Below are 141,564 nucleotides of genomic sequence, written 5' to 3'. Positions count from 1 at the left end.
CCCCCAGCCCGGGCCTTTTTAACCGCCCGGGAAAAAACGGGACGGTATGAAGAAGTCCAAACGTCCGCTGCCAAACCGACCGGACATCTGTCATTCCTTGGTGCCACGTGTTGACCTCTGCATGCCTCTGCGACCGCAACGGTCACCTCGAAGTCTGGAGCGGTCGTGTCAAGCAAGTGGGCCGTTTCCCGCCCAAATGTCTTCCTATAAATAGGCCTTCATGGAGTTCATTTGAACTAATACCAACCATCCTAAGTCGATCGGAGCATCCAGAGCATCCCGAGCGAGCTATTCAGAACATCGGTCGGAGCAACCAGCATTCAGCTTTTTCCCCCCAAATGCTATCACTCGGTAAGTTCTCTGCTCCTTAGCTTTTTAATTTCTTCTTTCACATTTTCTCTTCATAGCCAACTATAGGCCTTGACCGATCACGACCAAAGTATCCCGAGCCCTAACATAATCCCGACCGGCCTTTAGGTAGATATAATGTCGGATACAGATAGTCAAAACGCCCCAGTCACGGATTATGACGACGCGGTCGAACAGCTAAGCGAAGAGGTGGACATCATGTCCTATTCACCAGAGGTCGTTCAATGACCACAGAAGACTCCCGAGCGACGAAGGTCCTCTAGCTCGGAGGGAACGTCGAGCTCAAGCGGGTCGGGTAGCTCGAGCAGCAGGAGCGGCGAGACGACAACGAGCGGGCAAGGCTCGACCGAGGTTACTCGGGAAACGCCAACCCGGTTGAGGAAGACCCGGCTGCCCCGTCCGCACCGACCAACGGGGAGTTTGTGCTCCTGAATCGGGACAACGTCGAGTAGCAAGAAAGCCTGCTGACGACGGGAGAAGCGGCCAAGATCTCCGCGTTACTCACCGGTCGGGTTCGTTTTGACACCCGCCGGAGCTTAGGAAACGTCATCGATCGGCATGAAGGCAAGTGGATCGGGATGCACTACGACTCGCTCCTGGCCCCGATCCAGATACCTTTCTCCGCCCTCCTGACCGCCTTCTTGGGCTATTACCGGGTGGTTCCAGCCCAGATCTGCCCTAATGCGCACAGAATTCTAGCCTGCTTCCCCCAAATCTGCGCTCGGCATGAAGTGGCGTGCACGATGGAGTTATTCAACTTCATCTACCAGGTGAAGACCCTACCGGCCAAATATGGGGGTGGGTTTCTGATGATACAATCCCGAGCGGATCTGTGCGCGATCGAGAGCCTGCCCGGGAACAACAAAGGGTGGAAGAACAGAATCTTCTCGGTCGAGTATGACCCATGGATCCTCCCGGTCGAGAGGACGTGGAGCACCCACTACAGGAAGCAAGTGGTGCTGGTCGAGACAAAGGCCCTTCAGGACGCCGTCTCCAAGATCTCGAGTGAGATCCACGAGTACAAGATCTTTCGCTCGAGAGAAAGCTACGACGAAGCCCGGCTACCACCACAGCGATATGACCTGGAGGAGAAATACCTGCCCGTGCCGGGCGTGACTATTGCAAGGGCAGCTGTTCGGGTGGAGGCGGAGAACGAAGGTCTAACACTAACTGATCGTCCCCGACCCTAACTCCCCGATCACTTTCCGAGCCCCATCTAGTCTTCTTGTTTTTGTTTGCAGAAATGGCAGGTTTTGACGAAGACGAAGCGCCCCGAGCCAAAATCACGCTCGGGAAGAAGAAGACAAAGGCCAAGCCGGCCGGGGAGCAGCAGTAAATCCCGACCGCTCGGCCAATAGGCACATCAACAACCGTCACCACAGCCGAAGGCTATGTGTTCGATGCCTCGGACGTCCTTGTCACCCGGGTGACTGCCCCTAAGGGCAAGGAAACGGCGCCCGAGAAAGGCACCGAAGACAGCGGGGCCCAAAGCGCCGGAGGAACCAGCGGAGCCCGAGCCCCCCGGTCGGGGCCATCAAGGGCGACACGTCTATCCTCACCCGGATCGGCAATGCCAGGCCGGTCAAGGAGGATATGACCAAGCTCACCCCGACCCAGGTGGCCGAGAAGATTGGCCACGACTTGGCCGAGGTAAGAACTTTCCTTCTTCTTATTTTCATACAAGTGACTTTGCTCGGGCTAATCCCGATCATCTTTTGTTTTGCAGATCTCCCGAGCGACCCAGCTCCTCCAGCGTCGTGCACTGTTGGCCAATGAGGCTGATGCACTGAAGAAGGTCGCCGACCGGTGACTGGGGGAGATCACCGAGCTCCAAGCCGAGCTAAAGAAGGCCAATGAAGGTCGGGCGGCGGCGGAAAAGGCCGCCCGGGAAGCCAAAGGGGCCCAAGAGCTGGCCGAGAAGGCTGCGAGGGAGGCTCTAGGGGAGGCGAAGGAAGTTAAGGCCCGACTGGCCAACCTTGGTGATCTGGCGCAGCACCTCTGTCGGGATGAGGCGTCCAAGACGAAGTTCTTCCGGGAGATCCGGAAAACCAAGGTCGGGGAAGCGCTCATCTGGGCGTTCGGGCGCTGGGCGTTTAAGTCCGGGCAACGAAAGATGCGAGCAAAGACCTAAGCGTTCATGGAGGAAGCCCTCGAGGGCGAGGATCTCCAGCTAGTCCTAACTACTCTCCCGGATGAGGTCGCCGACCCCGGCCTGCCGCCGTTCGGTCCTGAGTAGGAGGTGGCCGAGCCGAGCGATGCTGCTGCGAAGAAGTAGCTAGGTATTCTTCTTCGTTTTTTGTGTAGATGAACTCGATCGGGAGCCCGGTCCCGACTTGTACTGGGCGTTTTTTAAACAATTAATGAAATCTTTTTTCAGTCCATCTTATCTTACTTGGTTGATTTTGATGCGTTTTACTCTTATCTACTTGTACGCCGGTCGTTCATTACCTGACCCTTTGGCCTGATGGCCTGGTCGGGTGTATCTCGACCGAATGGCCTCTTGACCCTTCGAAATGTCGAAGTTTTTTGGCCTGCTCGTTCGGGATTTTTCCGATCGTTTAGCCTCGTCGAAAATTCGAAACAAATCTTGGCCTTTTTGCTCGGGGTATTCCCGATCGCTTGGCCTTTCTTGGCCATTCACTTCCTTCATCCTAGCCCCCACATTGTTGTGCACACGAGGATCAGACGGATCGGGGATTTTGCTGTAGCTCTGGCTTCCCCAATCGATGGCGTGACCCAAGCGTCCACCGAAGATGAGCGCCATAGACAGTCGTTAGTATCCGACCGGCTATGTAGTAGGTGGCTATTAGAGCTAAATAGGTAGACGGATACTAAAGCTATTTAAGTGGACGGCTATTAGAGCCAATTGGTTGCACACCCCTATCGATCGGAACCGAGGGAGAGGTGTTGTGTTGGGCGAAAAGCCCATCTTCATTGCTGATGCCGAGTCTTGATCGAGTAGATTTCGAGCGCGGCTGGTTGGTGTAGCAGATTTAGAACAACATACTGCCTGATTAAACGTTTAAAAAAACTGATCGGGCCGCCGTATGCAAATGGTCGAGCAATCACCGATCGTATATACATTAACTCTTCCCGCTCGCAGACGGTTAAAAATATTTACTGCAAATAATTTACAAGCACTTGAACGACGAACAGGGCCCACTCGCAGGTTGAGCCCCCACTTCGTCAATAATTACAAAAAATGGGCTAATGCCTAAACAAGACGAGGTGCTTGGAATTCCAAGTGCCCTCGATCTGCCTACCGGTCGTCGTCTCCAGTCGGTAGGTTCCCGGCCATATAACAGCGGTGATGACGTACGGCCCTTCCCAGTTCTGAAGCTAGCTTTCCTCCTTCCAAAGGCTGACTGGCTTCCCGTCAGCGTAGAACGTAGTCCCCGACCTGAAAGTACCGAGGGTTGACCCGGACATCCTTTGAACTCTTTACTCGCTTCTGGTACTCGGCCATACGCCGAGCGGCTAGCTCTCTCTTTTCTTCGACCCCGTCAAGATCCACGACCATTGAGTGCTCGTTTTCCTCTGCATTGTAGGTCCGTTCTCTGGCAGTCGGGATCCATGCCTCGATCGGGAGTCGGGCTTCGGCCCCATAGACCAGGGCAAACGGTGTCTTCAAAGTTGTTTCCCTCGGGGTTATCCGATAAGTCCAGAGAACATAAGGTAACTCATCGACCCAACTACGACCGGCCAAGTGCAGCTTCTTCTTCAGACCTTCCAGGATTGTCCGATTGGCATTCTCGACCTGTCCATTTCCCTGAGGGTAAGCCACCAACGACCGGATGTGGGTTGTCCCGATCGTGGCAAGAAAATTTTGGAAGTATTGGCTCACAAATTGGCGGTCGTTGTCACTAATGAGATGAACGGGCACTCCAAACCGGGAAACGACATTGCGCCAAAGGAACCTAGCGCATTGTTGGGAGGTGATCGTGGCTAACGGCTCGGCCTCGATCCACTTGGAGAAATAATCGATGGCGACGATGACGAACTTTCTCCGACCGGCCAATTGCAGGAATGGCCCCAAAATATCCACCCCCATCTTGCAAAAGGAATTGCAGTCGTGACCGGCTGATAGAATGTAGCCGGTCGTCCGGGCATCCGAGCGAACAACTGACACGTCTCACAATCCCGAGCAAGCTTCTCACAATCTAACTGGAGAGACGGCCAATAATACCCGATTAGCATGATTCGACGAGCTAAGGATCGACCTCCTTGATGCGATGAGCAGATGCCCGAATGCAATTCCTTCATCACTAAATCGGCCTCAAATGCAGTCAAGCAACGCATGAGCGGGCCTCCATACGAGCGCCTATAAAGACGACCGTCTTGGACTTGAAACCTGGGAGCTCTGAGTTTGGCCTTCCGAGCACGCTGGGGGTCGTCTGGGAGCCGACCGTGCTCGAGGAATTCCATCAGATCGGTGATCTAGTTGTCTTCAGCCGGTTGGATAGGTGCGACCGGCAATCGGTGGATACTGTGCTTCGGGATCACCAAAATCCGAGCGATCTTCGACATATGTTCCGGGGCGTCTTGAGCCAATTTGGACAAGATGTCTGCATCGGCATTATCCAATCGGGGTACATGTCGAATTGTGTATCCCCGGAACAAGGCGAGCTTCTCCATTGCGAGGTCCCGGTAGGCTTGTAATCGCTCGCCATTCACTTCATAATCACCCAGGACCTGTCCGACCACGAGCGCAGAATCTGTTTGAGCCCGGATGTAATCAACCCCCAAATCCCGAGCACATTGCAAGCCATTGACAAAGGCTTCGTACTCGGCTTCGTTGTTGGTCGGATGGAACTGATACATTAAAGCAAAGTAGACCTTGAATCCCTCCGGGCTCGTAACAACTACTCCTCCTCCTGCCCCTTTCTTACTGTTGGAACCATCTGTTGCCAGCGACCACCACTCCGCCTCGGGGTCCTCGACCTCTGGGGGTCGGCTGTCTAGAGCAGTGCACTCGACCAAGAAATCTGCCAGGGCTTGACCTTTGATGGCTGGTCTTGGTCAGTATTCGATCGCATATTGGGTCAACATTAACGCCCACTTGACTAGGCGACCGGACGACGAGGCAGTGCGGAGGACCAGGCCGATCGGCTGATCGGTCAGCACACGAATGGTTCTACCTTGAAAGTAGGGAGCTAGCTTCTTCGCGGCAATATACAAGGCGTAGACGACTTTCTCTAGCCGGGAGTACCGGAGCTCGGGACCATGTAGTGCGTGGCTTACATAGTACACCGGTCACTGGACCCCTTCCGGATCAGTTCGGCACAATACTGCGCTTACTGCTCGATCGGATACGGCGAGGTACACGTCTAGCTATTCTCCGAGCTCTGGCTTCGACAGCACAATTGGTGACATAAGATATTCCTTCAGCTCGTCGAACGCTGCTCGACACTCGTCATCCCAGACGAATCCGTTCACCTTGCGCAATACCTTGAAGAATGGTAGAGCACGCTCAGCTAACTTGGAGAGGAAACGGCTTAAAGCGGCCAACCGACCGGTCAATTGCTGGACCTCCCGAACGGTGGTAGGTGGTTGCATATCCAGAATTGCTTTGACCTTGGCCGGGTTAGGCTCGATTCCCCTCTTGGTCATCATATAGCCAAGAAACTTCCCTGTTTGAACCGCGAATGTGCACTTGGTCGGGTTCAGTCTTAGTTGATACCTCCGCATAATTTGAAAACATTCCCGGAGGTCCCGAGTGTGGTCGGACCGGTCTCGACTCTTGACCAGCATATCATCTATGTATGCCTCCATCGTTCGGCCTAATAGATCAGCGAAGAGCATATTGACCATTCTCTGATAGGTCGCTCGGATATTGGTGATCCTGAAGCATAGTATCCACCGATTGCCGGTCGCACCTATCCAACCGGCAGAAGACAACTGGATCACCGATCTGATGGAATACCTTGAGCACGGTTGGCTCCCAGACGACCCCCAGCGTGCTCGGAAAGCCAAGCTCAGAGCTCCCAAGTTTCAAGTCCAAGACGGTCGTCTTTATAAGCGGTCGTATGGAGGCCCGCTCATGCGCTGCTTGACCGCAATCGAGGCCGATTTAGTTATGAAGGAATTGCACTCGGGAATCTGCTCATCGTACCAAGGAGGCCGATCATTAGCTCGCCAAATCATGTTGATCGGGTATTATTGGCCGTCTCTCCAATTAGATTGTGAGAAACTTACACGAGATTGTGAGACGTGTCAGTTGTTCGCTCGGATTCCCGGACGACCGCCTACCTTTTACCAGCCAGTCACGACTGCAATTCCTTTTGCAAGATGGGGAGTGGATATTTTGGGGCCATTCCCGCAGCTGGCCGGCCGGAGAAAGTTCGTTATCGTCGCCATCGATTATTTCTCCAAATGGATCGAGGCCGAGCCGTTAGCCACGATCACCTCCCAACAATGCGCTCGGTTTCTTTGGCGCAATGTCATTTCCCGGTTTGGTGTGCCGGTTCATCTCATTAGTGACAATGACCGCCAATTTGTAAGCCAATACTTCCAGAATTTTCTCGCCACGATCGGGACAACCCACATCTGGTCGTCGGTGGCTTACCCTCAGGGAAATGGATAGGTCGAGAATACCAATCGGACAATCGTGGAAGGTCTAAAGAAGAAGCTACACTCGGCTGGTCGTAGTTGGGCCGATGAGTTACCTTATGTTTTCTGGACTTATAGAACGACCCCGATGGAAGCGACTTTGGAGACACCGTTTGCCCTTGTCTATGGGGCCGAAGCCCGACTCACGATCGAGGCATGGATCCCGACCACCAGAGAACAGACCTACAATGTAGAGGAAAACGAACACTCAATGGTCGTGGATCTTGACGGGGTCGAAGAAAAGAGAGAGCTAGCCGCTCGGCGTATGGCCGAGTACCAGAAGTGAGTAAAGATGTAACACCCCGAAATTTTTCAACTTTTAAGACTTATATAATAAAGGTAAATTCTCATTGATTCCCAAAAATACAACATAAGAGTATGGGGTGCTATGCCACACCTGAGCTAGGGAACTCAAGTGCACAAGCTAACTATCTAAAATCCTTAATAATGTCAATACATAAGCATGGCACGCAGGCCGAACGGGAAACTATCCACTCTACGCTTCCAATCTCTAGCGCGCTCCAGTGTCTACTCATCCGTGCCTGAAAGCCAAATATATCTGTTCAGCGAGAGATGCTGGTAACCCACTCCAACGCGTTGAAATACATTATAGGTAGATATATATAGATATATGAAAAATCATTTCGAAGCAGGAAGATAAATACTTAGGAGACACTAACTTTAAAACCAGGAATAGACTCAGCAAATAGGGACAAGCACAACAAACAATAATAAACAGTTAAGTAGGGATAACATCATAAGGAACACGCATCTAAGGTCACAGATCACTTTCCAATTCCACAACCCATCATCATTCAATCACCAATCATATCACATACTCGTTGATGGAGCCACGGGACCAATCGCATGCCCCGAACGTGAGGGTTAATGCTTATAGCATTAACACGGCCCCGCAGCACCCTACCTCAGTACCGCAGTATGAGGGGAGTTGATCGCAACCAACCCTTTGAGAACAGCTGCCAAAATTAACGTCGGACCACGATCCGACACACCGCTGATGTACACAGTCGGTGGACCGCGATCCCCTTTACAAGGGGGGACTTACGACCCTACACACCGTCGATGCGCACAGTCGGTGGACCATAGCGGATCAAGCCCGGCATACCGCTGAGCTATACTCAGTCGGTGGGCGAAGATCCTCGGAGACTATGGCCATACACACCGCTGTCCCATCATTCGGTGGATCGCAGCCAGCCGTAGCCCTACACACCGCCTGATTACTCAGATCGGTGGACTACAGCCTTCCTCGGCTTATTGGCCCTACACACCGTCCTGGCGCGTTCAGGTCCGGTGGGTCATAGCACCGAGACCCATATTTGGACCTGTAGTCCAAGAAGTGAATCAATTTGGCCTTAGCCACTTCTGAGCCTTAGCTCAGGAGCAATCCATTTGGCCTTCAGCCACTTCCGAACCTTTAGTCCAGGAACAATCCATTCGGTCTTCAACCGACTTCCGAACCTTAGTCCGGGAACAATCCATTCGGCCTTCAACCGACTTCCGAACCTTAGTCCGGGAACCACCCAATTGGCCTATAACCAAAATGGGGGATCATGCAACACATAACACATAGGAGCACGTAATAGCATTTTGGGAGGGGAAAGACATAAATAAACTTACGTGTGATCATTCACATGCTAAGAATAGTCCTAAGGGTTCATACAACTTCCATATAGGTCAACGGGTTACCAATTCAACTAGCATGCAATCCCTAAGACTTATCTAACTTACGAATGGTACCCGAAAGATCAAACTAGACTCAAGCACGAAAAGCGGGGTCCGTTGGGACGCCATGGGGAGCGGGGAACATCAAACGGGGAAGCCGGGGACCCGGGGTGGGGTACGGACCAGCGGGTAGCCGGTGGGTGGAGGGCCACCCGCCGAAGGTCACTGTTCCGGGCAGCAGGTTGCCGGCGGGCAGGCGGCTGCCCGCTGCCGAGCGGTGTCCTTTGGGCAGCGGGTAGGTGGCGGGCTCCCCTACCCCCACCTACCCCCCACTGACTCTTTTCTCATATATTCGTCCCGGGAACTTTTGTGGAACCCGAAACTATGCTTAGACACTTTTAAACGCAAATAACGACGCCACGTAAGCAATTAACGGATCAAAAGCAAGAATCACATAGGACTTATCCTATTACGACTTCTAAATATATACAACACCCGAACATGTGAATTCCCACCCAAATATAAATCAAGAACATCACAATACATATTCCCAATCCAACCTAGGGCTCTAATCCCACCCAAATCATCAAGAACATATTTTATTTTCAACATCAAGAAATATCAAGATTCGTCAAGAATCATCATATCAAAATCAAGAACTTCTTTCCAACATCAAGATCATCAAGATTATCAAGAAAGCATATAAATCATCTTATCAATCATCAAGAACGCAACACAATTAATCATAGAGGAATTCAATCAAGACACAAAGATATAGAGGGAGGCCAAGGAAGGAGATTATAGTGAAGAAAATAGGTTTTGTTGAGATATGGGTTATTTCTTAGCCTTAATTAATCATCCCTTGACTATTAATGTTCTTCCCTAAGATTTCCATCCGTTTTGATCTCCCTAGGCTTGGTGGTGGGGAGTCCCTTGGGAATTCTTGTGTCGTGATAATTATTGTGGTGTGACTTCTAGGTGCCTCCTATGTCCTTATATATATATATATATATATATATATATATATATATATATATATTTAGGAGTCCTAATTAGGGTCTGAATGGTATGGGTTTACTAATTCTATTCCTTATAGGATTAAGGGCTTCTTTTAGGGATAAGGGTCCATGGTCCATGGTGGACCATATTAATTAATTAAAGAGAATCCTAATCATAATCTGAATAGTAAAGGTACACTTTCTTTATTTCTAATAGGTTTATGACTCTAGTTTAGGCAAGGGTCCACGATCCGTGGTGGACCACATTAATTATTTAAAGGGATTTTATATTCAAATTAAATCCTTTTTAATTATTATTAATGGAAAATTAAGTAATTAATTCGGGATTAAGGGTCGTAACACAGGGTGTTACATACTCCCCCCCCCCCCCCCCCCCTACAAGAAGCTTCGTCCCCGAAGCTTAGAAATCATTTTGGGGTAAAGAGCTCGAATTAGTATAGTAGTTCATAAGGAAAGTATTATATGGTAAATATATACACACACACACATAAATTTACTGGTTTTGAGCCTAACTATTGTGCTAGCAAAAAGCACTAAATGACAAGGTTACGAATATGCAACACACAATATGTAAGTCCTACGGGTGACTGATATATAACATAGAAGTCTTACATGTGGCATGATCCTCATTTAATTATTTTATAATGATTCAACATATAGGATCACGAGTTGTACCGATCATATAATTATTTATGTACTTAAATGAGCGGAAAATGCCACGCGGGTGCAGATTCAGATAGCCACATAATCATTATAAAGTGTATATGCACCTATATCAACACGGGCGAACCTCATTTACGAATAGGTGCAGACGTTTAATCATGTAGTGTAGCATGTTGTGAGCCTAGGTGCCGTTTATGTAGGATCTATGTCTAATCTTTGTGCTTAGCAGATTATACCAAATATTCACAGTTACGAAATAACAAGGCTAACATGTATGATAATTAACTATTTATGTTATATGCAAAACCTGTAAGTTGGCATGCCTATATGTGTTCAATTGTAATTATGCTAAATATGCGATTTCCTTAAGTCTATCGGTATAGAGTGTGAAGGTATGTGGATTTATTTCAAGTCTTTAAATAATAACTAGTCCTATGGAATCATAAAACACACACATGTATTATTCCACATGTTATTCTAGTGCATGATTAACAATTAAATTCACATACTTAGTATCGTGGCATAACCAAACTTTTGTCATATAAATTCAGGAAGGTCATAAATCATATAACAATTATTCAAATAACGGAAGTTAGGTTCTGAGGAAAAGATTATAAGTAATTAGGAGGAAGGTTCTTGCTTTTTATGGGGTAAATAAATTCTTGGGAGACAATAGAATTAGGATCTTTATTTTGTATACCATGGATTACGGTGGGTGATCACATAACAAGTATTGGCACTTATATGCAGATTGTTTGTAACTAATAATATTGCATATATGTATAGTGGGATGTCTTATAACATACAGTTTTTGTCTAACATGCTTTGTTTATATACATGAATGCGGGTAAGTGTGTATTTTAACGTAAACATGTGAGCTATGTGTTTTGACATGTAATGCACATGAAAAATATAAATTCCGACCTATAGTTTGGACCATGCAATTTGTATGCAAATATTTTAGTAATTACGAATAAGATAGCCTAGGTTTACAAGTACTAGAGGTTCTATCTTGAGAATTTAATCACACAAGCACTTAGGAAAAATTAGTTTTATCTTGGTGGTAATTAGGTTTTAGGTAGGCATAAATCTTACCTCTAGAAGCCCGGGATACCGAAACAACTTTAGAGTTTGAAGACCCTTGGTTGCTAATTCCTAAGTCAATTGATGACCTGATGATGAGGTTAAAGTTTTTAATTATTTAGGGAAGGTAGGAGTGGTAACAGGGAGGTCATGCGAGGGGGAAAAGTAGAATTAGGGCTATCCCAGGATATGTGTATATATATGTATATATATAATAGTGATGTAATTTGTACGGGATGATATTTCAGGGTTAGGATGTGCTAAGGGCAAGCTTATAGGTGTGTGTAAGATTATTGTAGCTAGGGTATATGTGTATGGTTTGGGGGCTAGGGATTTATTGTATATAATGTAACAATTTATTTGAATACGTATGAATAGGGAAGAATGTTCTATAGGCTCACAAGTTTATACACACACATATATATATAGATTTAAGCGTATAGGGACGTACCGTACATGACGCAACCATTTTTAAGATTAGGCAAGGTGATTTAGGATTAGTGTGACACCGCAAAAATCCACACTCCAATCCATGAATTAATTGAGTAATTAATTCTATTTCTCTTGAGGAATTGATTCCTAAAATCCTGATTTTTTTTTTTATACTCAAGGACTAGTATTTGACTAGTCAATCTTTAAGTTGTGTTGTACCTTGTGCTTTGAGAGGAGTTCCCTTGTTCCTTACACTTTCTAAGTGTTAGTAAGGGTAGCCTTGTCTTTTCACCAAGAGTTAGTTTTGTAACCTAAACCTAGAAGACTTCTTCATTTTTCATCCCTTACAATTCCTAGAAAATATCTCTACCTTCTCTCTAGAAAAGAAGAGTAGCTTGTTCTTCAAGCCTAGTGAGACCTTTGTCAAGATTCCAAGTTTTGCTTCCAAGATTCAATCTTTTCTCTATTTGGGCATCTAGAAGGGTAAGATCTAAGCTTGTCTAGTCTTTTTGGTTCTATCTTAGTTGTCTTTTCTTAAAGGTAGGATCTTTATGATCTTTTGGTTTGATCTTGAAGTGGGTTTGGCTAGTGAGCTTAGTGGAGAGCTTGTTGTGGTGTAAGAGGAGTCTTTTGGTCTTCAAGAGGTAACCATGCTCTACAAAACCTATTTTGCTTACCTTTATATGATTTCTTGGCTTCTATTTGTGTTTTGCTATGAAATGTGAGAGTTTATGCATTTATCTTGTGATATTGCATATCTAGAGCTTGTGTTTAGGGTTCCTTAGTGCCATTGCTTGGCATTTTCCTTGGTTCAAGTCATTTTGTTGTGTTTAGTGAGATTTGGTGTGTTTTGAACTTGAATTTGTGTTTGGAGGAGAAAATCCCCGAAGGGATTTGTTGTGGTACAGGGACGTACCCGCAGGCGGAACGGCGGGCGGGGCACCACCCGCCAGCCTACCCGCGGGGAACGTGTCGCCCTGTGGTGGTGCGTGTGTGGCTCTACCTGGATTGCACGATTAGTGGTATGCGACGCTAGTCACCAAGGTATTGCAGCGGTCCTCGTGGTGGCCGTGACGTGATTATGGAGTTGTGGCTGAGTCCACGTGATTGGGGGATAACATTGTGTTATCCGGGCATGTGTTGCCGTGATTGGTGGGTTTTCGTTGGTGGTTATAGGTGGGGGACGACGGTCCCGGCGGAATAAGGTTGGACTTGGCTGTACAGGGGTTTTCTGGAGGTAATGGTTGGCTTCGAAGGTACAAGGATGGGGGTAGCCATAAGGTTAGAACAGGGCATAAGGAAGGCATATCAACTCGTGATGGGTGATGTCACGAGGGCTTGTGTAGCCGTTGTGGTGAGTTCTCTTCTCTCGTGACGTGTGTAGTCACGGAGGCTTGTGTTGTTTGGCATGTGTTGCCGTTGGGTGAGTCTTTATCCTTGTGTGTGGTTAACCTTTGTGGTTGGGAAGCGTTCCCGGTGTTATCCTTGCGAGTGGTGAGTCTTGTGTTGTCTTCTGATCTTGGCTTTTGACTTATATATATGTATTCCGTTTCGAAAATGGTTTTTATATCTTATATCTACCTATTTATGATACTTAACGGTATTGGTGGGTTACCAGCATCTTTCGCTGACCGGGCGTCGCCCCGATGTTTATCTTTGTGTTCTTTCAGGTGTTGAGTAGTCGAGCGCGATGTCTAGAGCCGGTAGCTTAGCGCCTGTACCTTTAGATTGTGTTTTTGTGGCCTGCGAGCCAATGGTTTTAGACTGTTTGTAGTTTGATGTTTTGGGATAGTGATACACTTGCAGATTGTCCGCCTTAGCGTTTACCGGGTGTGGTAGACGTGGCATAACACCCCTGTTGGATTTCTTTTATCCAGTTTCCGTTTTCTTCCGCTGTGCTAGTGTTTGTGTTAATCTGCATGTGTTAAGACTTGTTTTTAGGTCTTGTTGTTTTTGGGGGGTGTTACAGTTGGTATCAGAGCCTTGGTTTTGAGCCTTGGTTTAGAGCCTAGGAAGAGTTAAGTCTAGACTTTCTAAGTGTTTAAGTGTGTTTTGAGACCTCTAAGCGACCTTAAGAAGCTAAGTGTTAGGCTTAGGACTCTAGGTTGCGCGGTGAGACGTGCGTTGCTTTCTGTCTTGCTTGCTTGCTTGTTCTTTTGGTAAACTTGTTGTTGTAGTAGAAGTGCGATGCCTCCTCGTCCTCGCGCTCGCTCCCCAGAGACCCCGACCAACGAGCAGTTCGCCCAGAATCTCCATCAGTTGACGCAGACGATGCAGTCTCTTAGTGAAGCTCTGTTGAACAACAATCAAGCTGCGCCGCCTCTGCCTCCGGTTGGGCACCGTGATGTGGGTCGCCTTGTGTCAGGGCATCGGCCGCCTTCCGTTGCTGGTGAAGAAGACCCTGTAGTCCTTGAAGAGTGGCTACGGGTGTTTGATAAGATTTTTACCCTGGTAGGCTGTCCCGAAGAGAGGAGAGTAGAACTGACAACGTTCTACTTCTGCCAAGAAGCTGATCTGTGGTGGGTTCACGAGAGTCCGGCCTTTCTTGAAGAGCCTGGGTTTGATTGGACCGCGCTCAAGGACAGGATGCACGAAAGGTTCTACCCAACGCATGTGCGAGCCGCCATGTTTGATGAGTTCCTTCATCTGCAGCAAGGACCCCTATCTGTGGTGGAGTACCACAAGAAGTTCCTAGAGCTGGCGCGCTTCGCGAGGATGTTAGTGCCTACAGAGCTTGCCAAAGTTGAGCGTTTCGTTGCCGGTCTGAATTATGAGGCACGAAAAGCGTTGACGGTGAGTAGGCCCAGTTCTCTCAAGGATGCGTATCTGTGTGCCGCGGATCTGTTTCGTGTTCAGTAGCTTCAGAAGAGTTCGCTTGAGTTGGCTAGGAAGAGAGTTGAGAGTGGTGGTTCTTTTGCTTTCAAGAAGCCCCGATCGAGTTTTTCGGCTAGAGTTGTGTCGTCTTCTTCTCAAGGACCAGTTAGGTTGGAGCCTTCGGTTCAAGCTAAGTCGGTTGGTTGTCGCAAGTGTGGGAAGGTGCATCCGGGCCAAGTTTGCTATGGCCAGGCGTTTAAGTGTTTTCGCTGTGGGGTTGTTGGTCATAGAGTTGCGGAGTGTCCTCAGCTTTTCGGTCAGAGAGCGTTGCCGCCACCCCCGGGAGCTGGAGGAGCACTAGGAGGGAGTTCGAGTCACGGAGTTTTGGAGCTAGGCCGCCTGGGAGAGTTTTCGTGATGGCGCGTTCGCAGGCGGAGTCGGAGGGTCTGGTGGAGGAGGAGTTAGCAGGTAACCCTTGTTATCCTTCCTTTCTAAGATCCTCATCATCCTTTTTATTTCTCTCAACTTCATGACCTTCATTTGGCAAGAGCAACTCTTCTAGAACCTCTCCATTAAATGAATCTTGAAGTGGCTCTTGAATTGTCAAATCTTGCTGTCGAGCCATCATGTGATCGAGTCGAGCATTCATGCGATCAAGTTGAGCATTCATGTGATCTTGTAACTCCAGATATTTCGAGCACAATTGCATTAACTTGGTCTCTTTGGACTTCATCTCAATTATTTGGTCAAGTGATTGACAATCTTGTTGAAACTCTTGGTACGGCAACTCTTGAGCTCGCCCTTGATACTTGTAATTGGGATCCATGATAAAGCAATTTTCCGCCTCATGAGATCCACCACATATCATGCACCGTGAGGGTTGTGGAGTAGGTGGTGTGCATCTTTGATAAGTAGCTTGACTCATGTTGGCACAAAATCCTTGAGTAGATTGTTGATGGATATGGTTGGTGGGGTTGAGCATGTAACAATTTTCCACAAAGTGATTCCCACCACAAAATGAGCACCATTGGGGTTGTGATGTTTGATATGAACTTTCTTGATAATATCCTTGACTAGAGTTGGCAAAATTTGAGAAAGGGAATTGTTGTTCCATTCCTCCATATTCTCGATTCATATTCCAACTCATCTCATAACCTTGAGAAGGAGGGTAAAACGGTGGCATGGTTCCTTGGAATGCATATCTATCCATAAACTAAATCACACTCAAAACAATGAACTTGTTATGGGTTAGCAAAATAAAATAAAATAAAAAAATAAAAATGGACTAGTCTCCTAGAATAAAGATTTCACTAATGTTAATACTAGAAGCACCACCTCCCCGGCAACGGCGCCAATTTGATGCGTAGTATATTTGCAAACAAATAATTCTCGGAGTACGAGTTATCGATCCACAGGGAAGTGGTTGTATCAAGCACTAGTTACTAACTTATTCATTAGAGCTAATCCTAACGATTACTTAGATGATTGATTGGCATAAAATAAATAAAATAAAACAGAGGTTCAGGATTTTGAAAACAATTAGAGAGAAGTTGAGATTCATGGGATTCAAGTATTTAATCACCTAGTGCCAATTATCGTTTGCAATATTTAGTTTGGAATTAAGATTTGTGTGGGAATGCAAAGTGGAATCGAATTACTCCCGTAATCTCTATTCCTAGTGAATTTCCACTCCCGTGGCTTAAACACCCAATAAGATCGAAGATCAGCATTCAATTATTCCTAATTACTACCATCTCCCGATTGGCAACAATCTAGAATAAACTTCCCCTAATAAGTTCCCATTTCCCAAGGTCCAACCATTAGGTGCAATTGTGTGTACCCTAATATATGCCCCAAGTCCCATTGGTGACACAAACATGGCTATGAAGCTAGTAACTATGGCCATTAATTACAAGCATCAAACAATATTATCACGATTGCAACACAAGTATTAAACCCAAATAATAATATATTAAAGAAACTGAGAGCTCAGGCACATAGGTTCATAAACACTTTTACCCAAGAAAATCTAAAGAATTTAGCCAAGCATGACTAAATTATACATAGCAAATATAAATAAAGAATTATAAATCATCAAAAGAGTACAAGAATTAACCAGACGATTTTCCCAAGTCTCCCTAGTCTTCTTCTTGGCTTCCTCCTTGACAACTTGTGGCTCTTGATTTCTCTCCTTCTTGTTTCCAAGAATCTCTGAATTCTCCCAGTGTGTTATTAGGGTTGAGGAAGGAGGGATTTTATAGTGGGTACAAAGTTGAGATGAAATAGGAATCTTGTACATAATTGGACTCAAATTATAATACCTATATTTAAATAAAGAAATTGCCATATTTAATTTAAAATTGAAGTTGGGATTGGAATTTGGAATTGAAGTGTGAATTGGGATTTGAGAATTGAATTGAATATGCTGAAGCCAACGCCCTTTTGTAGCTGGCGACTTCGGAAGAATTGTTGCGGCGCTCGTTCGACGCGTCGAGACCAGCAGGTCTCGATCACAAAACATTCTGGAAATTTTTGACGCGTCGAGTCCTCTGGGCCCCGAACTTGTCCAAAATTGCTCCAAACTCATCCTTGAACTTCCCTTGCTCATAGAATTGACCTACAATGGTTCAAAAACACTAACAAACACCGTAAAACATTCAAAACAAGTGTGAACCATAATTAAATGATAATAGCAAGGAAAATATGTATTAAATAAGCAAAATTAAAGAACTTAAGTACTGAGATGATTCAAAATAACTATAAAAACAAGCAAAGATGTGATAACATCACCCCCTCACACTTAAGCTTTTGCTTGTCCTCAAGCAAAACTAAGGAATAAAATCACAAGTCAAAACATACAAATTACTCATGCTCTCTCTTGCACAACCTTTCAAACCACCAACCAACTTGCTACAAAACAACAAGCTTCAAGAATCAAATTAGTTTGGCACATAAGAGACCCATTTCCAAGCCAATGACCAAGCACCAAGAATTTAAAGTATGTGAGGGTCAAGTGTGGACAAATACTCAGTTGAGATTATGCAAGACACGGCTCATGAATGAGATCTCATAGGCTTGCCCTTCATACTCCCCTAGATCAAATCTAAGAATTCATGCTAAGATCAAATAGGACTTTATTTAGCTTGTAATGGGGCTACGGGTGATAGCTAACAAAGAAGTGGTATGGAAAAATTAATCAAAAAGAGAGAATGTCACAATTTATCTAAACTTTTCAAAATTTGGAAGAGATGAGATAATCATAATTCCAAGGAGCAAATTTCTTTTAAGAACTTAGCAACTCTCTGGTAAAGTGGGGACCCAAACTCAAAAACTTTCAATCTTTTTTTTTTCTCATTCTTTTCTTTGTCTTTGGACTTCTTTTGGATATAGCAAGATAATTTTAATCCAAACTTTCATGACCTCCACACTTGAACATTTGTAACACTAGCTGCTTTTTTTTTCGTAGCACAACTCCATAAAACTCTTCTTACGGAAAAGATGAAGATAAAAGTTTCATTCTCTCAAGGGTGGAAGGGAAATATTTGGCCACGGGCTAAGGGTTATAATAATGGGGTAAATCAAAGAAAAACAATCACAAAGAGGGGATAAGTGCTTAGCACTTATTTGAACAAACAAAAGGCACAATGGGGATACGAAGGATAAAAATATATATAGGGACAGGTTTAAAGGCTATGGCTAAACAAAAATGGCCTAAATCACTTCAAAACATGCAAAACTTAGACATCACTTAGGGAGTAATGAGGCAAGTTCTAGCAAAACACCCATGACCGGAATCTCACATAAGCCTTCACTAGCGATGCAAAACACAAGATCAAGAATTAATCCAATTATTAAGTGGTTAACAAAGCTATTGGCAAGGGAATAGATCAAATATGTGTTACACCTCAAATCATCCATCACAAATTGAGATGCAGCAAGCACCACTAAAACAAACCACAAACCAACAAGAGAGAATAATTGTAACTGCATGCTAAGATAAGTAGCTTATTCACCAAAATAGCATATGAGTCATCCAAGCAAAAGCAAAAATTTTAAAATTTAGAAATATCCCCAAATTAATGATTCCTCCCCCTCACACTTAAAACTTTGCATCATCCCTGATGCAAAATAAAAGAAAAGGAGAACAAGAGAAAAGAGAAAACTAAAAATCACGAACTAGAAAGCAATAAAACTTAATAAAACGAATCTAGAAAGCAATAAAATTAAACTAGAAAGCAATAAATATGAAATAAATAAAAGATAACATGGGGTGCCTCCCATGAATCGCTAAATTTAACGTCGTTAGCTCGACGTTACCTCTCTAGCCATCAAGTGATTGGAGAAGAAAAATCCCCTTCTTTCCATCAACTTTCTCTTCCAAGTATTTCTTCAAGTGGTGTCCATTTATAAACTCTCTTAAGCTCGAACCCTTCACGTCATCATGTAAGGAACCACATTTGCCCGAATCAAGAATTATGCCTCCATTCTCTTTTCCTTCTTTTTCAACACTCTTTTGTTTAACAAGTAATGAGAGTCTCGGATCATTCACATGAACCAGCAAGTATTGGGAGTCATTGGATATATAGATAGGCAAATGTGTGCCATTATCCTTAAGAACTCCAATGCCTCCCAAATTCAAAATTTCTCTGAAGTTCTCTCCAAGGGAAGTGTTCTCCATTGGTGAGACATCTTCATTCAAATCATGTGCTCCATTAAGAACTTCCTCATCTAATGGGCAACTCTCTATATGTTCCTTGCCATCATTACCTTGCAACTCTACATTTTCCTCCCAGCTTGGTGTCTCCATCTCAATGCATTTATCAAATATTTCTTCATCTTCCTTTCTAAGATCCTCATCATCCTTTTTATTTCTCTCAACTTCATGACCTTCATTTGGCAAGAGCAACTCTTCTAGAACCTCTCCATTAAATGAATCTTGAAGTGGCTCTTGAATTGTCAAATCTTGCTGTCGAGCCATCATGTGATCGAGTCGAGCATTCATGCGATCAAGTTGAGCATTCATGTGATCTTGTAACTCCAGATATTTCGAGCACAATTTCATTAACTTGGTCTCTTTGGACTTCATCTCAATTATTTGGTCAAGTGATTGACAATCTTGTTGAAACTCTTGGTACGGCAACTCTTGAGCTCGCCCTTGATACTTGTAATTGGGATCCATGATAAAGCAATTTTCCGCCTCATGAGATCCACCACATATCATGCACTGTGAGGGTTGTGGAGTAGGTGGTGTGCATCTTTGATAAGTAGCTTGACTCATGTTGGCACAAAATCCTTGAGTAGATTGTTGATGGATATGGTTGGTGGGGTTGAGCATGTAACAATTTTCCACAAAGTGATTCCCACCACAAAATGAGCACCATTGGGGTTGTGATGTTTGATATGAACTTTCTTGATAATATCCTTGACTAGAGTTGGCAAAATTTGAGAAAGGGAATTGTTGTTCCATTCCTCCATATTCTCGATTCATATTCCAACTCATCTCATAACCTTGAGAAGGAGGGTAAAACGGTGGCATGGTTCCTTGGAATGCATATCTATCCATAAACTAAATCACACTCAAAACAATGAACTTGTTATGGGTTAGCAAAATAAAATAAAATAAAAAAATAAAAATGGACTAGTCTCCTAGAATAAAGATTTCACTAATGTTAATACTAGAAGCACCACCTCCCCGGCAACGGCGCCAATTTGATGCGTAGTATATTTGCAAACAAATAATTCTCGGAGTACGAGTTATCGATCCACAGGGAAGTGGTTGTATCAAGTACTAGTTACTAACTTATTCATTAGAGCTAATCCTAACGATTACTTAGATGATTGATTGGCATAAAATAAATAAAATAAAACAGAGGTTCAGGATTTTGAAAACAATTAGAGAGAAGTTGAGATTCATGGGATTCAAGTATTTAATCACCTAGTGCCAATTATCGTTTGCAATATTTAGTTTGGAATTAAGATTTGTGTGGGAATGCAAAGTGGAATCGAATTACTCCCGTAATCTCTATTCCTAGTGAATTTCCACTCCCGTGGCTTAAACACCCAATAAGATCGAAGATCAGCATTCAATTATTCCTAATTACTACCATCTCCCGATTGGCAACAATCTAGAATAAACTTCCCCTAATAAGTTCCCATTTCCCAAGGTCCAACCATTAGGTGCAATTGTGTGTACCCTAATATATGCCCCAACTCCCATTGGTGACACAAGCATGGCTATGAAGCTAGTAACTATGGCCATTAATTACAAGCATCAAACAATATTATCACGATTGCAACACAAGTATTAAACCCAAATAATAATATATTAAAGAAACTGAGAGCTCAGGCACATAGGTTCATAAACACTTTTACCCAAGAATCTCTAAAGAATTTAGCCAAGCATGACTAAATTATACATAGCAAATATAAATAAAGAATTATAAATCATCAAAAGAGTACAAGAATTAACCAGACGATTTTCCCAAGTCTCCCTAGTCTTCTTCTTGGCTTCCTCCTTGACAACTTGTGGCTCTTGATTTCTCTCCTTCTTGTTTCCAAGAATCTCTGAATTCTCCTAGTGTGTTATTAGGGTTGAGGAAGGAGGGATTTTATAGTGGGTACAAAGTTGAGATGAAATAGGAATCTTGTACATAATTGGACTCAAATTATAATACCTATATTTAAATAAAGAAATTGCCATATTTAATTTAAAATTGAAGTTGGGATTGGAATTTGGAATTGAAGTGTGAATTGGGATTTGAGAATTGAATTGAATATGCTGAAGCCAACGCCCTTTTGTAGCTGGCGACTTCGGAAGAATTGTTGCGGCGCTCGTTCGACGCGTCGAGACCAGCAGGTCTCGATCACAAAACATTCTGGAAATTTTTGACGCGTCGAGTCCTCTGGGCCCCGAACTTGTCCAAAATTGCTCCAAACTCATCCTTGAACTTCCCTTGCTCATAGAATTGACCTACAATGGTTCAAAAACACTAACAAACACCGTAAAACATTCAAAACAAGTGTGAACCATAATTAAATGATAATAGCAAGGAAAATATGTATTAAATAAGCAAAATTAAAGAACTTAAGTACTGAGATGATTCAAAATAACTATAAAAACAAGCAAAGATGTGATAACATCATAATCTTTTTCAGTTGGATAGTGGTGAGTACATCACGCTTGAAGAGGTTGCTAGGAAAGCACCTGTTGAGAGAGCAGAGTTAGCTGCTGGGCTTGGGATCCATGCCAGGAAGTTGAGTCTTGCAGTCCAGAGTTTGGGTGGTGACGAAGAAGTTGAGGAGGAAGCAGATCAGGAAGAAGGAGCACCGGTGACCGCTGAAGCTGAAGTAAGTGAATCAGACAGTGAGGAAAGCCGGAGAAGGAAAGAAGTTCACACCAAGAGAGAGCAGGATGTTGTCTCTTTGCTTCATCAGCAGAACAGTTTGATCGCCGAGGGCTTTGCGTTTGTGAGGTCGCAGTTTGCCGCAGTGCATCAGAGGCTGGATCTGTTTGAAGCTAGTTCTAGTCACAGAGTTGAAGCCGAAGAGGAAGAGTCTGAAGAGGCCGAAGAGTCGGAGAGTGAGGAGTTCTAGTGGTGTTGTGGTAACCCCGTTCGCCTCTTTCTTGTTGTTTCTTAGCTGTTGTAGCTTGGTGTTAGGTTGTTGTGTGCTTTGTGTGCTTGCTTGTTTTGTTTGTTGCCTTATTGTTTAGCTAGTTTGTTAGTTTGTGTTTGGGTCAGTTGTTTAGTTCTAAGTTGTTGTCTAGAAGTTGGTTGTTGTGTTGAGGGTAGAGTTCTTGATGCTCAATCTATCCGTTTGTTGACCCCTTGCCAATCCTTGAATTCGTAATGTTTTCTTCTTGCTTTGGAACCTTGTGAGAACTTTTGGAGTTTTTGACCAAAAGGGATATTCTTGAAATTCTTGTCACAATTTTGTTTCCTTGTTACCTTTCGCTTTAATTCGTTGTACCCAAGTTTCGGGGACGAAACTTCTTTGAAGGGGGAGAGGATATGACACCCCAAAAATCCACACTCCAATCCATGAATTAATTGAGTAATTAATTCTATTTCTCTTGAGGAATTGATTCCTAAAATCCTGATTTTTTTTTTATACTCAAGGACTAGTATTTGACTAGTCAATCTTTAAGTTGTGTTGTACCTTGTGCTTTGAGAGGAGTTCCCTTGTTCCTTACACTTTCTAAGAGTTAGTAAGGGTAGCCTTGTCTTTTCACCAAGAGTTAGTTTTGTAACCTAAACCTAGAAGACTTCTTCATTTTTCATCCCTTACAATTCCTAGAAAATATCTCTACCTTCTCTCTAGAAAAGAAGAGTAGCTTGTTCTTCAAGCCTAGTGAGACCTTTGTCAAGATTCCAAGTTTTGCTTCCAAGATTCAATCTTTTCTCTATTTGGGCATCTAGAAGGGTAAGATCTAAGCTTGTCTAGTCTTTTTGGTTCTATCTTAGTTGTCTTTTCTTAAAGGTAGGATCTTTATGATCTTTTGGTTTGATCTTGAAGTGGGTTTGGCTAGTGAGCTTAGTGGAGAGCTTGTTGTGGTGTAAGAGGAGTCTTTTGGTCTTCAAGAGGTAACCCATGCTCTACAAAACCTATTTTGCTTACCTATATATGATTTCTTGGCTTCTATTTGTGTTTTGCTATGAAATGTGAGAGTTTATGCATTTATCTTGTGATATTGCATATCTAGAGCTTGTGTTTAGGGTTCCTTAGTGCCATTGCTTGGCATTTTCCTTGGTTCAAGTCATTTTGTTGTGTTTGGTGAGATTTGGTATGTTTTGGACTTGAATTTGTGTTTGGAGGAGAAAATCCCCGAAGGGATTTGTTGTGGTACAGGGACGTACCCGCGGGCGGAACGGCGGGCGGGGCACCACCCGCTGGCCTACCCGCGGGGAACGTGTCGCCCTGTGGGTAGTGTATCCGCGGGCGAGACCACGGGTGGGGCACTACCCGTGGGTCCACCCGCGGGGAACACGGTGGAGTTGGTTCGGGATTTGTTCCCCATGATTCGTTTGTCTCGGTGTTTGATCTTTTGACCTCCCGTTGTTCTTTTGTGGAACTATTTGAGCGTCTTCTTGATGTTTCGTAGGTCTAGAGCTTTATGGTAGGTATCCATGTAGGATCTTTGGTGTCTTGATTCGTGCTAAGTGTTCAACATTGTGTTTCGTTGAACCAAGAAGTGTCTTGTGTGTTCCTCGGAACTATCTTGAGTTTCCCCGTTGATAAGCATGCTAGTTTGTTGTTTTAATACTAGCGTGTGTGTTGTTCGTACCTTCTGTTTGGTTGATGATAACTTGTGTTATTCATCGTTGCTGTTGTTGGGTTGTGACCCGTTCCTTGATCGAGTGTGTTTCATACCTTCTTTGCAATCCGTTGATTGTTTCGTGTGAGTGGTGGTGCGTGTGTGGCTCTACTTGGATTGCACGATTAGTGGTATGCGACGCTAGTCACCAAGGTATTGCAGCGGTCCTCGTGGTGGCCGTGACGTGATTATGGAGTTGTGGCTGAGTCCACGTGATTGGGGGATAACATTGTGTTATCCGGGCATGTGTTGCCGTGATTGGTGGGTTTTCGTTGGTGGTTATAGGTGGGGGACGACGGTCCCGGCGGAATAAGGTTGGACTTGGCTGTACAGGGGTTTTCTGGAGGTAATGGTTGGCTTCGAAGGTACAAGGATGGGGGTAGCCATAAGGTTGGAACAGGGCATAAGGAAGGCATATCAACTCGTGATGGGTGATGTCACGAGGGCTTGTGTAGCCGTTGTGGTGAGTTCTCTTCTCTCGTGACGTGTGTAGTCACGGAGGCTTGTGTTGTTTGGCATGTGTTGCCGTTGGGTGAGTCTTTATCCTTGTGTGTGGTTAACCTTTGTGGTTGGGAAGCGTTCCCGGTGTTTTCCTTGCAAGTGGTGAGTCTTGTGTTGTCTTCTGATCTTGGCTTTTGACTTATATATATGTATTCCGTTTCGAAAATGGTTTTTATATCTTATATCTACCTATTTATGATACTTAACGGTATTGGTGGGTTACCAGCATCTTTCGCTGACCGGGCGTCGCCCCGATGTTTATCTTTATGTTCTTTCAGGTGTTGAGTAGTCGAGCGCGATGTCTAGAGCTGGTAGCTTAGCGCCTGTACCTTTAGATTGTGTTTTTGTGGCCTGCGAGCCAATGGTTTTAGACTGTTTGTAGTTTGATGTTTTGGGATAGTGATACACTTGCAGATTGTTCGCCTTAGCGTTTACCGGGTGTGGTAGACGTGGCATAACACCCCTGTTGGATTTCTTTTATCCAGTTTCCGTTTTCTTCCGTTGTGCTAGTGTTTGTGTTAATCTGCATGTGTTAAAGACTTGTTTTTAGGTCTTGTTGTTTTTGGGGGGTTTTACAATTAGGGTGTAATAAAAATGAAAATAATAATAATAATAATAATAATAATAATAACAACAACAACAACAACAACAACAACAACAACAACAACAACAACAACAACAACAACAACAATAATAATAATAATAATAATAATAATAATAATAATAATAATAATAATAATAATAATAATAATAATAATAATAATAATAATAATAATTTGGTGTAAGTGTAGCATATGAATGTACTTGGGATTTACTATATATTTTAGATGTATATATATGATAGGAGTTTTAGGGGGATATGTCTAGAATAGTAGTGATGTACCTATTTATGTATAAATGTTTGTTTAGGGGGTCCTTATCTTAGTGGTAAAGGGTCCTAAACAGGGTATGGGGAGCTTGTGGTCTATTATGCAACATGGACCAAGGTCTAGAGGGATAGTTTTAAGATAGTTTGGAGATGCAATATATTTTTCCAAAGATAATTTCTAGATGACCATTTGTTTTAGGTTTCTACTGGTCTTACTCAGATTGTATTTCGGGTCGAAACTTAATACGCAATGTATCTGAGGGTTTAGATTTCTAGAAATGGAATTAGTCCCTAGAATTTCTATGTAACATAGAAACAAGTCAATTAGGAAGATAATTCGATTTTCATGTTCGAGCATTAGATTGTTATTTATATGTTAAGCACATAGGAAGTATCAAGGGAGACACGCAAAGGCACAATGGGTCAATAAAAACGAGAAGTCAAGAAAACATACCGGACTAGTGGGCGCGAGGTGGGCGGTCGACCGCCTGTCAAGTCCCCACTGGAATGTGGCAGTGGGCACGTGGTGGGTGGTCGACCTCCTGCCAAGGCCCCACTGGAACATGATTGTGAAGGAGGAATCACCTCAGGAAAAGCCCCGAGAATGCACAATTATAAGTTTCAAGGAATTCCATACTTATGTGAACAACGAAAGGGGTTTGAACTCAAGGGATCATGTTATTATGATACTAATAAGGAATATGGGAGACTTCAACTAGATATCATAAGGATCCTACACCCCATTCTTCCCCTTCTTAATTAAAGTTATGTTCCCCAAAATTTCCCTTCATGCAATTCATGTAAGTACTTATCGGACTATTAGTGAGTTAGCTATATTGGTCAATTATGATTAGGACAATTGAGCTCTTATAAGCCGAATAAAATTACTAATTGCAAGTTCCAAAATACTTTACCAAGTAGCAGATATCCAGATAACGCATGTTTGATCAAATAGTTAAGCAATAATATGCAGTTCCTAACTTGGTCTAAAAATCAATTAGGAACATATGTTTAGGCAAATAAACAGGTATGGTAAAAGAGGGATAAGCAACAAAGCAGGTAAAAGCATGCAAGGACATCATAGATTTCTAGGGTAAGTATGTTGAATGAAGAGTTACTGCGTTGTAACCTTACCTTGGTGTGATAAGCGAAGGGGGAAATTCTTCAAATTAGTGAGGGATAAAGTAAGGGGAGGTGATGTGATGATAGGTAGGCTCACAATCTCACCACGCGTCCTAGGATTCCTAAATCCCATGTTCCTAAATACCTAGAGTTCACGCCTATTGTCCTAAAGTCTGGTCTTACGAGTCTTAATCCTAGGGTCAAACTTAGGCTCTGATACCATCTGTAACACCCCGAAATTTTTCAACTTTTAAGACTTATATAATAAAGGTAAATTCTCATTGATTCCCAAAAATATAACATAAGAGTATGGGGTGCTATGCCACACCTGAGCTAGGGAACTCAGGTGCACAGGCTAACCATCTAAAATCCTTAATAATGTTAATACATAAGCATGGCACGCAGGCCGAACGGGAAACTATCCACTCTACGCTTCCAATCTCTAGCGCGCTCCAGTGTCTACTCATCCGTGCCTGAAAGCCAAATATATCTGTTCAGCGAGAGATGCTGGTAACCCACTCCAACGCGTTGAAATACATTATAGGTAGATATATATAGATATATGAAAAATCATTTCGAAGCAGGAAGATAAATACTTAGGAGACACTAACTTTAAAACCAGGAATAGACTCAGCAAATAGGGACAAGCACATCAAACAATAATAAACAGTTAAGTAGGGATAACATCATAAGGAACACGCATCTAAGGTCACAGATCACTTTCCAATTCCACAACCCATCATCATTCAATCACCAATCATATCACATACTCATTGATGGCGCCACGGGACCAATCGCATGCCCGAACGTGAGGGTTAATGCTTATAGCATTAACACGGCCCCGCAGCACCCTACCTCAGTACCGCAGTATGAGGGGAGTTGATCGCAACCAACCCTTTAGAACCGCTGACGAACTCAACGTCGGACCACGATCCGACACACCGCTGACGCACACAGTCGGTGGACCGCGATCCCCTTTACAAGGGGGGACTTACGACCCTACACACCGTCGATGCGCACAGTCGGTGGACCATAGCGGATCAAGCCCGGCTTACCGCTGAGCTATACTCAATCGGTGGGCGAAGATCCTCGGAGACTATGGCCCTACACACTGCTGTCCCATCATTCTGTGGATCGCAGCCAGCCGTAGCCCTACACACCGCCTGATTACTCAGGTCGGTGGACTACAGCCTTCCTCGGCTTATTGGCCCTACACACCGTCCTGGCGCGTTCAGGTCCGGTGGGTCATAGCACCGAGGCCCATATTTGGACCTGTAGTCCAAGAAGTGAATCAATTTGGCCTTAGCCACTTCTGAGCCTTAGCTCAGGAACAATCCATTTGGCCTTCAGCCACTTCCGAACCTTTAGTCCGGGAACAATCCATTCGGTCTTCAACTGACTTCCAAACCTTAGTCCGGGAACAATCCATTCGGCCTTTAGCCGACTTCCGAACCTTAGTCCGGGAACCACCCAATTGGCCTATAACCAAAATGGGGGATCATGCAACACATAACACATAGGAGCACGTAATAGCATTTTGGGAGGGGAAAGACATATAAATAAACTTACGTGTGATCATTCACATGCTAAGAATAGTCCAAAGGGTTCATACAACTTCCATCTAGGTCAACGGGTTACCAATTCAACTAGCATGCAATCCCTAAGACTTATCTAACCTACGAATGGTACCCGAAACATCAAACTAGACTCAAGCACGAAAAGCGGAGTCCGTTGGGACGCCATGGGGAGCGGGGAACATCAAACGGGGAAGCCGGGGACCCGGGGTGGGGTACGGACCAGCGGGTAGCCGGTGGGTGGAGGGCCACCCGCCGGCTGCCCGCTGGAGGTCACTGTTCCGGGCAACGGGTTGCCGGCGGGCAGGCGGCTGCCCGCTGCCGAGCGGTGTCCTTTGGGCAGCGGGTAGGTGACGGGTTCCCCTACCCCCCCACTGACTCTTTTCTCATATATTCATCCCGGGAACCTTTGTGGAACCCGAAACTATGTTTAGACACTTTTAAACGCAAATAACGACGCCACGTAAGCAATTAACGGATCAAAAGCAAGAATCACGTAGGACTTATCCTATTACGAATTCTAAATATAAACAACACCCGAACATGCGAATTCCCACCCAAATATAAATCAAGAACATCACAATACATATTCCCAATCCAACCTAGGGCTCTAATCCCACCCAAATCATCAAGAACATATTTTATTTTCAACATCAAGAAATATCAAGATTCGTCAAGAATCATCATATCAAACTCAAGAACTTCTTTCCAACATCAAGATCATCAAGATTATCAAGAAAACATATAAATCATATTATCAATCATCAAGAACGCAACACAATTAATCATAGAGGAATTCAATCAAGACACAAAGATATAGAGGGAGGCCAAGGAAGGAGATTATAGCGAAGAAAATAGGTTTTGTTGAGACATGGGTTACCTCTTAGCCTTAATTAATCATCCCTTGGCTATTAATGTTCTTCCCTAAGATTTCCATCCGTTTTGATCTCCCTAGGCTTGGTGGTGGGGAGTCCCTTGGGAATTCTTGTGTGGTGATAATTATTGTGGTGTGACTTCTAGGTGCCTCCTATGTCCTTATATATATATTTAGGAGTCCCAATTAGGGTCTGAATGGTATGGGTTTACTAATTCTATTCCTTATAGGATTAAGGGCTTCTTTTAGGGATAAGGGTCCATGGTCCATGGTTGACCATATTAATTAATTAAAGAGAATCCTAATCATAATCTGAATAGTAAAGGTACACTTTCTTTATTTCTAATAGGTTTATGACTCTAGTTTAGGCAGGGGTCCACGATCCGTGGAGGACCACATTAATTATTTAAAGGGATTTATAATCAAATTAAATCCTTTTTAATTATTATTAATGGAATTAATTAAGTAATTAATTCGGGATTAAGGGCCGTAACACGGGGTGTTACAAAAGAGTTCGAAGGATGTCCGGGTCAACCCTCGGTACTTTCAGGTCGGAGACTACGTTCTATGCCGACGGGAAGCCAGTCAGCCTTTGGAAGGAGGAAAGCTAGTTCAGAACTGGGAAGGGTCGTATGTCATCACCGCTGTTATACGGCCGGGAACCTACCGACTGGAAACGATGACCGGTAAGCAAATCGAGGGCACTTGGAATTCCGAGCACCTCGTCTTGTTTAGGCATTAGCCCATTTTTTGTAATTATTGACGAAGTGGGGGCTCAACCTGCGAGTGGGCCCTGTTCGTCGTTCAAATGTTTGTAAATTATTAGTTGTAAATATTTTTAACCGTCTGCGAACGGGAAAATTTAATGTATATACGATCGGTGATTACTCGACCGTTTGCATACGGCGACCCGGTCGGTTTTTTCCAACGTCTTAATATGAAGTAGGTTGGTCTAAATCTGCTTCATCAGCTATTCTCGCTCGGAGTATACCCGATCGACACTCGGCATTAACAATGAAGATGGGCTTTTCGCCCAACACAACACCTCTCCCTCAATTCCGACCGATAGGGGTGTGCAACAAATTGGCTCTAATAGCCATCAACTTAAATGGCTATAATAGCCGTCTACTTACTTGGCTCTAATAGCCACCTACTACTTGGCCAGTCGGATTCTAACGACTGTCTATTGCGCTCATCTTCGGCGGACGCTTGGGTCCCGCCATCGATCAGGGAAAACAGAGCTACATCAAAAATCCCCCGACTCGTCCAACTTCTTTCCACTGTCGCACTCACTCGTGCCTTGCATGCACAATAGTGTGGGGGCTGGGATAAAGGAAGTACAAATAAGGCCAAAAGATCGGGAAAATCCCGAACAGACAAGCCAAAAAAGTTTAATATTTCGAAGGGCCAAAAGGTCATTCGGTTGGGACGCGTACGACCAGGCCGTTAGGCCAAAGGGTCGGGCAATAGATGATCGGCATTCAAGCAAATAAAAATAAAAATAAAAATAAAACAGATCAAGATAGCTCGAACGACGCAAGTTGAAAAAAATGAGCTTCATTAAAATTTAAAACTGCCCGGTACAAAAGCGGGACCAGGCTCCCGATCAAGTCTACTTGAAACAAAAAGAAGAAGCAGACTACACCGGTCGGTATCTACATGACCTAACTACTTCTTCGCAGCGGCGCTTGGCTCGGCAACTTCATCGTTGTCAAAAGGGGCCACGCCGGGGTCGGGGATCTCTTGAGGAAGCATGGTCAAGACCAATTGGAGATCATCTCCCTCGAGCGCTTGCTCCATATTCTTCTGGGTCTTTTCCCGCATCTTCCTCTGGCCGGTTTTAAATGCCCACCGACCGAACGTCCAGACCAGTTCCTCCCCGACTTTTGTCTTCCGGATCTCCCAGAGGCAATGTTGAAAAAATCGCTAGGCGCCCTCTAGGCGCGTGGGGACCGCCTAGAGCGCCTAGGCGAGCGCCTAGAACGCCTAGCCGGGCGCCTAGCGCCTAGGCGCCGATTAATCGGCGCCTAGGCGCGATTTTTGCAATAGTGCCCGGAGGAACTGGGTCCCCGACTCCAGATCCCGGAAAAGAAACTGGGCCAGTTCACCCGTGTTGTTCAGTCGGGCCTTTAGCTCGGTTGCCTCACCGACCGCCTGTTGGGCGACCTTCTCAGAAAGGTCCCGATCTTCCTTGGCTTTTTTCAGCTCTTCTTTGGCTTTCTTTAGCTCCACCTGGAGGTCTTTGGCTTCCTGTAATTGTCGGTCGGCGACCTTCTTCAGGGCATTGGCCTCGTTTGCCAATAACGCCCGACGGTGAAGAGCCTGTTTCACGTGGGACAACTGCAAAACCGGTTGAGTTAGCTCGAGTGATAGCAGTTAATGATTAAAAAGATAAAGATGAATATTCCCTACCTCGACCAGGTCGTGGCTGATCTTTTCGACCATCTGGGTCGGGGTCAATTTGGACATCCCCTCTGGAATCTGCTGGAGGTTGCCGATCCGCGTCAGGAGGGATGCGTCGCCCGTGATAGCCCCGACCTCAGGGGTCGGGGTGCTCTGTTTCTTTTGGCGTTTTTGGGGGGCGCTCTCTTCGACCCCTTTCTCGGTCACTTGTTCTTTTCCTTTTCGAGAAGTCACCCGGGTGACGAGCGTGTCCCCCGACTCGATCACGTACCCGTCGGCCGTGGTGACAGTGGCGGTCGTGGACGTGCCCAGTGGTCGTGCAACTGGGATCTGATCTCCTCCAGACGACCCAGTAGTCGTCTTCTTTCTCCCGAGCAAAATCTTAACCCGGGGAGGTGACGATGCTTCCTCCTCATCAAATCCTCCGGGAGCCATTTCTGCAAACAAATAAGAAGATAGTTAGATCGGGATTATGGGGTGATCGGGAAGTTAGGGTCGAGGATGATTGGTTAGTGTTAGACCTTCATCTGCCGGCTCGACCCGAGCAGCCGCCCTTGCGATTGTCACCCCTGTTGGCTTGGGCAAGTACTTCTCTGTCAGGTCGTATTGCGGTAGTGGTAGTCGGGCTTCCTCATAGCGCTCTGCCATGCAGAAGATTTTGTATTCATGGATCTCGCTCGAGATCTTGGCGACGGTATCCCGGAGAGCTTTAGTCTCGACCAGCGTCACTTGCTTTCTGTAATGGGTGCTCCACACCCTCTCGACCGGGAGGATCCAGGGGTCATACTTGACCGAGAAAATCCTAATTTTCCACCCCCGGTTGTTCCCGGGTAGACTGTCAATCGAGCATAAATCTGCCTGGGACTGGATCATCAAAAACCCGCCCCCATACTTGGCCGGGAGAACCTTCACTTGGTAGATGAAATTGAAAAGTTCCATCGTGCAAGCTACTTGGTGTCGGGCGCATATCTCAGGAAAACTGGCCAGGATCCTGTGTGCGTTCGGGCAGATCTGGGCCGGGACGACCTGGTAGTAGCCCAAGAACGCTGTCAGGAGGGCTGGGAAGGGGAAAGTGATCGGGGCCATCAGCGAATCGAAATGCATCCCGATCCACTTTCCCCGGTGACGATCGATTATGTTCCCGAGCTGGCGGCTAGTGTCGAACTCCACCCGACCATTGAGCCTTGCGGCGATCTTTGCCGCTTCCCCCTTTGTTAATTTGCTCATTTGCCGCTCTACGCTCTCGCGGTTCAAGAATGCGTATCCGTCGGCAGCCGGTGCGGCTGGCTCGGCCGGGTCTTCCTCGACCGACTCTAGTGTACCCTCCCGACCATCCGCCCGAGGTGCGGCCTGAGGGTAATCCCCAATGATCCTGGTAGGCGTTTCCCGAACGCCACCGGTTGGGGAGCCTTGCCCGCTTATAGTAGCCTCCCCGCTACCACGGCTTGAGCTGCCCGACCCGCTCGAGCTTGAGCTTGATGTTCCCTCCAAGCTAGACGACCTTTGTCGCTCGATGGTCTTCGATGGTCGTTGAACGACCTCTGGTGAGTAGGACATGATGTCCACTTCTTCGCTTGTCTGTTCGACCGCATCGTCGTAATCTGCGACTGAGACGTTCTGACTATCTGAATCCGACATTATGTCTACCTAAAGGCCGGTCGGGATTATATTAGGGCTCGGGATATTTGGGTCGTGGTCAGCTAAGGCTTATAGTTGGCTATAACAAAAAATGTAAAGCAGGAAGTTAAAAGAGCTAAAGAGCAGAGAATTTACCGAGTGGTAGCACTTTGTTGTGAGAAGCTTGAAGATTGCTCGCTCGACTGACTTGCTGAAGTATTTGCTCGGGACGCTCTGGAAGCACCGATCGACTCAGGATGGTTGGTAAAAGTTCAAATGAACTCCATGAAGGCCTATTTATAGGAAAGCATTTGGGCGGGAAACGGCCCACTTGCGTGACGCGACCGCTCCAAACTCCGAGGTGACCGTTGCGGTCGCAGAGGCTAGCAGAGGTCAACTCGTGGCGCAAGGGAATGACAGCTGGCCGGTCGGTTTGGCGGCGGACGGTTGGACTTTTTCATCCCGTCCCGTTTTTTCCCGGGCGGTCAAAAAGGCCCGGGCTGGAGGGCTCTTGGTAGGGAATACCCCGACCGACATGCCTTCGTCTTTTCATTCTTGTTTATGCAGGTTATAGGTCGGACTTTCTTAGAAGAACCCGGTCGGTTGCCGACCGGCATCACCCGACCGATGTCCTCGAGTCCCGATCGATAGCCCTTAGGCGAGAGAGCCGAGAAGAAACACGTGGCAACGCTACGTGCTGACAGGCAGGGCTCCCGGGAGCAGGACACGTGGTTGCTACATGGGTGACATGCCAAACGGCAGGACTTGTGTCTCCGGCCCAACGGCTATATATACCCGCAGTTGCAACAGTGTGGTGGACTTTTGGACAATCGATAGGCTATTGTTAGAGCATCCCGACCGCAGTCAGTCGGCCCTCAGAATAGCCAGTGTAGATTGTATTTAGGTCTTTCACCCGATCATTAAAAGATTTACTTGCTTTGATTGGACTTGTGTTATTTATTTACCACTTACATGGGAATTAACACTATCATACTCCTTCTATCTCATTTTATCTGTCATACCTACTATTCATTGGTCAAACCAACTCTTTCTTTCTAATTTATTTTCTTTATGATTTTTTTACTTATTTTTAAATTTGATTTTTTATGTTTAATAGTACTTTTAGTGTAGTTTCTTACTATATAAATTTTGTATACTAATATTAAACTTAATATTGTGAAAAATTGAATTAAAAATAACTTTAGTCAAGCCTCGTTAACTGAACCAGACACATACAATGGGACGAAGGGAGTAATATTTTGCTCCAAGCTTCCTTCTTTCTTTGGCAATAAAAATGGACAACCCGCTTAGGCCAAGACTTTTCCAATCAAATAAAACTATCAGAAAGGAATAATGATAAAATAGACCATTGAATTAGAACCTAAAAAAAATTACAATTGAATCTTTAAATTAACCAATTTCATACAATTAGACCAATTTTCAGGTTTCTAACAGGTCATCTCAAATTTAAATTATTTTTTAAAAAATAATTATTTAAAATATAAAAAATATTTTATATTTTAAATAATTATTTAAAAAAAATTGAACAGCGAATGAGATTTAGACATGCCGGAGTCGATATGACGCGTCTGCTTTCCGGTGGCTGCACACTTGCCTCTCTTTGCCTACATCTAGTGGCGGAGCCACAATGGGGGGCAGTTACCCCTACCCCATATATATGTTTATATATTAAATGAGTTTTTTCCCAAAATGGTCCCTCGACTATTGCTCATTCTCAATTTTGCATTTCGACTTTTAATTGCACCCAATGTGGTCCCTTGACTTTTAAAAACTCCCCCAAATTGGTCCTCCGTTAGAAATTCCGTCTATTGAGTGTTAAAATGAAGGGCATTTTCGTCCATTTACCTATTATATGTCTAATATACTCTGAAAAATAGTCAAGGGACCATTTTGGGAATAGTCGAGGGATCATTTTGAGAAAAACTCATTTATTTATTTCATTTTTGTTTATTTCCATTTTTGTAAGACTATCAAATTAGAGTTTCTATACAATTTTTTTTACAAATATAAATAGTTAAAATTCACAATCAAACCTCAAAATTTTAAACTTTCTATACAAATTTGTTCCTTCTGTCTAAACATACAAACTTTTCCTCTAATCCTATCAAGTTTTACAATAAGTTCTGTAAATTTCAAAAATATAATACTCATATACTTTTTTATGTTCACACACACACACACACACACTAAAACTTCAATAGACAATCAATCACTATGTATCATATTAAATATTATTTTTACCATTGAAAATAACATTACTATTTTTATCAGTTTAGACACCCAAAATGTACTCTTCACTTCTCGGTCATTATGCCTTTTGAAAATAAAATTATTATTTTTACAATCAATCGCTATGCTCTGGCACTTCTTCGAACTGAGAAGTACGCGTCACTTCTCGGTCAATGACAAAATCTTAGAAAATATTTTTGGAAAGTTGGCTTAACTTAGCCTGTAAGGCCATTAGTTTCATTCCAAAGTTAGTACAAACCATACCTACCATTTCCAAATGCCTATCTACCCAGAAGTACATCATGCTAAAGAGAGTCTAGAACTATGGCTATCAATTTTATGTCTTAAAGGACAAGTAAAATAAAACAAATGCAAAAATAATTAGCACAAAACAAACAATTCTAAACCTAAAGTCTCATCATTTACCAATATTACAAGTTCTTGTCATTTTGAAGTTTGTTTGTATTTTATATATGAATGTTAATAAACTTAAATTTGAAATTTAAACTTGTTTACCATAGTACGTAAAAAAATAATAATTTCATTTTAACTATAAAAATAATATTTAATGTAATACATAGTGATTGATTGTCTTTTGAAGTTTTAATATGATTATATATATATATATATATATATATATATATATATATATATATATATATATATATATATATATATGTGTGTGTGTGTGTGTGTGTGTGTGTGTGTGTGTGTGTGTGTGTGTGTGTGTGTGTGTGTGTGTGTGTGTGTGTGTGTGTGTGTGAGTATTTATGAATGTTACGAAATTTATTGTAAAACTTGATAGCGATAGGGGAAAAATTTGTACGTTTAGACAAAAGGAAAAAAATTGTAGAGAACGTTTAAAATTTTGAGATTTGATTGTGGATTTTAACTATTTATATTTGTAAGAAAAAAATGTATAGAAATTCTAATTTGATAGTGTTAAAAAATGGAAATAAATAAATGAGTTTTTCTCAAAATGATCCCTCGACTATTCCCAAAATGGTCCCTCGACTATTTTTCAGAGTATATTAGGCATATAATAGGTGAATGGACAAAAATGCCCTTCATTTTAACACTCAATAGATGGAATTTCTAACAGAGGACCAATTTGGGGGAGTTTATAAAAGTCAAGGGACCACATTGGGTGCAATTAAAAGTCAAAATGTAAAATTGAGAATAAGCGATAGTCGAGGGACCATTTTGGGAAAAAACTCTATATTAAATATATTAGATTATCTAAAGGTTAATTTGGCTTGGATGTAAAGCCCCTCCCATGTACTATGACTTGATCTCTAAGTGTTTTATTTTCTTTTCAAAATATCTCGTTAGCTTTAATCTTTCACCCCACTGGAAAAGATTTCTGGATCCGCCACTGCCTACATCATTCATGAGCTAGCCACGACTCTTCGCCTCTTACTTCACGCTCATACCAGGACTCATGGTGTCGTCGGCTCGGCCTCAGCCTTGTGGAGTAGCCTAGCGGCGATGAATTACGTCGATATCTCGGTCTCCTTCGTCGATTCAGTGGTCTAGTCCCTGATTTCGTCGATCTTGTCTCCATGCTCTGCTTCTTTTTTGTCTCCTACGGATGCACTATCTAATCAACGTATGGGAGTTGCGATGTAGAAGACGCCAGAAGATAATATCACCGTTGGACGGAGTCACAATTCCGGTGAGTCTTCAAAAAGTTTTAGGAATTTTGAGTATTTTTCTTTTGATATTCCCGGCTCAGCAAGTGATTGGCGATGAAGACGAAGCTCTGTTTTTTTTAAAGAAAATATAAATAATTATTTTTTAAAAATATTTTAAATTTGGGGTGACCTATTAGAAACTTGTAAAACCTATAAATTGGACTAATTGTATGGAATGGGTTAATTTAGAGATTCAATTGTATTTTTTTTTTTAGATTTAATGGCCTAAATTGCATTATCGGTATGCACTTCAACGGCATATTTGACTCTTATTCCTAAAAGGAAAAAAGAGGGATGTGGTTGCCATTTCTGAAAACTTGAGGGGGTTATTAACTTAGAACAAATTGCACTTTTGGTCCTGTGAGTATTATGGTACTGACAATTTGAGTACGTGACTTTCAAAACTCCCAATTTAAACCTTTAACTATGCAATTTTTGGCACATTTGGTCCTCCGGGCCAAATTGCCGGCCAATTTTGGCCGAAAAATTTTAAATCATTTTTAATTAATTAATCAGAGGGGCAAAGTAGTCCTTTCACACTCTTTCTTCTTCTCCATTCTCCCCCCTTCTTCATTGTTGCAGCGACGGATTTCGTTCCGGCGACTCACACGGTAGTTCTTTGCTTCCCACGCGGCGACGGTGGATTTTTCCGGCGAATCGAGGGAGGGAAGTAAAAGGGATAAAGCTCATGTCGGACATAGCAACTACTATATAAAACCTATCACCCTTTCTTTTCATTGCAGAACCCAGGTCCAAATTGAGCAGAGACGATGAAGATGATGATGAGAAGGTCCAACTACTATATAATCCTTCTCACCGCCGTCTTCCTCCTCGTCTACGCCACTGTCGTCGCCGTCGTTGGCGCGACGGTGCTCGTCGGAGGTTAAACTCACCTCCGACTTCGTCTTCCTCCTCCTCTACGCCATTGTTGTTAGCCTTGTTTCTTCTATTCTCTCTCTTGTTTTTCTTGCTCTGCAATTACGGGCTGTCCTCATAAGCGTCGATGATTTCGTGGATGAGCTGCCGGTTGGGCGACGAGTCTCACCTCACCAAGTAGCTCATGTAGCAGCTGAAACAGTTGCAGTTGAAGCAGGAGGGTGGTTGCCGGCGCCGGCTCTTCCACTAATCATCACATTCCAGTCGCGCTTTGCAACAAACTCCGATCACATTCCAGTCGCGCTCCCCGCCGTCGACTCAAATCATCGTCTCGCCGACGGCGAAGCTCTCTTTCTCCGGAGGCCTTAGGCTTCCGAAGTTCACCGTCAGGGCCCCCTCGAAGAAACTCTCGTGCTCTGCGACGTCTCCAAGTCGAACGGAACTATGGAGACAACCGCAGGCGACTTGGAGAAGATCGAGAAAGTCTTCACGGAGGAATCGGTGTTCGATTTCTTCGCTAACCCAATCATGAGCGATGAGAAGAAGCGGAAATTAATTCCAAACATTAATTTCGGTGGTGAAATACAATAAAAAATGACGTTTTTACCCTCATCATAAATTAATTCCAAACATTAAATCTTTTTCTGGCCAAAATTGGCCGGCAATTTGGCCCGGAGGACCAAATTTGCCAAAAATTGCATAGTTAAAGATTTAAATTGGGAGTTTTGAAAGTCACGTACTCAAATTACCAATACCCTAATACTCACAGGACCAAAAGTGCAATTTGTTCTATTAACTTATTATGATTGTACGAATAGCTAGTAGTTACAACTACTAATTAATCTACTATAGTGAGCATCGAAGTATTTGGGGCGACTTGAATGATTCACATAGTCACATCTCACATGACACCTTAAATTTTTTAGGTTTATTATCCGATAATATATGTATGCGCCACTCACTGCCAATTCCCACACACTCTTCGTACTCTCCGTCGCATTTTCCGTCTCCCTCTTTATCTCTCTCCCTATATATATAATATGAGTAATATTACATGTACTCTCACTTGTTACTCCATTTTATACTCCCTACTGAAGTGTCATTATCTGATTGGTTTAAATAATAAGTGGGTCATTGTTTTTCTTTATTCACTTGAATTCATTGATACACGTGGCAAGAGTTTATACACCATGAGAGTACATATAGCATTTTCCATATAATATATATAGGCTGCGTGTGAGTGTGAGTAGATCCAAGCTGTATTCTACTCTGCGGTTTCCATTGAAGGCAGACATGGCGGCAGTCGGTGGTGCTTCGTTGATCTCCCTTCGCTCCCGCCCTCAAGTTTCACCTCAGAACTCGGTGTGTACTTGTTTTGTCTTCATTATTTGATTATCTTCTGGATCTCGAATTCCTGTGATTTATTTGGCTTGAATTCCTTTGGTTGAGGAATTTAGTAGGGTTTAGCTTTATATATGAGCAAAAATAAGTGAAATAATTACTACATGATGTGATCAAGTGTTGTATCTTATGCGTTTTGGTACTAAGAAGTTGAGGTTTGAAAATTGGAGTTCTTATCACAAAATTGGAATTGTTTTTAGTGTTGAATTCTCAAGTTGTTTCAGAAACTTGGTAGGTTGAGTTGGAAATTTAGATTTGGTATAACAGATTTCAGTCATTTTCTCTAGTGTTGGCTTTTGATGAATTATGTGTTTTTTGGTTGCAATTATTGTTGTTTTAATTGAGTTTGAACATGTAAAAACAGGGAATGAGGCTATCTAGCTTGAAAAGAGTTGCATTCCCTATTCAGCAGAGAGCTCTGCCATTCAGCTTCCGTACAAGAGGCCTCCGGATTTCCTGTGCTGTAAGTAGCTTCTCATTTTATGTTCTGAATGCTGTTGTATTTGCTGGTATAGGGATTTGTTAGGAAGGTGTTTAGCTTTGAAGTGTTCTCTTGTACATAAAATCATTCTAGGTTTGTAGGCATATGTAGCACAATTTGGGGTGGTGGTTTGTTTCTTGTGTATATATACATTGTATTTATCTACCTGTCATTGCAGTCCTTATGTGTCCAGGGTTACTAAATTGGTATTTGGGATACATCAGTGATCTGAGAGTCTGGTCATATAACTCTTTAATGTTTATTTGGGCACAAACACGGGATAAGTTTTTGGTGATTCTGCAATTTAACAGGCCAAGCCCGAGACTGTGGACAAAGTTTGCTCTGTAGTTAAGAAACAGCTTGCCCTGGGTGACGATGTCTCTGTGTGTGGGGAATCCAAGTTTGCAGAACTCGGAGCTGATTCTCTTGATACGGTAAAGGCCAGCCAGCCTTGCCTTTAGTGTTCAATCCCCAAAAATGCAATATCTAATTCTTCACTTACTTCCCATGTTCTTAACTAATGGTGTTTAGCAATTCAGGTTGAAATTGTGATGGGGCTTGAGGAGACTTTCAACATAACTGTGGAGGAGGACAATGCCCAGGCGATTGTATCGGTCCAGGATGCTGCAGATCTTATAGAGAAGCTTATTGAGGAAAAGGGCTGCTAGAATAATCAGGAGAGGAACTTATTTAAAGATGTGTTTGGTTACTGCTTAGATAGCCTTACTAGGCTTTGGAGCTTTAGGGGTGTATTCAATCATGACTTTTGTAGAGTTTTAAAGACTTTTAAAATGATAGATTTTAATAAACTTTGATTGACTTTCATAGAGTTATTTAAAACTTTTTATAAAACTTTATAAGAGTATAAGACTCTATAAAAGTCTATATAAAAAACATTCATAGACACTGTTTGCAACCCCAAATTGTTATGGTGAACAATAGTTCACTATTCATAGTAACTTGTTGTTAAAAAAAGGAAAAATATATATTACAAATATAAGCATAAAAACAATTAAAAAAAAAACAAAATATATAAGTATTTATATGAATATTATGAAACATATACAAAAATTTGACAATGAAAAATTTGCTTTGTTCATGTATTTAGAGGGAATTAGAGAAAGTTAGAGATAAAAAATTCATAGAAAAAATAAAAATTAATATAAACAAGCAATAATGAAGTAAAAATAATATTATTTCAAATTTTTAGATGAAGATTGTAAAGTTTAGGAGAGGGAGAGACAGAGAGAGATTAGTAGAGTTTAGGTATAAGGAAAATATAGGATAATGAAGAAAAATAATAATTTTATTGAATTTAGATAGGTTTATAAAGTTTAAATAGGGAGAAAAAATAGAGTTTTAATAGGGAGAGAAAACATTCAAAGTTGTAAGAAAGAAAATTTTGAAATCTTGGAGTTGATGGTTGGATTTCAACTATTTATATTTGAGAAGAAAAAGTTTACAAAAGTCTTAAAATTAAAAAGTCTTCATAACTTTTTGAATACCACATGACTTTTAAAGACTCTTTAAAAGTCTTAATCGAATACCACACGACTTTTAAAGACTCTTTAAAAATCTTGATTGAATATCGCCTGACTTTTAAAGGCTCTCTAAAAGTTTGAGTTGAATACCTCCAAACTTTTAAAGTTCATAAAAATCTTTAAAACTATATGAAAGTCATGATTGAATACACCCCCTTAGTCTGTCTTGGTTTCTTAATCATTGTTTCCTCTATCTTGTCAATTCAGCACAATATGACTTCTTCGCAGTGTGGACATGCTTGTTGATTTGTTAGTTGGCTGAATTTTCACCTATTAAGTTTGATCCTTAGAGTTAGCTTGATTTCAATAAATCCCAATTTAGTCATTTAATAATTACTTGTGCTAAAACATGTATCCTACAACTCCTAATAAGGGTGGGTTCTTGTGGGGGAACATAACAAATGCTTCCTTCCATTCATGGGCACGAGGAGTTTAATGTTTTGTGAAAATGTAGCTTTATTCCTTGCAATGATACCAACCCCCCATGTAACATGTGTGTTTGGTTCATGGATTTAGTTATCATGAATGGGAATCAAAGGCATTGTTATTGTTTGGTTAACAAGTTTCTAGAATACTTTGGGAGTTTCATTCCATTATTTCTCTCCTAATTGGTAATTTGATTTTTAAGTTTGGATTATTGTTTTTAGATTTTTTTTTTTGTTGTTAAAATTGATGCTTTGGATGTCTTTATATTAAAATAAATTGTCTTGATTTTTTGTTATTGTACTTTTAAAACTTTTATTCTCATTATAGGATTATATATAAGCAAACATCAATATTGATAATCATTCCAATTCCACCCTATTACCATACAAAATACTTTCATCAAAATCCATTACCATTCCGACTTTGATTTTTATGTGCGAATCAAACATACCCTAAGCATTTCTAAACAAGTTTATTAATGGAAAACATCCTTGAAAAATGACAATACAATTAGAATGTTTTATTCTCCAAACAAAAATATTTACACATTTACAAACTTGAAAGTTGATTAGGGACTAGGGAGTAGTTGCCATGTTATCCTCCCAATCAATATCAAAGAAGCCGGCATCCTTCATCTCTGAGTAATACGCATTCTCCAAATTCATATGTTCCTCCTGCAGGCAGGCACAACAAAAAAAAGGCACTTATGGGTAAGTACTGGAAAGAAACTTGGGCAGTAATATTGAGCGGTTTAGATTTAGAGATGGAATAAATAATAAATGATTTTCACCTGGCCAGGAAGGTCACATATAGAAGAGGGAGGTAGAAGGCGTGGTAGAAAATGACCATGATGTTATACAACCTGGACAACAGATGAATAAAAGCAGCAACCATGAACTAGGTGTAAAATGTTGACAAACCACTTTATTGACTACTGACAGAGGAAGTGGATTTCGTAAAACTTTTTGCCCAACAAAATAATCGAGACTCGGGGAGTAAGTAAATGGCTTGTTGCAAATTTGACATGCTACAAAACTTATGGGAAGTTACACAAGGAAACATACCAGACCCCAAATCCAGCACCATTTGCAGCAAGTGCACAAGTGAATAAAGTAGCCACATTTATGCCAAGCAGGATGCTTACATAGTTGTAGAATGCAGGCCTTGCTGCAAAACACAATTGTAATAATAGCTTAGCTTCAGTTGCAGCATTAGAGAAATGGTGACAAGAAATTTCCTAGCAGAAGCTCACCTGGTAGCCTCTCTCTCCATCTACTGCGATACATAAAAAAAAAAAAATTAAGCCATAAGCTTCAGTAAGCAGTAACTTGTGAAGAACCCACAAGCCCCACTGCGACCCATTGTTCTCAAGAGTAAAGAGTTGAATGCCGAAGCCAAATATGTAAATTGCCATCATATCATGCAGTCAGGCACGGCAAAATGAAGTCAAAGCCAACAAATACATGTTTTATAGTATATAACAAAAAGTTGAAGAATTTGAGAAACATAGAGATAGTTCAAAAGATAACTGTAATCAACAGTAGATCATCACAACATATTCCCTGAATCGGTGATCTTTCCTACAGATGGGAAGTTCTATGATATTTCTCACTCAACTAGTGGTAACTTCTCAAGGCAAGCGAGAATCAAGTCAGATTTTCAGAGATAAATTTGATGGAAGCAATAGCTTATCATGGTAACGGAAACATGAAAGTAAGAATGGATAAATACAGTTTGTCACTATTTGGTACCTTAAGAAACATATCCAGACCAACAACGAGACCCGAGATGAGAAAAGTTCGAGTTAGAGCTTCTTGCCCACTTGAATAATTGCCTTGAAGTAAAAAAGGCAATCAAGCTTACTTCAAGAAACATCATCCCAGATGTAGTAAGCAAGGACAATATATTCCAAGCTAACTGTTTTCCACCACTGCACTCCCATACCTGATCAAACCATCTATTTCAAGTAGTTAATATATGTGTGTGTGTGTGTTGGGTGGGGCGGGGGGGGGGGGGGGGGGGGCACATGTGCATAAACAAGCTTACTTGTAGTACATGCGGATTCAAGTAAAAGTTACTAAATTCTAACAGTTAAGCAGGAAAAAAAAAAGTGCAAATGGTTTGACTAAATGTTCAATCACCAATGTGCCACAATGGAAATCAGAAGAAATGAGGCTTTGCTATCCATGGACCATGGTTGCATGCCATTTTCAATAAGAATTCAAAGAAAATCTCTTTGAGGTCTGGTATGTGAAGAAAATAGTTCTAACCCAATGGCTAACTTTAAAAGAAGACATAACCAAAGGCCATAAAACAGATGCAGAAGAAATAAATGAGGGCAATGAATTAATAGACCTTTTTGGGCTCATCATGGATAATTCTCTTCCACGAATCACAGAAGAATTGCATGGCCATGAAATTTATAAGAGCAAAACTTTGTAGGTACACCAATTCTTATATGCGACAAAAGACAAGATGAATAGTTTGTCATGAGTCACTCCATAAGTACCATGACTATATCCTATATCTGTTAAATTGTTTTTTTAATACAAGTAATAACACTTCACTTCAAGTTAATAATAAGTTATTATATGGCACTCTTTCATTGTCCAGGATGATTAAACCAACTAATCAGACTAGTAAAATATTTTCAATTGTTTCTGACATTTATCTTCACATCTTCCTTACGATTTAAATTGCACCAGTCACTTTCACTTCTATACTTTATTGGATGCACGCTCTCATCAGTCAAGTTTTTAGTGTTTCCCAATTGCCCTCTTTTATCAGCTTAATAAAAGCCTGTGCTTGGTCTTTGGTCTAACTTGACAGTTAATACTAGCAGCTGACTGCAACAACAAACCCACTAAGATTCTTTCTCCCCAGTGTTGTGAGTTGTGTAAATTCTTCTTCTATTAATAGCACCGGCCTTTTGCAACAGATATAGATTTGGATTGTTTGGTACAAGAAGAATGCTGATGGCTTCTTTCTTTTTAGATTGAAGCGAACTGAGGAAATTTGTTTGGAAGTCTGGTAAGTGGCACGGTTGCAAAAGTCTGGTGAATTGAGCTTGAACATCAAGCAAGAATCCTTCTAGTTCTAGACAAACACATGTTGTTGAAAGTAAGTTTAATTGAAATTTGGATGGGTATTGGATTGAGTTCTTCCATGGTTACACTTCCTTCCTATTCTTTTATTGGCTTCCTTGATGTTTCCTCTATTAATCTCCATTTTATGTAGCTCAAAACCACTAGTTCCCTCTATGACTCTCTATCATTTTCTTTTCTTCTTTAATGAAACAGAGAAAACTGACTGTTTTGGTCTAGAAAATAATAATGGCAGGAGATTTCAATGGACACCTTCCTCTACAATACAGATGACTATCACCACTACATTTACCAAACCCCAACCTACAATATAACAGTAAGATTAGGTACCAAAAGAGAGAGAGAGAGAGAACCTGAAGTGAGCACCAGGCCAGATTAAGGATGCTGACGAGCCAGAGAAATCCGTAGAGTGCGGTTATGATATGCGATCGTCCATTCAAAATCTTCGGATAGTTCTTCTTCGCTTGAGAAGCCAAGTATATGAGGAAGAGAGCAGACGGCAGTATGAGAATCAGGTTATGCCACAGTCCGTGGCAATCCATTAGCCATCCGTGAAACCACTTTCCTCCGCTGCCGCCTCCGTCTCCGGCAGCATCAGGGGTGGAGGAAGACGGCGGAAGCGCCGCCACAATTGCTTCCAGCAGTCTCATAGCTCTCTTGGATTCGCGAGACAGAAAAGAGGATGACGTAGGTATTGAGAATTCCCGGATTCGGGAGAAAACAATAGTTGACTGGGATATTTACGATTTTAACCTCACCGTTTTGTGAAAATGTCACTTTTGTCCCTATCCATCTTTCATTCATTTGCGCTGTGCGTGAAAGCTTTTGGCATACCGGAGGTACCGCTTCCGGCCTTCCCGGAGATTCTCTCCGGCATTCCAACGCCATTTCCGATCCGCGTTTAAGCTCTCTCCAGTTCACAACATACTCTTCGATCACTGTGCTTAACAAAGGACTTGATTCTCTCGTCATTTTAATCTATCTTTGAAAAACTTAGGAATCTAGTATAATAATCACTTCCATCCAGACGCCTTCTTCTCTCCCATCTTCTTGGCCCTCACTGCCTTGTTTTTTCTTCTGGCTCCGTATCGCCGATCACTTCTTATCTCTCCAGGTTCGTTTTATTCCCCTAATTTTTCTTTTATATATTTATTCTATTTATTAGCTCTATAGATTATAAATCTATAACTCTCGCATCTCACTCTCTCCTTCTTGGTTTCTTCCCAATCTGCCGTTCGTTGCCTGCAGAGTACAGGCGACCGCGAACCAGAGGTCGCCGCCGCCGACCGCAGTGAACCAACGACTGTTTGCTCCACAGACCGCTGCTGCCGTGCACCGTGAACCAGCAACCGGAGCTCTACAGACCGCCGCGCAGCTGCCCCTTTGCCAATCTGCCATTTATTTTGGCTGAGAGGATAGTGTTAACTGAAGGCCGAAGTGAAGTGGAGGAAGTTAAGGTACACGTGTTAATGGATTTGAACCTAGGTTTCACAATAGTCAAAATCAGATGCATATTTTGACTCTTGATTCGTCAATTAAGTTTAGGATAAATTGATTTGAATCAGTTGGTGACAATTTTCATCCTCAATATGTTGGAATTGATTGAGATGAAATGAATTCGGCGAAAGGATTGCCTGGAAACTTAATTGAGATGAACTGAACCTTTTTTCTTTGTCTTTTGTATTTGATTGTCCATTTACTCTTCACTGGAAATATGTGAAGTATCTTGTATGTATATATATTTTTTTTATACTCTTCTATATATGCCAATCTGCCATATATATATATATTTGTATGTTTATATTTCTGTTTAAGAACAAAAAAGAAAAAGTAGGGGGTGGTGTGGCGGGGACCGTGATAAACATTATTTTTGTTGTTATTTTAAATAATCTTTTTATAGTTAACTAGTATTTGTCCCCGTGCGATGCACGGAATGGATTTGTTAAGAATATATGAATTTATATATAATTATTTAAATTAGAACATCAAATATTATATAGTGCAATTAAAGATATGGTTTAGATCATTTATATATTTTGATGATATCATTTCTTGAATTTGTGTAAATAATTGCTCAAATTAATAGCTAATGTCTAGATGTACGCATGCGGTGCTATAACTTTAAAGATTTTATTTATCATTGTTTAGTATTTTCATAAATTAGGCAAATGTGCTCGTACTCTAACAGCTCAGTTATAGAAATGAATTTCTATCTTTATTCATTTGTATGGAAGATATTTTTTTTTGTCTAGATATATACCAATTTTTTCATTTAAAAAAAAAAAAAAACTTAACATCACCGATTATATTTACACATTATTGAAACTGCTTTCTAGACGACATTGGTAGTGGCAACACAATCTTGTTCATCTTCATCTAGAGCTAACACCTTCAATCCAACAGGACAGGTTACTTGGGTGAAAATATATTGATACTGCTAATTCTATGTAAGCAATATAAAATAACACGAGACCAATTAGAGCAAGTAAAATCTTTATTGATCACGGTAAAGGCCCTAAGTACAATCTACTTGGTTGCTCTGAGTGCCGACTGAGTGCGGTCGGGATTCTCTAACAACAACCTATCGATCTATCGATCGTCCAAAAGTCCTCTACACTGTAGCTACCGTGGGCATTTATAGCCGCTGTGCCGGGGACAAGATTCCGGGTGCTCGGCATGTCTTCCACGTAGCCACCACGTGTCATCCTCCCGGGTGCCCTGTCTGTCGCCATGAAGAGCCGCCACGCGTCCTTTCGCGTCCTTGTGCCAGCTCTTTCGTCGAAGGGCTACCGCTCGGTGGTCGACACCAGCGTTCGGGCAACTTCCGGCCGTTCCCGACCGGGATCTCTATGAAAAAAGCCCGACCTGCTACCTGCAAGGATCAAAAGAGAAAGACAAAGGCAAGTCGGTCGTGGCGGAGCTTATGTCGGTCAGGATATTCCCTACCAAAAGCCCCCCAGCCCGGGCCTTTTTGATCAGTCGGGAAAAAACGGGACGGGATGAAAAAGCCCAACCGTCAGGCATTAGACCGACCGGCCAGCTGTCATTCCCCTCCTCGCCACGTGTCGGCCACTGCCGGCCTCTGCGACTGCAACCGTCGCCTCGGATTCAGCGCCAGTCGTGTCACGCAAGTGGATTCATTTTCCCGCCTAAATGCTCTCCTATAAATAGGCCTTTGAGGCCCACCTTTGAACTTTCCTCACTCTTGCGCATCAATCGGTACCCTCGGAGAGTCTCGAGCAGAGCACCTTAGCACGGCAGTCGAGCAAGCAAACTTCGAACTTCAAGCTTCAATCTCCCTCCACTCGGTAAGCTCTTAATCCTTCTTCTTTACTTTAGGCTTTCAACTATAGGTAGAACGCTAGGTCAACTAACTGTCCCGGACGTCTCAAGTCCTTTACTAACCCCGACCGACCGTTAGGTAGATCGAAATGACGGACTCTGACAGTCAAAACGCCTCGATCGCGGATTATGATGAGGAGGTCGAGCATATCAGCGACGAGGAAGTGGACATTATGTCCTGCACTCCCGAAGCCAGCCCCCGAGCAACGCCAGCCCCTGAACGAGCCGTCGAGCATAACAACACCTCAAGCTCCTCCGGGACGTCGAGCTCTAGCTCCAGCGGATCGGGGAGCTCCAGCGAAGAAGAGGAAGAGAGAACCACGTCAAGCGGGCGGGGTTCTCCGACCGAGGGCGTTAGGGAAACGCCTACCCGGGTGGTTGGGGACTACCCGGAAGCTGCTCCTCGAGGGGGTGATCGGGAAAATACCCCCGAGCAGACCGAAGAAGACCCGGCCGGGCCGGCCACACCAGCCGTCGAGCTCGAATTCTTGAACAGTGAGAGTGTCGAGCAAGAAATGAGCCTGCTGACCAAAGGCGAAGCAGCTCGGATTGCTGAAGTACTCCGGGGTCGGGTAGAATTCGACACGAGCCGGCAGCTGGGGAACGTAATTGACAGGCATCGGGGCAAGTGGATCGGGATGCATTACGACTCCCTAATGGCCCCGATTGCCATTCCCTTCCCGGCCCTCTTGACGGCCTTTCTAGCGTACTATCGGGTCGTTCCGGCTCAAATCTGCCCGAATGCCCACCGGATCCTCGCCTGCTTTCCGCAGATATGCACTCGGCACGAGGCCGAGTGCACGATGGAGTTGTTCAACTTCATCTACCAGATCAAGGTTCTCCCGGGCCGCTACGGGGGCGGGTTCCTGATGCTGCAATCCCGGGCAGATATGTGCGCCATCAAAGGCCTGCCCGGGAACAAGGGGTGGAAGAACAGAATTTTCTCCATCAAATACGACCCCTGGATCCTCCCGGTCGATCGCACTTGGAGCAGTCACTTCAGAAAGCAAGTGGTGCCGGCCGTGACTCAGGCGCTCAAGGAGACGGTCACTCGGATCTCGAGTGAAATACACGAGTATTCCATCTTCCGGACAGCCGAGAGTCTCGCAGCCGCCAAGCTCCCGCCCCCCACGTACGAGCTAAGGGAGAAGTATCTGCCCGTGCCGATGGGCGTGACGCTCGCCAAGCCGTCGAAACGAAAGAAGAAAGGTTTAGCTCGAGCTGATTCTCCCGACCTAGCTTAACATCTCGATCAAACTGACAGTTTCCCTTTTTGTAGCTATGGCCGAATTCGGTGATGAAGACACCGCCCTTCCCCCGCCCGCCAAGATCTCCCTCGGCGGGAAGAAGAAGACAAAGACCAAGGCGGCCGGGGAAAAGGAGATTCCCTCTGCCCGACCCCTGAGCGCCTCGACCGTGACGACGGGCGAGGGCTTCATCGTCGAGCAGCCTGACGTCTTGGTCACCCGGGTAGAGGTCGCCCGGGGCAAGGAGAAGGTCGCCGACCAGGGCGCGACCGAGGTGGGCAGCCTGAAGCGCCGCCGTGAGCAGCGCAGCCCGAGCCCTTCGGTCGACAGAGAAAGGGACTCTGCGTCCATGCTGGCCCGGATCGGCAACGCCGCGCCAGCCAAGGAGGATCTGGGGAAGATGACCCCGACCCAAGTGGCCGAGCGGATCGGCCACGACCTGGCCGAGGTAAACTTTTCTCAACTAACAGCTTTCTTGCTCAAGTGTTTTCGATCGGGCTAACCCGAACGTCTTTTGTATTGCAAATTTCCCGGGCCGCCCAGCTCCTACAAGGTCGAGCCATGCTGGCCGAGGAAGCTGATCACCACAAGAAGACGGCCGCCCGTCGCTTGAAGGAGATCAAGGACCTCCAAGCCGAGCTGGAGAAGACCCAGAAGGCCCTGAAGAAGGGCGACGAGGAGCGGGTTCTTGCCGAGAAGGTCGCCAGCCGGGCGATCGGAGAAGCCAAGGAGCTGAAGGCTCAGCTCGAGAATCCGAGCGAGCTGGCGCGGGCAGCCTTCAAAGACAAGGACTTGGGCTCGGCCTTCCTCACAGCAGCCCGGGGAACAGAGATCGGGGAAGAGCTGATCGTCTCGTTCAGTCGCTGGGGCTTTACGGCCGGGAAACGGAAGATGCTTGAACGAGTCCGTTCCCGGTTGGAGCAGGCTCTGGACGGGGAAGATCTTCAGCTGGTCCTCTCGGCATTGCCCCCAGACCTAGCCGATCCCGGTCCCTCCCCCTTCGCCCCAAAAGCCAAGGCGTCTGAGCCCGGGGCACCAACGACGGTCACCTCAAGCGGGAAGGAGGCGGCTGTTGGAGCTCAGGAGACGAAAAAATAGGCTAGGCTGTCTCCTCTTCTTTTTGTAAGGAACATTGATCGGGAGCCCGGTCCCGATTTGTACCGGGCACCTTTTGCCAATTAATAATTTAATTTTTTGTCCACTTGTATCGCTCGTTCTCTGTTTCCTTTTATTTTTAATCTGCACACACCGATCATAATTGCTCGACCGCCTGGCCTCAAGACCCGGTCTTGCTGTACTCGATCCACTCAACGCCCGACCTTACGACCTTATGGCCTGGTCGTGCGATCGATATTTCGACGTCAAAACTGGCCAACCGATCGGGTTTGCCCGATCTCCGGGCCTTTGTCGAAAAAATTCTTGAAAATGAGCAAGCCTCTACGGTCGGAATATAACCGAGCAACGGGCCGGCAAATACTTCCTTATCCCAGCCCCCACACTATTGTGCGCTCGAGGCACGAGTGGGTGCGATAGTGGACAGAAGTTAGACGGATCGGGGAATAATGCTGAGAGCTCTTGGCTTCCCCGATCAGCGGCGTGACTTGAGTGTCCGCCTATATGGAGCGCGTTTTGACCGGTCGATAGACTTCGCCCGATTGATTGAATGTTGAATTGATCTGCATGTAACGAGGGTGAAAGAAAATAACCGATCGGGCCGCCGCATACAAACGGTCGAGCAATCATCGATCGTATATACATTAAACTTTCCCGCTCACAGGCGGTTGAATTAATTTTACAACCATAAATTTACATAGAAATGACGACCGGGACTAACTCGCAGGTCAAGCCCCCACTTCGTCTAGAAAATACAAAAAATAGGCTAATGCCTAAAAAGGACGAGGTGCTCGGAATTCCAAGTCCCCTCGATTAGCCGACCAGCTGTTGTCTCTAGTTGGTATGTACCCGGCCGTATGACAGCGTTGATGATGTACGGCCCTTCCCAGTTCTGAGCTAGCTTTCCACCCTCTAAAGGCTGACTGGCCTCCCTTCGTCATAGAACGTAATCTCCGACTTGAAAATAACGAGGGTTGACCCGAACGTCTTTCGAACTCTTGACACGTTTTTGGTACTCGGCCATACGCCGAGCGGCTAGCTCTCGTTTTTCCTCGACCCCATCAAGGTCCACGGCCATCGCGTGTTCGTTCTCTTCCGCATTATAGGTTCTCTCTCGATCGGTCGGAATCCAGGCCTCGATCGGAAGTCGGGCCTCAGCTCCGTAAACCAGGGCGAAAGGGGTCTCCAAAGTAGCTTCCCTCGGGGTCGTCCGATAAGTCCATAAGACATATGGCAACTCATCGGCCCAACTACGACCGGCCGAGTGTAACTTCTTTTTCAGACCTTCCAATATCGTCCGGTTAGCATTCTCCACTTGTCCATTTCCCTGTGGGTAAGCGACCGACGACCGGACGTGAGTCGTCCCGATCGTGGCCAAGAAATTCTGGAAGTATTGGCTCACAAACTGGCGACCGTTGTCGCTAATGAGATGCACGGGTGCGCCAAAACGGGAAATGACATTGCGCCAAAGGAAGCGAGCACACTGCTGAGATGTGATCGTGGCTAAGGGCTCGGCTTCTATCCACTTGGAGAAGTAATCTATGGCGACGATCACGAACTTTCTCCGACCGGAGAGCTGAGGGAAGGGGCCCAAGATGTCTACCCCCCACCTAGCGAAAGGAATTGCGGTCGTGACTGGCTGGTAGAACGTTGCCGGTCGTCCAGGCATCCGGGCGTACAGTTGGCACGTCTCACATTCCCGAGCTAACTTTTCACAGTCTAGCTGGAGGGACGGCCAATAGTACCCGATCAACATGATACGACGGGCCAGGGATCGACCTCCCTGATGTGAGGAGCAGATTCCCGAGTGCAGCTCCTTCATGACTAACTCGGCCTCGAACGCGGTCAAGCAACGCATAAGAGGGCCTCCATACGATCGCCGATAAAGACGACCATCCAAGACTTGGAACCTCGGGGCTCTCAGCTTGGCTTTTCGAGCACGCTGTGGGTCGTCTGGGAGTCGACCGTGCTCGAGGTATTCCTTCAGATCGGTGATCCAGCTGTCCTCCACCGGTTGGATTGGATCGACCGGCAGGCGATGGATACTGTGTTTGGGGATCACCAAGATCCGAGCTATCTTCGACATGTGTTCCGGGGCGTCTTGGGCCAGTTTGGATAAGATATCCGCATCGGCGTTATCCAATCGGGGTATGTGTCGGACGGTATACCCCCGGAACTGAGCGAGCTTTTCCATGGCAAGGTCTCGGTACAACTGCAAACGCTCACCATTGACTTCATAGTCCCCGAGAACTTGCCCGACCACGAGCGCAGAATCTGTTTGGGCTCGGATGTATTCAGCCCCCAAGTCCCGAGCGCATTGCAAGCCATTTACAAATGCTTCATACTCGGCTTCGTTGTTGGTCGGGTGGAACTGATACATGAGAGCAAAATAGACTTTGAATCCTTCTGGGCTCGTGACTACTACTCCTCCCCCTGCTCCTTTTTTGCTACTTGACCCGTCAGTAGCCAACGACCACCACTCAGCCTCGGGATCCGCAACCTCAGGAGGTCGGGTATCCCGGGCGGTGCACTCAACCAGGAAGTCCGCAAGAGCTTGACCTTTAATAGCCGGTCTTGGTCGGTATTCGATCGCGTACTGGGTCAACATTAACGCCCATTTGACTAGGCGACCTGATGATGAAGCAGTTCGGAGGACTGGACCGATCGGCTGATCGGTCAACACGCGAATTGCTCGACCCTGGAAGTAGGGAGCCAACTTCTTCGCGGCAACGTACAAGGCGTAGACGACCTTCTCTAGCCGGGAGTACCGGAGCTCGGGACCATGTAGCGCGTGGCTTACATAATACACCGGTCGCTGGACCCCTTCCGGATCGGTTCGGCACAACACTGCGCTTACTGCGCGATCGGACACGGCGAGGTACACGTCTAGCTCTTCTCCGAGCTCGGGCTTTGAGAGCACGATTGGTGACATGAGATGTTCCTTCAGCTCGTCAAAAGCCGCTCGGCATTCTTCGTCCCAGACGAATCCATTAACCTTCCGCAATACCTTGAAGAAAGGCAAAGCGCGCTCGGCTAGCTTGGAGAGGAACCGGCTGAGGGCTGCCAACCGACCGGTCAACTGCTGGACTTCCCGAACGGTGGAGGGTGGTTGCATGTCCAGAATCGCTTTTATTTTGGCCGGGTTGGGCTCGATTCCTCTCTTGGTCATCATGTAGCCGAGGAACTTGCCGGTCTGAACCGCGAATGTGCACTTGGTCGGGTTCAGCCGCAACTGGTACTTCCTCATGATCTGGAAGCACTCCCGGAGATCCCGAGTGTGGTCGGATCGGGCACGACTTTTGACCAGCATGTCGTCAATGTAGGCCTTCATCGTTCGGCCCAATAGATCGGCAAAGATCATATTGACCATTCGCTGATAGGTCGCTCCTGCGTTCCGGAGGCCAAACGGCATCACTCGGTAGCAATACAGCCCGTCCGGGGTTACGAAGGCTGTCTTGCTTTCGTCCTCATGGTGCATCATAATTTGGTGATATCCCTTGAAGGCATCCATGAAGCTCATCAGCTCGGCCCCGGCCGTCTCGTCGACCATTTGGTGAATGCTCGGTAGAGGATAAGGGTCGAGCGGACAGGCCTTGTTGAGGTCGGTGAAATCAATGCACATCCTCCAAGCTGGGGGCTTCGGAACAAGGACGATATTTGCCACCCACTCGGGATAGATCACCGGACGGATGTGCCCGATCGCCGCCATTTTTTTGACTTCTTCTCTGACAAATTCGCGGCGATCGGAGGAAAGGTGTCGTGTTTTCTGCACGACCGGCTTGGCTGCGGGATCGACGGCTAACTTGTGACAGAGGACCGACCGATCGATCCCGGGCATGTCTTTGGGCCCCCACGCAAAGATCTCAGCGTACTCCCGGAGTACGGCCAGAACTTCCGCTCGGAGCTCGGGGGTGAGGGCTCGGCCAATCTTAATTTTCCTGTCCGAGCGGTCCTCGGACAGGGGAACTTCTTCGATTTCCTCGGAAGGCTCAGGCTGTTCCTTCCGTTCCTTAGCCTCTTCTTTGGCTATGGTGTTCACCCGGGAAGACGGACCGGAATCGCGTCTGTTAACCGCTCGGGTGTAGCATTTCCGGGCAGATTGGACATCGCCGCGGACCACGCCGACCCCATTGGGGGTGGGGAATTTCATGCACAGATGGGGCATAGAAATTATCCCACCGATCTTCATGATGGCGGGTCGGCCCAAGATAATGTTGTGGACGCAATGGAGGTTGACCACAACGAATTCTAGCTCCGTTTTGATCGATTTTGGAGGTGTGCCGATCTCGACCGGGAGCGATATCTTTCCTTCGGGGTAAATCAAGGCCCCGGTAAATCCTGACAGTGGTACACCGACCGGAGTCAGCTCCTTCCTGTCGAGGCCAAGCTTCTCAAAGACGTCCAAGTAAAGGACGTTCACGCTGCTGCCCGTGTCCACCATAACCCTTTGGACGTCCGTCCCCTTAACGTCGATCGTGACCACGAGCGCCTCCATGCCGTGGTCGCTGCTGCTAGGTTGGTCCTCAAGGGTGAAGGTTATGGGTTCCATCCTCTGCCTTTTCCCGGTCTCCCGAGAATCTACGATCGCGACTGGACAATTCGTCCTCGATCGAGATGCATCTTCCAGCCCGCCGAATATGACATGGATGGTGGGCTTGCCGGATGGGCGGCTACCGGATGGAGGGTCTAGGTCCCGTCGGTCATCGTGACGATCGTCCCTTCGATCGTCTCTTCGGTCCTGACCCGACCGATCAGAGCGGTGATGAGATCGCCTGTGATCCCTCCGATCGGTATTTCTCTTGCTGTCTTCTCTCTTTCCCACACACTTGTCCAATTTTCCCAAATTGAGCAAATCTTCCAATAATTGGCGCAAGTGGGTACACTCCTCGGTGTCATGCCCGGTGCATCGATGGTAAGCACAATGCTTACTCTTGTCAGGGCCGTCTCGATCGGGATGGGGAAGTTTGATGAGATTGCAGGACTGGGCATATTGCATGGCCTCCGCTGCGGATCGGTTCAAGGCCGTAAACTCGCCATGCCTGGTGCGGGGTCGGGGATTGTCATCTCCCGATCGATGTTCCGCCCGGCCGACCGGTTTACGAGACGAAGAGCCGACCTCCTGCGAGCGCTTGACGGCATTCGCCTCACCTGCGTTGGCATAATCAGTGACCCTTCGGAGGGCCTCCTCATAGGTGGTCGGGGGGTGGAGGATAAAATCCTGGTACAGATACCCCGCCCGGAGGGAGATGTGAAGCATGTGAGTGGCGGTCGCATCATCCATGGGCTCGACCTCCCCGACCGCTGCCTTCCACTTGATGAGGAAGTCGGTCAAGCTTTCCCCTTCTAGCTGCTTGGCCTTTTCGAGGTACATGTAGGACTTCCTCACCACTTTGGAAGTGATGAACTTCCTCACGAATTTGATCGCCAGGGTCTCAAATTTGTCGATTGACCCCGGCTGCAGGGTTCGGAACCATTCTGCCGCCCGACCGGTGAGGGTTGAGTAGAAGGCCCTGCACATCACGGCGTCTGAAACGCCCTTCAGCATCATATTGCTGAAAAAATCATTCACGTGAGCCTCAGGATCTGTCCGACCGTCGTAACTCTTCTCTCCCGAGACCTTTAAGTCGAGCGGGTAAGGCTGAGCCATTACCGCTGCTGTGAAAGGCGTCTGGTGTAGGGTCGATCGGTCGGCCGGGGTGCCGTAGGATACGCACTCCTGAGCTGCGCAACTTCAGCCTGGAGGTTGTAGAGCAATCCTCGGGTCTCGTTGAGCTCGGCGTTCTGGGCGGCTTGGGCTGTATCCCGAGCGCGTCGACGTCGATGTGATCTCGACCCGCTATGCCCGGATGAAGCCTCCTGACTGGCGTCCTGCATGTGCTCGTCTTCTGACCGGCGATTTGGATCTTGGGGTCCCAATCTTTGCCGCATTTCTGGTCGAAGACGGTCAAAAGCTACCGCTCGGGCAACTTCTTCAGGATCCTCCGCTCGGGCGGGAACCTCTTCTTCCTGCTGGGCCTGCGGCGCCTCCATCGCAACAGCACCCCCCGACCCCAACCGCGAACGAGCCGAGCGTCGAGCCCATGAAGTGGGCTGATGCTGCGGCTCTACTTGAGCGGCCGGGTATACTGGAGGGGCGGCGGCTGGAGCCGTGTACGCAGGTGTATATGGCGCGTAACCGACTGTTGGTGTGTAATATACCAGTTGGCCTGGCCAATACCCGTATGGTTGAGGTGGGACCGGGTATGGATACTGACCGGGGTAGATCATTTGTTGCTGATATTGCTGACCGGGCTGCTGATATCCCGGTTGGATGTACTGTACCGGCTGTTGGGCAGCCGGGTATGCATTTGATGGATGCGGGGGTGAGAGATTAAGGTTAAGATCTACCGTTTGACCTTGCTGTTGGGTGGCATGGTGATCGGATGAGCTCGCCGCATCTGCTTGATCATCAGCAAAGTTGTTGCGTGCCCACGGATACATTTTGAGAAAGAAAACGGGTGCTCGTCAAGACGTTGGCTTGTTGCACGGGGTCCCCACAGACGGCGCCAAAATGATACTGCTAATTCTATGTAAGCAATATAAAATAACACGAGACCAATTAGAGCAAGTAAAATCTTTATTGATCACGGTAAAGGCCCTAAGTACAATCTACTTGGTTGCTCTGAGTGCCGACTGAGTGCGGTCGGGATTCTCTAACAACAACCTATCGATCGTCCAAAAGTCCTCTACACTGTAGCTACCGTGGGCATTTATAGCCGCTGTGCCGGGGACAAGATTCCGGGTGCTCGGCATGTCTTCCACGTAGCCACCACGTGTCATCCTCCCGGGTGCCCTGTCTGTCGCCATGAAGAGCCGCCACGCGTCCTTTCGCGTCCTTGTGCCAGCTCTTTCGTCGAAGGGCTACCGCTCGGTGGTCGACACCAGCGTTCGGGCAACTTCCGGCCGTTCCCGACCGGGATCTCTATGAAAAAAGCCCGACCTGCTACCTGCAAGGATCAAAAGAGAAAGACAAAGGCAAGTCGGTCGTGGCGGAGCTTATGTCGGTCGGGATATTCCCTACCATATATAATGGTAGAATCTCAATTAGTTATCCTTTTATATTTTCAGTCAATTAGAATATCAAATGCAGTGATATTTTTACATAATTTTCGTTCCATTTTTAATTGATGATGTAGATATTATTATTGAAATATTTTCGTTCTATTTTTAATTTACTTTTACACTTTTTTAAAATATGCATTTACTATTGATAATGTAGAATATTACTATTGAAATATTTCCCTCCAATTTTTAATTTCCATTCCATTTTTAATTAAAATGCACTGACCTAACCATTTCTTTTTTTTTTTAGTCAATTATGGATCATTTTTTATTTGCAGTCAATTATTAATATTCATTTCCTCTTATAATTTCAGTAAATTAGTAATATTAGATTCATGTTCAGTCAATATTTCTTTTTTATTTTTAGTCAATTAGTCAATTATAATATAAATGCAATGATATTTTTACCTAATATTTTCGTTTCATTTTTAATTTTCATTGACTATTTATAAATAGTTATGCTGTGAAACCGTGTCCACATTGCAAGGTGGACACAATTCTATTTTCACAATTACTGAACTATATATTCATAATTATAAACATTCAAAAAAAAAATATTCATAATTATAAAACTATATATTCATAAATCATAATCTCTGAACTTCATATTCATAATTATTGAACTATATATTCACAATTACAAAACTTTATGTTCATAATTATTGAACTATATGTTCATAATTATAAAATTATATGTTCATAATTTTTGAACTTCATATTCACAATTATTGAATCTCTATATTCATAATTACATAACTATAAGTTCATAATTATGTTCACAACACTATATTCATAATTATAGAACCATATGTTCATAATTTTTTAACTATATATTCATAAGTCTGAACAATTTTGGAACCGTGTCTACCTTGCAAGGTGAACACGGTTCCACAGCATAATTTTTCAGGTCAATAGTACTCAAAAAAAAAAATTAATTAATAATAATAATAAAAAGAGCTTTTAGACTTCTCAATACTTACCCACATTGATGGTCAAACAATTGTGTTTGTAAGAGAAGTAATATATAGAGGAGTTCAAAGGCTCATCTTTTCAAACATTTTCAATATGGGATCAAAATGATCCAACATCATTTACAAAGGGAGTCTGTGGCTCCCTTTTGTCTTCTTATTATTTTTTATTTTAATTTTATTTTGTATATTGTTTTGTTTGTATTATTATTATTATTATTATTATTATTATTATTATTATTATTATTATTATTATTATTATTATTATTATTAGTATTTGATTATTGATAAATTCGCCAAACTTTTAACAAATTTGTCATTTTAACATTTTAACTTTAATCAAAACACCAAAAAAATTATATAATAACTTGGTAATTTTCTCCAAACTGCTAAAAACTAATACAACACATACATTTTGGGTTAATCTTTCATAACCCACCACTAATAATAAATAATAAATAAATAATAAATAAATAAAAACTAAAATAAGAAGACAAAGTTAAGACTTCTTAAATAAGAACATTTTGACCTTTCAATATTTGTCCACATTGATGGGCAAGCAATTATGTTTGTAACAGGATCATTGCTCTCTCTTTTCAAACATTTTTAATGTGTGATCAAAATAATCCCAGATCATTTACAAAGGGAGCCCGTGACTCTTTTTTTTTTTTTTTTTTTAATTTTAATTTTATTTTGTATATAGTTTTGTTTTGTATTCTTATTATTATTATTATTATTATTATTATTATTATTATTATTATTATTATTATTATTATTATTATTATTATTATTGTTGTTGTTATACTAATTTGATTATTTGACAAATTCGTCAAAATTTTAAGAAATTCGTCTGTTTAACATTTTATATTTAATCAAAACACCAAAAATATTATTGAAAGATGGATACGGTTTCACAACACAATTTGCCGGGTCAATAGTACTAAAAAAAAAAAAAAAATTAAGAGTCTTTAAACTTCTCATTTGTAAAAAGCCTTTGGATTTCTCAAATACTTAACCAGATTGATGGGAAAACAATTGTATGGTTATATAGAGGAGATCAAGAGCTCCTATTTTCAAACATTTTCAATGTGGGATCAAAATGATCCCACATCATTTACTAAGGAGAGCCACCTTTGTCTTCTTCTCTCTTTTTTTTTTAATTGTAAATTTATTTTGTATATAGTTTTGTTTGGATTATTATTATTATTATTATTATTATTATTATTATTATTATTATTATTATTATTATTATTATTATTATTATTGTTGTTGTTGTTGTTGTTGTTATTATTATTTTAATTTTATTTTATACTCGAACAATAATATATTTATATTTATTATACCTGAACAATAATATTATCAATTATATTATATTATAGAATATAATATTACCCATTAATAAATTTTATTTAATTTTCATTTGACATTTACTTACCAAATAAGTTTTGAATCTCTATATTCATAATTACACAACTATATGTTCATAATAATGCTCACAACACTATGTTCATAATTATAGAACTATATGTTCATACTTATTGAACAATATATTCATAATTATAATTATTGAACAATATATTCATAATTATGAACAATTTTGGAATCATGTGTACCTTGCAAGGTGGACACAATTCCACAGCATAATTTATCAGGTCAATAGTACTAAAAAAAAAAATCTTTGGACATCTTTGGACTTCTCAATACTTGCCCACATTGATGGGCAAGCAATTATATTTGTAACAGGAGCATTGCTCTTCTTATTTAGAGGAGCTCAAGAGCTCATTCTCTAAACATTTTCAATGTGGGATCAAATGACATTTTCAATGTGGGATCAAATGATCCAACATCATTTACAAAGGGGAGTCCGTGGCACCCTTTTGTCTTCTTATTATTTATTTTAGTTTTAATTTTATTTTGTATATCGTTTTGTTTGGATTACTATTATTATATTATTATTATTATTTTATTTGATTTTATTTGATTATTGATAAATTTGTCAAAATTTTAACAAATTCATCATTTTAACATTTTGTGTTAATCTTTCACAACCCCCATTAATAACAAATAAATACAAACTAAAATAAGAAGACAAAGTTGAGGCTTCTTAAATCTTAAATAAGAACATTTTGACATCTCAATACTTGCCCACATTGATGGGCAAGAACTTATGTTTGTAAGGGGATCATTGCTCCTCTTATATAGAGGAGCTCTCTCTTTTCAAACATTTTCAATGTGGGATAAAAATTATCTCAAAATCATTTACAAAGGGAGCCCGTGACTCCCCTTTGTCTTTTTTTTTTTTTTTTTTTTGTTTGTTTGTTTGTTTTTAATTTTAATTTTGTTTTGTATATAGTTTTGTTTGGATTGTTGTTGTTGTTGTTGTTGTTGTTATTGTAATTTGATTATTTGACAAATTCGTCAAAATTTTAAGAATTCGTCTGTTTAACATTTTATATTTTATCAAAACACAAAAAATATTATTTAATAACTTAACAATTTGCTCGAAACTACTAAAAACTAAAACAACTCATATACATTTTTGGTTAATCTTTCCCAAAACCCCCTAATAAATTAAAAAAAAAAAAAAAAACCATTAAGATAAGTTTTTTAAAATAAGAGTCATTTGACACGTTGGATTTTAATAGGTTGTGAATTTGTGTCCACCTTGCAGTTCTATGTTCATAAATACTTAACAATAAGTTCATTATTATAAAGCTATATATTCACAATCGTTGAACTTCATATTCATAATTATTGAACTCTATATTCATAATTACAAAACTCTATGGTTGTAGTTATTGAATTATATATTCATAATTATACAGATATATATTCATAATTTTTAAACTTCATATTCATAATTAGATAACTATGTGTTTATAATTATGTTCACAACACTATGTTCATAATTTTTGAACTATATATTGATTATTATTAAATTCATAATTATGAACTATTTTTGAACCATGTCTACCTTGCAAGGTGGACACAATTTCACAAAATAATTTGTCGAGTCAATAGTACTATAAAAAGCTTTTGGACTTCTCAATACTTGCCAACATTGATGGGCAAGCAATTGTATGGTTATATAGAGGAGATCAAGAGCTCCTCTTTCCAAACATTTTCAATGTGGGATCAAAATGATCCCACATTATTTACTAAGGGGAGCCACCTTTGTCTTCTTCTTATTATTATTTTTTTAATTTTACTTTTATTTTGTATATAGTTTTGTTTGGATTATTATTATTATTGTTGTTATATTATTATTATTATTATTATTATTATTATTATTATTATTATTATTATTGTTGTTGTTTTTTTGGTAGAGATATTGTTGTTGTTGTTATTGTTATTATTTTAATTTTATTTTATACTTGAACAATAATATTTTTATTATACTTGAACAATAATATTATCAATTATATTATATTATAAAATATAATATAATACCATATATAATATTGCTAATTAATATATTTTATTTAATTTCGATTTGACATTTACTTACCAAATAAATTTTGAATCTCTATATTCATAATTACATAACTATATATTCATAATTATGCTCACAACACAATGTTCATAATTATAGAACTATATGTTCATAATAGTTGAACAATATATTCATAATTGTGAACAATTTTAGAATCGTGTCTACCTTGCAAGGTGGACACAATTCCACAGCATAATTTATCAGGTCAATAGTACTAAAAAAAAAAAAAAAAAAAAAAAAAAACTTTGGATTTCTCAATACTTGCCCACATTGATGGGCAATCAATCAATTATGTTTGAAAAAGGAGCATTGCTCCTCTTATATAGAGGAGCTCAAGAGCTCCTTTTCTAAACATTTTCAATGTGGGATCAAATGATCCAATATCATTTACAAAGGTGAGTCCGTGGCACCCTTTTGTCTTCTTCTTATTTATTTTAGTTTTAATTTTATTTTGTATATCGTTTTGTTTGGATTACTATTATTATTTTTATATTTTTATTATTATTATTTTTTATTTGATTATTGATAAATTCGTCAAAATTTTAACAAATTCGTTATTTTAACATTTTAACTTTAATCAAAACCCCCAAAAAATATATAATAACTCGGTAATTTGCTCCAAATGGCTAAAAACTAATACAACACATACATTTTGTGTTAATCTTTCACAACCCCCATTAATAACAAATAAATACAAACTAAAATAAGAAGACAAAGTTGAGGCTTCTTAAATAAGAACATTTTGACATCTCAATACTTGCCCACATTGATGGGCAAGAACTTATGTTTGTAAGGGGATCATTGCTCCTCTTATATAGAGAAGAAATTCACGATACTTCTTTATCTTTTGAGTTGTTCTGCCGGATCGGTCGCTCAAGATCTTTGGTCTTTACCCGGACCCGATGAAAAAAATGGGATCACTTCCTATGGACTCGTTGAGAATGATTCTGATCTAGTTCATGGCCTATTAGAAGTAGAAGGCGCTCTGGTGGGATCTTCGCAGACAGAAAAACATTGCAGTCAGTTTGATAATGATCGAGTGACATTGCTTCTTCGGCCCGAACCGAGGAATCCCTTAGATATGATGCAAAACGGATCTTGTTCTATCCTTGATCAGATATTTCTCTATGAAAAATACGAATCGGAGTTTGAAGAAGGCGCCCTTGACCCTAACCTTGACCCGCAACAGATAGAGGAGGATTTATTCAATCAGGAGCTCTCTCTTTTCAAACATTTTCAATGTGGGATAAAAATGATCTCAAAATCATTTACAAAGGGAGTCCGTGACTCCCCTGTCTTTTTTTTTTTTTTTTTAATTTTAATTTTATTTTGTATACAGTTTTGTTTGGATTATTATTATTGTTGTTGTTGTTGTTGTTATTGTTATTTGATTATTTGGCAAATTCGTCAGAATTTTAAGAAATTGGTCTGTTTAACATTTTATATTTTATCAAAACACCAAAACAAAACACCAAAAATATTATTTAATAACTTAACAATTTGCTCGAAACTGTTAAAAACTAAAACAACTCAAATACATTTTTGGTTAATCTTTCCCAAACCCCCTAATAAATTAAAAAAAAAAATTAAGAATCCATTAAGATATATTTTTTTAAATAAGAGTCATTTGACACGTTGGGTTTTAATAGGTTGTGGAACCGTATCCACCTTGCAGTTCTATGTTCATAAATACTGAACTATAAGTTCATTATTATATAAAGTTATATATTCATAATCTTCGAACTTCATATTCATAATTATTGAACTCTATATTCATAATTATAGAACTCTATGTTCATAGTTATTGAATTATATGTTAATAATTATAAATATATATATTCATAATTTTTGAACTACATATTCACAATTATTATATTGAATCTCTATATTCATAATTAGAGAACGATGTGTTCATAATTATGTTCACAACACTATGTTCATAATTATAGAACTATATGTTCATAATTTTTGAACTATATATTGATTATTATATTCATAATTATAAACTATTTTTGAACCATGTCTACCTTGCAAGGTGGACACAATTACACAACATAATTTGTCGGGTCAATAGTAGTACTATAAAAAGTCTTTGGACTTCTCAATACTTGCCCACATTGATGGGCAAGTAATTGTATGGTTGTAAGAGGAGCATTGCTCCTCTTATATAGAGGAGATCTAGAGCTCCTCTTTCCAAACATTTTCAATGTGGGATCAAAATGATCGCACATCATTTACTAAGGGGAGCCACCTTTGTCTTCTTTTTTTTTTTTTTTTTTTTTGTTTTTTAATTTTAATTTTATTTTGTATATAGTTTTGTTTGGATTATTATTATTATTATTATTATTATTATTATTATTATTGTTGTTGTTGTTGTTGTTGTTGTTGTTGTTGTTATTGTTGTTGTTGTTGTTGTTGTTGTTGGTGTTGTTGTTATCGTTATTATTTTAATTTTATTTTATACTTGAACAATAATATTATCAATTATATTATTATATTATAGAATATAATACCATATATAATATTACCAATTAATAGATTTTATTTAATTTCCATTTGACATTTACTTACCAAATAAGTTTTACTACAAAAGTTTTGGTGGGGGGGGGGGGGGGGGGGGGAATTTGTTAAGAGGATTTTACTTTTATATATATACTAGTTAGTACACGCGCGTTGCGCGATTATACCAATGCCCAATGTGTTTCTATAAATTAGTGTTCTTTAATTGGTTAAAGTATTCATATAATAATGAGAGAGATGAATATGAAATTAATAAACGATAAAGAAATAGTTTGTGTGCTTATATTTGAATAAAAAGATTAAGAAATTCGAAATAGCTAAATTATAAATAAAGTGAAAACAAAGAAACCACTAACTAAAGCTGACTATCTATCATGAAAAGAGTAATTTTGGCATAGTAAATTAATTTTTCTTAGTGCGCGTTTGTTTAGGCTTGGAATTGTCTTCATCTTCTCCATCTTTAGTAAAATTATTCTTCCTTAATTAACCGGTTAAACCCGAGTACCAGGAAGCTTCTTACCCATCTCAAAATACACTTTTAGCCCTCAACACCAAAACCCCTTATTATCCCATTTGACCCATCCATAGTTGCAAATTTTCCGTTGGATCATCATTCTTTGATAATCAAGTCTCTTACTTCCAAAAAAAAAAAAAAAAAAAAAAAAAAAAAAAAAAAAAAAAAAGCTTCTCAATTCTTCGTTACTCTTCAAATTAAAGACGCACGTTGCGTGGTTAAACCAATGCCCAATGTGTAATTTTAAATGACTGTTTTATAATTGTGAAACATATTCATATAATAATGAGAGAGATAAAAATGTTAAAATCTGTAATAGTATACATTTTACTGTTCAAGGCATAGTAGGGCAATGCAGATGTGATGATTAAATTATAGAAATACTTAAACAGTTCTGGAATTTTACATAGTAAAGATGAACTAATATTGTCCAAATTCCAAGTGATAATTTTTTATTTGATTTCACTTTTTTTTCCCATTGGAATGGTGATTTTCACGCAAATTAGGCACATATATTCATATATATTGTTACTATAAGGATATTCAATAAGAATTAAATAGTAAGTTACTCCATAAAGCCACAAATATCTTACTCAAAAAATATATGTATCTCCCTCTAAACTACTATTTTTTAGATGCGATGTATGAAATTGTTCACATAATAAACCCTTTGGTGTTTTATTTAAAGGCAACATATATATACATACACAAACTAAACCCCACTTTCTTATATACTTATATAAGTTAACAATGCTGCTATGAAGAATCCGATTGAAGAATTGTTGAGTCAATTATTGTTGGACAGCATAGATTTGATAAAATTTGCGGTGATTTGATCTTGGTTACCTAGAAGAGAAAAAAAAAAAAAAAGGTGAGCATTAATTACAGATATCAAAATCACTGGTCATAATAATGCTTAGAGGTTAATAACAAGCATTTTGGCTGATGAAGTGCAGAATTAACTTATTCTAAATTTATATAAGACAATTTTATATAATAATAATAATAATAATAATAATAATAATAATAATTGCCTAAGCATTATTACTTTCTCATCATAAGTAAGCATTTAAAAGGCTATCTTTTCCTAATCATAATTAAAAAACATTAAGAAATTCATCACAATATGACCTGAACCCTTAATCTCCAAAAAGGAATCATGAGTAAACAACATTAAAGACATAGTAACTTGGCCAACAAAATATTCTCAAACTATTAGGAAATGATCCAGAACTAAAAAAAAAAATGCACAAAATCAGCGTTAGTACTTGCAAAAGCATTCATAAAATCATCAAATTTGGTTGCTATCAGTGGCGGACCCAGAAAATTTTGTCAGTGGGGGCGAAACATTAAAATAAAGACGTGAAAAAAATGAAACAAGTACACTTAAAGAAGTATAACCATAAATATTGTTGGATATAGCAAAAAATAAACATATCAAAACTTTATAAAAAGATTCATAACAAAATATGAAACATAATTAATTTGATAAAATAATTCAAATATAAAACGACATTATAATTTACACACCCCACTATTAATATAAAAGAAAGTCATATATATACCAAAATTTAAGTGTGTTTTTTTTTTTTTTTTTGAGAACAATAAATAAGCCACAAATCCGCCAGCTTTCAAGGATTCACACAAAATTTAAGCTGTGTTGACAGAAAGATTCAAACCCAGCCCATTTTAAGATACAAACGCACATCTTACCATCTCATCTAAAACGAATTTTGTTTACATTATCTGTTTCCTTATTCTTATACTAATCATGTAATTATATATACCTATATATATATATATATACCTATATATATATATATATATATATATATATATATATATATATATATATTTATATAGGCTATATAGGGGGTGGGGGTGAGTGGGGGCAGGTGCCCCCACTGCCCCCACTATAGGTCCGCCTATGGTTGCTATACTTGCAAAATTAAAGCTGGAAACTTAAACAGCAGAATCAATGAATTAATGGAAATACTTCTAATAATCTAACAAATAAATATAAGGAGTTCCCCACGACGATAAGCCGCAAAGATTCCACATAAAAACAATGAACGAAGACACCTTAAAAATAACTAAGAAATTAACTCTTAGAAAACAATGCTTAAAAATAAATTAATCTAGCCTTAATAGGAAGGTACCATATGTTTCACAGGAAGCAAGCAAGCTAAGCACAAGGAATCTGTGAACAACTTAATCTAGCCTTCATAAGAAGTAAGCACAAGCAATCTGTCAACAACATAAATGATCTTTCATCCATTTTCCACAAATCAATTAGTAGTCATATTCACCGTGAGTGATTGAATTAACAACAGTATGCACAATCAATGGACCAAACATGTTCATGAAATTGAAGGATATGAACCAAATTTCATGAAGAACAATCAAGATATCAAAATGAATTTTACCCAACATACTTAACATTACAGTGTCTGAGTTCAGAGTTCAGACTCATGCCAGTTATGTTACTGCAACAAAGATTATAGGTATAGAACACATTTTGTGGAAGAAAAAAAAAACAATTGGAAAAGGAAGTTTATAAATTTAAAAGATAATGAGCATAAGATAAACCAGTTATATAAAGCCCACTTTGTAATTAATCCAATTCATCAGCTTGTTTTGCCAAGGGCAGTAGTAGTTATGCAAATTTAGTTAATTCCTGCTATGGATCTGAATCAATTAGGCCATAATACTACTGTATTACCAAAAGGGAGGGGGGAGGGGGGAGGGGGAAGGGGGGAAATTCGATCATAAACATCAAACATGATGAAATGTTCAACCGGCTCAAACCATGCCAATAAGATCAATAGATTGCTCCCGTTGAGAGTTTCAATATTAAGTTTGCCTTCTTTATATAAAGAAAATTCATCAAATGAGAACAGTAACTTAGCATCTAGCATCTAAAAATCTATAGAAGTTTGGTCACAGTTTTTAAACTGATTTAAGTTAGAGCAATTCTTTTCAGAGGCAAACAAGTAAAAAAAAAAAAATGCACTTCTAGGAGCAGGGCCATACCAGACGCAAAGAGACCAAATCTGCTTTCCTTTCGCTTTCACTTTTGTTCTCCTCACCAGGTAGTCGCGGACGGCTGTGCTTCTCTAATTCTCCTACCAAGTAGTCGCGGACGGCTGTGCTTCTCCGAGCTTCTCCGAACTGCGGACGGCTGTGCTTCTCTGATTCTCCTCACCAAGTAGCCGCGGACGGCTATGCTTCTTCGAGCTTCTCCGAACTGCTGCCCTAATTCCGTTGGATTCTCCTTAATCGCGGTCTGATGTACTTCTCGTAATTGCCATTCAATTTCACAAAAATTTCAAATTTGCCACCGCACAATTTCCTTTGACAGAGCTGTTAAATTTAACGGTGTAGGTTTGGTAAAGTTAAGAAGAATGAGGTTAAATTAGGATTTTAAATTGACATTGTACAATTAGAAAAGGGCAAAGTACAATTTTGTTGAGCATGTGTTGTACCGACATTTTTTTTTTGTTCCCGTTAAGGGTCTAACAATATTCGCTCTTATTAAAATTGTAGATATATAGATATATATAGATATATAGATATATAGATAGATATAGATAGTATAGATGTACAAAGGGAAGTTAAAATTCCAGGATTTTGTTATTTTATATAGTAAAGATAAAGATGTACAAAGGGAATTGTATTACACAATTTTAAAATTTTAGAATAGAATTTTTACCAGAACTATTGTACGAATGAGAAAGTATAAATCAATATATTTTATTGGGAAGAGAGATATTTTAGGAATTGTGCAGAAAATTAAAATTCCAGAATTTTGTTATTATATACAGTATAGATAGTATAGATGTACAAAGGGAATTGTATTACACTATTTTAAAATTTTAGAATAGAATTTTTACCCAGAATTATTGTACGAATGGGAAAGTAGAAATCAATATATTTAATTGGGAAGAGAGATTTTTTAGGAATTGGGCGGGAAGTTAAAATTTCAGGATTTTGTTTTTATATATAGTATAGATATAGATAGATAGATTTGTAATAATTGATTATTTTTAAGTCATTTTAATTTATTATCGCTATAAGTAGTTTTTATTAATATTGTTAATTTTTAGGGTTGTTTTTGTTATTAAATTAATTTTGTTATTAAAATTGGTCAGTCCAATAAATTCTTAACTCAATTTAATAATAATTATAATTTTAGTAGTACATGTTCGGTAAGAGTTTAATAAATATAGATTAGTTATATATGGTCTCTAATAAGTTTTATTATTATTATTATTATTATTATTATTATTATTATTATTAGTTAATAAAATAGTAGCAGCCAACATTTGGAGTCCAAATAAATTTCTTCCTCCGCCAATCGACGTACGAGAGACTGAGAGAGTCGTTCTTGCGCAAATCAGAACCAGTATTATCATCAACGCGTCTGATTCTTGGGGAGATCCGATGGTTCAGCACAAGACTTTGACGGAAGCCATGGGTGTATATAATTAAGGGAGGCCGAGGTTCATCATCATCCTCAGTTTTGCCCCGCACTAATTCCGGTGGCAGCGATTTTCGGATTTAGCAAGTCGACGCCAATCATTTGGTGGTGGACAAGCTCTTGGCTGGCGCGGAGGATTGTACTTCGGCAGCTCTAGTTCGTAGAATTTTCGTTGGCAGCAGCGAATTGTTCCGGTTCGGCAGCTTCGTTGGGAGCGTGCGGGATAATTACTTTCCAGGTTTCACTTGCAGTGTCCACATAGTAATTCTAGTTCAATTTCTTTCTTTTCTTTAATTCATTTATTCACAAAGCTTTGTTGTTTCTTTTATTTTTCATGAGCTCTGAGTTTTGATGCCATCAATTTCCAATTCACCAGCACTGTTGCAATTCTTATTTTACATTACTTTTTAGCTTTGCCTTAATTGTCAATTTTTATGCATTGTTTTACTGGTTTTGTTTTGCTTCTCTTCCATTCACAGTGATCTCTGTTTCAATTCTTTAATTCCCTATTTCTAAGTTTGGTTACTGTTCTTTTTAAGTAATTGTTAGGAGGTGCTTATGAATTAATGTTAGCTTACGAATAAAGTCTGAGAACTTGGTTAAACTCAATTTTAATTTTAATAATGCTTTGCTAATTAGTTTGTTCTATGAACATAATGATTTAACTTGAAGTATTTTGCAATAGTTTGAGTTAACGTTGCCAACGAATTAAGTTTTTATCTTTTGATTTTATACTAAGCTCAATATTGTTGAAATCTGGCCAATTTTAGCATAGGTTAATCTATTGAATTAATTAATCGAGGTAATCTGACCTTATTCCCTAGCTGTTTCGTTTCGTGGTTAATTTATTAATTTTTTTCATGCCTTTATTGTCGATTGCATTTTCATTCAGTTTGATCCATGTTGATTGTCGTTTAATTTAATCTGTTTGTTATTCTGCTTTCTGGTTTAATTTTGTTGCTTAACTTCCTGAGTTTAATTTTCGTTATCTTGGGCATTTGATCCTAGTACCTTAAATCATCCAGTTTTACTGCAATTAAAATGTTATGTTAAAGTCTCTCTTCCCACTCTTTTAAGTAATTAAATTGAGTAATTAAATTGCATCGTATCTTCCCACTCTTTTAAGTAATTAAATTGCATCTTACATTTCCCTGTGGGATCGACCCTTGCCTTTGCACACTATTACTATAGCGATTCGTGCACTTGCGAGGACATTTAAAATTGTCTTATCAGACCGCCTAGCCCGTAGGCCAGGGGCGGGGTGGCCTGGGCCAACAAAACCTAGGCCCACCAAAGAGCGCGCTTTTTGGCCCGCCCCGCCAGCCCGTATTGACAAGCTCTATTCATCAGCAACAGTGTCGCACCCATCGTCATATTGGTTACACCCATCGTCCCAGATGACCAAACTCCAGTTATCACTCGTCAGCAGGTACTAGCGTCGTAGCACTCGTGCCTCCGTCGCGTTCCAGTCGCACTTGTGCCAGTGGTTTAATGGTTTTTTACTACAATACTTCATATTTGGTCATTCTTGCAACTCCAATCATTTCTTGCATATATGATTATTAAAATTATACTAATTTGACACTTTGCTGGGTAGACCGAAGCAATGACTCCCCCATAGGGTTGGATAAGCCGAACCCTTATCAAGGTGCTTACGGCTTGACCAATCATTATTGTGTGGACTGTGGTCCACACAACTGTGAAGCCTATTTTCGAGGCCTTTAAAAAGGCTTCAAGCATGGCCAGGCCAGCCTATTGTAGGCTCAGGCTTGGGCCTAAACAAAAGCCTACTTACACACTCTGGCCTTTAGGTTCCCATAATAGGCCCACGCCTAATTTTCCAAGGCCTAGCTTAGCCTGGCCTATTTCCACCCTAGCTGTTCCCACTATTTCCCTTGTAGATGGGGAAGGGGGTAACGGGCCCCATCCCTATGTGTATTCTTGAAGTACAGAAGTTTGATTTAATGTTCTTCAGTTCTTCATCTTATTTCTTTCTTCCATTTTTCAATTGGTACTTGATCAATGATCTATTAATCTTATGAAGCTGTAAAGTACCAATCCCATGTAATTGCAGTACTTTTTCTTTAATCTATAGTTGATTCAGGATTCTGCATTTCTAGCTAGGGGCTTTATGATATCTGATTATTGCAGAGACTAGAGAATACAAATGGAGTGGTTGCTGATTGTTGTTTCATTGACTGTAATATGGGTGGCTTCTCTTTGCAAAGTTCTCCATGAATCTCTGTCTGGCTCCAAGGCTACATTTTTAGATGATGGTAAGAAGGCAGCCCTTCTAAAGCTTAACCTTAGTTTTGATTCCGTAGTGCAACATTTCAAAAATTCCCTCATCTCCGTTTATGTGTATATTCATATGGTATGATGTATTCTTTTGGAAACTTGTATGTGTGTGAATTTATAAGAGATCCATTATGATCCTCTTTTTTTTTCTTTTTTTTTTTTGGATTTCTGTTAATTATTCAGGTGGAGTTTCTCTGAAGAGAAATGTTTTGTTGGTTATTGCCCATCCTGATGATGAATCTATGTAAGGTTGAAAACAGAAGTTTGTTCTTTATCTTGAGATGATGTTATGCTCCTTCCTTCAGAGATTTAAGTGAGATAAATACTTTTCTTACCTGAGATCATCTCATTAGATAAATAATTATCCCAGCTGAGAACATCAAAAAATGTATTCAGTATAGAACATCCCACTTTTTGAGTGGCCAGAAATGGCCATTACATTCTGACTTATCTGAAGTTACAGCTTTTTTGTTTGTGGTTAGTTGGGCAAGTGACTTTTTTACTAAGTTCATGGATATAATTTCTCTTGTTCAATTATATAATGTGACCCAATAAATTTTAGTTATAATCTGTAACTTTGCAGGTTCTTTGCTCCAACCATCAATTACCTAACTTCAAAGGGGCACAACGTACACATATTATGCATGTCAACCGGTAAGATACTGTCAAAAGTTCATAATCTTTGTTATCTATACTATTGTTAAAAGAACTAAACAGAGAGCCTGCAATTGGGGATTCAACAATATTTTTTGTCACCTGGCATGTTTATATGGTGATTTGGTTAAAGTTACACAAGTGTTATTGGTTTTACTGGGATTCAAATATATTACCATTGGCATCTTACAGGTGGTTTTTTATTTTCAATTCTTAGTATTTTTTGCCTGTTTTAAAATGCTTTCAACTTCAGCTCTTCACATGCTTGTTACAAGAAATATCGCAGCTCTATATAAATCTAAAAATAGTCTTAGCATTTGATGTGCAACTAGATGTTCCTAGTGAGCATTCGTGCCATTATGCACATCGATTAGGTTCTTAATCATTTACCTTATACAGAAATGCCAGTTGTATGTTTTATTTTCCTTCCAAAAGGGTTTACATGAAACTGATGCGTGTGTTATCTTATTTATTTTGTTAATTACTGGATAGCAATTTGGTTTTTTTGAATTGCGTGCTTCTTTGGCACATAAGATATATGAATTAAAGCAGTTTGAATTCAGAATGCTATTCCTTGAATCCTTGTAACTTCTTCCATATGCTCCTACTTGTGGTGCAGTATTTTTTGGAATTTAAGTAGTTATGTTCAATTTGATAAAACGGAGGAATAATGTTCATTTTTTTTTATACTTTGAAGAAATCATCACATATTCCTCCTATTTCTCACAAAAGGTATTCACCCTCTTATAATAGAAGTTAAAGAGGCTAATTGTCTTAGGTTAGAGGGTCATTCGATTGACTTGTACTAATGAGAATTTGACTCCAGGAGAAAATGAAAATAATAATAATAATAATAATAATAATAATAATAATAATAATAATAATAATAAAAAAAAAAAAATTTAATGTCTACGTGTAGGTAATGCAGATGGCATGGGGGATACTAGAAAACAAGAGCTCTACCTGGCTGCTGCAACCCTTAAGGTAATATGAAATCTGATAAGCATTCTTGCTTGTGCATTGAGCCTTTATTTTTATTTTTATTTTTTTATTTTTTATTTTTTAAACAAAACTTTATTAAGCAAAGGAATAAAAATGTCTTACAACTGATGATCCAAAAGTGACCATAACACATACTCAGCCCTTGAGATTGGGTACTAATATAAAGAAACTAAAATAAAGGATGGACTCAAGCCCTAACAGGCCAGGCCTAAAGAATGAAAGAATAAAATAATGGACCCAAGCCCAACTAATAAGCAAAATCAAAGGAATAATAAATGAAGAAAAATAAATAAATAATAGGGGTGCTGAAATGGAGGCGCAGAATGCCCCTATCGGCGTCGCACCAATTTTCGCAAAAACCAGCAGCGTAACGGCTGTTTCTAGGAGAATAGCTGAACGTGCGTGCCACCTTGTACTAGTGCGCCACCATGCCGCACCACCACAAAGTTGCAATGCCGCGACTCTGCGCCACAATGCAACGATGCAACAGTGCCAACATGGCCGCAACGCTTCACGCCCACGTCTCGTCAAACTAAATCTATTGGCTGGCCACAAACCTCCAAGAATGCTAGCCCATTTTGTAAGATATCCGGCAGCTTAACCTGCTGCAAGGCTGTCAAAGAACCCAAAGATCTCTTGACCGGAGAACCCAAAGATCTTTCGGTTTTCTTAGGAGAAACCAGCTCCGAAAAGGACGGAGAACCACGTTGAGAGAACCGAGATATTGACAAAACTGGCAGTATACCTTCTTTGTCATTGTTGTGAACACTCTCACAATGGGTAGATTTGCGTTTGCCTATGGTAGTTTTGGGGTGAAAAGAAAAATGATTTAGCATTGGTGTTGATGACGAAAGACATTTTTAAAAAATGTAAAATTGATTATTAATTATACACTCTAGCTTACAGGCAAAATCTGGTAAAAGGGGTTTAATTGCATGATTTTATTGAGTTCGAGTATGTGATTGGAGGTTTTTGAAGTTTGATGGCTAATTGCTGTTTTGACAATAGTTGGAGGGCTTATTTGACCCTTATCCCCTTTCTAAAAAAATCTTCAGACTTATTTTGTTTAGTGCTTGTACCTCTACTGTTTTTTTTTTTTTTTTTTTTAAACTATAATCAAGTTCTGGTTATTATTGATCTGTTCTGAATTAATTCAGGTTTCTCCACAGCAAGTAAATATCTTGGATCATCCAGATTTGCAGGTTTGTTTCAGAAAAATCTGCAACTTCTTAGCATCTTCTCTGAATCATCCTCATTCCTCAGAATTGTATGCTGTTATGTCTAGGATGGTTTTGGCAAAATTTGGAACAGTGATTTGTTGGCTGGAATTGTAAAGGAGGAAGTAGACAGACATTCTATTGATGTAGTAAGTAATTTCCAAACCCAGTCTGCCATTGGCCTTTAGATACAAACACAAAGTTGGTGGTTAACTACATATCAGCCGGTTTTCTATCTGCAAAATGTAGTTTTTTATTTTATATTTGTAATGTTCACAAATGGAAAATTGAAGATGAGCTTAATACATATCGAAAAGAATTACTTGGGTATAACTTATACCATGGCTGGCAAAACTGGTCTTGACGGGTAAAACTTATACCATGGCTGGCAATTCTGTTGTTGACTTTGATTCTTGGCTTAAAAGTTGATGGCAACTATCATTACTATTTTAAGTGCTGCTACAGTTTTATTTATTTATTTTCAAAGTATTGCATATTTGCATTATCTCCAATGACACATTTTTATCTCACTGTTTTCATGCATTTCCTCTTTTTGTTTATGGAGTAGTTATTTTGTATAGTTTTCTTTTGATTACAGGTCATTAGTTTCGACAATTATGGTGTTTCTGGCCATTGTAATCATTGTGATGTGCATCGAGGTGTGCGGTGAGTTGACCTTAAGTTGTTAAATCAAGGAATGTTCCTTTAAGACATTCTTGTTACTGCTTATAGTACCATGGCAAGTTTTATAATCATTGTGATGTGCATCTAGGTGTGCGGTGAGTTGACCTTAAGTTGTTAAATCAAGGAATGTTCCTTTAAGACATTCTTGTTACTGCTTATAGTACCATGGCAAGTTTTATTCTAACTGCACAAGTTCTTTTCTTTTCTGGCTTTGTATATGTCAGAAAAGTGTTGCAGGATGCTTCACACAAAAATGTTGAAGCATGGGAGCTTGTAAGTCCTCTACTTCTTCAAGCACTAATTGTTGTTTTCATGTCTGATGAATTTGATTGGCAATTCATATCAGGAGGTGCAATGATGGTCCTATTATTTTGCACTTCTCATTGCTATACATTACTGATTCTATATTATGATTTTCAGGTCAGCACTAATATATTGCGCAAATACATTGGACCAGTTGATATCTGGTTGTCTATCTTATATGCAAAGCTCCATCCAAACAGACAATTGCATTTCTTGATAAATGAACGTCCTCGCAAAAGCTATGCTGCAATGGCCCAACACCGGAGTCAATGGGTTTGGTACGTAAGCCTTTATTCTTTATTCCAATTGGTGTCAACGTGCAGATGTGTTATCCTCCAGAAAACACTTCTTCTTCTTCTTCTTCTTCTTCCTAAGGGGAAGGGGAATCCAATAGAAAAATGAAAAGGATAGTGTTGTCTCTTGCAGGTTTCGTAAGCTTTTTGTATCCTTCTCCAGCTATACCTTTGTGAACTCTCTAAAGAAGATCAACAACTAAGCGATGCCCAGAAACGTATTCATGAAGAGGTATGTTTCTTAAGACTGATTTCTCTGGTGTATCATGCCATATATTGTGTACATTCATGAAGATGGAAAGGTCGCACTGCACTCACTCCCTTTGAAGAGATTTGCTACCTTAATTTGTGCAAAACACAAAATGAATTGTTCTGAACAACAGATCGAATTCAGTACACTCAAATGTGTGGGATCTTCAAAATGTTGTATTAACATCACAGGAAAAACAAAAACAAAAGAGAATCCCTTGTATCATCATCAAGTCTGTGACTCCATTCGTCTGGAAGCTGAACAATGGGATCAAAACAGTGCATTATGGGGGCGGTGGGTTCCCAATAAGGTTGAAATTCGGGCTAAAGTTGCTCCTAATGTTTAGCAGGGCGTTTGAAGCAGTGGAAGTATTGGAATATACAGGCAGGCTTAATGCTGGTGCTGATGATGAGTGTGAAGGGGGGCATTTGCCACTGCCACTGCCACTGCAAATGCAAATCTGTTGTTCACTATCTATCTATCTCTTTGTGTTTGGTGCAGCAAGCATTGAAAGCTCCGCCTGAAGAGATAGATGCTGGCATTGCTGGGAACTATATAACAATTTTAATTTTGAATGGATCTTACAACATTTATAAATATAATCATGTGAACTACACTTAACCCAAGTATAAAAAAAAAAAAAAATGCTGTCATAATATTTGTATTACATGTTTGTCATATTCTATTAGGATGACTACTTTTAGATTATAAACACTAATGTAATGAAGTAATGTTAGCATTATATATTTTACTGTTACAAAAATATAATTTCAATGTAAGTAGAATGAAAATAAAAAACATGCATTTAGATATCATTCATTCTTATTATGCATGTATGCTACATGTTTATGTAAAAGCAAAACAAGTTGAACCTCTTCCTCCTGCTGCAGTGCGAGGATTGTGGAGACGCAACCAAAAAGGAACATTGGATGTTAAAATGTCTCAATTGAACAAATCTACATATATATATATATATATATATATATAGGTGGCTTATGGCTATTACAATAGTTCAGTTGAAACTGTAGACTTGAGCAGAACTGTGATGTATGGCTGATTCATGGACAAATTTGAGCTCCAGTTTCTGTAAGTCGTAACCCAAAACAAAGGCAAAGGGAAAGAGAAGATGGTTCATATGTTATGACTAACAAGATCTGGCACACAAGTGGAGGGTGATCTAAAGCCCAACCCTTAATTCTTGCAACAGCTTGTCAAGCCTTAATTCGTACCACAAACGAACCTGTAAATTATAAACACATAAGACTGCATCAGAAATAAGCTGACCTCTACGGTTTTATCAATTCATCAAGATTTTGCAAGTGGGAAAATCAAGATCTTAAAAAGAATCTATACTAGCCTGCAATAACTGGGGATTTTTTTTTTAATAAATAATTTTGTCCAAAAAATAAAAATAAAAAGGCCCGACTTGACCCCCAAAATTTTTAATAATGATTGACATGATCACAAAATTGGTTGGAGATCTTGACCAACAACCCAATAAGCAACAAACTAGAACTATTAGAAAAAAAAAAAAAATGAAACTACATTAATACTATGGGTGTGTTTGGTTGGTGGGTATACCCCATCAATTGAAAAACCCATACCCAAATACAATAAGGGTTTCATTCCCTTATTCATTCTCAAGCACTACTATTAGTAACTATTCCCATTCCACCCTACTACCAAACATGTTCAATATTTTCACCAAAACCCATTACCATTACCAAATATTTGATACCCATTCCGATTCCTATGTGCGAACCAAACACACCCTATATAATCATTTTTAATTTTTATATAGACCTGCTATACATTTCTTCTTTTTTTTTTTTTTTTAATAATTCTGTCATATAATGTATTGATATATGTTTGGGGTGTGTGTGTGTGTGTGTGTATAGTGAATCCATTATTTTAAATTTAATCAGAGCTAATAATAATATAAACAATTGAATGTCAATATTGTGATAATATATTTATTTTTAGTTCAAAAACATAGAGTATTAAACATAGATTGTCCTTACTTCTTCGTAAAATATTAGTAATAAATCAAATATCTAAATATAAGATAAATTGGGGAAATTCTCAAATTCAAGATAAGATTTTCAAAAGTAAGGCAATCATCTTATTATTTAAATGTACGATTCAGTGAATATTGAAGAACAATATAGGGAATCTCAAACATATTTTATGGTCAATTCTATTACTAATACTTGTGTAAATAATTAGTGTGAAACTAAGAAAGATGTCTTGTTTAGGTATGAAAATAATTTAAATAGAGATGCCAAATAATAGGCTGCTATAATTAAAAATATATAGATAGATTTTATCTGAAATTCTGATCAAGTTAGAAGTATTATTAATGTAATGCCCTAAGGTCCCAATTTTGGCAAATTAAAAATTGTACTACTTTAGTATATAGACTTATATTTATCCTTCCATACAATAGTATTAGCATGTTTCTTTGTTGAAGGATGAATATGAAATAATACCACAAAACAATAAAAGACACAACTTACATGCAGGCAGGTTAGATATATCTGCAGATACTGCACAAGGAATTCCCAGATTTGAAAGTGCACCTCTGATGATTCCACAAGGGAAATAGAGATGCATGCCTATTGCTTGTGCAGCTTTGTTCTCAGCCATTGCTGAAGGATCTTGAATAGAACCAGAAGTTTCAAGAGATGGATCCATTGGCATCCGAGATAGCCAGCGAAACCGATTATCTTGCAACACAAAGGTACCCTAGCAAGACAAAAGATCACACATAATGAGCTCATAATAGCTTAAGAAACAAGCTAGTGTGAATTCTCAAACTCACTCTGTGATTTGTCTTTAGGTTGTCTATCTGTTTCTTAAAGAGTTCAGACCAGAAGTCTTTGCAAATGAACTTGATAGCTTCCAAATGGTCACTGAATCGAGGTCGTTCCATTGTGTATCTACAGCAGTAGATAAAAGTATATGAGTCTTCAGAGAAACATGAGTGTTAAGGAGATAAGCCAATAAAATGCATCAAACCACTTTTAGAAATTTATAGGTCTCCTAGCCAAAGTGAGATCACAACCAAATATATTATCAGCTAGACATGGGACAACCTAGCTTATGAGCAGTGGGGGTCAATAGAAGTCATTAAAATGCTTAAATGATTGAACATGTACATGCCAAGTGATCTGTCCAAAAGTTGGTCCCTGACATAACATATAATGATATGGTAGACAGTACTAGCTGTCAAGAATGTAGCAGAACAACAATGATCTTCTCGGTTAGAAGGATGAAAAAGAAGCAAATCCCATAGAATAATTCTCTATTTTTCAGTTTATTTATGCTGCAATGAAGTGTCTTCTTCTTCCCCCTTAATCTTACTTAAAATCATCAATAGGTCATGAAGTACGAAGTACCTCTTTCATGACCTATAATAAGATGCAAAATATGATACTTGGTAAAAAATGAGTCCTACAAAAATGTGGCCATACAACTAAAGCCAACTATCCCCTTTTGAGCAACACAATTCAGTTTTTTTTTATAAATTAAATAATCCAGTCAATTGTCAATACAAGAAAAAAACAAAAAAGGAAGTGCTAGATAGCCTAGATCTGTCTCTAAAGTGAGATAATGAGTACAACCTGAGTCAACCTAGTTACATGCATTAAACAAATGCTGTGAATATTTGTTGATGTTCATACCATAAGTAGGTATAACTCTGCAATAAAACTAGAACATAAAAGAAAACAACTTTCAAGATGGATTCCAAGTGATTATGATAAATTGATTTCACCAAGCCCAGAAAATCATATTAGCTTATAAATTGCAGACATCCCAGCAAGACAAAAGGAAAAAACTGGACACTTTACAAATTAAAAAATCAAGAGAGAAAACCTAGGATATCCTTACCCTCCTAAACATAAAAGCTTCATGATCAGGTGGACATAACATACAGAAGAGAAAGAAAAAATGTTAAGGCACAAACAAGGACCAAAATCAATGATAGCTAGGAAAGCAAGAGAGCAGTCTACCAATACCAATGCAGCAACAGCTAATTAGTATTTCAATTGAGTTAGATGCCCTCAATAATTAAGCAGTTAGCACCCAGGAGCATTATCAGAAATGATAAATAATGGAACGTCTCAACAAATTACAGATCAAACCTTAATTACTGGGAATTAGGTGAGAGATGATTGAGTTTGGGAAGATAGATAGAAGATAGGATAGTGTTGTATGGTGGTGACCTTTCGGAAAGTTGGTGGCCAACTTGAAAGCCGATGGCTTCGATCCGGCGGGCGGCGAGCTCCGGCTTGTCGGCGTAGAAGCCATTGCAGTAGGAAGAAACAATCTCGGTTAGAAGACTCTCCACGCAGCTCTCTGATACCTCCCTCCCCATTTCCCAATTCTCTCCTTTGATCGTTTCCACTTGCTGGATCCCCTTCCCCACCCTTAGTATTCCCTTGCCCAAATTATACTTTTTTTTACAAAATTATTCTAAAAAATATATACATATGTAATATAATGATCCAAAAAAAAAAAAATTAAAAAGTATATATATGTTTGTTCCCATTTTCACTCGCACAGTCGCACTCCCTCATAAAAATAGAGTTATTTACCGATTTGGTTCCTCGACTATGAGGATTTCACCACTTTAATTCTCGACTTTTAAAATTGACCAATTTAGTCATCAATTATACAATTTTTACTCGAAATGGTCCTAGGTATAAACTGTCGTTAGTTAGACGTTAAAATTGAAGACAAAAATGTAATTTCACTTTATTTGCCTTTTTAGGTGTAGCCGTTTAATCTCAACTCTGTGGCTATGTTTGCAGAGCGTAAAAAATCCCTCCAAATTTAAAATTCTCAAAATCTAACCCTAATCGCAGGCCAAGTGCAGCGCCCAAAGCCGGGGGAGAGGGGGAAGGCGACGGCGATTGCACACCAATTGCACCCGATTCTGGATGCGAAGATTTATTCAAGGATTGTACGGCAGTTGCACCCGATGCCTTGGTAGAGAAAACAATTGGGGTAGTGATATCTGATAATATTAAGCCATCACAATCCATTTCTAGTATTGAAGATTTATTCAAGGATCTACACCTGTTACAAATGGTTCCTTGTCAGAAAAAACCCTAGAAAAATGTCAAGAGTGACATTTTGAGCCTTTTTGACCAAGTATAGTGTAGAAAGATGGGGGGTCGTCAGTTGTTTTCTTTCTTCTAAGGTTGTTGTTCTGTGTTTGAGTTGTTGGGCTGCCATGGAGATGATAATAGGTTTGTGGTACAATGGACGAGAGGGCGAAAGAATCGGAGGAGCTGAGAGGAGTAAGTGAGGAAAGTAATCCGCCCGCCGTTGCCGTTGTCGTTGCCACTGCCACCGCCTGTACTACCTTCTTCGACGATAAACCCGATTCAGACCTGAACTCAGCTCCAGATTCCACCCAATCCTTCTTCTCTCGTTTCTCTGAATCCAAACAATCAATTGAGTTGGAACTATCTCGGACAGAACCCAGTAGAGCGTTCCAGCGGTCTCTGTCTCTCCTCGGCAAACTACAGCGTGATGGCGTAGGCAAAGCAGCTACGGCAGCGGGTTTCGAAGCGGCGATGGCGGAGGAAAAGTTGAGCAGCAGCTGGGCGAGGTCTTCTCCCCTCCGTTTTCCGGCAGTCTCAGTTTCTGGGCAGTACGACAACAGGTGGCGGCGACGATTCCTTCCAACGACCTCTCTCTCTCGTTCGTCGACTTGAAGATGAAGTTGGGAAAATTTCCTATTTTACCCTTGCATTTTGACGATAAAATAGACTGAGGACCATTTTGGTTAACGTTTTCATAGTTGGGACTAAATTGGTCAATTTTGAAAGTCGATGATCAAAGTGGTGAAGTCATCATAGTCGAGGGACCAAATCAATAATTAACTCTACAAATAATTGAGAATAATTTTTAAAAATTTACAAATTCTTAAAAGTTACACTTCATGATTATAAGTTCTAAATTAATTTTTAAAATATGCTAGATTTAAAAATGACCATGCTAAATACCAATTATTATTACATAAATATTCATTATTAATGTATTATAAGTTATTTTTTTAAATTTTTTTTAATATATTAAAAATGAATATTTATTAATGTATGCATTACAATGTATAATTTGCAACTACTCATTTACTTTTACTACTCAAAAATAGCTACCCCTGCCACAAGATAAAAAAAAAAAATGATAAGTAAAATTAAAGAGAAAAATTAGTATTTAGCATTTTGTCACATCAAAAAGTGATTATTTGTGAGTGATAATGTTAAAGGGGCTTAGCATTTTCCTTTATAAATAATATACTGTTTCCAAAATGCATATAAAAATGTGCTAGTCAATAGTAACCAACTTGTGATTTTTAAAAAATAAAAATACACATACACAATAGAGGATGAAGCTATAAATTTTTTTCTCAAGCTTACTCTCAATAACCTTATTTCTTCTTTGGGAAAAAAAAAAAAAACCTTGCAAATGTGCTCAAAATGAAGTGTACCTTATGACTCTAACTAGACCAAGGAGTTATAGTACCAATAAATAACAAATTAATTAAGAAAATCAATAGACAACGTAACTCTCATGAGAGTCAAACTTGAAACCTGTGATTTATAAATCAATTATTTGACTAATTTGAACGGGATTGATGCAAATATCAACCCTATTAGGATATATATAACAACAATATATAATTATCAAATAAACGAAATTAACTCCATAAATAAATGCATACTTGTGGAATATTATATTGCGTTATCATCAACCAGAACAAGACCTACCTATTGATATGTTTGCAAGCAAAATTTTATTATGTATTTGACATTAATTATTGAAGTGGTGCTCTATTAGACTATTATATATTCATTGCATATATAAATGATAATAAGGAAATCTCTAATAAATAAATAAATAAATAAGAAAAAGGAAATCTCTAATATAATATTAGTGAAAAATTAAACTTATACAGGTAGAGAGATAAAATGTGAAATCAATGATTATATTTTTTAGAATATTACAGTGATGGATAATTACTATTTATTACACATTTTTGTGACTCATTTTATTTTTGTTTTGTACTGTTTTGATGTGATGTGGAACGAGCAAATTAAATTAAAGAGGATATATAAGGATTGTAAATGCCTAAACACTTAGACACTAGCTAGAAGGCTATTATATTACTAACACGTATAGTACAATAATGTTTAATTTATTGTGAAATAATCATTATTACTTGTAAGTTGTAACATAATATTGGCCCTGTTTGGTAAAAAATTGGCTTATAGGTCAATTTTGGCTTATTTGACCACTATTAATTGTTTGATTTAGTTAAAGGCCCTGTTTGGTAAAATGGTTGTTAGCTGATAGCTGTTTGCTGTTAGCTGATTGTGTTAATTAAAGGGTATAAATACTTGATAACATTAGCTGATTGTAGAAAAGTGTTTGGTAAATTAGCTGTTAGCTGATAGCTGTTTGGTATAATTTTTTTTCTCAAAAAGCTAATTGAAAAAGTTGCTAGGAGTAGCTTTTTTAATTTTAGCCTTTTGGAGTTGCAAAAATCTAATTAACCAAACATTTATATTGATATTTTAACTAAATCAAACAATTAATAGTGTTCAAATAATCCAAAATTGGCCTATAGGCCAATTTTTTACCAAACAGGGCCAAAATATCAATATAAATGTTTGGTTAATTAGCTTTTTGCAACTCTAAAAGACTAAAATTAAAAAAGCTACTCCTAGCAACTTTTTCAATTAGCTTTTTGAGAAAAGAAATTATACTAAACAGCTATCAGCAAACAACTAATTTACCAAACACTTTTCTACAATCAGCTAATGTTATCAATTATTTATACCCTCTAATTAACACAATCAGCTAACAGCAAACAGCTATCAGCTAACAGCCATTTTACCAAACAGGGCCAATAAATAAAACATAAAGTACGGCCGGGTTCATTATTAAACATTAAGTATATCTTGCATGAGCTGATCGAAGCCTCTTTCCATTTTCTGGGAATTTTCCCTCCTGACACTTGACATTGTACTGATACTACTATACATTACTTACACGTAGATTTGTAATATATTACAGAAATAAAATTAGAAGGATAAGATTTCGGTAGCTAGAAAAAAATGTAGTAATTACATTATATTGCACGTTAGTTGTACGACATTCAATTCATTGCCCAATTGTATGTATGTATGTATGTTATGGGCATTATTTTTTTGATCTGTAAGTTTGTGATAATTTCCATAATTGACCTTCAATCCCCAGTTGCTTAAGCTCCATTAGTCCACGCTCAACTGCAATAATTAAGTGGATCAGATTAATTGGAATTATTGAGAGCGCAGCAAGCAAGCTAGCTAGCTAGGATATATTATATATATATATATATATATATATTTAGTTCAATTAAATTCAATTATTATATTGATAAGGTTAGTTTACCGTTAATTGCATCGTGTGAGTTGAACGTATGAGTGGCGTGGTTGATCAAGAACCCCAGTCGCTCATCTGCAATATCTGCTTCCAATCCATGCTTCTTTGCTCTTCTCCAATAATATGTTAGCCAAGCCTGCATATATATATGCCGCACCAAAACCATATATATACATATAAGAGAATGAAGTTTCATTTCAAACTAAAAAGGACGTACTCACTCTCAAACAGTTACCAGTTGGTATCATACCAGCTTAAAACGTACATCTTCAACCTCGTCTTCACTCAATTCTTAAATACAACAAATGATTTCAGTCAGATTTATTTTCAAACCAACCAACCTAATATTCACATATATATGCATGGGAATTTCAATTCAACTTCTATATATAGAAATTGACATACCAAATGCGTCTGCAAAATTCTGGCCTTCAATTGGGAGCTTTAACTCATCTGCTGCAATAATAGGTTAATAAATAAGAAATGCTTGTAAAAAGAATATATATATATATATATATATATATATATATATATATATATATATATATATTAAACTTCTGGGGGCAGCTAATGCACTTGGTATGGAGGAATGAATTGAAGGGGATAGAATTGCAGATCGAATTGATCTAGATTTCAATTTCCTCACATCGCTTGTATGATGGAATGGAATGGAATCATAGATCCATTCTGCATCCTAACTTCACAATTTCATTCTGCTCCGCTCATTCCTCATGTCTCCACATATAGGCCTCAAGTTTAAATATCAATTTCCTCCTCCTAATTCTTATCTTTAGTATAATTATAAATAAACCAACCATATATTTTTGTTGATCATTAATACATACCATATGAAAATACAAATTAATTCACTTTTTTATTTTTATTTTTCTCTCACAGACTTCATATATACCTGTCACACAAGATCTTAGGGAACTTGGTGGTCGTTGTTGGGCCATAGCAAGAGCTACTGCTTCCTCCACCTTTTGAAGGAAAAAGGAACTAGATTACATCAGAAGAACAGTTTTATGGAATTCTCATCCAACATGAATAGAGGAATGCAACTAGAAAGAGAAATTAATGATCGAGTTTCATATCAAAGTGATTTAGACTCTTTTCAAGAAGGTTGTTTTTTTAGGGCGGCAATGCAAATCAAATAGGCACTTCTGATCTGGGCATCAAAGTTGAATATTGTAGCTACTAAATACTGCACAAAGTTATATCACAAAAAATCACGTCTTTTATAATATAATAATAGGAAGCTAGGAATTATACTATATATATGCCTTCTATCCAATAACTTGCTGAAGTGCTAATGAAGCAAAAGATTAATGCAGGGAAATGATTCCGATCCTATGGAAAAAATTAGCATGGAAAGCAAACTAGGAAAGTGATTGATCACTAGGATTTGTAAAAAGAGAATTGGGAACACCATACCTTAAGTGATGTTTGTTCTTGAAGACCTTTCTCTACTAAAAACATGCTCTCAACATTTCCATCTGATAAAAGTTCAACACCTTGCTGAAGATTTTCCCCTTCCTCCATATCATTGTAACCTACTGTTTCAAAAGATTTACGAAAAGTATATCAACTTGTGATGTTTTTATTCAGCAACTAAGTGAACCAAAAGAAATGACATTGTTAATTACCTAATGAGTTTTCGTCTTTTGCTCTCTGTCCTGCTTCTAACACAACTTCATTTGGTGAAGGGGCAAAGGATGACCAATATTCATGCTTTATTTCAGCAATATCAGCATGAATACCTGCAAAATGCTGGACTTTATCTCATGGAAAAGTGAGAAACAAAAGAAACAAATTTACCTAGTACTTGTATGAGCCAGATATATCATTTAATTTAAACATAAACAAGGAACCATAGCTTGCACTGGTAAAAGATGGTATGCAGTTGACCTACTTAAAATTTGACAGACCATTTAAAGCACACCTTATTGGAAAAATAATAATAATAATAATAATAATAATAATAATAATAATAATAATAATAATAATAATAATAATAATAATAATAATAATAATAATAATGCTGACACCAGGAAGATTGATCCTGGATAAGAAATTTAAAATTGATGTTCTGTAGAAACACTTTCATCTGGGAACCTTCATCCTTGGTTATGGGTTGGACACCAATGAAATCTACTCATACAAGAAGCATATGATAATAAAATACTGATTTTGAATACAAAAGTATTATGTCTTCTCTTGTCCATAGTAGCATATATAAGAAAAGTAGATAGGCAGGTTTTCATATTACATAGAAGCAGATTAATGGAAAATGTAAAGCCTAACAAAAAGGAAATAACTTTTCACTTTTTTAACTGGAAAGTCTACTTTCTGTAGCATTAAGTCAATACATAAAATCTGCTGGCACATAAAAAGTATGACTGGCACATAAAGTTTCGTGAACCTTGAAAATCAAAATTAAAATAACTTCAACAATCTATTTACCATGTTCAACGCACAAGCCCCAGTATCGAGCAAGCCAGCATCTCTTAAGAACCACCTCTTCCTAAGATGTGAAACTGTGAATCTCATAAGTTTGTAAAAAATGAAGTTACCCATGAAAGCAATGACTGAATAACTAAATACCTTCTCCTCCGGGGTGAGTATCATTTTATGCGACAAGGCACAAAGTGACTTGATCTCACTTTCAGCCTCTTGGAGATTCTCCGTAGCAGAAGTTGCTTCATGCCTAGCAACCTGAATCAATATATAATATGATACTGTCAAGAAAACAGCCTATGCATATATTTAACAAGTGAGGAGGAAACAATAAACAATATTGAAATAGAAAAAACACAAGATGCAGTGGTTTTGAATACCTCGACCTCTGCCCGAAGGGTTTCAACCTCTTCACCTTTACCACCATAATTTTGTGCTGCAACTTTTAGCGCAGCCTGCCAGGTTACTGGTGTTCAAATTCATTGTTGTAATTCATTTCTACTAGAGTTCAAAAATAATTGGCAATGCCTAAATACAGTATAATGATTCTGGACATAGAAGAGTCCAAGTTTAGAAAAGACCAAAGAGATATCATCAGACATTTAACTAGACTAGTTTCCAGGCAAAGAAGAGTCCAAATTCAGAAAGAGAAAAGAGGGACAAAATAAAAAGTACAATAATAATAACAATAACAACAACAAAAATAATAAAGCAATGTTTAGCTAGACTAGTTTTCAGGATATATCCTTTTTAATGAGCAAAGCAGTATGAGAAACTGTGCAATTGTTCACCCTTGGATATTCTCAGAAAGTCTCAATTCATTTGGCAACTGACATATCAAGAAACATGAGAAAGTTTCATATTACAGGTTTGATGAAGAGACAAATGGAATATGGATGAAGTATCATGAGGTTACATCTTAGAACTCTGCATATTACATACCTCCCTTTGTTGTAGAGCCGCTTCTTTCCTGTGCAGTTGGAAAAAAGTAAAAGAACAGAAAAGCCCAATAAGAATAAAATGTTGTCAGCCAATATATCATTGAAGTTCTGAGTGTAAATTTTTTAAGTTGTAAACCCTGCCTGGCTAAGAGACGAGACTCCATAGATACACCTTCCCCAAGATTTGCAACCTAACAAAGGAACCACATCATAAAGACTCTAGCATAATTTAATGGAAAGAGAAAAAAGGGTAACACACTCACATTCACTAAAATGATAACAAAAGATGTTTGAATCGTCAGACAAAGTCACAAAACCCATTCCATTTAGAATATAGGAAATATTTTGTATTACTGAGATCATTTTGTTAACTAACATATAAGCAAGATGTAGCCAAAGATGAATATTAAATTAAAAGAACCAATTTCTTAGCACTCACACAATCATGATTGGAAGAAAATTTCTGGTCTAAATTCATGGCACGATAAACAATTATAAACTTAATCATTACAAAATGAAAATGTACTTGTATCATTACCTGCTTCTCAAGCAGCCTAGTCCTGGCTTCTGCTTCCTCATAACGCTCCTCTGCAAGTCGAATCTGAAAGCATGTCACAACATAATGCCATTGAATTCCGTGCAATCATACAACACAAAAGTTTCTATGCAGAAACATGACTGAAACCCAGTATCACAAGAAGTGAGAACAAACTAGAATTACCTTTTCGAGCAAACTTTCGTTTTCCTCTTGAAGCATGTCAACCTGAAATTGAGATCATATATTATATATACTCATTAGTAACATTTTCACTGAGGAATCAATAAATATATAATGCAAAACAGATGAAAGAAAAGAATTTTTTTCAAAAGGTTTCCAAGTGAATAAACATTTTATCTTGCACCATGTAAATGTAATGACTAAAGACTGGATACTAAATATATATATATAGCTTGCTAAAGAACAAACAGTTGGGCTGAGCAGAAGAATATCCTTCTCCAAATATATGCAGAATAACATAAACACAGTCATGCTGATTTTAAAAAATGATAATAATAAAAAATAAAAAAGAGACATTATTAATAATGATACAACATATATATGACAAGAATTACTTTGGAAACAGATGCAATACAATGTTCATACCTCATCTTGTAGAGCAGAAGATGGCTGGATGTTGGCTTCTTTATTCTTGAAAGTTCCAAGGTCTACTGATAACCTGTGTGGTGAAAAATTAAATAATGAATCAATATACAAGCTGAAGTTTTGAGAATGCGTGTGAAAGTCAAGCTCAAAGCACATGACCAACCAGAAAGTCAAACCAAAATTAGGTAAGACAGATTGGAGTAAAAGAGTAAGTACAAGAGGATTGCAAACACAGTTTGATGCTCATATAACATCTAGAAAACAAAATTGTTAAAATATTAATCTAAAGTAAATAAACAGAAATTTATTTTTAAATTAAAGCTTCAAGATACCTTCTATCCATGCGACTGTCAGATTGAAGCTCAGGAGTTGAAGTCCTAAGTGATATGGGTACGCTAGAGGGTAATATAGGAACAGCCTTGGGAGCTAATAAATTATTAGGACGAGTAGCTGAGGTAGAGCGAGCAGATGAAGGTTGTTCCATTGCAACTGGTTGAGATGAGCGAGCAGCTGTTGAGTTGGTTGAAGAAGGAGCATTAGAAAGTGGTTGCTCTGATGAGCTCAACTGAGAAGCTCGCATAGCTGAGATTGGCCGAACTACTGATGGAGATTGCTCTATTGAAGTTAATGATGATCGAGTAGCTGACACTGAGCGATTATCTGATGAAGATTGTTGTTCCAACGAGCCAACAGATGGAGAGGATCTCATCCTTGGCGCTGAGCGTGCAGGTGACGCATGGTTTTCCGTGGATGCACGAACTGACTACGAGAAAAACAGAATTCCCTGAGGGACTGAAATCTATAATATTAGCTAGCTAAGACACTGAAATGAGGAATAAAGGTCCAGATAACATATAAGAATACTACATATATAGCTTTGCAATTGCTCAATCCAAGATGCAGCAACAAATTAAAAATATATACATACTAGGAAAATGTACTATAATCCAGCAAATTAAATTTCCAAGGCAAACCTACTTATGATGAACAGATAGAACTAAAAGTTCAATATTAATTCAACGTAACTGATAACATAATGAAGCAATAATAAGAATTGAAAGACTATGAGTAACCATGAGATTCACAAAAGGCTCCGTCGCAAGTGGAAATCTGTACGTAGCGTGATGCAAAAACAAATATATTTAGCATTGCAGAAAAGCATGAAATTGGCGTTCCGATCCACGTCCTCCACCACGCACCATACAATTTAAAAAAAAAAAAAAAAAAATAGTTGTAATGCATTTAATTGCAACTAATTACTAGAATTGTTACCATCGGAGAACGACTTCTGACTGGCCTTTCACCGGGTCCACCGGCGAGTCCAACGCCACCGGAGGAATTGGCAGGAGGAGCGTAGTCATACAAAAGATCGTCCTCTTCCTCCTCCTCATCATCATTTGATTGATTTGACATAACCTGAGCAAGCCTCTGAGCGACAGCTTTTGTGTTATGTGGTCTCCTTGCATTTGAAATGCCGGCAGTGGCAGTGGCAGAGCCTGAACGTCTATGGTTGGTAGCAGAAAATGCGACTGGAGAAGGAGGAGCCCCAGCAGTTGACGAGCTCTTGTGGTGCCCATAAGCAGGCCTCGTCCGATCCATTGTCTCCAAATTCGATCACACTCACCTACTATGCTCAACAACAACTCCGGCATGATAGTAAGAGAATGAATTAGAATTAGCGCCATGGTGGTAGCAGAAAGCGACGGATACTGAGATTTGAACGGGTCCGTAAAGCGTAGAGGGAAGGACGGAGTCTCAACCGCAATCAGTTGGTTGCCCTCACTACTCACTTCAAATGTGTCTGTTGTGTGTGTTTTTTTTTTTTTTTTTTTGGAGCAAATTACACTTTTGGTCCTGTGACTATTAGGGGTGTGTTAATTTGGGTACGTGATTTTTAAAACTAACAATTTAGTCCTTTAACTATCATTTTTTAGCAGATTTGGTCCTCCTGGCCAAATTGCCGGTGGAATTTGGCCGGAAAGACATTCGAATTTTTAAATCAAATATTAGTGGGGGTAATTCGGTCTTTTTAATTGTAAAAAAAATAGCGTTTTATTTAAAAATTCGAACGTCTTTCCGGCCAAATTCCACCGGCAATTTGGCCTGGAGGACCAAATCTGCTAAAAAAATGATAGTTAAAGGACTAAATTGTTAGTTTTAAAAGTCACGTACTCAAATTAATACACCCCCAATAGTCATAGGACCAAAAGTGTAATTTGCTCTTTTTTTTGGGAGTAATACTATACTATATATATACCTTAATTTCCCTTCAAAAAAATCAAAAACAAAAAAAAATAATAATAATATATATAGAGAGAGGGATGCACTCAGTGTTTCTCATCTATTAGATCTGAACACGACAGAATTCATTCCTATTTCGCGCATGGGCAAAGCATTCGCATGTGAGTGCGATTATATATATATATATACCTTAATTTATTTTTCTTATAATTTTTTCTTTCAGACTTGATATCACTTGATTGATTTAAATTTTATTTTAATTAATAATTGGTCAGCATATTCATGGTCACCTAATGATTAGGATGTACATTGACCGTTCTCGTTAGACCATTTTTATTAAAAATTCAAACTTATAATATTGTGATTATTAGATCAACAGTTAAACCGTCCAAAAAAATTACTCCGGCTAAACTGGTTATCAAGTAAACATCTTGACAGCTCCAAAAAATAGTCCAATTACAGGTTCCTCGCTAGATACAAAAATCCAAAGGACAAGGTGGTCAAAACCTCAAAAGGCAAAAATAATCAAATCCTCAAGTCCTCACCTTCAAATACTGGGTGTGAATTGATTTGCCTACACCTAAAAGAAGAGAAAATGGTCAATTTTACCTAAAAAGTCAATTAAACCCCTAAAAATTTTAAAGTAATTATTAAATTCATCAACATTGAATTTTGGTGCAAGGTTAATGACTTGCGATTCCGGCAACCTCCGACAATACTCCGGAGCAATTTCTAAGAAAAAGTAAAAACGACCGGCGTAGTTATACAATCATGAATCCATAATCTTAATCAATCCAAATACAAATGTTGGTTGCCACAGAGATGAATGTTCATAATAATCGTCAATACCAGATCATTGCCTCTGTAGTAGACTCATGTCTACATTATTTATATTGATGAAAGAGAGGCAAGGCCAGAAGGCCTATTGCTTTGGTGCAGCAACCACACTGAAATCAACGTCCATCTGGAAATGTTCACAACACATTAAATACTTATAATACAATTGCCCATATATATGTTTGTATTGATGAGTAAACTTTAAGCAACAACCTACTCTTCAGTGTAATTAACATTAAACTCTAGGTTGTCAAGTGTAAACTGCACTCAACTATGTATAGGTAATAGGTCGTTTCCTAAAATTTACTCCACATAAAATTAACATCAGCTCATTCCTATTTTGTGTGCCACCCGACTACAAGTTAACTTTCACTTTTTCCCCTGGAGTGGGATCCCCGACATATACAAAATGGATAAAGAAAATGTCATTCCAGTAACAAGCTAAAGGAAGGGGCATCTATTAATACCTCAGGGATCATTCCTATCCATGAGCACCAAAATAGGAATTTCAATTATAGTCTAGCCGTCTAGGAACCACATGCGGAAATTAGTTGTTGTGAACATATATCTTACCACGGAAAAATCTAATCGCAGACTGGAGTGAGATCAATTTTGAATTGCTTCTTCCCTTTGCTGACCCTCTTCAATTTTTCCGAATATGTAAATTAACACAAAAGAATCGATTATTAAATTGGAAAAATCAAGCACAACAAAAGAAAACTTTGCTCTAAGACAATAAAATGCTTGCATATTAGCAGTTCATTCTGAATGGAACAATGGCTTACACCAATAGCAATGAGCTCTTCTAGCAGTTCTTCCAGATGGCGAAGAGGCTATTTTAAAAAAGAAACAGAAATTTTCATTAAGCTGGTAGGCATTGAAAGATTTTATAGTAACGAAGGTTCATGTTACAGCAGATACCAAAATAAAAGAAATTTCAGTATCAAGGGACACAAACAGTCGATGAATGTAAAACTTACCCACTGGGTAGGACCATCAACTGGAGCATTTAAAGGATCATTATGCACCTTGGGGCCAAATGGGAAGGAAAACTCTTAGTCAGTGTTGTATCAGCAATTATAACAATCACCCAATAACAAACGGAGGACTAAATTGAGCAAAAACACAAAAGCCTAGGACTACATTAGGTCATCAAAGTTGTTTAGGATGAACTTGAGAAAAACCACTATAGTCGAGGACCATTTTGGGTATTAACTCTTAAATAAAATTTGCTCAATTTCTCAGGGTGTTTCTTTAAATTTTAGACTCTCAATTCTCAAACAAGTAGCTTATAAAAGAAGCATACTCATACACATTATTCAACCAGAACCACTGATATACCTCCATAAAAAGTCCATCCACTCCAACAGCAACTGCTGTCCTGGCAATGCAAGGAATCAATTCACGAAGACCACCACTAGCAACACCTCCACCATCCAACTGTTTGACAAAGCAGAAATACTAGTCATTGATGAGAGAACAAACTCTGAATATTAGGCTAAGATCAACTTGAGAAATGAGAGTTTGGAATATATAGCACAAAACCATGAATAGTTATCTTCAAAGAAACAGCACCCCAATATTGTATCCAAAAGGTTATCAGGTTCTTTCTGGATTTTGGGTTTTCTTTTACAAAACCCAAAAAAAAGTGTTTTATAGTTTAAAGGAATAAGTGTGCTTCCTGGTCAAGGTCATACAGTCAATTCTTTGGTTAATAGCAATTACACAATTAAATTTTCAAATGCCCAAGTTTCTTACAGTTTAAAATTATTAATACAGACTTTAATGGTTTGTAAGTACTTGCTTTTACCAAACAGCATTAAACTATTTGATAAATATAAAACTGTACACACATATCAAATTCTCCAAATAATGCCAAATCTAACAATATTAAAACTACTCAACGCACCTTCTTCCCAGCAGGTTGTTGCAAAGAATGTGTTATATCAGCCACCTGAAGCACAGAAACATTTCCAGAGACATAAGTTTGATACATGCTATGAAACCAGGCACATATACTGAAATGAAGAATCACAAATAATTTCTTACAACTGGACAATTAGCTTCCCTCATCCACTCTAAGTTGCGGGGATCAACTATCAAGTCATCTGCATTATCATAAAAGATATCTCATATTTTTTAATCTGAAATGACAAAGTAACATTACTACTCATTAGCAGCTCTCTAGATAAATACAAATTGCAAGGCTATGCCTCAACCTTGATCACATTTTAGGTAATCTTAACCAACATCTCCTTCATGACAATTGGAAAAGGAAATAATAGACTCAAGAAGGAGAATGGCCACCTAAGTAATAAGCTATTAGTATCTAAATGTTAACTTCAAGGTTCTGGCTCTTGTTGCCATTGTTTGTCAGGTTACAATAAATTTCCATTCATAAAAATTGATTTGGAATATACTGAAAAAAATGAAATATAATTTGGAAAACAGACTTGTCTGTTCTTCCTTCAGGATAAATTTTATAAAGTTACAATCATATTGGATACCATAGCAGATTACACTTAAAATCTGTCTCACCTCTTTTCAACAACACATACTGAGATGATAGTATTTTGCCATTCATTCAGTTTTGCATCAGAACAAAACTTCAGGAATTTTGTAATTACATATCTTCAGTATCATTATTTTTATAGAAGCACCCCCCCCCCCCCCCCCCCCCCCCAAAAAAAAAAAAAAAAAAAAAAATTCAGAAGTTCATTTTACATCATTAGCAAGAAGTGAAGCTCACTTACTATAGCCAAACATGGTGCCTCTCTCACATACCATGACATTTTGATTTCCAGCCAATCTGACCTTTTCAGCAGAATTTAACATGACCTGGAAACATATTGTATTATCAGTATGAAAGGGTTACAAAAAACATCATCATCCAGTACTTGTTTAGTTTGAAGGAAACCCAAAATAGTTACAAGTACAGTACTTACAGATGGCGCACAAAACTGTCCTTTCTTGATATTGATTATTTTGCCAGTCTTGGCAGCTGCAACAAGGAGATCTGTCTGCATCGGGAAAGAAAAGGAAAAAAAAAAAAATCAACTAATTAACTGCAGCAGACAAATCTTGCAAAACACTTAAAGCAGAAATAAAGAGGTTTCATAATCAAAAGCAGACAATATTTTGTTGACATTCAAAGCCTAAATCTGACAGACTAACCTGCCGGCATAAGAAAGCAGGAATTTGAATTATATCAGCAACCTTCCCTACTGCTTCACACTGGATAAAAGCAAGAAATTGTTATAGTTCACGTCATAGGAAGCCAAGATCCATAATTCATCTTGCATATCCTGATTAGATAACTCACTATTATATCAAGGACAAGATGAAAACAATATATTGTTCACTTTAAGTAGACACCAGGGGCCCATGGAACCCACTAGTCAAAGGGGTTTGTTGAGTCAACACACTTTTTAATATTGAAAAGAAAAGCAACATGCAAACATTGGAAAACAACTTCTCAGTCCCATGTGTCATGGCAAGTTAAAGACATTTTTAAGTTACACTCAGAAGTGTACAATTTGAAATAGGAAAGAGAATGTCACCTGAATGCTTTCATGAACATCAGTAACTATAGGTACATCATAAGTTGTTTTAACCCTTTCAAGGATCTGCAACAAAAAATGGAAAGCAGAAACAGGTTAAGGGGTTTATAGTATTGCATGTGCTTGCTTGTAATCAGTCTTAATGAAAAATGCTCTTCTAGTAAGCCAATTTTAAATTCTGTATAGACTTTATCCAGGACATGAAATGTTTTTTGTAATATCATTGAAATGCTACTGGTGAAAAAAAAAAAAAAAAGAAAAAAAAAACATATTGCATTGTGTAAAGAAATATTCATCCATACCTTCAAGCCTTCAGCCAAGCCAGGACCACGGAATGATTTGGACGAAGTTCGGTTAGCTTTATCAAAGCTAGACTTAAATACAAACTTCAAACCAAGTCTATATAGTACATAAAGATTAAAAACCATATTTATCAAGTATCACTAAAAAAGATAAGAAATATAAGTATGCAGGAAACTATGAACACCATATCAAGCAGTAACACTAGCATCAAGTCCCTATAAGTTGAAGTGGGAAACTCACAAAAATTGGCTAGAATTTGAGGATGTGATATAGTTTAGAAAGCCTAAAACATCAACAAATTACAAATACATTAACATAAATCACACCATGAGCCCTGGTTCACCAAGCAAGGTGTATCGCAAGCATATAGTGATCGTGTTTTGCCTAAATGTTTGTCAAATTTGAACCAATGTCAAATTAGCAGCATGCTCATCATGTTTCAACCAAACGATCATGGTTCATAAGTACACCACCCACAAAGACAAAGAGAGAGAAGTGGAATTAGTACGTACTTGGAAGTTGTGGCCTTTAAGTGTTTGGCCATGTAAAGAATGTGATCCTCAGATTCAATCACATTGGGACCTGCTAGTAAGAAGAAGGGCTCTGCTGTCTGTGATTGATTAGAGCAAGAATTATTCCGATTATATATGTGAATTACAGGATATATGTAAAGAATAAAATAGTGTTGTTCAAACCTTGAGCTGGTTGAATAGAAGTGCTGAAGGATCCATAGTTATACCCTTATTTACTTCTGGATCCAAAGATCTAGAGGATGAAGAAGAAAGATAAGGAGAAGTAATTTACTACAGTATGTAAACTTAAGCAAAAAGTCCAAAGACTTGGCTAGAAATTTACTACAGCATGATTCTGTTTTCCAGAATCACAGTGAAAATCAACAAATTCTCTATAAATACTAAAATAATATACAATCTAATATTGATTTTCAGCTATGAGATTTCACAACCACCATCGACAGACAATCGTTATTCCATGGACCAGGTACATTTTTAAATTTTAATATACTACAGGTACATTATTTTGTATACTATCAAATAATATACACTTACGACACAAATCATATACTTTTAGTATATACAAAATTGTACATTTTTTTCATGGTCAGCCGGAGTCCACAGAAAAATTTGCCCATCAACAGAGAAGCCATTACTAATTATGATTATCCCAGTTCGGGCCCATTTTTAACGGGTTAGGATGCTAGAGGGCTGACAGGGTAAACGGGCCAACCCAGCCCGGCACATTATTTTTCAAAATAAATAAATAAAATTATTAAATTATAAACTCTTAACATTTTACCCATTTATAAAAATTTCCATACGTGCATAATTAAAGGCAGTAAGGCACATTTTCAAAGATGGAAATAGAAAATTGCTAATGCTAAGTTGAACAGGAATCACACATACTTTTAATATTACAAATTTAAATTTTATACAGAAATAAGAACTGACATACATTCAAAATTTGTTGACTAGTGATAAAATTTTAAAAGCTAAAACCATAATTTAGTGCTATTTCCTATACTTAAAAGCTAAAACCATAATTAATTAATAATAAGATAAGATTATAAAAATAAAATACCTGTGATGGAGTGAGGGACGATGGTTGCAGATTGGTCTAGGGTTGCACTATTGCAGCAGGCAATTCGCAATAGCAAGTTGGTCGATGGTTCGCAGCAGTGGGACGCTTGCCAGTCGTCGAGCCGAGCTGAGTAATCGGAGACGATGAGAGTAGAGAGAAACGCAGAGACTGAAGACTGAAGAGCCAGAGCCTGGAGGTGATGATAGAGCCGCCGGAGCGTTGGAGTCGCCTAGTCGGATTGTCGGAGCTCGGACAATGGAGACGACGAGAGAAATCAGATTTATAATGCAGATTTAGATGGCTGCTGCGTGGAGCACTGGAGTGTGTGCTCTACTGCTGCTTTTTTTTTTTTTCTTTTTAAAAAAAAAAAAAAATAGTAACCAGCATGGTACCCGGGTTGAACCCGAGTAACCCAATTCGAACTAATAAAAATTATAGGAATAAAGTCTAAATTGATCACTGAATGTAATTTGAAAATGCAATTAAGTCACTCAGTGGAGGCGTTATTGGTTCTTTGTGTTTCAGTAGGTTGAGAAAGTATATGAACAGATACTACAATGTAATAGAGCCAGTAGCTTTCAAAAAAAAAAAAAAATTAATCACTAAATAACAAGTTACCACCCATTTTATCATGTCTGTTTATGTGGATGATGAGTTATCATTTTTAATAAAAAAATTTGAAAAACATTTTTAATAATAAATTTTAAAAATAAAAATAACAATTAAAAAATTAATACTTTAAAAAAAAAAAAATGTCTGGCCACCCCCTTCTCTTTCGTCTCTGGTTGGAGACGAAGAGATCTCTCTTCGTCCTTGTCTATGTCTCCGACCGGAGAAGAATGAGGGGGGAATTGGGGAAGGGGTGGCCGACCACCCCGACGTTTTGTTTTTGTTTTTTTTTTTTTAAGTGCAACGGTTCTATAATAAGTGTAGTGCTCACCTCAATAAGTGCAATGAGTCCTTAATAATTGTTGTATACCTTAATAAATGCATTGGCTCTGCATTAAGTACAACGGTTCTACATGTTTTATAAAAAAATAAAAAATAATAATATCCTCCTCCCTCATTTTCATACGTTTGCCTTAGCTCTCAGCCCCTCTTTTTGTTGGGTAATATGGTTGAAAATTCCCAAAAATAATAATAATCCTACGGAAAGATTAATATTATATGGGAAAACAGAAAATTGGGAAGGAAAAAGAGGAGTGTTTGGGTAAAGTTTTAGCACGAGTTCAAACACGAAGTTCTTTTCCTTAAAACATTATTGTGCTAGGAGCGTTGTAGCCAGGGCCGGATTTTAGATTTTTGTGGCCCTGTTCTTGGTAAATAACTGAGGCCCTCCAAAATCATGATTTTTAAAACTAACATATACGAGTTTCGAACCTTTGACCCTCTAAGTTAAAAGACAATAAATACATATTTCAACCATCTCTTCATAAAACCTTTTAAGATTAATTGTAAACTTTTAATTTTTATTTCTAAACTAGCTAGGTAAATATTAAATATTGGGCCTCTAAAATTTGGGGCCCCTCTAAAATTGGGGGCCCTGTGCGGTAGCCCAGCTTGCACAGCCTAAAATCCGGCCCTGAGGTTTCCCAGGATAAAACGTGCTACGATTCCTTGTTGAAGGGATGTTGGAGTGATAGCCTTTTTTATGTCCTCTAGTTGGATTTTGATTTGCAAACCACCCCCCCCCCCCCCCCCCCCCCGCGAGAGAGCCTCTATGCTATACAATTCTACAAGCTTGAAAAGAGCTCATGTATATAAGGGGGGCAAATCTTGTTTCCAAACCAATGTGGGACAAAGTCCTACATTTTTCCTTCATTTCCCAACTTAAATGGGTCTACTTTGAGAATCAATATCTCATTCACCCATTATCCATTTTGAGCGTACAATATATCAATCTCTTCGTCTTACTACGAAGAATCCGAATCCACTTTGACCCGACCCAAATCGGACGTGGACCCCACTGATAATTGTACCACAAAATAGCCACTTAATATGTCATTTTAAGCTAATTTTTCCAACACTTTTCACCGTGAGCTTAGTCGGGCACCCAATTGCATGCATTTTTTCTCGCCATTGGGTTCTCTCTTGTCGTGATGATATCACCTTAACTTTATCTTGGGGTGGCGGTAAGGTGAACTAGATTTTGCATCCTTACCACCAAGTAGGTTGGTGTTGCTGCTACCTATTAAATAGCCTAGACACTTGTATGGAGGTTGGCCGTTGGGGCTAGAGCTCCAACCCCTTACTGCCCTCCATTGCGGTTGTTGTTGAGTTGGCCACAGAGATAAGTGAGTTTGTCGACTAACATCGTCATGAACATTACTAGAACCATGAGAGTTGTCAGATTGTGTTATTGTTATCAATCTGTTGAGAAATATGAATACATGTGGATAACTTGCTTGAGAGTTGATCGCATGCTCTCAATGAAGTAGTTACGTGTAAGTAAACGGACAAGTAGTATTGATATAACTCGCGTTAGGTTAAAGTTATATAAGATAACCAATGTTATATTTATTTGGTAATATATGATTCTCATATTTGGTTCAAGTTATGCAATTTTTATAGGGAATGTCACATAACTTCTACATTGAGTTTTAGCTATTGGAAGAGAATGTGAGATACCTTTCAATTTGTCTTATTTACGTACATTAGTTTTAAACCAAATACAGAGTCTGACATTGTTTAAGGTAATCTAACATTTCGTGAACCAAACGCATCCTTAGTACTCTGAATTAAATTCTTTGTGTATATATGAAGATTATGATTCTTTGAGTCGCAAACAGTTGGGCTTAGAATTAATCCGAAGAAGGTGAGAGCATTAAAAAAACAAGAATACATAGTGCTTAGCATTTTTCCCTAAATAAACTACGTATTTGTTGAGATATATTTTGGAATCCGCCGAATTAAGAGTTGAGTCACGGTTTCAGCCCGCCTCTTCTACCGGCTTTCGCCATCTCTTTCTCATCGCTGATAATGGCGGCTGCTTCTTCCATCTTCAGATCGCCCTTCCTTTCCCCTTACCCCCAACTCCACCATCAACATTCATTCAAGTCCCAGTCCCCCACCCATCACTTTACTCCCATCAAAGCCACTACCACTTCCGACGACCCAGCCCCCGCCGCGCTTCCTCAAACTCAAAAGACCAAAAACCACCGACGCAACGCCGACGAGAATATTCGCGACGAGGCGCGGCGCCTCACCTCCTCCCACAACTTCTCTGCCCGCTACGTCCCCTTCGGCGCCGACCCCAGCTCCGATGAGTGGTACTCCCTCGACGAGATCGTTTATCGCAGCCGCTCCGGTGGCCTCCTCGACGTCCAGCACGACATGGACGCTCTCAAGAAGTTCGACGGCCAGTACTGGCGCGCGCTCTTCGACTCCCGCGTCGGGAAGACCACGTGGCCTTACGGCTCCGGCGTCTGGTCCAAGAAGGAGTGGGTGTTGCCGGAGATCGCAAGCGATGATATCGTCAGCGCTTTTGAAGGGAACTCTAATCTCTTCTGGGCTGAGCGTTTCGGCAAACAGTTTATGGGCATGAATGACCTGTGGGTCAAACACTGCGGGATTAGCCACACGGGTAGCTTCAAAGATCTGGGGATGACTGTTTTGGTGAGCCAGGTGAACAGGCTCCGGAAAATGCACAAACCGGTGGTGGGCGTGGGCTGTGCTTCAACTGGGGACACATCCGCCGCTTTATCAGCTTATTGTGCTTCTGCCGGGATACCCTCCATTGTGTTTCTTCCTGCAAATAGGATATCCCTGGCGCAGTTAGTCCAGCCCATAGCTAATGGCGCTTTCGTATTGAGTATAGACACTGATTTCGATGGGTGTATGCAATTGATTCGCGAAGTCACTGCTGAATTGCCCATTTACTTGGCCAATTCGCTTAATAGCTTGAGGATAGAAGGTCAAAAGACTGCTGCAATTGAGATATTGCAGCAATTTGATTGGGAAGTTCCAGACTGGGTGATTGTGCCTGGTGGGAATTTGGGTAATATATATGCATTTTACAAAGGGTTTCACATGTGCAGAGAGTTAGGGCTGGTTGATAGGATTCCTAGGCTTGTTTGTGCTCAAGCTGCCAATGCCAATCCTCTTTACTTGCATTATAAATCTGGGTGGAAAGAATTCAAACCCGTGAAGGCGAATACCACTTTTGCATCTGCAATTCAGATTGGGGACCCGGTTTCTATTGACAGAGCGGTTTTCGCTTTGAAGAATTCGAATGGGATTGTTGAGGAGGCGACAGAGGAGGAGTTGATGGATGCGATGGCTCAAGCAGACTCAACGGGGATGTTTATATGCCCTCACACTGGTGTGGCATTGACTGCACTGATCAAGCTTAGGAATAGCGGGGTTATCAAGCCCACTGATAGGACTGTGGTGGTTAGTACAGCTCATGGGCTCAAGTTTACACAATCGAAGATTGATTATCATTCACATGAGATAAAGGACATGGCTTGTGGGTATGCAAATCCACCTGTGCAGGTCAAGGCAGATTTTGGTTCTGTCATGGATGTTCTCAAGAGGTATTTACTAAGCAAAAACTCCAAGAAATAGGTGTTTTGATTTAATGTACTGGTTTTTTGGTTGTTGTTTACTTGCCATATGTAGAACTGTACTACTCAAATCTATCCTTTTTGGGCTATTTAAGATTAATTGATTATTCTTCATTCCTAGGTTCACTTCATGAAATGAAATTGATTTGATTTGTTAGGGAAGTATAGCTTTGAATAAGAAATTATGTTTGAAATCATGAATCATATCTTCTATCATATTTTTAAAACCAATCATCAAAATATTATACCCATTGAGGGGAAAATGAATCTCATGCTGAATTGAGATAAGTTAAGCAAGGTCCCCCCAAGTTTATGTTTTTTGCTTAGCCAGTTGAAACACAAAAATTGTGTTTTTAAGTTTGTATATATTTGTCCGTTGTCTCTCTATTGAGACAAGTGATACAACAAATTCTTCTAAATCATTCTTAACATAGACTACCGAGCATCTCAACACACACTGCTCCAAAATGCATGTAGAGCATGGTATTGCTGATTTGCAGGGGTGGGTGGGTAACAGGAAATAAACAGGCAAGGAATTGTCAAAATCCACTAGGCTAATGATAACTTTTTTTTTTTTTTTTTTTGGGTTCATTTTGATGTTTTTGTAGTAATATATACAGCGAGCAGGGTTACAATATGGGTGATTCAACTAAATTATTAATAACAGAAGAAATAAATGAAACTGTGATAATAATTCAGTTCCATCTCTTGGAGTTCTTGAGTTTTTTGGACTTCTGTTTGGCTGCTTGAAAGGCCTGCTGTTTCTGCTTTTTCCGAGCCTCCCTCTCAGCCTGCATCATCATCATGTCAAATCAAGATTTTTGTGTGTTAATGGGGGGGCAGGGGGGTAGTATTGTAGTATGTATGTATAATGTATGTATGTATAACCTACATACCTTTGACATTTTGGCCTTGGCTTTAGCTTTGGGGGACTTCTCCTCCAGCTCTGCCTCTCTCTCTAATTCTTTTTCCCTAGCCTCCAGGTTTTTCTCTAAATAATACTGTCAATATTCAAATAAATGCACCATTACAGACAGACAAAAAATGTGTTATCCTCAACACAACATTTTACAAAGTGGACTATGATATGATAGATATTGCCTCACATATATCCAGACTAGACTAGACTAGACTAGAGACGAGAAATCCATTATAATTAACACTTACTAACAATAGTACTAGGCAAGAGAACTTACTTCATAATCCCCAGCATAGTCCTGTAAAGTACCATCTTTTACTTCCAACACTCTGTTAACAATTTGCTTGATGAAGTATCGATCATGCGACACAGTAATCACAGTGCCCTCATACTCTGTTATTGCCTCCTGCATATATATTATGCATTTGCAAAACAAGAATGATCATCATCTATCTATTACTCAATACATTTTTAGGGAAAGAGAATAAAACCCATATGATATATCCATCATGTTGATGATAATAATGGTAAAACAGAGAAACAAGGAAGAGGAATAGGAAAGCATACATACCTCAAGCATCTCTTTTGATGGTATATCTAAATGATTGGTTGGCTCATCTAGTACTAGTAAAGTTGAAGGTGTCACCATGAATTTGCAAAACGCAAGTCGTGCCTACCCAAAACAAAACAAATCATTATCTTAAAACCATCATATCATAATCTTGCTAACAATATGGGTAATAAGATGTTGGGCCAAAAAAAATAAAATTTATTTTGTTATACATACACATTACACATGCACATAGCATTAGATTTTTTTCATTGTATATACACAGAAACTGCAATAAAATTTGAATAGAATGCCACTGACAAAATACTTTTAAAACAATATGAAAAAGATAAGTAATTTAAATATGTACAAGTTAATAAACGTCAAAATCTGCAAGGAGGGAGGGCTTAAAACCAACATGTGCATGCCAGAATCACAAAAACATCTTTACCTTCTCGCCTCCACTCAAAAATGAAACCTTCCTATCAAGCATGTCAGCTTTAAAGTTACAACGTCCAAGAAGTCCTTTTATATCGTCTAGTCTCCAGTCCTCAGCAGCTTCAGCTACAGTTTCAATTACTGTCTTATCCAAATCAAGTGCTTCAGCCTAATCAACAATACCATCTTTCTCACCACTACGTTCAAATCATGTACCAAAATAAACCAACAACATCAACATGCCAAACTATACACTCACCTGGTTCTGTTCAAAGTAGTTTGGTAACACATTATGATCCCCCAGCAAAATTTCACCTCTGCTTGGCCTCTCTAAACCCATAATCAGCTTAAGTAAAGTACTCTTTCCACATCCATTTGGACCGATAATGGCAATTTTTTCTCCTCTTTCTATACTTAAGTTTGCATTCTTGAAAAGGACCTGAAATATAGTACATGCACACTCGTAATTATGCTAACTCAAGAAAGATATTATCACATTACAACATCATGTGATAAACAGGAAAAGTGGAACCGGGTGGCATCTAATTCAATATTAACAAATACGCCAGTAACCTTATCCTCATAGGCAAAGTCCAGATTTTTAATTGTCACAACTTCTCTTCCACTTCTTCCACGCTCAGGGAACCTTATCTTCATTTGTTTCCGAATAAAAGGCTTATCAACTTGTTCCTCTTCCTGAAGTTTTTCCAGCTTCTGTTTACCAAACAATATAATGTTAAAAAATCGATATTTACAAGAAATACATTGATCATCTTAGACTGAGAGTTCGGTAAATATCCATTAAAAATCAGGTTACTAATCATTCTTGAAAAAGTTAACTATCATGTGCGAAAGGTAGACAGATGGAAATACCTTTTCAGCAGTAGATGCACGACCTGAATTTGCCCCTGCACTCAACCTGCTTATCAAATCTTTTGTGTGTTCTATTTCCTTCTGTTGTTTTTCCCAGGCTGCAAACTGAGCTTCAACCCATGCTGCCCTTTCAATAATATAATTGGAATAGTTTCCTTCGTATGTCCGCGAAACACCCCTATCAGTTTCCACAATTTTTGTACACAACTGATCAAGGAATGCCCGGTCATGCGATATGATAACCATTGGAACATCTTGCTCACTAAGATAACCCTCAAGCCACTCAATTGTGTCAAGGTCAAGATGATTTGTGGGTTCATCCAAAAGTAATAAATCTGGGTCCTGTAAACAACTAATCATGTTATTGCAACAGGATATCTGATATCATCACTGTAAATGTTATATAAGCCAGCAATGAAACTAAAATAGCGACTCAGTTACAGGATAGTGATTTGGTATGCAATTCGAGAAATCAAAATAGAAATTACCTACCCCTTAAAAATATTAGGGGTCAAAATAGTTAAGTTGCCCAAATTCACCATATCAACCAAGATAAGTGATACATCTACAGCCATCATTAAGTAAATCTCTTCAATAGCTACTGGCCTACTGGGATATGGCCATATGGGAAGTATCATTTCTTCAAAGTAAATCATAGTAATGCATATATATACAGCACAAGATTAACTTTTCTAAGACCCAAACATTTACACATCTTTTACAAATGTAATATACATACACATTAAACCAAGATAAGTATCCACATAATTGTATATGAATAAAGAAAACAACATATGGGCAACTCCAACCAAGTTGGTCAGGCTGTGTGCATCGGTAACCACAAGGTTTTCAAGTTCGACTCCCAGTGGGAGTCGCCTTCTTGATTTGAGCCGATAAGCTATGGACAACAGGCAACCTAGACTGGTTTAACAGGTTTACCCATGCAGACTCGGGTAATCACAAGGTTTCAAGTTCGACTCCCAGAGGGAGAGGCCTATTAGCCTTCTTAATTTGAGCCAATCAGCTATGAGCAACGGGCAACCTAGGCTGGTTTAACATGGCTGCAGGTTGCCTAGTCACCCAAAAAGAAACAAGAAAACAGCATATACCTGTAGCAAAATCTTGCCAAGTGACATCCTCATCTGCCACCCACTACTGAAAGATGCTACGAGTCTATCAGCATCCTCAGGGGCGAATCCTAGCTCAGGCATCATCTTATTAATCTTCACATCTACTTCATCCAAGTCTACTGCCTGTGCCCTCCTCTGCAGCAAATCAAACTCATCCAAAAGCCTTCCCATCAGCTCCAAGTCATCCACGGATTTCTCTATTGCCTTCTGGACCTTCTCCAGGCGTGAGGCCACCTCCATTTCCTCCTTAAAGGCGCTCAAGAACTCTTCCTTTACCGTTCTCGAAGCCTCCACCTCGAATTCTTGGTTCAGGAGCGCAATTTTCATATTGGGTTTGGCCTTGATCACGTTTCCCGAATCGGGTTCTTCCAAACCCGCGATAATCCTCAACTGGGTCGTTTTCCCCGCCCCGTTTACACCCACCAGCCCGACTTTCTCGCCCTTCTTAACCTCCCAACTCACATCTTTCAACAGCGTAACCCCCTTGTAGCCTTTGCTGATGTTCTCCAGCTTAATCCCAGACGAAATGCCAGTGGACGATTGCTTGTTCCAGCGCCGGCCATCGGCTTCATCGCCGGCGGCGGTGCTCGAGAAGAGACTCTCTATGTCCTCTTTGGCCTCAGTCTCCACTGTTTCCACCGCAACAGCCCGCAGTTTGGATGAAACTCTGAAGCTTTTTCTTGCAGGGCAATTGAAGAAGGTAGCGGCGGTGAGTTTAAGCGCGGAAGTGGAAGAGATAGGGCGGAAGCGAGGGCAGAGCGGCGCCGCCTTGTGGGCGGAGCCGGTAAGGAAAGTGGAGCGGAGGTCCATTCTTAATCTTGAGAAGAAAAAAAAGAGTAAATTAAGGGTTCCGAGAGGCGCGAAGAGAGGAAAAAGAAACTCTTCACAGCGCCTCCATTAACGAGCACAAGGCAAGCGGGTTGAAGAAGAAAACAGTGTGTAATTGATTACCATATTGAAATTTGACATTTCTTCTATTAATATTTTTGTGGCTAAAATGAACTCCAACGGGGGATACCAGATAAACTGTTCTTGTGGTACGTATATGCTCTCAAGGAATAGGAAAATGATCCCCTCGTGTCATTTTGTGACACCAATAATCCAAGCTAGATACAAGACAAATGTCAAAATGTAGGGTGGGGTTCCAACTTCATGACAACAATCTGATAATGAGTTTCATCAATTTGATTTGGGGTTAGAATTGAGCTATTTATGCCTAAAAGGGTATAATTTAGTATAGTCGTATGGAGCGAAATTAGGCAAACTCAAGTTACTTCCTAATGGACCTTGAGCGGATCCATGTGATTAAAGAAATAAAGCTAGGAATACTGCCCCATAAAAATGAATATATATATATATATATATATATATATATATATATATATATATATATATATATATATATAAAGCACTTGTGGAATTGTTGAGGATTTGGTGCTATGCGATTTTGTGAAAGTCATATGGGAACAATCTAGTCTTCCAATTTTCAATATTGTGACAAATACTTTTCATGTTTGGTTTTCTGATCTCCTAAATATTCTAGACTCTAATGAAATATTATATGCAACAATAATCTTATACCATATTTGGAGAGCACGGAATGGAGCAGTGTGGGATGCCGCCTTGCTACGGCCGACGAGACTATTAGCGATGGCCACGGCGACCATGCAAGCATGGCGCAATGCACGGCCACTAGCCGCTCCCATGACGCAGCCACAACATCCGGAACCTACTGGGGGACCACCGCTGCCGCACAGCCTCATGCCCACCGTGCCCCCCATCACGGCGGCAATGTTACCCAGGACATGCCGCGTGGATGCCGGCTATCTTCACGACTCAGGTATGGCAACGGTAGGGGCGGTTCTACTCGATGCGAATGGAGGATATGTGGCAGCATTCAGTGTCCCTCTTCCAGTTTGTTTCTCACCACTCATGGCCGAGGCGTTTGCGAGCAAAGAAGCATTATCATGGCTCAAGGACCGGGGCGAAGCAGCAGTACATCTTTACACAGATTGCCTATCATTGCAACGATATCTCGTCTCGCCCCCATCTACAGTTCGTTCATATGTTGGTTATGCTATTGATAGCTGTAAGTCTATTGCAACTTCGTTTGATTTTGTTCTTTTAGTTTTATCCCTAGATCAGACAATTATTTAGCTCATGCGTTAGCATCCGCTGCATTCCAGCAGCCTACTATTATGTATTGGGATCTGTCCCCACCTGACATTATTGTAGTATATTTCTAATGAAAAGCACCATGAAAATTTCAATATATATATATATATATATATATATATATATATATATATATATATATATATATATATAAAAGCATTTGTGTAAAGAGTAATTTACTATTATAATATAAAAGCTATTTGCTTCTTTTTTAAAAAAAAAAAATATTTAATTAAAATTATTAAAATAAAATTAAAAAAATTAATTTTTAAGCTGGTAACCGCGACACAAGCAACTAATATATAAAAAGGTCACTTTCGATTTAATTGCTTAATTTTGTATATTGTTTAGTGACTTAATTGCATTTTTTTTTGAGTTCAATAATACAATTATAATTTCGTGTGTAATCAGTAGCCTATTTGACCTTTATTCCTAAAGAAATAAAAGAGAAAGTTTGAGAATGGACAAAACAAAGCACCACAATATTTCTCTAAACTCGTCCTCATTTTCCTCCAACTCTTCTCCCTTGCTTTTTTTCATCAAAAGTTGCACATCTCTTCTTCCTCTAGAGGCAAACAAATTTCGAACGCTCTTGTTTTTCGGCGAAAGTTGTTCAGGTGAGGAATTCTCAAAAAAGCAAAAAGTTTACTACCGAGACATCTTCCTTATTTTTCTCACACCTTCTCAAGAGGCAAACAACTCCCGAATTATTAATTTGTTTGCAGGCGACGGCGAAAAAATTTATAGCCAAAATTTGTTGGTCGAGACATCTCATTTTGTTTGAAGTTCACATACATACACGAGAGATGAGAGGAAATACGAAATATGTGGTTGTACAAAATACAAAGAAATACGAAAGTCTCTTTACCGTTTTCTACTCTACTTGTAGAACTAGGGCCTGGGTTGTGATTTGTGAATGTGTTAAGCAGCAGAAGAAACAATGCAAAAATACAAAATCAATCCAGCAACTTCAGTTAAGATATACATATACTACTAGTTTTCTTTTCCTTGTACCTGCCTTGGCTTGGCTTGGATGAGGGGTCCTTCTGCCACCCACTTGAATTGGTTGGTGGCGAAATGCAACTGCAAATGGTTGAACCACACAACAATAGTGCTCATCAAACATAAAACAATATAAAAAGCTTCTGCTCAGGTATCTCACATTCTCACCCTCCCAAGTAAACAGCTGAAAAAGTTGCTCTATATTCAAATTTGAAACCCAATATTCTACATATAAACAGGTAACATGATATTTCACATGCAAATGATGGGGGGAAAACCTGTATATTACACAAGAATGAGAAAATCAAGACTTTATCCTACTGTTATGTTAATAACAGCCACACCACACAGTTTCAATTCTCCTTGTTTCATCCAACCTGCATGCAACTCATCATTGCTAAAAGATACCATCACAAGCTAGGCACCAGTGTTGGGAAAACTCAAGTCTAGACCATTCTCCCCTTGGTGCTACAGGATGACTTTAGCCCAGGTTCAGCTGGCTGCCAACCCACTAGAGAAATTAATAGGCTTGCTTACTTATTTACCCTGATTTTGATTTACTTTTATAAAACAACCGTCTTGTTGAGAGAGGAATGGCAATCTCAAGAAAATTTTGGAATAATCCTTTGTCATAAATGTTAGTTTTGACCACCTTCACTTCTTCTAGACGAGACCTACAGCAGAAGGCCTTCCATTTGCTGACATCATGCTTTCTTTCATGGCTTACTTCATCTAAACTTGCTTTTAGAGCCACAGCACTTGCCTTTGCTTCATTCACCTTCTTCTGCCAGCTCAAGTAATCATGCCATTTGAAAGTCTGCATTTCATATGAGAACATTACAAACCATTTAGTTTACCGTTCACATAGTGGCATAGTGCAGTGAATGAATGGCAGTTTTCACCCATTATCATGTGTTCCATGTGCTTATGAAACTTGCTCAGTAAGAAAAGTTCAAGAATTCAAAGGCTACCTATATAATTTGGTTTCCTAGATTTCAGTAATGTATAATTTGGTTTGATAGGTTTAGTTACCCATTGGCTTTACTTCATAACACAAGTTAGATGTGATCAATACTCAGAAAGGGGACCAATTTAAAATATCTTTTAGCTTGTATAGTTTGCCTGTTACTATTTAAATGCAGCAATAATATTTTCAAGTTGCACTTTGTTATTTGAATTAACTTGATAATTGATATGACATCATCAGTAATTAGGGAGGTTTTAAATACCTGAAATATATTTGCCTATTGAACTCCAGTCACATTGCTTTTCTTCTTTACTTGTTATCCATTTATGACTTCTCTGGATGTTTCAGATTATTACTATCCATCTGTTCTCAGACTTGGACAATGGAGAGATGATAAAATGATGATCTAAACACTTACTATCACATCCCAGTGTGTAGACAGACAATTCAGCCTAGTTAGTCATATGACAAGTTTAGCAGGACAAATCAAACTAGACTTTTGCTAATTTGCTTCCATTTAAAGAGTTGTCTACCCATAATGTGAAACATAAATACATAATTTCCTACTTATCCAATTCTCTTGATTCACAGATGAACATTTCATTTTTAGTTTTTACAAGGTGAAAGATGTTGAAACTGCTTGACCTATCAAGGAAATAGCATTCTGTTCTTGGGATCAGCTGGTTTATTTATCATATTCCCTCTCAAAGATTGTTCAAAGCATTGTCCAGAGAGATGCAAATATATAGATTCTTCTCAACAATAATTATAATGAATATAGGAATTTAATAAAGATACCTCATTTGTGGTAGTATTTGTGAGACACAGCTTTGAGTGGTATGCAAGGAATCCAGCCATCAGCATAGATACTATAGCCAAAAACACCATAATAAGTATTTGTGTGTTGTATGAACCCAGCAGCCACTGTTACATGCCACAAAATCATTACTAGGAGCATTGTGAACATACAAATAAAGAAGATTATATATGAACACATCAGGAATCAAATGGAAACTCTAATATAAAAATATAGTAGAGCATTTTACAGGTTTCAAACAATTAATTACAGATAGCACCAACATCACACTTCTTTAAAGTTTGTAAAATAGTAGAGGATTCAACAAGAGTTTGCAAATTTTATACAATCAGATATAGAGATCATGACACATAAACAAAAGTACATATAGTTTACCTGTATAACATATGGAGCCAAACTACGGAATTTGTTCTCAATGCCATAATAAACTGCAATAACAATTACACCACAGATTTTCATTCTTTGCCTATAGCACTCAGCCAACAAGTATAACATGCTTGGAAGTAGTCCACTTTACCTGTAAGAATCTGTATAACCTGTAGTTCTTTCAACTGACCAGCTAGAACAAGAGCGATAGCAACAGTTCCATAGACACAAAGTAGGAAATGCCTGTAGAGAGATCCGCAATCAAACAACTGAGCATGTCCAAAAATACTCGGCTATGCTAAAGCCTTAATCCAAATATAGTGAAAATCACTTATGTGGATCCTATTTCTCCATTCGATTTTATAGATGAAATTGAAATTTCAAACTAGTGTTGGTGGCTCTTCTGCAATATTTACAATTTGTTAAAAAGAAACAAATATGCCCAGATATGGCAAAATATAAACGTTGAATATATACCCTTTTTTTTGTTAATGACAACCCACTTCAGATATCAAAGGTAAAAGGTTATAAACTATTTTAGGAAAAATAAAAAAGATATGACAAACCATTGGTTTTCTGTAATAATTCTTAAATGATGATTTAAGAAGATGGGTATATACTTAAGTGTTTACTACAAAATAAACTATTTCTTGTGTGCACACGGCTTTATAAGGCAAGGCCATTTCCCTCAAAGTTTCTTTAACTATGAGGGGAACTTTGTAATTTCATAGTGTCACAAAATATGGTGCCATTTTACACGGATTAATTTTAAACATAAGTTATTTTATTCCATTTATAACATGGCTTCTTGAAAGCAGACAAATTTTTTAAAAAATATCTTTTATATTGTCTTAAGCCCCCGAAAAATTGGCATTCAGTTTTAAAATGCCAATTACAGTTAAACCTTTTCCTTATATAAAGGAAAAATGCATGTGATGTGTGGCATGTCTTGAGAGGAAGATTGTTAGTAGTCAAAACATCTTTATCTGGGAAAAGGTGTTCAAGAGTATTGACTAGATGAATGCTAAGTCAAATAAATAGAAGAAAATAATTCTTAATATTAGCAGTGTGGTCAGGCAACGGATATTATTCACTCACCAGAAAAGAAAAGCTATGAAGTATCTGGTATTTTTCTCACCAATACAATTATTCTGTGTAATAGGAAATAAGACAAGGAATTAGAATAAATGATAAGATGAAAATCACTGCTGACAATGGTACAGTTTACAAACCATCCATCCACAATGATGATCAAACCGAGCAACACAGCGATCACATACACTGCAGTGCTTCGATCTTGCAGGTCTGAAATAGGGAATGGAATGAAGTCGAATTGGTTTCAGTTAGAAGCAAAAAATTATGAGTGCTAAATTGTATAATAACTGATTCTAAGAATAAGGTGAATGGTAAATCAAGTCAAAACCAATCGGGTAAATCTATCATAGGCTCAGAGCATGAAATATAGGTGAATTGTAAGGAAATCAACATGAATTCTAGGCGTATAATTCTTGTAATTTGCTTATGGTCATCAGTTACTAGTTACTTCTGTGTTCCTTCTTAATTAGTTTGTTTCCCCAGATAGCTCTCCAGGATTTTAAGACTAAAAAAACAAACAAAAAATTGTTACTTTCCTAAATTTATATCTTAGTTTCTAATTCATACTTCTTCTCTTTGCACTTGTTCACTTCATTGCTTATGAATAGATGCTTTTAATTCAGATGCTTGAAATCATTTTTGATAGGAAACCATGAATTATGAATAGAAGTGACACCAAGAATTCAACCCTAGTTCAAAAAGAGTTTACTTGTGTTATTTTTGGAAGTTTGAACTGAATCTCAAGATTTGATTATTGATTTGCAAAACTAAAACTGTTGATGGAAATAGAATCTTGATTTGACAACTATGCTTCTAAAACTGTGATGGGGGAAAAAAAAACTCACTTTAGGATCTTGCAAGTTGAACATTCTTTCTCGGAGAAAATAATATTGTCATAAGGGTAAGCAGAGAGATATTGAGATACATTCTCAGCATTCACAGTTCCAGGGTCAGAAAAGCTAGTCAATAGAAAGAGTAGAATACCCACAGCAACTGCCAACAAGCTTGTATACCTGCAAATGCACAGTCTCTATGGAAACTCAATCACATACACACAAAACACATACTTATATAACTTAAGTATGTATATATACCAAAATTGATGAATATATTTTGACAAGAGAGTAAGAAGTAAATATAACTGCTTCTAAGTACCTGTGCACTTCACCTATGTAATACCCAGGAATGTAGCGGAATGACGACTGAACAATAACATAATAAGTAACTCCAAGTATTGCTACATAAATAAGCTGCATTTGGGAGTTCAAAGATGCATCAAATAAGCTCTTCACACATTTGAAGTAAAAATTATAAAAAAGAAGGCAAACATTTATACAAGAGTTCACATTTCATTTCAACTGACAAAAATGGAAATTAAACTCAAAACTAGTTGAAAAGTTGAGTACAAACTAGATTTGATAAATATTGTAGTACATACATAGTGCAAGAAGGATTAAAGAATTCTCAAGTCACAAATACCAAATGTAATTTGACAACATATTTGCGGACCTGTAAAGTAGGGTTAGGACGATCACAGCAATAGTACTCGACGGAGAGGAGGGCGTCGGTGCCTTTGCGACCACAAACAGCAGCAACAAATCGCCTGAATCGAATTCCGGCATAGGCAACGGAGCAACAGCTCAGAGACAAGTTCGAATTAGGAATTAGGTAAATATACATATAGATATAGATAGAGAGAGAGAGAGTTACCGGAGATAATCGTAAGCACCAAAGGTGAGGAAGATGTGGATTCGTTGAATGAAAGTGCCGTCGAAGATAGGCCATTGACCGCAGAGGAAAGACACCACCACTAGTAGTGTGACAAGGCCGTGACATAGCAGAAGCCATTGTACCTCCATAACTATTATCTTCCTCTCTCCGTAATTTGATGCAAAAACAAAACCCCCTCTTCCCTATTCCCTATTCCCTATTCTCTATTCTCTGACTTTTCTTTCTCAGTCCCACCGCCACTCACTCTATTTCTCGCTTCACATTTCACACTACTGGTAGTCGCCCTTTTACATTTAACCACTTTTCTTTTTACTACACTAATAATAAATGTATTATCATTATTATTGTTATTATTAATATTTATTTAAACTAATTATAACAAAATCAAATGCTTTTATTTAATTATTTTGTTATTTTTAATAAAATAATTTGTGACACGTTATATAAGTCGTAGTATTTGTGTCATATTTTATTTATTAAATATTAGTTGGGACAATTTTAATCAAAATATTGATTATTTTTGTGAAAGTAATTTATTAGTTGGTAAGACTAGCTCTCAATAAAAATTGTTCTTATTGGTCTTTTTATTTGGTTAGATTGATGAGTACAATCAATTATAGATAACTTAAATTAATTTATTTTATTGTAAATTTTGTAACCTCTTATGATTGTTTGTCACTTAAGTTATAAAGTAAAATTTACTTAATATACACTCTTAAATAATAATTATAGATTTTTCCCCTCACTCAAAAATAAACCCTAGTTTAAATATGTTTAATTTTATAAAACATATTGGCATGTTTAGTAAAATAGTTAACTTATCAACAAATTTTGAGTTATTTGACCACTTGATTAAACAATCAATATGAGTATTTGATTAATTAGTTTTTTGTAACAACTTATTGCTCTAAAATGTTAAAATCTAACTGTTTAAAATAACTTTTTTTATTAGCTTTTAAGAAAACAAACATTTTGTATGTAATCTGTTAACAGCTAATTACCAAATACTTTTCTACAATAATTAATACTATTAACTACTCCGTAATTAATTAATCAAACTCATCAACTCAATCAATTAACAGTCACTTACCAAATTAATATTAGAGTAAATACCTAAAATGGTCCCTCGACTATAGCTAAATTCACAAATTAGTCCTCGACTTTCAATTTCAACCATTTAAGTCCTTAACTTTGTAATTTTGACACGATTTGGTCCTTCATCTATTTGACCACTTGTAGACTGTGATTTTTGAGGATATATGTGTAATTTCATGGTCCACCGTCGATTTTTTAAGGTTCCAGTTGCATTTACAGACCGCACTGTTACATTTAATCCACTATCGAAAGCAATCTACCAAATCCGGTCGTCTTTTTTCATCCTCCCTTTGGATTCAATTTAGTTGAGTTCGTACCAGAGTGAAGAAGACGACGTGTTTCCGAACAAGTGCAACATCATCCTGGAGGCCTCCACGTGCTCCGACGAGAGCTGAAGGTTCTTCTGGAGATCGTCAATCACGGTCAACAATCGGTCAAATAGATGGAGGACCAAATTATGTCAAAATTGCAAAATTAAGGACTTAATTGGTTAAAATTGAAAGTCGAGGACCATTTTGTGAATTTAGCTATAGTCGAGGGACCATTTTGGGTATTTACTCTTAATATTATGCTATTGAAGAAGAGAGTCAATTTTGTTTTCCTTAGTTATACAGGAAGAGGAACAATAACATATAGCATGGCAACGATTCAAGAAGCTACTCTACCAACTAGTAGAAAGTAGAAACATTTATCTTATTGCAGGAACCTAACAAAAGCTGAAACATCATAACTGCATAACACTTGAAAGTTAACTATTGTGTTTGAGGGATCCATCCATCCATCAAAACTCAAAAGTGAGGAGCTATTGGTTTTGGTTGTGACAAAATGGTAACAAACAAGTTGAACCTTGAACTAAATATATCCCCTAGATTAGATTAGATTCAATGGCCACGGGCAACATATGCTAGAGATATTGCAGCGAAAATGGTAGTAGCAGAGGAGATCATGGTCCATAAGCTCTTTCTTTTGTTTGCTTCTGTTACTGAATTCTTCAAGAACTCTACTTCCCGTTTCATCTCCTCAACTTTCTTCTCTCTAATTTTGATACCTTTCTTGATTGTCTCCAACTCCAACACATGAGGAGGGTTCATTTCCTGCCCTTCACTCAATTCTGCATCTTTTGAGCCAACCAAAGCTGCTGTGCTCTTCAACAAGTTCAGAACTTCCTCTGAGTTGGCATTTGCAAGTTCTAGTTCAGCCTGAATAGCCCCAATTCTCTTCCTTCCTTCAGCAAGTTCAGTCTGGAGATCAAGTATCTCCTTGTTGAAAGATTCACATTGGATTTCCAGCTCTTTCTTCTCTCCGGCCATGTTATTGTAATCAGCCTTTGTTTTTGTAAGCTCCAATGCAACTTCTTCAATGTGATTCTCCATTTCCCTAAGCTTCTCCTTCAGAATTAAACCATTCTGTTTTTCCTCATCCAAACCCTTTCGTGCATTGTCCCTCTCAAGAGCAGCACTCTCGAGTGCGCGTTTGTAGTTGCCAACTTCACCTTCCAATGTCATAATTTTCTCTTCTTGAACTTTGCAAGAATCCTCCAACCCAGAAATGGTATCCTTGAGTTCAGACATTTGATTCTGTAATTTAACAATTTCAGACTCTCCTCTAATGTTTGCCTCTTCCATCTCTTTCTTCTCTCCAGCCATGTTATTGTAATCAGCCTTTGTTTTTGTAAGCTCCAATGCAACTTCTTCAATGTGATTCTCCATTTCTCTAAGCTTCTCCTTCAGAATTAGACCATTCTGTTTTTCCTCATCCAAACCCTTCCGTGCAGCGTCCCTCTCAAGAACAGCACTCTCGAGTTCACGTTTGTAGTTGCCAACTTCACCTTCCAATGTCATAATTTTCTCTTCTTGAACCTTGGAAGAACCCTCCAACCCAGAAATGGTATCCTCGAGTTCAGACATTTGATTCTGTAATTTAACAATTTCAGACTTTCCTCTAATGTTTGCCTCTTCCATCTCCATTTTCTCAATGGCCATCCTCTCAACACACTGCTGCTTCTCATCTAGTTTCTCATTTGCTTCTACCAATTTGCTCCCAATCAAACCCTTCTCCTCAACCAAACTAGCAATCCTGCTCTCACTCTCATTCTTTGCTTCCACCAATTCGCTTATTTTACTCTCCATCTCCTTTCCCTTCTCCATACCTTCCACACACTTGTTCTCCAACTCAGCCACACTTCCTCGCAGCTTCTCCTCCACCTTATTCAAACTCGACACCTTCTCATTGAGTAAATTCACAACTTTTTCCAACTCAGATCTTTTCTTCATTTCAATGTTCCTCTCCTTGTCACTACCCTCTTTCTCCCTCACAATAACAGCAATCTTTCCATTCAATTCTTCAATCACCCTATTGGAATGATCCAAACTCCTTTCAATCATTTCCTTATCACTCATCACACTGTGGAACTTCTGTTCTTTCACTTCATTTTCCTTGGATAGAGCATTGTATTGAACCCTTAACTTCTCCACCTCATTGTTTACTTTTCCCTCTCTCTTCTCCATTTCAATGAGTTTCTTTCTCAATCCATTGGTTTCCGCGATTTGAACATCCAGTTTTGACGCCAATTCATCCCTCTCGCGATGAGCGTTGTTTGAAATGCTCCTCTCTTTAGAGATTTGAGCATTGAGGTCATTCAGTTTCTGCTTCAATGACTCAAACTCGCTCTCTCCCTCTCTCAGCACCTTCTGAATCTCACTCTTCTCTTTCACAACAAGAGCAATCTCTCTCTCTAAACCCTTCACTCTTTCCCCGACATCGTCTCTCTCCCTCCTCAGGCCATCCCTCTCCTCCACCATAGCTTTCATCTGATGGCCCATCTGAACCCAGAGAAAATCGGCGGACACCGTTCTCTCGAGCTCCAATCGCGCGGCCACATCACCCAGGTGAGTCAAATCGGCGCTCAAGGCCAATCTCTGGGATTCAGTCCGAGCCAGGTCCGATTGCAGAGAGCCCTTGGCCTTCTGGAGTGAGTCGACCAGTTGGCGCTTCTCCACCGTCTCCTTGAGAAGCATGGCGTTGAGATTCTTGAGGCTCTCCAGCTTCTCAGATGCGTCGTCCATGGCGGTGGTGTGGTGAGGCTCGACGGGCTCCTCGTCTTCGCGGTGGGCGACCTTCTTCTTAGCCATGGGGGTGGGCGGTTGGATTTTAGGTATAAGAAAATGAAAGGATAGAAGATTAAAGGTCTAGGGTTTGCTGGGGATTGTGTATGGCTGAGAGAGAGGGTGGGGTTATTATTTGAATTCAAATTTGGGAGGGCTCGAATATCGATGAATTTTAATCTGCTTCGCGTTGCGAAATGCGAACGCTATTATGCCACATTGACATCGCCGCCCACGTCATAATCCCACTCCAACCACTCACCCTTTCTCTTTATTTATTTGTTTTAGGTGAAACCGTATGATAAAATAAAATGAATATAGTACCTGCCTACCTTCGTCTCATTTTATATGTCTGATTCAGTTAATGAGACTTGACTAGAGCCATTTTTCATTCATAAAATTAAGTTTAGTATTAATATACAAAATTTATATATTTAGAAACTACATTAAAAACACTAGGATTATGTGGTCTAATGATACCTAGGTTGGACTTTCATTTGGAAGGTTGTGAGTTCGAGCCTTAGTGGAGGCGTTACATACTATAATGTCTTAGAACCAGTATTTTTCAAATAAAATGGGACAGAGGGAGTATTTATGTACTTTTTAAAAATGATAATCTAAAAACATAATAAGTATCAATCAAAATTATATCCCTCATTTATGTTCATGTTTTTAATGCTAATCATTTTGTATATTTTGCTTTTAGAGTTGTACTATATAATTTTTTGAATAAAAATACCTCAACTGTTATAACTTCCGTTATCTTTTTCATTATCGTTACCATGCACATGTATCTACCATATATTTTCTTATATTCTTTAATGGTAATAATATTTATAAACATTATATATTGAATTATTATAATAAATAAATTTGATTTTATATAATTTTAATTAGTATGAATTTGTTAGTTATTTTAAAAAATATAAATATTTGGCATATGTTTTTATGTATCATGCATAGAAAATACTAGTCATATTCATGAGTGAGAATAAAATAGCGTGAATTTAATATTTTGCCCAACTTTAAAAGGTTCTATTCACCTTGGTGTGATAAATAATAATAGTAATAAAAACCACAATGGTATCTCTTACATGTTACCAACACACCACGTACATGACATCCTAACTAAATAGATAATGTTTTTCCAAAAAAAAAAAAAAAAAAAAAAAAACACTAACAAACAAACTAACTAAATAGATAATGTTAGGCTATTTTATCAGATTATAAAAGTAATAGATTAAGAGTTTTTTGTGATAAGAAAAATTCATAACCATTATTTGAGTGTGTGACATTAATCGACAAAGTATTATAATGAATAAACCAGTCAAACTAGTTTAGATTGTTCATATTTAACCAATTAAATCCAAAAATACTAAAAAGCCACTTCTATTAGAAATTGAACTTGAAACTTTGTATCTCCAAGCATAATTTCTTTTTTTCTCCTTTCACGCAAGTGTCATTATACTTTTTTTTTTTTTTTTGGAATACACTACATGTATATATTTATACACACGTTTGATTAAAAATAAATAAAATTATCATTGCAAGGGGTTGAAACATTGTTTAATGGTAATTATGGTGATAGCAGTGACTCCAATTCTCCAAATCAAGCAACACATTCATTGGGATTTCTCTTTCCCTACATGTATACCACACAAGCACTTTTGTTGGCAATTTATATCATGGACCAGAATTCACATAACATTATTGATCCTGAATCGAAACGATGAAACACAAAATTTATACTTGTAAGGTACAAAATTTTATAACACAAGACACAAAACACATAAACGTGTTACATATCTACTTATTTTCAAGTCTGATTTAGATGCATAACTTGTGTTTATAAGAATAAAATTTCACAACCCAAGACACAAAAATTCATAAACATAATTACTATTTTTTTTCAAGTACATAATTAATACTTTCAAAATACATAATTTAATAACACAAGACGCAAAAACTCACAATATAAGATACATACACATGCACCAGGGTCCACAATGTATTGTGAATCCTGGTCCATAGTATAAGGATAGACTTTTTTTATATTTGGCATTCGGAGTAACTTAAGGCAAATTATGCTGTGGAACCGTGTCCACCTTGCAAGGTGGACACTGTTCCAAAACGGCGTCATTTTGGTAGAAAATGATGCTATGTCAATTTTTTTTAAAAAAATTTTTATTTCCTTTCACCATTAACGACATTTGTCTTCAAGAAGTCTATGTTCATAATTACTGAACTCTATGTCCATAATTACTGAACTTTATGTTCATAATTTTTGAACTCTATATTCACAATTACAGAACTCTATGTTCATAATTATAAAACTTTATGTTTATAATTTTTAAACTCTATATTCACAACTGTAGAACTCTATATTCACAGTTACGTAACAGTATATTCACAATTTTTTATGTCGTTGAGTTATTTTGACAATTTTTTTTTTAAAAAAAATTCTGATTGATCGAGGAAAACGGTGCCACAAACGGCACCGTTACTCTAAAATTGTCAAACAACGTCGTATTGGAACTGAATCCACCTTGCAAGGTGAACATGGTTCCACGGCATAACAATTGCTAGCTTAATTAATTGGTGAATCAATTTGTATATATGAGTGATGATGAAATATATGAAGCTGGCCGAACTGACTCATTAAGGCCCAACTCATCACCTAATATAAATCTCCATTATATTCTTCTCTCCCAAAACTCATTATGCAGCTTAGTGCATAATCACTTCAATCCATGTCAACAAATTTCTTCTTAACTTACACATCATTCATTAAATATCATATTTCTCATTGGCGAATAAGATTACCTTCTTAATACTTCTTCTTTATGATTAATTTGGTAATTTCTACATCCCTGGATGCATCTAATACTTATTCTATACAAGTCATGATGAATTTATAAGTTACATGGAACCATCAAATTGGCAAATTTTGAATACCATAGACTTCAAATGTAAAGAAGTAAAAACACAGCAAGTACGGGCAATCATTCTCCCTCACACTGGAATCCGCACCACAATTACCTTCTAATAATAATAATAATAATAAAAATAAAAAATAAAAAGTACACAGCATAGACATACCTGTGCACTCCAAGCTTTTGCATCATTAACTTTAATATACACAGACCTGTACAAGATAATTAGACAAGGATAAACCAGGCGTTCAGTGCTGGTAAAAAATAATGGAATACATGCATATCACATTTTCCCCTTTCTTCAAACCCCCATTAATCACGCATTGCACACACTTGAACTCTACCAAAGCTTATACAACGCCAAAACAATGAACAATAACTGTCATAGAGTTAGGATCATCAAGTCAAGTGCCAACCTGCAAGGAAACAACAAACTTACATGATTGTGCCGAGATTCAAAGTTTTCATTAACATTCCAAAATTTTATAACGGTTTGTTTTAAAGTATATTATTTTGTATCATACCCACCAAGTTCACACGCCTCCTTCAGAACAGTCAAATACACCTCCGAGCAAGTCATCTTCGGCTTTCTCTTTCTCACAGGCACAATTATTGCTGCTATCAATATCAGTAATCACTTCTGCTAATTTAAGAGATTTGTTATCAGTTGCAGCTTTAAAGTACCCCTCTTGAAAATACTGCCCAAAATCAATGCAGTCGCACATATCTTCATGACCTGGCCCTTCATCAATAATGTTCATACTTGTATCAGAACGATTAGAACTTGAGTTGGAACCTTCACTAGTGACAGCACTGCTTGAAGACTGAGAATCCCTAGCACACGTTCCTCCACTATCCGGGAAAGTTGGACTATTTACAGCATAACTTTCCTCAAGGGAAGACATAATATTTGTGGATAACTCGGGAGTAGAGGAAATCTGGTTTTGCATCATTGGGGTTAAAATAGAACCTGATACCCTCACTCCATCATCCTCATCCAACAGGTCATTTTGCAGATATGACATGGACTTTATATCCACTTTATCTACATCAGATGTTTGCTGAGAGCCTGGCAGTAGATCCAAATACATAGAGAGCTGTAAGGATTTTTTTAATTTTAATTTTTTTTTTTAAACAAACATTATGGCATTACAGATCAAAATCAAACCAAAAAATCTTACCGGTATGGGACTTTTGGAGTGAACAAGCTGAGACTACATTAGCATTAAAAGCAGCATCTTCTGACATCCCCATACCAATAGAAGAGGCATATTGTGTAGCAGAAATTCTATCATCAAAGGAACTCCTATACAATAGTACAAATTAACTCATTGTAATTCATGCAAATTATAGTATAAATACTTCCTCATTTATGAGGAGAGAGAAGGTGACTTTAACTTTCCAAAGCCAGTAAGGGGGGATCGTTACTATGTCTAGATACAAAGCAAACAACAAATCTTTAGTCAAAGATAGTGAGGAGGCAATATACTCAGTTACGTATTGACAATTCCGTGATGATTTTTTTTTTTTTTTGGCATACTAAAAAAAACTTACTATATATCTATTTAATTAGATTGAAATGTCACAATGCTTAGAAGGATTTCCATGATTTCCATCTACTACTATGAATAAAAATATGTGATGACCTTTTTGTAAATAGAATAAAGGTTATTTACAAAGGTGTTAGTAACTCTTTCTATTTAAGTTATAGTAAACATGGAGTGTGTTTGATCAGTATTGTACAAATTTTCTTAATTAGATGATCAATTGTATTATTATATCTATTGGTGTATCAATTTGGAATATAATATTTGAGTTGAATGCAATGCAATTGAGGCAACATATATAGATAGAATAAAATGAAGTTGAAAATGACCACATGGATACGATAGATAAGATCTGAACAAGCAACCGAAGCTTAAATGAAATGCTCGTGGACCGGTAAACCGTAGTCGCTTATGGGTGGCGCTGAGATTCGAACCCATGACCTTTGGTTCAGCTCTGATACTAAATTAAAGCATGTGCTCCATCTCAACTAAAAGCTTAAGCTGATAGTTGGATACACATTAATGGTTATATGCTCACAAGTATAAATAATACCAACATATTTAGTTAAAATGTATATAAGAAAACTACAAGATTATTCAAAAACAATTTAGGGTTTAATAAATTTATTTTGGAAAGATTTCTATATTTTAAGAGTTTCTTCCCAATTCATGTTACGTTATTATTAAACAAATTAATCGCAAAATTAACAAATTGGTATTCTAGTAGAATTAATAAAAGTTTTAAATTATTATTTAAATGGTCAAAGTTCGCTTCTTATTAATAGCATTTTAAAATATATATATATGTGTGTGTGTGTGTGACATGGCAAAATGTGCGGTGTGGTGATGACAACTCAGATAAGGCATGTCAAAGCGTTGACATGAAAAAAAGTACCCTAGTTTGGAAAATAAGTTTAAAACTACCATATTTTGGTAAATAAGATTTGAAAGTACCCTAGTTTGGGAAAAAAAACTCATTTAATAATTATTATGCCCACTAAGCAAATGGCTGCGTATTTTTGGAAAAACATGTTAGTGGAGCAATATCATGTTGACTTAGTCATCCAATAACTTCAAGCATGCAAAGCTAGTCCACCAAGAGCAGAAACACAGTATTGTAAAAGAGTTTACTTCATATATTAACCAAAAACAGACCTAGAGAATGAGTAATACCTTTCATCATTCCAATTTGTGCAAATCCTATGAAAATGGTTAAACACAGGCAGCAAATCATTGCGTCTTGTTTCCACCTCATTGACAGGAAACCTCTCAATTTCAATCTCTTCACAGCCATAACTTTGACTAAGATACTGCTCTTCAAACCCTTTGGGGAGACTCATAGTATAGAAGTATATCTAAACCAAATATTAATACATAGTCAACACAAAAATAAACACAGGGAAGGACAACTTAAAGAAGGTAAGCAGTACCTTTGACTTCTGCCAAAGAGGTACCCTCCCAGACCTCAACTGCACCTCTGCATTGGAAAGGTACCAGTGAGAATGATCATGTAGCTTGACAAACTCCTTGCCTTCCATATAAGCATCTTCACTAGCAGAAGTACCCATTACTGCATCAACAGCTGCTCGGGTACTAAGCTTAATCCCCTGAACATGCTCCTCTCTTTCAGGCCAATATGCTCTTCGGCAAACATCCCACCATTGAACATGCTCAACCTTCACACCCAGTTCATCCTCATGCATTTGCATTGAGGAACCTGTCCAAGTTCTAAAAGAAGAATCACCCTGATCTCCACCAAGGGAAGTCCTCAGTGCATATTGAATTAGATGACCACTACGAGTGAAGGCTAATAGATGCTCTAAAGCATTACAACTTAGTGAAGCAGGGTGCACATCATGGCTTATGCAGTTATGAAAAACAGCAGCAACAATACCAGAAGGCACTGGAGCCTTTCCTGCTGTAGATGTGGCATTGCTCACAGTATTCATCCAAGCAGATGAATTTTTTATCCTGCTAATAACAGACAGTGTAATAGCTGCAGGTGGAGTAGAAGACTGATGGGTTGTCAAGAAAGATGAAGTAAACCACCATGGCAGAGATAGAATAGGTACTAGACTTGGACCATCAACTGGAGAATTTTGTAATTGCAGTCCAGTCTCACCACCAAAAGGGGATAGAACAAATATATGGCATGTGCCCCTGGATGAAATAATAGCTACCCACTGACTATAGGAACTAAAACAGATGTCTTGTATCACCTGTACACATCACATTAAGTAAAATTTAGAACATATTACATTTTGACATTTCATATTCATACACACACACACACACAGACATATATATAAGAATAAATGTACACACAGCTGGAGTCACGCCTCGATGGAGCTTGTACAAGTGGACATAAGAACAACTCCAATTGTTGCCCTGTGTGCCCGATCCAATTTGAGAGCAAGGTATTATCCGGAATACATTTATATTGTTCCCACATGTGGAGGCAGTAACAAGAAGAGTGCCACTAGGGTCAAAACATAGAGCAGATATGGGGCTTGTATGGGCCCTAAATTGTGAAATAACAGCTTGGGATACAAAATCCTTAATCATAACCTGCAATAGACGAATTGAAAGAAAAAGCCTTTTAGGTCAGTAATTTTGGCTACCTTCAAAGCTTTAAACAATTTCTTGCTTATTTAAGAAAGCATTTCACTGATTAGATTATCAGAAAAGTCAAACCTCACTGTCAGTTCCACGTTTTCCATAACACTTTCTTGAGAAACTACTATCTGAGACTGAAACTATAGTCTCAAGAAAATGGAAATGAGCATATTAGCTCACATTGAAACAGCAGCACTCTTTTCACTACTTGAGAACAAACAAAATTCAACTAAATGAGCAGCATAATGATATGGTACTGGGACAAGAAAAATAAAGCTTTTTCCCAATATTATAGGAATTAAAAAAATTATAATTTATCAATAAATCAAATATTGATTAGAAAAGTTTCTTTTTGGCTCAAGCTTTTAATAAAACTAACCACCCCAGCAGCATCTATGTCAGTCAAATGAATGGCACCACCCCTTCCACCTTTCCAGCTAGTACTTGATGACACAGGTGAACTAGAACCATCAGGAAGAATCTCATGACAATACTTTGACAAAGTCTTGTAGCCCATGTCTCCAAGATTGATCAATCCAGCAGCTAGCTGTTTACTCGACTCCATGGCATATCTAGCAACCATATTTCCATTACCAGGAGATGTAGAGGGGCTAACACCTGGAGAAGGACTAAGACTTTGTGGGCTTAATCGTCCTGTGTTTGATAGTATTGGATTATTTGAAGCATAGGCTAACCATCTTGGACCTACAGCCATGGGACCATATCCAATATTAACCCCAGTGAACCCCTGGCCACCCAACTGAGGCATGGGATATGTTAGTACACTGAACTTAGTCTCTAGTGTAACAGCATCAAAGCAATAGATCTGCCAGAAAAATGTAGGCCATTAAGAACTACTTTAATTGATCAGCATACAAAACAAAATACTGAACTTCAATATAGTGCATGCATACCCTGTAGAATAAAATATAACAACTCAGAAGGCTAGCATGCACGTTAACACAGAAGAATACTCTATGGTATACAAAAACCCTACAAGTCGTGAGTGAAAAATAAAGATGCTTACTTGTGCTACAAGTCCAACAGCCAGTATTTGTGGACTGGACCTAATCATATATACAGTAGACCGGAATCGCAGACTGTGAACATAATTATGGGAGCGCAGAGAATAAAAGCGAACAGTAGAAGGTGGGTTAAGAATGTTTCCTGTCTGAGGCTCAATAAAGCCATCTCTCCAGCGTTCTGCTGGAATGGAATCAATTGCTTCATCACATGCCACAACCAAGAGCATGGGATGTGAGTTTCTAAATCCTTCAGGACCATCGGACATTGCAGGTATGGGCTGCATCTGTAGAAATGTTACTGGATCATCCCTCCTTGAAACCAGTTCACAAACATTAGATGCATCTTCAACATCTAGAACTTGAAAACCATTAGAATAACCGACAAGCAGGACTCGCCTGAAGGATGAAGGACCTAATTCTAGTTTGTCAAAGCAAGCCCAGAGAACCTGTTTTGGCCAAAAAATCCCAAATGAAACAAGTTAAAATCATTAAAAAGATCACCTATAAGACTTCAGCAGAAATAACAAAAGTATAAGGAGTAACATAATGAAGCCAACAGAAATATAGTGAGTCTGGAAACGAAAGACCAAAAAAAAAAAAAAAAAAAAAAAAAAAAAAAGAAGGTAATCCAGAGAAAAGTAAAACATGTAATGACCCATCAGCAATATTGTAGACTAATACTACATTCAAAAATGCCCCATTTCAGCTATGTAAAGGAGAAAAAAGAAGAAAGTAGAAGAAAAAAGGCTCCAATCAAAGTAAACAGCATTTTATCAAATTAGTTAATTATGTAACCAGCATGTGGTTAAAACTATCAAAGGAACTCGCCAATTTATACATGTATTATAGCTGCCCTTCTCTAATAAACAATGCAGTACGTCATGGGGGAAGCTTTGTTTTCTATTTTCAGTTTCTATAAGTAGATTACGAGGGAAGCAATTGAAAAAAGCAGAGCATATTCAGTTCATAGCTACTAATACAAAAGTAGATGTGCAGGTTGGTTTTTGCATTTGCTGATTTGCACCTAACTTACAGATTGCATAACTTGTGCTGAAAAAAGAGATTTGAGATGGATACAGATCGCCTTGCTAAAAGTATACGTCTTCTGAATGTCTACACCAAAATTTCAAAAGTAAAGCAAAAATAATTTCTATTCAATGATACTTTATGTAAGAAGACTTATAAGACTTTCTAATTATGATTGTTGTTGAAACAGAAAATAGATACTATTTTAGAATAATTATAAACTAACTACGCATTCAACAAAAATTATTGCTACTACTATATGTTCCACTAGTTAAGTTTTTGGCTTTTAATGTCCCTTGCCCACCCCAAGATCAAAACCAACCTCCTGAAAAGAGATCCTTATTTTTAATCTGTTGCCATAGCTATGATCACTTCTCTTGAATCCAAAATAATGAAGTCCATTAAAAATGAAATGTATAAGTTCCTAAAATTTTTAGTTCTTTTCCCAACAATATCTCTTTAAGTACTCTTTCTTTATATAGAAAAACTCAAAAAGGAAGGGCAAAGAGGACAATAAAACAGCAGAGACAATTAGGTAACAACTGAAAACACTAAATAAATGCTAAATTATCATGTGGGAGGTATTGTGGTCTAATGGCACCAAGGTTGGACTCCCATGTGGGAGGTTGTAGGTTCGAGCCTTATTTGAGGTGGTATTGACTCTTTTGTGCTTCAGTAGGTTGAGAAAGAGTTAGTGAAGATTGAATACAAACTTTGAAAAACGCGCTTCATTTGGGAGAATCCAGAAAAGCTTCGTTTTTTTATTCCTAAGTTTCTAACCCTGTGACGCGATCCTAGATATCCTGGCCTATAACATTATAGTTGTCTGTCTTAATTATATTGGGCAAATACGACCACCTTTATTGACCACAGGTGTGACAATCCAAAAACAACACCCTCTTAATTTTATAGTGCATGAATACTCAACAAGTAAAACCACAAATTATCCGAACCAAGTAGATGGATAAAAATGGTCGAAAAGATCCTATATTGCAAACGTCACTAGCTCAAACTATCACAAAAATGGTCGACCACGTCATTTCCAACTTCCAGTGAGAAAACCACAATGAAAGTGGCAATCAATCATCCAAACAAAAGGCAAGCTCAAAATTACCCAGCAACTTATGAAAAAAAGTACTTCGATCATGGTGGTGAGAAAAATGGTAAAATCCTAAGAAGACCTGATCCTTGCGATGATCATCTGAATCGGAAGCAGCTGCGGAGATGGAGCTGGCTACGGAGGCTCCTGCGGAGCGCACATTAGATGAAACCGTCTTGACGCAAGAGGATATGAACTTGAGGGAATTCGGAAGAAATCCATTTGTCCCATTCTTAGCCTTGCGATTCGTGCTACTACTGTTACCGATGCTTTGGCTTTTCTTCATAATAATATTCACTACAGTGGGGTAAAACTCTCGAAAATCTCACCGGTCGTCGCCGGAGAAAATGAAGGAAAATTTAGGAACTAGTTGTCGTTCTGCAGCTTCTGCTGATGATGTCAGCAATGGCTCTTCATCGCAACCGCCGCCGCCGTCCTCTGCAGAGCGATGCTGCTGACGCGAATTGACGATCAGATGATAAAGCATTAAAATCAAACGGACAACGGGAACAAGAATGGCGCGTATAACGCCGGCGAGTATTTTTTGGCTGTGTGTTAATTTTGCTGTCTTTTGTCTTTGACCTTTAACACTGTGGTTTCTCTCCCTCTCTCATTGATCTCGGAGACTCTCCAGTGTAAGCGAATCAAGTTTTCCAGAAATATAAACTGACCTCTAATGTCATGTAAAATGATAATTTCAACCCCAAACAATTATAAACAAATCATACCGATATTTACACGTATCTAAATATTCTTAACATATTATAATCTTAATAATAAGAATTAGGGGGTCAAATAGGTACATATCTAATTTAATCTAAATAAATAAAAATATAATAAGTGTAAATGAAAGTTATACTCCTCACTTATTTTCGTTTTTTCGTTAAGTGTTTTTTTTTACATTATACTTTAAAGGTTGTACATTAAAATATTTTGGACAAACATACTACTACCATTATAACTTTCATTATCTTTTCTACTATTGTTACCATGCACATGCCTCCACCATATATTTTCTTATATTTTTCATTAATAATAATATATACACATTATATATTTGAGTTATATGTTACTTATTACCTAAAATATAAATATTAAATTTATAAACATGATTTACATTATTATTATTATTATTTAGAATATTTAAATATCTAAAATCTAAATAAATTTAAAATTTTAATATAATGTATTAATATTGGACACCTATTTTTTTCGCATCGCGCATAAAAAAATACTAATATTACTCATAAGTACTCAATCAACTCTTATATATAAATTTTATAAGAGCTAGTTTTATATATAAATTTTCAAAAAGTCTTAAACTTACTATTTTATCTAGGTTCCAACTTCCATATAGTTTGGATGACATGACATTCCATTTAGCTAAGCTGATAAGGCTGACAAATTTTTATTTTTTTTTTAACATGGTATCCAACAAAATAATATTTTGCTTCAATTCACCGAAAGGTGGAATTATAATATCACCTTCTGGTGGAGTTGCTTCAAACCACCGAAAAGTAAATTTCTCACTTTTTAGTGGTTCCAATTCTACCTTCATGTGGAACAATTCGAAGGTGGAATTCCTTCAATCCACCGAAAAAGAAGATTATATAATTTTCAGTGGTATGACATCACTCCAATTTCACTTGAGGTGATGAAAACCAAAACTTCCATTCCAAATGCACCATTCTCATTTTGTTATCTAGCAATGTTCTTGATGTAAATACTTTTATGTGGACCCACATGATGAAAATAACACATCTTTAGTTGACATCTCAGGGAGTAGAAGTAAGGGAATATGCATGGTAGAACTCTAATTGTATACTTGAAAGCACAAAGTTGTGCACTTGAAGACACGTAAATGTACACTCGAATGCCAAATTTGTATACTCAAAGGCACAAAGATGTACACTTAAAGTCAGTGGCGGATCCAGGAAATAATGTGGGTGGGGGCATACTTAACTCAATATCTCACTTAGTTTCTAAGAACAAATTGCATCTTCCACAATTTTGTCTGAAGAATTCACCGCAGCTTCAGAATTGTCAATGATAAAATATCAAACATCTATAATATGGTTCAAATACATTATAAATTATAATACAATATTTATGATAGACTATAAGATAGTTAAGGGCGAAGCCAAAACTATACTTGTGTAGGGTGAAATTTTAAAACACTTTAAAATGTTATAAAAATATTTATGACAAAATATAAAACATAATCGATTAGATAAAATAGTTTGAATAGAAAAGACATTATATTCATAAATACTTATTTTAATTTTCTTTGACCCCACTGTCCCCATTGTGGGTCCGCCACTGCTTAAATGGAAAACTATATTCTGAGACAAAACACATGCACTTGAAAAAGAGAAATTGTGCACTCGAAGAAAAAAACGTGCATTCAAATAAGGAAAAGACATAATATATGTAGTTGAAGAAGAAAAAGTATATACTCAAAGACAAAGACCATTTGAACTAACTTCGAGTTATTTACCATAATGTTACAACGTATTTTTTTTTTAATTATCTTTATTTGTTGTTTTTTTTTTTTTTTTTTGAATTTGATAAACAAATGTGATCAAACCTTATTTTTTACTTAAACAATGTTTTTGTATTTTATATTTGCCCCTTCCACTTTCTCTATATATATATATATATATATATATATATATATATATATATATATATATATATATATATATATATATATATATATATATTTTTTTTTTTTTTTTTTTTTTGAATCCGGTGCACACCCCCTAATTAGCCGAGTCTGTGAGCACACTCCCTAGTCGTTGATGGTGTTTTATTTAACGGTGAGATGGTGTGATGAAGAAACACACGTGCGCTGGACTTAGTGGTTCTCTTGTAATTTATCTTTGGCCTTTATTATGTCTAGTCATATCAATGGCGGTGATTTTGCGTGTGTGAGGAGATAAAATATGAGTATTGTTTCTTCTCTTCGCTGGCACTCGATCTTTTCAGATTCTTCGCTTAGGCTCTTCCTTTTCGCACCCCCTTCGTCTTCAGGTCTCCTCATCCCTCCGGTGTTCACGAAGCCCGCGTTTCCTTCATGTCTGGTTCCAGCAGGAGGCAGTCCAAGCGGCTTAGGGGCATCTCTTCTGCTTCCAATACCAGTATTATTTTCACCGATTCCTTGTTTTTTTGGTTCCATTTTTTGCGTTTTTTTTTTTTTTTTGGAGGGGGGGGGGGGGGGGGGGGAGGTTGGGTTTGCTTCTGTTCCGGCGGGTTTTGGGTTTTTCACTTGAATCTTCTTCTAATCTGCTAACATATTGTACTTCTGGTGGTGATATGATCTCCTTTCTACTTTTTCTATGCTAATTCATGCTTTGATCTCTTTGTTGAACTTTATATTACGCGCTCTGGTGTTAATTTTTGCAATTTCGCTTAATTTGGAATGAAATTAAGTTCGAGATCTGAGAACTATTTCAGTACTTTCCATTCGCTTGATGGTTTTTATGTTTGGAAACGATTGTTTTTCTTGTTTATTTTTAGTTTTATTCTATGTTAATGATCTTTTGCCGCTTGACTCTTCTTCCTTTCTTTCTCTTTCATGAGCTCTGTATTAGTTGTGATAGGGTTTCTATTAAACTAATGTAGTTTTATTCTAGGTATGTTTTTTTATTTTTTATTCTAGTATGAGTGTAGGTGTGGTGGTTGTTGCGTTCTAGTTTGTTACCTTGTGCATGTTAGGGTAAAGTGTTGCTGGTATTTGTTACTGCTGATTTTGTTATCGATTTTGCATTTATGTTGGTGCGCCACTGGTATTTGGTCGGTGCGTGTTTATTGTTTTTTTTTTTTAAAGAATTTTTTGGGGTTGGGTAGTTAGGTGTGGTGGTTTGTGCGCAGTAGTATGTTACCTTGTGCAAGTTAGGGTGAAATTTAGTTGCTAATTGACACTAGTTTTTTTTTTTTACATTTAGGTTGGTGCGCTACTGGTATTGGGTTGGTGCGTGTTCATTCATTTATTAACCCCATTCAAAGACACAGAGGGGGTGTTTATTTGCACTAACAAATTGCATGTAGTGGGGCCACAATGGTTAGAAGATTGTTTTGAGAAAAACCAGAAGTTGCCTAGGGTAGTTATAGTCTGAAGCCCAAAGAATTTTGAAGCATCTTCCATTAAAGAGAGGTAATTGTAGTTAAAATATTATCATTCATTTCTTTTTACTTCTTGATATTTGGCTTCTGTGATGAACCAGAATGCGAAAAATGGGTCATTGTTCCTACTTCCTATACCAAAATTTTCATTTTGCTTTTCAAGCTTGGTGATCATGTATGTGAAGAGTTAAATCATAGTGTTGCAGTCTTTAGGTTTATTTAAGCACCTTGCCTCATCTTTATTTATTTACCTATACATGATTTATAGTGTTATTTCCTATTACATTGCTTGAAATGTCAAATATAGGAGACTTTTTCTTTTTCAAATCATAGTTGTAGGCATCAATGGTTTTGCAGGCTTAGGAGAGTTTCAGTAGAATGTGTAGCTTTGAAATCCTTTGATCAAGTCGAGGGGGTAAATCTTTGGTTTACCGTTGTTCACCAATTCACTAATGTGTGTGTGCACTCCATATTTCTTTATTGCATGTTTCTTTAACTTAATCCATTTACTTACTCAAGTGAAGTATTATAATTTAAGGAGGTGGAGGTCTCAAATTCCTTAACTTCTCATTCACTTCATTGTATGCTAAGGATGAAATTGGGGAATCATTGAGATTAAGTTGCCGGCCAATATATGATTTTGTTGACATGGCGTGTGTGCATAGTCGTTGCACATATTTATTTATGCATGTTCGTAATGTAATCCTTCCACGTAATATATACATTTAACTCTAGCATCTATTTACTTTGTTTACTTGTTATCTTCCTTTAGTTTAATTTTTCTTTGGATTCTTTCAGCATAACGCACATATCTAACACCGAGAATGCACACACACGGTCATTACACTCTTTCGCTCAGTGAAATGCACAATCCGTAACCGCTTATGCACACACGGATATGTTCGGACAAATTAATAATAGCTAATGAATGTGGTTTAATAGGGGGGTTTACCTAACGCATAAAACACACTCTGCACCCGTTTACCTACAGCGAAACACACACTACTATGCTTATGCACACACCCCACGTCAGGCACGCAAACACCTACACAACATAAACCAAAATTAAAATACAATCAATATTTGCACACGACAAACGTCATAAACGCACACACCGGCGCACCATAAACCAAAATTAAAATTACTAATGAACTTAAAAGCGACGTGAACTCTTAGACTTTTCACACGCTCACATTCATAAGTGCAACCACCATCGCATAAAAAAAAAAAAACAAAAAAAAAAACAACATGATGCAAAGTTCCATTGCCAGAAATTTTCACATGTCATCCCACACAAATGCACAAACCATTGTAAACAAAAATTGGAATAAAATAACATGACGAAAAGTTCTGTTTTAAAAATTTGCACACATCATAGTACACAAATGCACACACCACCCTACAGTGGTGTGCCAAGAGTTATTAATTGTTACACTTGATTCATTAATGATTTCTCAGCCCTACAGTGGTGTGCACATGCCAAGATGAAGTAATACACCCATCCCCAAGCTTTGCACACACTGGAGTACATATTCGCACACCTCCGTAAGTTCATATCCGGTGTCCAAAAAAACTACACGTACTACTCTTACAATCTTCTTCTTTAAAACCAACCCATATACATGAATTCAGGCACATACATATAAACTATTTTTGTAAAATTACCAAAAAGAAAAACAAAAAAACTCATCCATACGATTTGCACACGCCATACTACATACACGCACACACCGTCGTACATAATCAACTAAAAATATCAGCTCTCAATACAAATTATTACTAGTTATTACCTTTAATATTCTACCTAATATTATGCTCAAGATTATAATTTAATACTAACCAAAAATAAACTCAATACTAGAATTACTTTTTAATCCTCTTGTTTTAAAAATGTTCATAATTAGTTTAAAAGAATCTTTCAATCTCAACCATCCATGAAAAATGAATCAATGGATATCATGAGATCTCATATATCATAGGGGTTGCACTGGATTCGAAGCCTCTCTCTCTCTATCTATATATATATATATATATATATATATATATATATATATATATATATATATATATATATATATATATATATATATAGAGAGAGAGAGAGAGAGAGAGAGAGATATGATCTCATGAGAATCCCTCCTCAAATCTCCATAAGTCCATGAAAATTAATTTCAGATTAATGAATGTAATTAATTGAAAATTAGAAACGTACTTGTGCGTGTATTATACATTATGTTGTGTGTCTAATATGTACATTTTTAATTATCTCAATTTATTCTTTTTAATGAATAAGATTAATATACTTGTAGAAAATTAGTTCTCATGTCTTATATTTTCTGTTTCTTATTTTTTATTTGAGTTAATACCCAAAATCGTCCTCGACTATAGTGGTTTTTCTCAATTTCGTCCTAAACGACTTTGGTGACCTAATATCGTCCCAGACTTTTGTGTTTTGCTCAATTTAGTCCCAGACTTTTGTGTTTTTGCTCAATTTAGTCCCTCATTTGTTATTCTGTCCATTTGGTGTTAAATAAATAGACAATTCCGTAATTTTAATGTTGGCATCTCTTTACTCATAGACATGTGAACTGCAAAATCTTTTTTTTTTTACGAATTACTCCCAGAATTACTCCTAAAACTGCGAATATAAAATTTGATTTGCAGGTCCGGGAGTAATTCTGGGTGTAATTCGTACAAGAAAGATGAATTTCGCACTTCACAAGTTGAAAGTAAAGAGAGATCAATATTGACATTACTGAATTGTCCCTTTATTTAACACCAATTTGACGGAATAACAAATGGAGGACTAAATTGAGCGAAACACAAAAGTCTGGGACGATATTAGGTCACCAAAGTCGTTTAGGACGAAATTGAGAAAAACCACTATAGTCGAGGACGATTTTGGGTATTAACTCTTTTTTATTTTTTGAAAACAAATTTTCTCTTTCTTGTATTTAAACAGGGTTGTGTTTATTTTTTTGGACATCTAACGCAAAATTCTACGCATTATCATTTTCAATACAAAGTCACTGGTTGCGGTCCATATTGGCCGGCGCTCCGTCAACGCGGTTGCTTACCTCGCTTCTCGCCGGCTTCTATTTCCTTCTTCCCAAAGCCTTCTATTTCCTTGCCAAGACAAGAGAAATTCATTTATGCTCCAGTAGATTATTGCTCCAAATTCCGATCCATCTGTGAAAATCTGAAATGTCGGTCAGTATATTTCTCCGCTCTGCTCATCTGCTCTGTACAACCAGTTATATTCATCTATTCACCTTCTGTTCGTTTTTTAAGTTACTGCGATTAGTGTTCTAATCTTTCATTCTGGTTCTTATGAGAATATACAGATTTCTGCTGGGTTCGTTGCATACGTGCATTTCTTAATTTATTGAGATTTCGATTAGCTTGTTCCTAATTATCATTTGATCTCTTTGGTATTGATTTGGAATGTTCTTCTGTATATTTAAATAGTTTAAAAAATCAGACTGGTGCAAGGATATATAATACTCCCTAAGAGTTTACATCAAGTCACAAGTTGTATCTTAACAAGCCTTTGCAGTCTCTGGTTGTGGTTAAACATATGCAATCTAACAATTAGTTTGAATGTAATGAATGCGAAGACCAGTACTAGTTCACGAACAAATTGAAAATCCACCTCCCAGTGTTTTGTTCATCTATGATAAATAGGATTTTGCATTAATCTAGTAGATTGCACTGAGATTATTATAGAAGTAATCAGTAGAAGGCAAATGAATCTGCTAATCCCCATAAGAGATGCAGGACCCAAACCACATTAAGATAATTCCCTCACAATTTATCTTCTTTGGCGTTACTTGCAATCTTACCCGAATGTATTTGTCTTGCATTCACAGAACGGTGAGCACACGAAAACCAAATGTGACGATTGTTAAATGATCTAATGACCTATAATCAATAGCAACCATGAAGATCAACATCTGGAAATAGATAATGCAATATGTGTTTGATGATTGACGATATTAATGTAAATATTGTGTATTCTTGGTATCACTTTGTATTTTAGTTGGAAAAGATGCAATGGTGTCTAATTGGCCAAAAAAAAAAAGTCTACTAACCATTGTGAATTTGTGATGCCTCCTCTTTTTGTAAGATATTGTCATGATGATAGTTAAGCTTGTGGTAGAATTTATTTTGAAGTGTAAAATATGCGCATCTGATTAGAATAGCATACATTTGTTTTTCATAAATGTTAGACATTTTGCAATATTTTTGGATATGGTGCCTGATTTTAAATACAGAACATAACCTGGTATCACTCTCTGAAATGGTTACTTGCATTTCCTATGCAGGTAAGAACTGTTAAAGTTAGTAATATCTCGCTTCGGGCATGTGAGCGAGACATCAAGGAGTTCTTTTCTTTCTCTGGTGATATTGAATATGTTGAAATGCGGAGGTTAGTCCTAGAATGGTTTTACTATATGCTCAAATCTAAATTGTCATTAACAACAAGTGCCCGCATGCGTATTAACACCGTTTGTCTTATTCTTTGGTAGTGATACTGAACAATCTCAAGTTGCATATGTTACCTTTAAGGATTCACAGGGAGCAGAAACAGCTGTTCTTCTTTCAGTTAATGCCTTTTTCTTTTACTATTCCAATTTCAGCATTGTCTATTGTGGCTTCCAATTGATTGCCTGACTTAACTTCTATAAATGGACAATGAACATTTCAATCAAGACTAAAGCTTGAAGAGACATGAATATTGTTTTTTTTTGTTTTTTTTTTTTTTTTTTGTTGTTGTTGTTGTTGTTGTTGTTGTTATTATTTACTTGCGTCTATGTACTATAAGTAACAAAATCTAAAATTGTTGTGATTGGTGATTTAGGAATTTTATAGCCTCTAATGATTCCAATTTATCATCTGTGCCTTTTTTTCTTTTTTTCTTTTGTTTTGTTTGTTTTTTTTGTTTTTGTCTTTTTTAATATATATATATATATATATATATATATATATATATATATATATATATATATATATATATATAATGACATATTTGACATCTCATTTACCAAAAAAGCATTGTCCTAGTTTCTGAAAATCATTGCCATTTGTAATCTTTCATTTGAATGCTTGAAGCATTATAAGCTTATTCAGTTCTGAAACTGAAATGCTGTTTACCAATCATATGCTCATCCTATTGAAACAGTTCATCAGTGTACTATGGACAGAGTTCATTTTGTGTTTCTTTCTGTTAAGAGTCCCACATTGAAAAAATAAGAGAAAATATATGGGTTTATAAGGTCATGGGTTAGACTAGCTAATTGGTTGGATTTGATCTTTTAGTGTAGCTTGGCCCATGTGCATTATAGCCCAATTGAGTACTTTATAACACTTTATAATCTCTCAACATGAGAAATTATTGGCTGGTCTGGTGGAGTTAGACCCACAAGAATTTCTCCTCAGAACATTGTCTCGACTTTCTTGCACAAAGCACTGAATTGTGTAATCCATGGAGTTTCAGTCCTGAGAGAGTATTATATATTACTCCTAAAAAGATTTTCTGGCAAAAATTCTTGTCTATTACTGCTTAGAAATGAGTCATTTGATGGTTAAATAGGTATGCAAACTCAACAGCCCTTTACTCCTTCACTTGTGGTAGGATTTTGTTAGGCATGAGATGCTCAGGAGTTTCTAGTATTATGAAGTCTTAACTGAGGGTGCCTTTTTTCTTCCAATAATGTTAATGGAAAATTTGATCATTTATTCAAATTAACCATGAAAAGTTTACCTTTTCTTTAATTAACAACAAATATTTTTGTGCCAAACTAATTTAAAAAAGAGATTTTATTTTTTTTTGAAAAAAAGAAAAAAGAAATTGATCTTTACATTTACATGGATCCTTAAATCGGATTCATATTTTCAGAGTTATCCTTTATGTTTGATCATTGTCTGGGTTTAAAAATGTTGAATGTGACATATTGTTCAAAGTTCAAACAGATAAGTGAATGTCTGAATTTATGTGTTTGACATCATACTAGGATGGTAAATACATTTTAAAATTTCAGCACGACGTAGTGTGGATTCAGGGCAACATTGGAAGCAGAGGGCAGTCTCCTTCTGGGATCTTTACTTTTCCTTTATTTTGCCTGGCTTCTTTTGAACAGCACAATGTTTTACTCCACAAAACAGTTCTTTGTTGTTTTAATGTATTGTATGTGTGCACAGTACTTTCAAAAGGTTGAAACACTGCTCCAAGCTTCCACAACTTGGCTTTTGCTTCATGTGGCATGCACTAGATGTTAATGTGTATATGATGATAGAAGGGTGCTGACTAGTCTCTTTGAATTTATTTAGGGGGCAACAATTGTAGATATGTCAGTCACTGTGACGTATGACCCAGATTACCAACTTCCTCCTTCTGCCTTCACGACACCTGAGGTAAAGGAATTACTTTATTGTACTCTCATCTGGGCATTTGGAAAAAGCTTTTCTTACTTGATAACTACTACATTTTTTTTAATTTTTTTTTTTGGATTTGTAGTCAGCTGGAAAGACAACTGCACCAGAATCTGCTCTCCGGAAAGCTGAGGATGTGGTTACCAGCATGCTTGCAAAGGGCTTTGTCCTAGGTAAAGATGCTGTAGGCAAAGCCAAGTCTTTTGATGAGAAGCACCAGCTGACATCCACAGCGAGTGCTAAAGTTGCCTCTTTTGACAAAAAAATTGGGCTAAGCGAGAAGTTTAGTGCTGGTACTTCGATTGTGAACAACAAAGTCAAGGAAGTGGATCAGAAACTCCATGTTTCTGACAAAGCAAAATCAGCATTTGGAGTTGCTGAGCAAACAGTGAGTAATGCTGGATCAGCCATTATGAAGAACCGGTATGTGCTCACAGGCACAACATGGGTGACAGGTGCTTTTAGTAAGGTAGCTAAAGCTGCTGGTGAGGTTGGGCAGAAGACAAAAGAGAAAGTGGGAAAAGCAGAGGATGAGAACCGTCAAAAGATAGTGAGTGATTTCGCGCAAGTTCACTTATCCGAATCTCCTACTAAAGCATCTGAGTTAAGTGACCATCAACCCTCCAAACCTTCAGCATCACCACAGGGTTTGATCCTTTGACTCTATTTCTCTGCTGCTGTCTGTTATAGTTTGTTGTTGTTGTTCAGAGTGCAAATTCACTATATTGAAATGAGTTGGTACATTAAAGAAGTATTTGTTTTCTGAAGATGGTTGTGTTTACAGGATTGTATTCATCTCAGTATGAAACTAGCAATCAACTCTTTTTATTTTTTCTTGTCATGGTTGCTCAAATTTTGACTTCATTTAAAAAGTGTTGAAATGTGTAAACATTTGGAATTTTTAGTTAGTTATGAGGCATGTGCATAGAAAGGTTTTTAGGGGGCGTTTGGTTCAGGTTATATAAGATAACCAATGTTATATTTGCTTGGTAATATTAGATTCTCATGTTTGGTTCAGGTTATGTAATTTTCCTAGGGAATGTGAGATAACCTCCGCGTTAAGTTTTTAGCTATTGGAAGAGAATGTGAGATACCCTTCAATTTCTTAGGTAATCTCACATTCTCTTGTCTTATTACTAATGTTGGGCTTTGGACATTTTAATCAATTTATCTTATTACCGTTGTCTTATTTACATATCTTAGTTTTAAACCAAACACAGGAGTCTAACACTCCCAGTAATCTAACATTTTCAGCAATCTTACATTCCCTAAGATGATCTAACATTCCCTAAGGTATCTAACATTCCGTGAACCAAACGCCCCCCCTAGGGTGAAGAGTGGAGAGAATAGTTGTTCTATTTGTGCAAAATCTGATCGGAATGATTCACTGCTGGCCAGCCTATTTAATCAACATGATAGGGACCTTATAAAGAGCATTCCTGTTGTGGAAATCACAAAGGAGGACAAAATTATCTGGACAGAGAATGAGAAAGGAGAATATACTGGCAAAAGTTGTTACAAAATTGGTATTCGGCAACCTGATAATCAGTTCTTCTGGACAAGAATGTGGAAGCTGCATCTACCACCAAAGATAAATCCTTCTTGTGGCAGGCTTGTTCTGGCTCTCTCCCTACTCAGGAAGTTCTTAGCCCCAGTTTGGAGTCAGTTCACCATATCTTGGTTACTTGTCAGTTAGCAAGACACTGTTGGGACTATTGGAAACACAACCTATCAAACAGCTGGCTCTTTCTTGGAAATTGGAATGGTTGGAACGGAATTTTAATGATCTTGAGGACTCTGATCTATGCAGACTTATTTCAACCTGTTGGAAAATTTGGGTAGCAAGAAATGAGAAAATATGGAACAACATGGTTATCCCTTCTGAAACAATTGTCAATGGTGCTCTCACCTATCTCTTTGAATGGCAGACTGTTAATACTACTTCACAACCCCAAGGTGGCAGCAGTGCTCATGAGGAAAAATGGATTAAACCACAAACAGGTTGGAAGAAATTGAATATTGATGCTGCCCTAGATATTACAAACAAGAAAAATGGATTCGGGTTGGTCTTGAGAGATGAATTTGGATTGTTTATTGCTGCAAAGATGATTCCAAGATTTGGTTTGTTCAAACCTGATGAAGCGGAAGCTATGGGAATGAAGGAAGCTAGCTCTCAAATGGCTTAAAAGATATCAATGTTGATGATGTGCAGATTGATAC

The 141,564-nt window shown here is 38.6% G+C and overlaps 12 protein-coding genes across 30 annotated transcripts; 4 read left to right on the top strand and 8 right to left on the bottom strand.

Annotated features, from left to right (window-relative positions):
- Window positions 1–38,646: 38,646 nt before the first annotated feature.
- On the top strand, window positions 38,647–41,476 carry LOC109191447 (acyl carrier protein 1, chloroplastic). 3 transcript variants are annotated; one of them, XM_019342125.1, is made up of 6 exons: window positions 38,647–38,799; window positions 38,986–39,126; window positions 39,530–39,628; window positions 39,958–40,080; window positions 40,186–40,391; window positions 41,348–41,476. In XM_019342125.1, exons 1-5 carry the CDS (start codon window positions 38,710–38,712, stop codon window positions 40,312–40,314), a joined length of 582 nt encoding a protein of 193 aa, XP_019197670.1. In that variant the 5' UTR covers window positions 38,647–38,709; the 3' UTR covers window positions 40,315–40,391; window positions 41,348–41,476. The 3 variants fall into 3 exon arrangements, with proteins under 3 accessions (XP_019197670.1, XP_019197671.1, XP_019197672.1); XM_019342126.1 differs by having other exon boundaries at window positions 38,647–38,802; window positions 38,985–39,126; XM_019342127.1 differs by having other exon boundaries at window positions 40,186–40,378; window positions 41,348–41,460.
- Window positions 41,477–42,062: 586 nt separating this feature from the next.
- Window positions 42,063–45,605, bottom strand: LOC109191380 (transmembrane protein adipocyte-associated 1). The gene is given in 10 exon segments (XM_019342025.1): window positions 42,063–42,287; window positions 42,332–42,341; window positions 42,404–42,475; window positions 42,678–42,780; window positions 42,866–42,908; window positions 42,911–43,025; window positions 43,366–43,460; window positions 43,462–43,557; window positions 45,071–45,448; window positions 45,552–45,605. Coding segments are annotated over 10 exon segments (1,065 nt in total). The 3' UTR covers window positions 42,063–42,188.
- Window positions 45,606–45,723: 118 nt separating this feature from the next.
- LOC109191435 (probable N-acetylglucosaminyl-phosphatidylinositol de-N-acetylase) lies at window positions 45,724–76,817 on the top strand. Of its 6 annotated transcripts, none has more exons than XM_019342102.1 (13): window positions 45,724–45,831; window positions 45,966–46,174; window positions 71,647–71,771; window positions 71,977–72,037; window positions 72,377–72,447; window positions 73,367–73,431; window positions 74,607–74,651; window positions 74,735–74,815; window positions 75,265–75,332; window positions 75,575–75,623; window positions 75,771–75,931; window positions 76,080–76,178; window positions 76,546–76,817. In XM_019342102.1, the coding sequence occupies exons 3-12, from the start codon at window positions 71,663–71,665 to the stop codon at window positions 76,147–76,149; spliced, it is 780 nt and encodes a 259-aa protein (XP_019197647.1). In that variant the 5' UTR covers window positions 45,724–45,831; window positions 45,966–46,174; window positions 71,647–71,662; the 3' UTR covers window positions 76,150–76,178; window positions 76,546–76,817. The 6 variants fall into 6 exon arrangements, with proteins under 6 accessions (XP_019197647.1, XP_019197649.1, XP_019197651.1 ...); XM_019342104.1 differs by having other exon boundaries at window positions 76,543–76,817; XM_019342106.1 differs by lacking the exon at window positions 76,546–76,817 and adding an exon at window positions 76,388–76,478.
- A 159-nt stretch (window positions 76,818–76,976) lies between these two features.
- On the bottom strand, window positions 76,977–93,529 carry LOC109191436 (trafficking protein particle complex subunit 6B). 2 transcript variants are annotated; one of them, XM_019342107.1, is made up of 7 exons: window positions 93,523–93,529; window positions 85,340–85,348; window positions 80,769–80,771; window positions 80,423–80,583; window positions 79,018–79,135; window positions 78,713–78,941; window positions 76,977–77,436 (listed from the first exon to the last, which is right to left on the bottom strand). In XM_019342107.1, exons 4-7 carry the CDS (start codon window positions 80,572–80,574, stop codon window positions 77,408–77,410), a joined length of 528 nt encoding a protein of 175 aa, XP_019197652.1. In that variant the 5' UTR covers window positions 80,575–80,583; window positions 80,769–80,771; window positions 85,340–85,348; window positions 93,523–93,529; the 3' UTR covers window positions 76,977–77,407. The 2 variants fall into 2 exon arrangements, with proteins under 2 accessions (XP_019197652.1, XP_019197653.1); XM_019342108.1 differs by lacking the exons at window positions 80,769–80,771; window positions 85,340–85,348.
- Window positions 84,198–90,984, bottom strand: LOC109191432 (coiled-coil domain-containing protein SCD2-like). 7 transcript variants are annotated; one of them, XM_019342096.1, is made up of 18 exons: window positions 90,450–90,984; window positions 89,718–89,940; window positions 89,510–89,687; window positions 89,178–89,250; window positions 88,755–88,796; window positions 88,572–88,634; window positions 88,175–88,224; window positions 88,035–88,062; window positions 87,473–87,547; window positions 87,240–87,350; window positions 87,099–87,159; window positions 86,282–86,395; window positions 86,070–86,197; window positions 85,546–85,615; window positions 85,041–85,091; window positions 84,886–84,926; window positions 84,645–84,771; window positions 84,200–84,499 (listed from the first exon to the last, which is right to left on the bottom strand). In XM_019342096.1, the coding sequence occupies exons 1-18, from the start codon at window positions 90,774–90,776 to the stop codon at window positions 84,414–84,416; spliced, it is 1,848 nt and encodes a 615-aa protein (XP_019197641.1). In that variant the 5' UTR covers window positions 90,777–90,984; the 3' UTR covers window positions 84,200–84,413. The 7 variants fall into 7 exon arrangements, with proteins under 7 accessions (XP_019197642.1, XP_019197641.1, XP_019197637.1 ...); XM_019342092.1 differs by having other exon boundaries at window positions 89,510–89,940; XM_019342093.1 differs by having other exon boundaries at window positions 85,041–85,088; window positions 89,510–89,940.
- Window positions 92,116–98,042, bottom strand: LOC109191433 (2-dehydro-3-deoxyphosphooctonate aldolase). Its single transcript, XM_019342099.1, has 16 exons — window positions 97,932–98,042; window positions 97,715–97,725; window positions 96,814–96,883; window positions 96,631–96,728; window positions 96,118–96,214; window positions 95,816–95,881; window positions 95,430–95,489; window positions 95,201–95,275; window positions 95,009–95,093; window positions 94,305–94,363; window positions 94,165–94,209; window positions 93,597–93,695; window positions 93,236–93,283; window positions 93,041–93,088; window positions 92,829–92,896; window positions 92,116–92,382 (listed from the first exon to the last, which is right to left on the bottom strand). The coding sequence occupies exons 3-15, from the start codon at window positions 96,847–96,849 to the stop codon at window positions 92,840–92,842; spliced, it is 873 nt and encodes a 290-aa protein (XP_019197644.1). The 5' UTR covers window positions 96,850–96,883; window positions 97,715–97,725; window positions 97,932–98,042; the 3' UTR covers window positions 92,116–92,382; window positions 92,829–92,839.
- Window positions 98,043–100,596: 2,554 nt separating this feature from the next.
- On the top strand, window positions 100,597–102,405 carry LOC109191416 (threonine synthase, chloroplastic). Its single transcript, XM_019342066.1, has one exon. It carries the CDS (start codon window positions 100,694–100,696, stop codon window positions 102,278–102,280), a length of 1,587 nt encoding a protein of 528 aa, XP_019197611.1. The 5' UTR covers window positions 100,597–100,693; the 3' UTR covers window positions 102,281–102,405.
- Window positions 102,406–102,861: 456 nt separating this feature from the next.
- LOC109191415 (ABC transporter F family member 5-like) lies at window positions 102,862–107,173 on the bottom strand. Its single transcript, XM_019342065.1, has 9 exons — window positions 106,169–107,173; window positions 105,060–105,401; window positions 104,760–104,900; window positions 104,446–104,625; window positions 104,200–104,355; window positions 103,770–103,871; window positions 103,476–103,604; window positions 103,176–103,280; window positions 102,862–103,070 (listed from the first exon to the last, which is right to left on the bottom strand). The coding sequence occupies exons 1-9, from the start codon at window positions 106,997–106,999 to the stop codon at window positions 102,975–102,977; spliced, it is 2,082 nt and encodes a 693-aa protein (XP_019197610.1). The 5' UTR covers window positions 107,000–107,173; the 3' UTR covers window positions 102,862–102,974.
- Window positions 107,174–109,537: 2,364 nt separating this feature from the next.
- Window positions 109,538–114,600, bottom strand: LOC109191375 (probable protein S-acyltransferase 17). Its single transcript, XM_019342015.1, has 10 exons — window positions 114,322–114,600; window positions 114,121–114,214; window positions 113,767–113,861; window positions 113,457–113,624; window positions 112,749–112,821; window positions 112,615–112,667; window positions 111,668–111,759; window positions 111,526–111,578; window positions 111,132–111,257; window positions 109,538–110,183 (listed from the first exon to the last, which is right to left on the bottom strand). The coding sequence occupies exons 1-10, from the start codon at window positions 114,468–114,470 to the stop codon at window positions 109,908–109,910; spliced, it is 1,179 nt and encodes a 392-aa protein (XP_019197560.1). The 5' UTR covers window positions 114,471–114,600; the 3' UTR covers window positions 109,538–109,907.
- Window positions 114,601–116,084: 1,484 nt separating this feature from the next.
- On the bottom strand, window positions 116,085–118,740 carry LOC109191449 (probable DNA double-strand break repair Rad50 ATPase). 2 transcript variants are annotated; one of them, XM_019342130.1, is made up of 2 exons: window positions 117,099–118,740; window positions 116,085–116,762 (listed from the first exon to the last, which is right to left on the bottom strand). In XM_019342130.1, the coding sequence occupies exons 1-2, from the start codon at window positions 118,566–118,568 to the stop codon at window positions 116,319–116,321; spliced, it is 1,914 nt and encodes a 637-aa protein (XP_019197675.1). In that variant the 5' UTR covers window positions 118,569–118,740; the 3' UTR covers window positions 116,085–116,318. The 2 variants fall into 2 exon arrangements, with proteins under 2 accessions (XP_019197675.1, XP_019197674.1); XM_019342129.1 differs by having other exon boundaries at window positions 116,085–117,053; window positions 117,390–118,734.
- Window positions 118,741–121,608: 2,868 nt separating this feature from the next.
- Window positions 121,609–129,468, bottom strand: LOC109191444 (autophagy-related protein 18h-like). Of its 4 annotated transcripts, none has more exons than XM_019342122.1 (10): window positions 128,870–128,959; window positions 127,687–127,775; window positions 126,665–127,108; window positions 126,017–126,463; window positions 125,347–125,589; window positions 124,452–125,240; window positions 124,195–124,376; window positions 122,656–122,780; window positions 122,003–122,543; window positions 121,609–121,891 (listed from the first exon to the last, which is right to left on the bottom strand). In XM_019342122.1, the coding sequence occupies exons 3-9, from the start codon at window positions 126,944–126,946 to the stop codon at window positions 122,008–122,010; spliced, it is 2,604 nt and encodes an 867-aa protein (XP_019197667.1). In that variant the 5' UTR covers window positions 126,947–127,108; window positions 127,687–127,775; window positions 128,870–128,959; the 3' UTR covers window positions 121,609–121,891; window positions 122,003–122,007. The 4 variants fall into 4 exon arrangements, with proteins under 4 accessions (XP_019197667.1, XP_019197665.1, XP_019197664.1 ...); XM_019342120.1 differs by having other exon boundaries at window positions 127,696–127,775; XM_019342119.1 differs by lacking the exon at window positions 127,687–127,775 and having other exon boundaries at window positions 121,609–121,890; window positions 121,999–122,543; window positions 128,870–129,468.
- Window positions 129,469–135,964: 6,496 nt separating this feature from the next.
- On the top strand, window positions 135,965–140,233 carry LOC109191445 (binding partner of ACD11 1-like). Its single transcript, XM_019342123.1, has 5 exons — window positions 135,965–136,122; window positions 137,238–137,341; window positions 137,442–137,517; window positions 139,243–139,326; window positions 139,430–140,233. Exons 1-5 carry the CDS (start codon window positions 136,117–136,119, stop codon window positions 140,003–140,005), a joined length of 846 nt encoding a protein of 281 aa, XP_019197668.1. The 5' UTR covers window positions 135,965–136,116; the 3' UTR covers window positions 140,006–140,233.
- Window positions 140,234–141,564: the final 1,331 nt, after the last annotated feature.

The sequence above is a fragment of the Ipomoea nil genome, unplaced genomic scaffold, assembly GCF_001879475.1.
Source record: "Ipomoea nil cultivar Tokyo-kokei standard unplaced genomic scaffold, Asagao_1.1 scaffold1622, whole genome shotgun sequence".
In the NCBI taxonomy this organism is placed as follows: domain Eukaryota; kingdom Viridiplantae; phylum Streptophyta; class Magnoliopsida; order Solanales; family Convolvulaceae; genus Ipomoea; species Ipomoea nil.
Note: the sequence above shows the minus strand (reverse complement) of the source record. Positions and strands in the feature narration are given on the sequence as shown.

Bases quoted from the DNA above. Each gene is read 5' to 3' on its own strand.
- LOC109191447 (XM_019342125.1), top strand. From the start codon at position 38,710: ATGTATGCGCCACTCACTGCCAATTCCCACACACTCTTCGTACTCTCC. The intron at 39,127-39,529 runs GTGTGTACTTGT...ATGTAAAAACAG, and splicing joins AAGTTTCACCTCAGAACTCG to GGAATGAGGCTATCTAGCTT. The intron at 40,081-40,185 runs GTAAAGGCCAGC...TTAGCAATTCAG, and splicing joins GAGCTGATTCTCTTGATACG to GTTGAAATTGTGATGGGGCT.
- LOC109191435 (XM_019342102.1), top strand. From the start codon at position 71,663: ATGGAGTGGTTGCTGATTGTTGTTTCATTGACTGTAATATGGGTGGCT. The intron at 72,038-72,376 runs GTAAGGTTGAAA...GTAACTTTGCAG, and splicing joins CATCCTGATGATGAATCTAT to GTTCTTTGCTCCAACCATCA. The intron at 75,932-76,079 runs GTACGTAAGCCT...TGTCTCTTGCAG, and splicing joins CACCGGAGTCAATGGGTTTG to GTTTCGTAAGCTTTTTGTAT.
- LOC109191436 (XM_019342107.1), bottom strand. From the start codon at position 80,574: ATGGGGAGGGAGGTATCAGAGAGCTGCGTGGAGAGTCTTCTAACCGAG. The intron at 79,136-80,422 runs GTCACCACCATA...CTACTGCTGTAG, and splicing joins GGCCACCAACTTTCCGAAAG to ATACACAATGGAACGACCTC. The intron at 77,437-78,712 runs GTAAGTTGTGTC...TATAATTTACAG, and splicing joins TATATCTAACCTGCCTGCAT to GTTCGTTTGTGGTACGAATT.
- LOC109191432 (XM_019342092.1), bottom strand. From the start codon at position 90,776: ATGGATCGGACGAGGCCTGCTTATGGGCACCACAAGAGCTCGTCAACT. The intron at 89,941-90,449 runs GTAACAATTCTA...TTTTTCTCGTAG, and splicing joins TCAGAAGTCGTTCTCCGATG to TCAGTTCGTGCATCCACGGA. The intron at 88,225-88,571 runs GTAATGATACAA...TTCCTTTGTTAG, and splicing joins CTAGGCTGCTTGAGAAGCAG to GTTGCAAATCTTGGGGAAGG.
- LOC109191433 (XM_019342099.1), bottom strand. From the start codon at position 96,849: ATGGATCCTTCAGCACTTCTATTCAACCAGCTCAAG. The intron at 95,882-96,117 runs GTATGGATGAAT...TTTTTGTTGCAG, and splicing joins GCTTGGCTGAAGGCTTGAAG to ATCCTTGAAAGGGTTAAAAC. The intron at 93,696-94,164 runs GTGCGTTGAGTA...TTTGTCAAACAG, and splicing joins AACAACCTGCTGGGAAGAAG to TTGGATGGTGGAGGTGTTGC.
- LOC109191416 (XM_019342066.1), top strand. From the start codon at position 100,694: ATGGCGGCTGCTTCTTCCATCTTCAGATCGCCCTTCCTTTCCCCTTAC.
- LOC109191415 (XM_019342065.1), bottom strand. From the start codon at position 106,999: ATGGACCTCCGCTCCACTTTCCTTACCGGCTCCGCCCACAAGGCGGCG. The intron at 104,626-104,759 runs GTTACTGGCGTA...ACTATATTTCAG, and splicing joins ACTTTGCCTATGAGGATAAG to GTCCTTTTCAAGAATGCAAA. The intron at 103,872-104,199 runs GTAAAGATGTTT...TGTTTTGGGTAG, and splicing joins TTTTGAGTGGAGGCGAGAAG to GCACGACTTGCGTTTTGCAA.
- LOC109191375 (XM_019342015.1), bottom strand. From the start codon at position 114,470: ATGGAGGTACAATGGCTTCTGCTATGTCACGGCCTTGTCACACTACTA. The intron at 113,625-113,766 runs GTACTTAGAAGC...GTGCATTTGCAG, and splicing joins TACATAGGTGAAGTGCACAG to GTATACAAGCTTGTTGGCAG. The intron at 111,579-111,667 runs GTAAAGTGGACT...TTGTTATTGCAG, and splicing joins GGTTATACAGATTCTTACAG to TTTATTATGGCATTGAGAAC.
- LOC109191449 (XM_019342130.1), bottom strand. From the start codon at position 118,568: ATGGCTAAGAAGAAGGTCGCCCACCGCGAAGACGAGGAGCCCGTCGAG. The intron at 116,763-117,098 runs GCTGATTACAAT...ACAAAAACAAAG, and splicing joins TGGAGCTTACAAAAACAAAG to GCTGATTACAATAACATGGC.
- LOC109191444 (XM_019342119.1), bottom strand. From the start codon at position 129,073: ATGAAGAAAAGCCAAAGCATCGGTAACAGTAGTAGCACGAATCGCAAG. The intron at 125,590-126,016 runs GTTAGTTTTATT...CGTCTATTGCAG, and splicing joins ACATAGATGCTGCTGGGGTG to GTTATGATTAAGGATTTTGT. The intron at 122,781-124,194 runs GTATTACTCATT...ACTATTGTATAG, and splicing joins ACAAATTGGAATGATGAAAG to GAGTTCCTTTGATGATAGAA.
- LOC109191445 (XM_019342123.1), top strand. The intron at 137,518-139,242 runs GTTAATGCCTTT...GAATTTATTTAG, and splicing joins AAACAGCTGTTCTTCTTTCA to GGGGCAACAATTGTAGATAT. The intron at 139,327-139,429 runs GTAAAGGAATTA...TTGGATTTGTAG, and splicing joins CTGCCTTCACGACACCTGAG to TCAGCTGGAAAGACAACTGC.